Source organism: Myxine glutinosa, chromosome 14, assembly GCF_964187855.1.
Source record: "Myxine glutinosa chromosome 14, kmMyxGlut1.1, whole genome shotgun sequence".
NCBI classification, from domain to species: Eukaryota; Metazoa; Chordata; class Myxini; order Myxiniformes; family Myxinidae; genus Myxine; species Myxine glutinosa.
In genome coordinates, this window is record NC_136274.1 from 78,585,550 (window position 1) to 78,729,728 (window position 144,179).

Genomic DNA, 144,179 nt, shown 5'->3' on the forward strand with positions numbered 1-144,179 from the left:
ATAGGGGAAACTGAAATTCAACATGGGATATTACCCACAGATATGACATATGTCCTAAATAGGGGAAACTGAAATTCAACATGGGATATTACCCATAGATATGACATGTCCTCAGAAGGTGAAACTGAAATTCAACATGGGATATTACCCACAGATATGACGTATGTCCTAAATAGGTCTTTTTATAAGTTATTGGAAAAAAACAAAGTCAAAAATGAGAATTAAACTGATATGTCACCTGCACATTCATTCACTTTTTTTTCTATATACAAGATCGCGACGCTCGTGTAAGAGCTAACATTAATTACAAAAAAAAACCGGACAAATAAAAAATCATATAATAAAGGGAGTGGGAGACAAGATGGGGAGGGAGAGGGAAGCACACACGTACAACAGTGGAGAACAGGGACATCGGGAGATATGTGGGAGGGAGAGGGCTTGGGGGGGGGGAGGAGGCATGGGAAGAGGTGGGGGGGGGGGGAGGGGAGGTGGGAGAGGTATAAAACACGTGGACACTGCTAGGACTTCCAGGAAAGAAGTTGGTATTTCAAAAAAAAGTGGATCTGGGGTGTATTAACGGGGGTAGAAAAGATCAAGGTTTTAGATGGGAGAAGACAAGAGATGGTGGTGAACAGCTGTTTCAAAGACCTGGAGGGAGGAGAGGGATTGAAGAGAGTGAGTAAAATGTAATAAGAGAGTGAGACTTAAAATAAAAAAGACATTGTATAATGCTTAACATGTGATGGCTGTAAATAGGGGGACAATATGTCTTGTAGTTTCAATGTTTTGGACAGTTTTATTACCTTCGCCAGAGGAGAGGGCATTGCATTTGAGTCCGTTTTTTTCTGTCTGTTTGTTTGTCTGTCTGTCTGTTTGTTTGTCTGTTTGTCCGCACAGAATAAATATGATTTTCTCTGCAACCGTTGGTCCGATTGACAGGAAATTTTCACCACAGGCGCAACTCCACGTGTAGAATTTTTTAATGATAATTATGACGTCATAGGTCACGTGGTACGGGCGCCCTGTTGGAAAAACCGAAAACGTTTGCTGCGCTGCATAGAAATAGAAGCATATAAAAAATTGAGACATGGCTCATTGTAAAGAACTCTAAATGGGAAGTAACATATGTTAATGATGATGTCATATGTGCCTCCATTATGACGTCATAATTCGACAAGTACAAAACCTCATCCGATCAAGATGAAAGTTTTTGAGCGTCATCTGGGGATAAATTGGTGGAGAAAAAAAACAATGATGACGTCCCCGGTCACGTGGTTCGGCCGCCATTTTTGTTTTAACGCAAAAGCCTTAAAAAACACGTCATGCCGAGGGTCTGCAATCTCTGATTGCTCTTTCTTGTTCATACTTGCTCTGCAATATTTCAATTATCTTCGGCAAATTTTTGTCCTTTGGTAATAACTGTGTGATTTATAACATGAATGAAGTTGTAGGAGCTATGCTCCAACGTAAATCGAAAGAATGGACGCGACAAAAAGCTGGAATTCGTCCGAGTTTCTTTATTGTGTCAAATCAACTCGGGTACTCTGAAAAGCCCGTTTATCGGGCAGCAATATATATACACATTATCCCGGAGCGTTTGCCCGGGAAAGGCGAGAGGGGGCGTGCCCGGGCATCCTGGACGAGGCCTGGCAAGTCGAGAGCGGGCATGCCCGGGCGTCCCGGACGAGGCCTGGCAAGTCGAGAGCGGGCATGCCCGGGCGTCCTGGGCGAGCCCGGCATGGTGATCGCTCCGCGTCCTCGGTAGGTGCAAGGCGATTGTGTATACCCAGCGGTAGCCGCTACACACGTCCCCCCAGAATCGACTTGCACTGGCAGGGTCAATTTAAGGGGGGTCCTGATGACCCGGCCAAAGCGACCCCTGGCGGGTCGTGGGGGGGGGGGGGGGTCCGGCGTGGTGGTGGGCGGTCGAGTGGGGGGCACCGTGGACGGGGGGCGGCCTCGCTGCGGCGGAAGGGCCAACCGTGGCGGTTGGTCGATGTCCACGTGCGCCGGCTTGAGGCGGTCCACCGCAATCCGGTCCGACCTGCCGCCGATGTCGATGACGAACGACTTGTCGTCCCGTCGCAGGACCCGGAAGGGCCTGTCGTACGGCGGCCGGAGTGGCCCCCGATGTGCGTCATGACGCACAAAAACGTACTCCGCTGTGCGAAGCGCTGGGGGGACGTAGGACTGGGGGTCACCGTGGTGGGACGTTGGCACGGGGGCAAACCGTCGGGCGGTCTCCTGGAGGTCCGAGCGCTGGTGAGCTGCGGACCAGGGACTGGTAGCGTCGGGCACGAATTTGCCCGGGACGCGTAGCGCCTGGCCGTAGACAAGCTCGGCGGTGGATGCCCGGAGGTCCTCCTTGGGGGCCGTGCGGAGGCCCAAAAGGACCCACGGCAGCCGGTCGGCCCAACCGCCGTCCTGAAGGCCGGCCATGAGCGCGGCCTTCATGGAGCGGTGGAATCGCTCACACAACCCGTTGGCTTGGGGGTGGTAGGCAGTAGTATGGTGGAGCTTGACCCCCAGGTTGCGGGCGACCGCGCCCCACAGCTCGGAGGTGAACTGCGGTCCGCGGTCCGACGAGATGTCCGCCGGTGCGCCGAAGCGGGCGACCCAGGTGGCAATGAAAGCCTGCGCCACGTCGGCGGTGGTGGTAGAGACGAGGGGAACGGCCTCCGGCCACCTGGTGGTCCTGTCCACCATGGTGAGCAGGTGTGTGAAACCCCGTGATGGGGGGAGGGGGCCCACCAGGTCCACGTTGACGTGGTCGAAACGTCGTTCGGGCACGGTGAAAGGTGCCAGCGGGGCCTGGGTGTGTCGGTGGACCTTGGCCTGTTGGCAGGCTGTGCAGGTGCTGGTCCAATCGCGGACGTCCCATCGAAGGCCGTGCCAGACGAATCGCGCCGACACCAGCTTCTGGGAAGCTTTCCGGCCCGGGTGGGAAAGGCCGTGGAGGGAGGCGAAGATGCGGCGTTGCCAGGTAACGGGCACGATGGGGCGAGGCTGGCCTTGGGAGACGTCGCAGAGCAGGACAGTGTCCGCGAAGGGGACATCGGCCAGGCGGAGGCCCGTGTCCGCCGCCCGGAGGGCTTGCACCGTGGTGTCGGTGGTCTGGTCAGCCGCCATAAGCGCGAAGTCCACGCCGAGGTGGACCGCGTTCGCGCTGGCCCGAGAAAGACAGTCGGCCACGGCGTTGTCTTTGCCGGCGACGTGCCGGATGTCCGTGGTAAACTCCGACACGGCGGAGAGGTGGTGCTGTTGGCGGGCCGACCACGGCTCCGTGACCTTGGCGATTGCGTAAACCAACGGCTTGTGGTCGGCGAACGCTGTGAAGGGTCGGCCCTCCAGGAGGTGGCGGAAATGGCGAACGGCCAGGTGTAGACCGAGGAGCTCACGGTCAAACGTGCTATATTTGAGCTCGTTTTGGCCGGAGATGCCGGCTGAAAAAAGCGAGTGGCTGCCAAACCCCATTCACCCATTGCTCATGTACGGCGCCCACCGCGTAGTTGGAGGCATCCGTGGTGAGGGCGATGGGAGCATTGAGCACCGGGTGAGCGAGCAGTGTTGCGTCGGCGAGGGCCCGCTTTGAGCTTTTAAAGGCCGCGTCCATTGCTGCGGACCAGACGACATCGTGCTTGGCCGGCTTGCCCCGGAGGGCTTCATAGAGGGGCCGCATGAGTTGAGCAGCGCGCGGCACGAAGCGGTGATAGAAATTCACCATTCCCAGGAATTCCTGCAGGGCCTTTATGGAGCGGGGACGCGGAAACGTGGTGATGGCCTCGACCTTGGTTGGCAGCGGCACGGCCCCGTTCTTGGTGATGAGGTGGCCCAAAACATCAACGGCCGTCGTGCCGAAGTGGCATTTGGCCGGGTTGACGATGAGGCCGTGCTCGCTGAGGCGCCCGAACAGTGTTCGGAGGTGGAGGAGGTGCTCGGCCCGGGACGTGCTGGCGACGAGGATGTCGTCCAGGTAAACGAAGAGGAATGGCAGGTCGCGCAGCACGCCGTCCATCAAGCGCTGGAACGCCTGAGCCGCGTTCTTGAGGCCAAACGGCATTCGCAGGAATTCGAATAAGCCGAACGGTGAGATGACGGCCGTTTTTGGGACGTCGGCCACCCTGACAGGTACCTGGTGATATCCCCGTATTAAATCGATCTTTGAAAAAATGACCCGTCCTGCCAAACGGGCGGAGAAGTCTTGGATGTGCGGGATCGGATACCTGTCGGGGGTGGTAGCATCGTTAAGGCGGCGGTAGTCGCCACATGGGCGCCAGCCGCCCCCTGGTTTTGGGACGATGTGTAGTGGCGAAGCCCACGCGCTATCGGAGCACCGCACGATGCCGAGGTGTTCCAAAGTGTCGAACTCGGCTTTGGCCACGGCGAGCTTGGCTGGGTCGAGGCGGCGGGCTCTGGCGTAGACCGGCGGGCCCGTGGTTGGTATGTGGTGCTCGATCCCATGTCGTACTGCGACGGCCGAAAACGTCGGCCACGTGAGGGCCGGGAACTCCATGAGCAGGCGAGCAAACTCGTTTGCCGCCGGGAGGGCGCATGCCAGCTCGGTCGGAGCGGAGCTGCTCAATGTGCATGCCAGGGAGCTGAAGGTCTCGGCGTTGATGGGGCGACGCCGTTGGACGTCCACCAGCAGTCCGTGTGCGCAGAGAACGTCGGCGCCTAGCACAGCCATGGGCACGCTTGCGGTTACAAAAGTCCAATTAAAGCGTTGGCCGCCGAAGCAGAGGGTGACGTTGCGCGGGCCGAAGGTGCGGATGGCCGATCCGTTGGCCGCAACCAAGGAAGGGCCGCAAACCGCGGACTGCCTGTCCTGATCGGAGGTGGGTATGACGCTCAGTTGGGCGCCGGTGTCACACAGGAAGCGCCGTCCGGACGCTTTGTCCGTGATGAAAAGTAAGTTGCCCGTGTGGCCGGCGCTCATGGCTGGTAATGAACGCCGGCCCGGCCGTTTCCCGGCTTGCCGAAGGTGCACGGGGGTCGGCATGTCCGGGCCTTCTGTCCGAACCTGGCATGATAATAACACCATGCCTGGTCAGGTGGAGGCTCCGGTCGTCGTGCTGGAGGTGGTCGGCGCGGCGTAGCGGCCGCCAATTGCGTCGGCAGTTCTGTCGTCGACCGTGCCGGGTGCTCGGGCGCCATGGGCGTTGCTTCGGACGGCGGTGGGCTCCAGGTCGCTGCTCCAATGCGTTGGCCTGCCGCGGAGATCTTGTCGGCTTCCCTGGCGAGGGCGCGGGGATCCGTGATCGTCGTGCTTGCCAGGGCGAGGCGTACCGGGCTAGGCAGCTGACGGAGGAACAGCTCCCGGAACAGGAATGCCGGAGAGTGCTCGCCGAGCAGCGAAAGCATGTAGTCCATTCGCTCGGACGGGCGCGTGTCGCCGAGCTCGGGCAGGTCGAGCAGGCGCCGTGCGCGTTCCGCTGATGAGAGGGCGAAAGCGTCGAGGAGGAGCTTTTTAATCGCGTCGTATTTGTCAGCGGCTGGCGGGTGCTCGAGGAGGCTCAGGGCGCGGGCCGCTGGCTGAGCCGAGTGCTGCTACCACATGGTGGAAGCGGGTGTCGTCGGCCGTGATGCCTCGCAGGGCGAACAGGGAGTCCGCCTGGGCGAACCAAACCGCCGCGTGAGCCTCCCAGAAGGTAGGCAGTTTGAGGGCAACTGCCGTGTCCATGTCGGGTCACCAATGTAGGAGCTATGCTCCAATGTAAATCGAAAGAATGGACGCGACAAAAAGCTGGAATTCGTCCGAGTTTCATTATTGTGTCAAATCAACTCGGGTACTCTGAAAAGCCCGTTTATCGGGCAGCAATATATATACACATTATCCCGGAGCGTTTGCCCGGGAAAGGCGAGAGGGGGCGTGCCCGGGCATCCCGGACGAGGCCTGGCAAGTCGAGAGCGGGCATGCCCGGGTGTCCCGGACGAGGCCTGGCAAGTCGAGAGCGGGCATGCCTGGGCGTCCTGGGCGAGCCCGGCATGGTGATCGCTCCGCGTCCTCGGTAGGTGCAAGGCGATTGTGTATACCCAGCGGTAGCTGCTACAAAGTAATCATATATAAACAATAAATCATATATGATTAAGAGCAGTATCATTTTGTGGAAATTAAAAATAGGGACACTACTCCTGGGTGCTCACCTGGTAGAATAAAGCAGTATGCTCGACCGACTAAAGGTATTTTAAACAGTACCACGTTCTTTTAAACCATCCTTGGGGGGCATTCCATAACTACATACATGGTGTTGACCTAATGGTTAGGGTGGTGGTCTTGGGATTCTAAAGTCCTGAGTTTGAATCCTGTTCAGCTGTTGAATTAATACCAGGTGTTATGGTGTATGGTGTATGGTATGTGGTATGACAGTCGGCGAAATGAGTACCAGGGTACTGGGTCCTCCCCCCAAGGAGGTTGGTGGCAGGATTTGCACTATGGCTGCCGTAAAAACACCTCTTTCCGTTGCACAGTGGTGTGTGTCAGGATGGTGCTGATGGGTCGTCAAAGGACGGAGCGACGTGCTGATCCAGCATACACTGTTGTTACCTTTTTATCTCTAAGTTGTTTCAGTAGTTTACCGAAACGTCATTGTTGTGCATGATGATTTATTGCCAGTACATAATTGTTTCCTTTCAATTTGCATATTAATTTTTATTATTTTTTTAAAATTATTGTTATATGATAATTTAATTTGATATTTTCCTGTAAAGTCCCTTGGGATATATCTCGGTGAAAGGCGTTAGATATAAATATTGCAACATTATTACCTTCGCTACCAAAGATGGATGGAGGTTGTGTTTTCACCCCTGTCTGTTTGTTTGTCTGTTTGTTTGTGAACAAAACATCTCAAAAAGTTGTGGATGGATTCGGACGAAATTTGGTAGAGATGTAGCGTTTGTCACAAGGACGAAATGATTCGATTTAGGTGAAGATCCGGATTCGGATCCGGCTAGTAGAATTTTTAAAGTGATTCTTCACCACTGGGAGATTGGGCCAAAAACGATACATAGCAGGATATCTCAAAAAGTTATGGATGGATTTGGACAAAACTTGATGGACCGGTTGTGTGTCTGACAAGTAAAAATAGATTCGATTTTGGTGAAGATCTGGATATGGATTCGGATATGAGGATTATTTAATTTTTGAAGTGATTCTTCACCATTGGGAGAGAGGGCCAAAAACGATACGTAGCAGGATATCTCAAAAGGTTATGGATGGATTTGGACGAAACTTGGTGGACTGGTTGTGTGTCTGACAAGGAAGAATATATTCGATTTTGGTGAAGATCTGAATATGGATTCAGATATGAGGATTATTAAATTTTTTAAGTGAGTCTTCACCATTGGGAGACAGAGCCAAAAACGATCCATAGCAGGATATCTCAAAAAGTTATGAATGGATTTGGACGAAACTTGGTGGACCAGTTGGGTGTCTCACAAGGAAGAATCTATTCGATGTTGGTGAAGATCTGGATATGGATTCGGATATGTGGATTATTTAATTTTTTAAGTGAGTCTTCACCATTGGGAGATGGGGCCAAAAACGATACATAGCAGGATATCTCAAAAAGTTATGGATGGATTTGGACGAAACTTGGTGGACAGGTTGTGTGTCTCACAAGGAAGAATCTATTCGATGTTGGTGAAGATCTGGATATGGATTCGGATATGTGGATTATTTAATTTTTTAAGTGAGTCTTCACCATTGGGAGATGGGGCCAAAAACGATACATAGCAGGATATCTCAAAAAGTTATGAATGGATTTGGACGAAACTTGGTGGACAGGTTGTGTGTCTCACAAGGAAGAATCTATTCGATGTTGGTGAAGATCTGGATATGGATTCGGATATGTGGATTATTTAATTTTTTAAGTGAGTCTTCACCATTGGGAGAGAGGGCCAAAAACGATACATAGCAGGATATCTCAAAAAGTTATGAATGGATTTGGACGAAACTTGGTGGACAGGTTGTGTGTCTCACAAGGAAGAATCTATTCGATGTTGGTGAAGATCTGGATATGAATTCGGATATGTGGATTATTTAATTTTTTAAGTGAGTCTTCACCATTGGGAGAGAGGGCCAAAAACGATACATAGCAGGATATCTCAAAAAGTTATGGATGGATTTGGACGAAACTTGGTGGACAGGTTGTGTGTCTCACAAGGAAGAATCTATTCGATGTTGGTGAAGATCTGGATATGGATTCGGATATGAGGATTATTTAATTTTTTAAGTGAGTCTTCACCATTGGGAGATGGGGCCAAAAACGATACATAGCAGGATATCTCAAAAAGTTATGGATGGATTTGGACGAAACTTGGTGGACAGGTTGTGTGTCTCACAAGGAAGAATCTATTCGATGTTGGTGAAGATCTGGATATGGATTCGGATATGAGGATTATTTAATTTTTTCAAGTGATGCTTCACCAATTAGATTAAGTGATATGACCAGGCGGAGGTATGCTCTCTACTGAGTGCCGTTCTCGTTATTATTATTATTATTATTATCATCATTTCTCATGAGGCAGACACGTGACTCACTTTTGTGACGTGCCGGGACATCCTTCCATTGGCATTGTACATCCTCAACGAAATCACCATTTACTAGATCACTTTATATATTTTTTCCGCGCCATTCCTACATAGGGAGTACTAGGGTACTCTCTGATAAATCCCACAGAGATGTAACTTACACATTGTGAAACGTATTTTTTCACTTTTATTGTAAATGATGTTTTGGTAAATTTTTGGACGGGGCCTGTTTCGTTCACGGGGGGAGTGTCCGGGACGAGTTCGGGGGTTTAGTCCCTCTGCCTTTAATACAGTGCGGGTGTGTTCACTTCCCAAGTAAATTGCGGAGTGCTCGCTGAACTCCATTGGAAACCGCTGGTACGGAACGGCTAGCTTGGCGAGCGCTGGCTAGCTGCTTGAAAACTGAACACCTTGGGTACCTCACTGGAAAATGTGGAATTTATATCAGTTTTAAACTTAAAGGAATTCCTGACGTATTATCGAGCACACACGACACGTCCCATGAAGGTGGGACACTGCCAGTTTCGTTTGACGAGGGTAATGTAAATGTTTTCGAGATATTAAAATGAAAGTTGGAAATTCGACAGAAAGAAAAAACATTTTTTACTTTGCGCCTTTAATATGTCTATGTACAAAATAAGTGATTTGGACCCGGGGTCGTTGGAAGTCCACGAAGTAAATTTACGGTAGACAACGAACCGTCGGTGTACCTTCGGGCTATACACCGCCCCTTTTAATGCCGTGTCACGACGCGGGCGCAGGCTGACGTCATGACGTCATGAAGCAGACGCGTCACGCACTTTTGTGTGGACGTCAGTTCGATTGCCAACAAGCGTTCGGCTTCGTTGGGTTGTCCTGGTACATCCTTCCAGTTTCGTCCCTTCTTTATCGATCCTTGGCGCTCGTATGCCCATCCGGCCCGGGTCCGTCCGCTCGTCAGGTAAACGTCCATCTACCTGCATCGTGAAAGATGTCCTTGTTACCCGTGGCCGTGTCCCTTGGACGAGTGGCTGTAATTATTTTATTAAACTTGTTAACGATTCGTGCTCCTTCCCCGTACGAATGGAGCGATCCCTCTAATGTCGAACCTCGGTCGCTTCCATTCCCTCGGTTTACATTCCTTTGCATTCCCGATCTGTATAATGGCTCAACGTTTATTTCCTGTTACTGTTAACCCGGAGCTGAATAGTTAATATGTGTCTGGTATGATAAAACCGGCCATTGATAATTCCTGAGGTTCTCCACTCCCACCACAACCCGAACGACATAATTGCCTGCCTGCCTGCCTGCCTACCTACCTACCTACCTACCTACCTGCCTGCCTGCCTGCTAATCTATCTACCTGCCTGACAATCTACCTACCTACCTCCCACCTGTTTGCCTATCTACCTACCTGCCAATCTACCTACCTGCTTGCCAATCTACCTGTCTGCCAATCTACCTATCTGCTTGCCAATCTACCTGTCTGCCAATCTACCTACCTACCTCCCCCCTGTCTACCTGCCTGCCAATCTACCTACCTGTCTGCCAATCTACCTACCTACCTGCCAATCTACCTACCTGCCTATCTACCTACCTGCCTGCTAATCAATCTACCTACCTACCTCCCACCTGTCTACCTGCCTGCCTGCCAATCTACCTGTCTGCCAATCTACCTACCTGCCTGCCAATCTACCTGTCTGCCAATCTACCTACCTACCTCCCAATATACCTGCCTGCCTACCTGCACGCAATGTCGTGGGATCGTAGTTTGAATAGGGAGTAGATTGTTTCCATTCTATGTTGAATTAAAAGGTGATCGCTCAAAGGTCACTCTGTTGTATCCTCAGGTGTGCGCAAGGTCTGGCTGGCTGATTCCACTCGTTACCCAAGCTCCGTGATTCTCACCTCGTCACCTCTCTTCGGACGGCCGTAACCACCGAGGTGGTTGTGGTTGCGATGACAAGGTAGGCTTGTGGAGTTGTCCTGCAATGTGAACCATGCGACCCGCATCCAAGCAGAGGCTGGCGATCTGGTGCGGTCTTGCCACCCTGGTCATGGTGCTCATGATTTATTTGGGCCAACGAGCTCTGGACTGCGAGGGACAGCTGCTCCCTGACTGGGGACTGCACAACCAGAGCTTTGGGTGAGATTGAGTGTTTGGCGTCTATCTTTCGGTGGGTGAAGCTAGGTCTTGAAAAGTTGGCAAAACATTCGAAAACTAGAACAACACGCAGGAGAGAGCACACCTCCACCTGGTTGGCCATATTACTCGATGGTGAAGAATCACTTTAAAATTATACAATCTGGATCCAGATCTTCACCAAATTTGAATCGATTCTTCCTTGTCACACACCCAACCTGTCCACCAAGTTTTGTCCAAATCCGTCCACAACCTTTTGAGATATCCCGCAATGTATAGTTTTTGGCCCTATCTCCCAATGGTGAAGAATCACTTAGAAAATTAAATAATTCTCATATCCGAATCCATATTCAGATCTTCACCAAATTTGAATCGAGTTTTCCTTGCCACACACTCAACATGTCCACCAAGTTTCGTCCAAATCCGTCCACAACTTTTTGAGATATCCTGCTATGTATCGTTTTTGGCCCGATCTCCCAATGGTGAAGAATCACTTAAAAATTCTACTAGCCGGATCCGAATCCGGATCTTCACCAAAATCTAATCATTTCGTCCTTGTCGGACACCCGACCTCTCCACCAAATTTCGTCCGAATTTGTTCCTAACTTTTTTAAGATCTCCTGCTCACAGACAGACAGGGGTGAAAACAACCTTCGTCCACCTTCGGTGGTGGAGGTCATTATGATAGTTCAAGTTACACGGAGTTATTTTCCAATTTCAGTCGATGGGTACCGGTGGTCCTTTCAAAATGTTATTGACCAATTTCTTTTTCTAGAAGATCGGGTTGTGGAGGTTCAATCCCTGAATTTTGTTTACCCTCTCCCATAGTATAAACCTTACTTGGATTGTGGTTTAACCACATGTTTTTGATAAATCTATTTTGTGAAGTTATGCAAATTGCATTTACCTTATCCTCACTTGCCTTGCCTTTCACACCTGCGATAGTGGTGGTTAGTATGTAGTCTGTTGCTACTTGGCTGCATCATTTTCTGGAGGCGCAGCTGTGACACTGATCGGTGCCCCCTTACCAGTAAGGTCATAGGATGGGACCTCCCACTCCTCCTCCCAAACATCTATATTATAATAGCCGTAGATGATTCTGTCTGTCTGTCTGTCTGTCTGTTGGGCGTCTGTCCGGGGTGTGGCTTACTCGGTTTGCAGAGTAGCTCCACCCATAGCTCCACCCATTCTGGGAGTGGCTTCATATAATTATAAACAAATATCCACCATTTTATTAACTCGCATAGCTTTGGGGCCTGTTTTGTAGGCCCGTGGTGTCTTGCTCTCTCTCCCAGTGTTATTTCAAATCAAATTCGATATACCATTTCATTTTTCACAGTCGCTAACATAGTTTTAGACTCGGTTGAAAAAAAACGGGAAGAAAATCCAATGAAAGTTGCCGTTTATAGAACGAAATGAATTCTCAAACGCCTGTAACTTCAAGGCCATTGCGTCTCTCTCACGCCTTTATCTCCAATGTAACTCGCCATATGATTTCATTTTTATCGATGGTTTTAGACTCGGTGTCATCAATAATTGAGAACATTCCACACACGCGGGAAAATGCATAGATACATTTTTTAAAATCGCGTCATGGTGTATCATACACCGCCCAACATGACACCGACGGCAACGTGTCGATACATATTAAAAATTCGATATATCATTTCATTTTTCACAGTCGCTAACATAGCTTTAGACTCGGTTGAAAAAAAACGGGAATAAAATCCGATGAAAGTTGCCGTTTATAGAACGAAATGAATTCTCAAAGGCCTGTAACTTCAAGGCCATTGAGTCTCTCTCACGCCTTTATCTCCAATCTAACTCGCCATATGATTTCATTTTTATCGATGGTTTTGGACTCGGTGTCAGCAATGCGGGAAAATGCAGAGATATATTTTAAAAAATACACCATATCACCACCCAACCGCCAACAACCGCCCAATATGTATCATACACCGCCCAACATGACAGACGGCAACATGTCGACATTATCGCTTTTTCTTTAAACCGAGTGAACCGAGCCAAACCGAATAAACCGAATGAATTCACCGTTTACTTTTGATGACAGTCGTCACAAAACGACATAATATATTTCTTCGTTTTTATTTCATTCAACATTATTAGCCGGAAGTAAAATATGGTTCAGGAAATTACCGAGAGATATTTCTTCGTTTCTTTATTTATTAGTTATTTGCGCATACACTTTAAATAGGTTTATATGAAATCTTTAATTTTCACAATGTAATATATTTGTCATTTGATGATGACGAGACACTTCCTCTTGACTCGTGACAATTCATGCGTTGTGTGGAAACTTCCATTTCCAAAATGAATGACACAGTCGATGAAGAACGACTCGGTCAGCAACGCGGGGAAATGCAGAGATATCTTTTTTAAAATACACCAATCACCACCCAACACCGCCCAACAGCCAACAAGTATCATACACCGCCCAACATGACACAGACAGCAACATATCGACATTATCGCTTTTTCTTTAAACCGAGTGAACCGAGCCGAACCGAATACACCGCGTGAATTCACCGAGCGAATGTCATCCAATTCCACCGAGTTTCATGAAATTACCGAGAGGTATTTCTTCGTTTTTATTTTATTAGTTACCAGCAGAAGTACCCAGCGTTGCCGGGCGAGTGAAGGGGAAAGGGCACGTACACTTTAAACATGTATATACATGTGGGATGTGGGATGTGGGATATATACATGTGGGACATGTGTACGTGTGTGTGTGTGTGTGTGTGTGTGTGTGTGTGTGTGTGTGTGTGTGTGTGTGCGCGTGTGTGTCGATGTACGTGTGTGTGTATGTGTATATGTGTGTGGGTGTATATGTGTGTGTATATGTAAACATGGGCCGGTGTGTGTGTAAAGTGTGAGGAGGTATTGGAGAGGAAAATGTAGAGATATATTTTTTAAAATCGCGCCATGATGATAAACGAAAATACACCGCCTAAAATAACAGTCGACATATATTTAAAATTCGTCACACACATCCATGCCCGTGGGATTCCCACGGGTGGGAATCCCACGGGTGACCCCGCTAGTAATTAATAGTGTAAGTCGGGCACTCGTTTTGCCAACCTCGGGAGGATGACAGGCTGAGTCGTCCCACCTGGTGTTATTTAACGGCACGACGGGCTCAAACTCACGACCATAAAATCTCAAGCCAGCCACCTTAACCGTTAAGCCAACACCAGGCTTACACCTGTGATATTTTTCTTTGTTTAATTAATGTAGGAACATCGAGAAAAATTTGTTCACCGTCTGTCGGAAGGACGTTAAGCCGAAGGACCTGTCTACCATTACTGATCATTGGTGGGCATTAAACATCCCACGGTCTTTCATGAAGAGTAGGCGAGTTATCACAGGCACCCTGAACAAATTATATTTCCTAGTTCGTACCGAAATCACCATCAGTTGAACTTCAGACTGGGCCTGCCGGTCCATGGAAGACTTGGACGGAAACCTTTCTCTGGCCGACCGCACAAGTAGGTGGGAAGAAATGGGGCCGTTATAGCAGTAGGTGATTCGTGCTGGTTCCAATAAAATGCCTCCACATGTACAGGGGACAATGCAACGGCGGCACAGCGCCATTCCCCTGAAATGATGCAACCAGCAGCCACGTGCAGCATACATTTGAAATGACACATGAATGCTATGTGTGCGTGTGTGCGTGCGTTTTTACATCGACTCGGTTCAGCTCATCCGGACACTTTTAACCTGCCTGGCGGTGCTAGCACCAAAAATGTATTATTCAAATCCACCTTTTAAACATCATTTTCAGCATTTAGACGAAAGAGTGGCAATTTCAGGATGGTGGTCTGCTCCTGAATGCGAATCGGACTCATGCAAATACAGGAATATGAGAAATATCCGTGGATGAGAGGAGTCTGGTTCGTACCATTTCCTGCTAATACAATTAGCTAGCTGCACCGGTGGTAATACACACACACACACACACACACACACACACACACACACACACACACACACACACACACACACACACACACACACACACACACCACACACAGATGCTTCTCCTTTCACCAATAAATGCAAAAATCTACTATAATTTATCTTGTGGCCCCAGAACCAACCAAATATATATATATATATATATATATATTAATCGCATCACTCACAGCCCACAATCCCCACTCCCACCTCCCACCTCCCACTCCTCCTCCCAAACATAATTAATAGTAAATATCCTCATTTTAAATTTACTCAGTGCTTCGACAAATCCCAGATATGACCTTCCCCCATCAGTGTTAAGAAGCACAAAGGTTTGGTTAGAACGCTCCCCTGTACAAACCTTCGAGCCTTTCACAGGCCTACGTTTTCAGTTTCTTTAAAAGTTTGGTGAGTCGTTTCATGCTACAATCCTTATCTGGAACACATGATAAACATCAAGGCCATCCCCGATGGACTTCGTTACCAGGGGTTTCTGTGCATGCGTGCCAAGCATTATGGGGTGGATTACGTCATTTCAAAAGTCGCGTATTGATTGATTGATTGATTGAATGTGTAAATGTAAAAAAAACCCATGCAATGTGTACTTGATTCCAACTTGATAAGTGTTTAATGATCATTTGTGCTGGAACCTTCACAAATATTTATTTAAGACGTGTGTTTGCCATGTCGTGCTTTTTCCCCCAACGTATTAATCTAGGCTCGTGGAAGAGGCTTGTTGAAGGTCATGACGAGTTTGTTTCTCTCAACTAACCTTCTTATATAACTGTTGAGGTCGTGGAGGATCAAATCCACAAGCGTTGTAGGCGGGTTTATTCGCTGACGGTAGTGTTGTGGAATAGACGACCGTGGATTGGAAAAATGAACAGCCAAGGCATTGTTTGACTTCGAGATTTGCTTCGGGGTGGAGGTTGATAACACTCATGAAATAATAAACCATGTTATTACTACTGAAGGCTAGCTTCGGTTTAAGGAAATGATAATAATATCGGTTCTCCTGTATGGAGCTGAGGTTTTGGCCTTGGATAAGAAAGAGACGTTGCTGCAGAGGATGGTGATGCAGATGCTGAGATGGCTGCTGGGGATCTTTTTCAGGGACAGGAAGAGGAATGAAGATATCAGGAGGTGGGCAGGAGTAAAGGACATTAGGAAAAAGACACGTCTGCATTTGTTGGTGAATATGCTCAGTAGGGAGGAAGGCATTGAGGTCAGGCAGGCCTTGATGTGAAGGCAGTTGAGAGAAGGGATAGACCAAAACTGAGCTGGAAGGGGGCGGTGAAGAGGCACACAAGGAAAGTTGTGGATTCACACTTGGGATAGAAGGATGTGGAGAAGAAAAACCTATTTAACCCATGACCCCACAATAATGTGGGATTAGTTGAGGCCATGAAAGTAGAAGTAGTAGTATTTGGAGATTGATTTGATCTTGACATTATCCTAGTTTTGTGTGATTTGTATGGCAGTGTTGGCAGACCCAACAAATGTGCGGATTAATGAAACGTAAAAAAAAATCATTATATATAGATATATATATAATATACAACATACAACGAGGCTACAACATAGAACGGATCAGGACATAACAGAACAGGAGGAACAGTAGAAAGTGAGGGAGGAGTCAGGGTTGAGGGACAAAATAGAGGGAGACTTAAATAAGGGAAGTGGGGAAGAATGAGGGCAAGGGCAGAGCATGGGTGTGAAGAAGATGGATGCAGCCACAAAGTCTAAATCGCAGAAATGGAAGGAAAGACTGGAAACGCGGAAAGAGGTGTGCTTAGCGAGAGTTAAGGGGGGTAGGGAAGGTCATGTTTGTGGATGGGGGATCACCTGAGATGGTGGTGAACAACTGTCTTGTAGCCCTTGAGGGAAGAATGATTTTGAAGAGACTGACCCTTTCTGGGATTTTCTTGAAAGATGGTTGTATGAAATAAAAACAACCCCAAATCCTCGACTCATAAATGTGTTCACCGTCATCCTTGTTGCTTCCGCCTGTTGTCTCATTGCAGACAGGGAGACCTGATGGTGTACGATCCAGTCCGGAGATCGTTCCAGTACAATGATAAGCTGCCACTCATTTTTGTTGGAGGTGTTCCCCGGAGCGGTACCACCCTCATGAGAGCCATGTTGGATGCACATCCTCATGTAAGGTGCCTGTGGTTATATTGTGGCTATCTGCGTGTACCACTTGTGGTTCTAAACTATGAATGATCGTTTTTAAGGCCATTTTTCCACGCTAGAGCGGGGGTTAGCCTTGCGGTCCCCATGACGATGTTCTCCATTTTGCCCTATAATGATTTCAAAAATTTAAATTAAATTTTGTTAAACAAAATGATTCTATGATTTCTTTTTTTTATCTCCAATTGTTTATTTGTTCTATGCTTAATTTCAGAGTACATCGAGACATTAAACTGCGTAAATTTCAACAAAAACTGGAAAATTTGAGGTGTTCTAAAACTTTTGACCAGTAGTGTATATTAACGACTGCATCGATATGGTGTTGCACTTGTAATGAAAGAGGTCTACGGGCCTCATATAGGCCCATATACCTGTTTTGTGTGTTTGGAAAGTTCACAGAGAAATCGTTTGGACTCTGCAGGCCAGTTAGGCCGTTGTGCAGCACTATTGTAATAAAAGGAATGAATGTGTAATGTGAATGAATCGATGGATCGCGTGCTGTGCTCGAAGATTTGAAATAGACGGGCATCTATCTATCTATCCATGCTTGGACGTCGTCTGTCTATCTATGACTGGCTATATCTATTCAATGCACTTGATCAGTAGTGATCCAGTGTTTTTATTTTATATTGAATCGTGCTCAATAATTTTGCAACATTTTCAATGGTGGAGTGCTTAGGTAAAGTGGACGACATTGAATACTGGTTTAAGTCTATTGCCTTGAGCTCGGGGGCCTTTACCACTCTTGGAATGTGAGGTCTAATGGACCAAGACTCATTGTAAACTAGCTGCAAGGCCATAGTGGATGGTTATCATACTGGGTGATGGTTATCAGACTTCTCTGTAAAACCTGGAGGTTTTTGTGCACTACTCAGCAGGCCATCCCTGGCTGTTTTGGCAGGAGTTTCATATAATAGAATATCATACAAGCTGAAAAATGTGTGTTTTATTAAAGGATAAAGCACCGTCACGTATATAAACCAGTAACGAGGTAATGTGCAGGGTGTCCGCAAATTACTGTTCCAAATCCCAACTGTAATGAAATGGGATACACGTGAAAGGGCATTTCGCAAGGTTTTATTGAATATTTATTTTCTTTTGTTTCCAGGTGTCTCACGTGACACATGATGTAACGTTTACTGCAAATGGCGTCACTATAAGAAGCGCAGTGTGTTTCCTGGTTTATGGAGCTAACAAATAAACTACTGAGGTACAACGTAGCTTCAGGGCGACCTATGGGAGGCAGCCACCTTTGAGGAAAACGATTTGTGAGTGGCATAAAAAGTTTATGGAGAGTGGTAGCATCCTGCAGAGGAAGGGGGCAGGCCGGCCATACACAAATGGTGAAGATGTTGAACGTTCATGAGTCATTTGAGCGCAATCCCCACAAGTCCATTCAGATCCAGATGATTATCTTGACAATAAGAGTTTGAGAAATGTTCTTTCACATGCAGCAAATCGTGTTCTTGTATCCCGCTTCATTATTTCGTTTCAATATGGTTTTGGATTTGGAATGGGAATTTGGGGTCAGCCTGTATTTTTTTTATGCCTCCGCTGACGAATTCGCCCGGAGGCATTATGTTTTCAGGTTGTCCGTCTGTCCGTGCATTTGTCCATTCTGAAGCTGTGCAGTACGCTATGGTTGGGGTGTTTTGATGAATTGTTTCAGACAAGTGAGGTACCTGTGCTACGCACGGATGGGAGGCCAGAAGTAAACAGACAATGCAGAAAAAGCAAATGCTAAAGTATGAAAGAAATAAATTCCACATTCCTGTAGCACCTTCAGTTGCTCGTCAGACATGGACAGCAAGTTCGTGAAGGACTTCCATGAAAAACGTACCCGTATGCAAACAAACGGGTACGTTCACATATAGAAACGTCGATCGTGGGTCCATGGCGAATGCATATGGCGATCCGCGAAGTTCACGTTTAGAAAGTAGAAACCATCACGGCATGTCGTCATTCACTTGAACTCGATATCTCTTTTTCATTCCAAACAACATAACTCCAATCACAAATTAATCACAAAATAAACTTTTAACAACATTGTTAATGTTTCCTTCATTGTAAAAACCACCAAGTCAACAGTTAAAAGGATTTTGAGCCGATAGGTGTGACGGTCTTGGTAAGATCGATGGAGACAGCGATCTGTTAGCTTATACACCGCCCAAATAGCTATGTGGAATTCTCTCATGTAGAGATTAAACTCACGTCGTTTGAACTTTGGCCGAGGTCATTATTTACTTTTAATGATGTTTATATACGAATCAAAAATAATATAATTGGTTTTGGGTCGTCCTTTCCGCATATCTCGTGGGATTGTGAGTTGGAGAAACGACCGTGATGGTGGGGAGGGGGTTGGCATTCTCTCAAGCAGGGATTCAACCCATGTCCTTATAAAAGGTCTTTGTCCGAGGTCATTATTTTTAACTGTGTGTTTTCATTCGTCAGGTTGCGATCGGTGCAGCCATTTGTGCAGTACCCGCAAAAATAACGTTATGCGGGAGTCCAAACCTGAAAATGCTGGAGACCAAAGCTGAAATTGGAAAAACAATATAGCCTATTTTACTCCAGGGGGTCCCAGGATTACCCACCCAAAATATCGTTGCGATCCGTTCAGCCGTTTTTGCGGTACCTGCGAACGGGCGGCCAGACAGACGGACGGACTTTTGGTGAATTATAGTAAGATGTACAATTGATTATTTGTCTTTTATTTCAATTATGAGACTCAGACTTGTGCTTGTAGGCCGTGTGTGTGTTTTGAATTCCTTTTCACAGATGTGGTGCGGCATTGTATGGGGGGACGTTAAGCTGGCTATCTTGTCTGCTTTGCACATTTTAATTTTATTCATGTAGAAGGCTCCAGGCACAGACTATGTAGTCCTCATCGAGGCCAGGCCTAAGTAAAAGAGCCGAATTGATAGAAAAGTGAAGAAGGAGAGAATAGTCTAAGAGTTTTTGAGAAAGCAGAAAATCTGCTTTTTCAAAAGGGGAAGATCATAAGTGTTTGGAAAGGCATGTGAAGGTAAAGAGTTCCAGAGTTTGGCAGTGGAGGGGAAGAAACAAACATAATGGCCCACCCTTGAGTTGTCAATGGCCACACAGTAATCATGGGATATAGTGGCTTGTCGAGTATTCTGTGGTCTCGCTAATGGTGGAGGTGTACAAGCAGCAAGTTCTTGGGAGCAGAAACCGAAGTAATATCTGTAGAAAAGAGAAAGAGAGAAAACTTTGCGATGTAATTTGAGCAGGTCGAGTTTTGAGGTCAGATTGGGAGAGTTGATAAGTCGGATTACTTTGGATTCAATTCTGTCCAGTAAGTATGTGGAACTAGAACCTCCCCAGATGTGAGAGCAGTACTCTATGCAAGGACGAATCAGTCCTTTATATAGTTGAAGCAACTGTTAAGATGAGAAGAATCTTCAACATCTGAACAGGACTCCCAGTTTCTTCGAGGCAGACTTAGCTACTTGTGTGTTACATTTGTGCACTTTCTGTTACATTTGTCACTGTTATATGTGCACTTTCTAAGATTGCGTGTTACATTTATTAAAACTCCTGAGCCTGGTGTTGGCTTAGCGGTTAGGGTGCCGGCTTGGGATCTTAGGATCCTAGGTTCAAATCCCGGTCGATTGCTGAATTAACGCCAGGGGGGTTGACTCAGCCTGTCATCCTTCTGAGGTCGGCAAATTGAGTACCAGTTCACTGGTAATTCCCTGTGTGTCGCAAGAGGCGACTAACAGGGTTGGCGGCAGGAAGGGCATCCAGCCGCTAAACATTGCTTCAAAAAGGGGACCAAGGTGCCTGAAAAAGGCCAACCCCTGCTCTGCGGGGAAAAATGGCCTCTAAAGGTGGTTTTATACATTGAAAGTCTAAGGCCTTTTTGGTTGTTGGCCAAATTTCACGATCATGCCTCTCACTTGACAGCATCATCCGTTTCCTATCATTGCTGTAATCGTGCTGTGCTGATTGTGGTGAAGGCTTCTTGTGCACACCAACGTTGTCATCCACCTCTGCCTGACACATCTTGTCCTGCATTTCCATTGACTTTGATCTCTGATTGGACCTGTTCAACATGTTCTTAGATTGATCGGCATTTGTGCAATTCGTCGAATCTGTTTATTATTCAAATTTTCTGTGTGTGTTTAATCATTCATTCATTTTTGAATTTTTATCCCCCAAATGAATTTCAATAGGGGTCTGTCCTCAGATTTGGCAAAAAGATTATTTGCCTCCGATTACCCCCAGAAGAGTAGGCGCGCAATCACTGGCACCGTGGCCAAAAAAGTTACAAAATTCCTCTCCTAACCTCGTGTTCCTCCCGTCTCAAGGAAACAAAGTGCAAAAGGGTCAACCCTGCCCCTCCACCTTCCCTCTGCAAGGGGTGTCGCTGCACATCTTAGCTAGTCATGTGGATTAGTAGTAGTAGTAGTCGTAGATTACCCCCAGAAGTCCCTACAAATGTCTTTCAGCCATCTTATGGACATTTTATTTTGTGGTTTATTTGTAAAACCAACAAACCCAACATGCCTTTTTACTCGTAATTGCTTTAAACATGAAAGCAACATATCTAATTTGTACATGGCTGTAGAATTTCTGTAGCTCCTTTGAAAAAAGCAAACCTCACCAGGCACACTGGAACTCTGTGTGATGAAACTTTACCAACGTACCAAGATGCACTTGTTTGCAAAACCCACCTTTGCCTCTCACTGAATACGAAGCAAAACCTCTACACGATATGGACCCCAGTGGCATCTGCTAGGTAACGGCTAATCCTCGGCTCTTTCTTGGAACTTTGGGTTGACCACTCCGATGGTAACTGGATACTGATGATTTGGCACAAATGCCAGTGACCTTGCTTGCATATTTTCCATGATAGCTCCACTTTTGTTTATTTATCAAAACACGGGCCGTGTTGCATGAATGAGTATTGTCATACAGAGGTTTAAAAAAACAACAAAAAAAAAACACACATAGGTTGTTTGGAAATCTCATCCAAATACCTGTAGTTCTCTCACATTAACAAGTGGATGTTTCCCACCTCATTATTGTGCATGATTTCATGTACTTCCAGTGTAACAAGCGTTACGCCTAGGTCCCCCGTCGGTGAAGTGATGTGAGTTGACAAAGTGGAAGACGCAAGGTGGCGATCTTGGATTTTGACGTGGCAACCCAATTTTCAATAGCGTTCTCCCTTATGCGTAGACACACCCACACACCAGATTAGAAGTTAGTAGTTCGTTTATTTTTCAAGATATTCCGCTCAAGGTTCAGACATACATGGCGGTGGCCATCTTGGATTTTGACGTGGCGACCCACTTTTCAATAGCGTTCTTCCTTATGCGTAGATACACCCACACACCAGATTAGAAGTAGTTCGTTTATTTTTCAAGATATTTCGCTCACAAGGTTGACATATATATGGTGGCGGCCATCTTGGATTTTGACGTGGCGACCCAATTTTCAATAGCGTTCTTCCTTGTGCCTAGATACACCCACACACCAGATTAGAAGTTGGTACTTCGCTTATTTTTCAAGATATTCCGCTCACAAGGTTCAGACATACATGGCGGTGGCCATCTTGGATTTTGACGAAGGTTGCACCCACACACCAAATTAGAATTCGGTCCTTCGCTTACGCACGGACGGACGCACACACAGACGGAGGGGAAAACCATCGTCCCCCTTTCGCTCCGAGGTGCGACGGGGGACAACTATGCAGTCTTCTTCTGCAATGTGGTCAAACTAACCTTGCATCGTTTTATTGACAACAATAGGAATGTCGATCTCGTATAACACGTGTGCCGAGAATGTAACTCGTCGGACCATGGACATGTGAACCATGCATGGGAAACAGAAACGCTTTTCCAACACATTATTTTGGTTGGTGAACACGTTCCGCTCATTTACACATACAGAGCAGCCGCTTCGCAAAAAGCAGTCCTACTACTGTATACTAAATATGGCAATTCTTTGTATGTACATATGTGTGTATGTACATCCAAAAATCATAGAAAAAACAGGGCTGGCCAATCACCGAATTTTGCATACGTGTTGGTGGCACCCAGGGTCACTTCATCACTGGTACAATTTCAGTGCTCTTCAGCTTCCTGGGTCTTTTCACTTCATTCTTGAGGTCTTCATATTTGGTCATTTTCTTGATTTCGGCATTATTTAGGTCAAAATCGCTGGGTACCAATATCTCAATCAGCAATACTGTCTTTTCCTTTTTGTACCTCAGTACTATGTCCGGTCGCAATGCTTTGTTTTCTATGTTCACGCTGGATGGGTTCTTCAGGTCATACGTGATCATTATGTTCTTGTTTTCAATGATTGCTTTTGGTTCATGTTTCCACAAGTTGTGTAGAACTGGGATATTGAAATTTCTGCAGATGTGCCAGTGGATTACTCCACATACCTTGTTGTGCCTTTGGGTGTACAGCTGCTCTGACATGAGTTTTTTTTAAACTTCCTGATAGGTAACTCGTGCTTTCCGTTTCGACCTTACAGAATCTACACTTGTCTGATTGACTCAGTCCCACCATTTAAAAAATATATATTTGTGTAGTGTGCTTGGTCTTGGGCATTAATAATGGTGTGTGTGTGTGTGTGTGTGTGTGTGTGTGTGTGTGTGTGTGTGTGTGTGTGTGTGTGTGTGTGTGTGTGTGTGTGTGTGTGTGTGTGTGAGAGAGAGAGAGAGACTGTGACCGGACGCGGTGGTATAATTGTTAGAGCGTCCGCTCCGAGTCTAGGAGGTCGGTGGTTTGAACCCCGGCCGAGTCATACCAACGACCTTTTTAATGGTACATGCTGATTCCTTGCTTTGACGTTCAGTGAACCACCTTTAGAGGCCATTTTTCCCCACAGAGCAGGGGTTGGCCTTTTTCGGGCACCATGGTCCCCTTTTTGAAGCAATGTTTTATGGCCGGATGCCGTTCCTGCCACCAGCCCTGTTAGTCGCCTCTTGCGGCACACAGAGAATTACCAGTGAACTGGTACTCAATTTGCGGACCTCCGAAGGATGACAGGCTGACTCAACCCCCCTGGTGTTAATTCAGCGATCGACCGGGATTCAAACCCAGGATCCGAGGACCCCAAGCCGGCACCCTAACCGCTAAGCCAACACCAGGATTTCTTGCTTTGACGTTCAGTATTTGAAAGAATAGAGCACGGACAAACAACGCTAGGAAGGCAATGGCAAACCACCCAATATAATCATTGCCAAGAAACTTCTTTGGCAGCATCAATGCTGTGTAAAGAGTACAGTATATAAAAAGGTACATGCGTGTGGAGGTGCTCACAAAGTCCTTGTGCAACTTTGAACTTTTATAACTTTTGATGTACACTTGATCAAAACAAACTATAAATGGTGCATGCAAACATAATTCATCAGGTTCTTGATGCAGTTCAAATGTTTAGGCTTTAACATAACCGCCATCTTTCTTAATCCATCATTCAATCCGATTTTCCAACTTGTTGAACACATTGTCCATTTGCTGCTGAGTTATTTCACGAATTGCACTTGTAATCATAGCCCTAAGTTCATCCAAAGAATGTGGTTTTGATGAGTAAACAACAGTTTTACACAGCTCCACAAAATGTCGTCCAACCAATGGGGGCAAGTAAGGTGAACGAGGTGATCAAGCAATTAATCCACATCTACCGAGCCACTTGTCTGGGAAGACATCATCCAGGAACGGTCACGTATTTGAAGCTTTGCGGTAGGGAGCCTCGTCTTTGCTGGTACACTTGGGTGATACAGTATGTGAAAGGTTGAATTGTTGTAGTTCGGGAACAAAATGAGGTAATTGTGGTGGATGACGTTTACTTATGTAGAAATTGCCTCATCGGAAAATGTCAACTCGTCAAGAAACCGAAGGGAATTGTGGATTTTAACAGCAATATCAACAACATTAATAATAACATTGACATTTGAACATTAACAAAACTTGATGAATTGTGCATTCGTCTGCCATTTGCAGTTTGTTTTTAATCGCTTGCACATCAAAAGTTATGAGTTCAGTCTCTCACCGCAGGCAGGTTGGTGGTCTTTCCGTCTTCTACCGACTCCTCTCCGGCCTTGCCCCCCCAGCTCTCTCTGGGCTCTGTCCTGCAAATATTCCTACAGGTCGCACAAGATCTGCCTGCAACCCTCTTATGGTTAAACTGCCGAAATCTCGGCTCTCTGCTCACCTTCACTCTTTCATACCTCTTTTCTCCCGCCTCTGGAACAAACTCCCTCACTCCCTTCAATCCCACTCCACCCTCCAGGTCTTTAAAACAGCTGTTCACCACCATCTCTTATCTTCCCCCATCCAAAACCTTGATCTTTTCTACCCCCGCTAATTTCACCCCAAATCCACTTTTTTGAAATACCAACTTCTGTCCTGGAACTCCTTGGTGTCCTTGTGTTTTATAGTTCTCCCCCCCCCCCCCCCCCCCCCACTTCCCACGCCTCCTCCCCCCAAGCCCTCTCCCGCCCACACATCTCCCTGCTCTCAAATGTTATGTTTGTGTGCTTCCCCTTCTCTCCCCATCTGGTCTTCCGCTCCCTCTTTTTATATATTTTGTTTGTCTGGTTGATTTGTTTGTGAAATAAATGTTAGCTCTTTCACGAGCCTCGATTCGGTATACAAAAAAAAAGAAAAGAAAAAAAAAAAAGTTCAAAGTCGCACAAGGACTTTATGAACACCCTGTATATATCTAACACACAGACAGGCACATATATGCCCACAGATACACGGACACACAGGCAGGGACATATGGTCACATAGACACGGATACACACAGGTAGGGACATATGCCCACATAGACACAGACACACACAGGCAGGGACATACGCCCATATAGACACGGACACACAGGCAGTGACATGTGCCCACATAGACACGGACACACACAGGCAGGAACATATTCCCACATAGATATGGACACACATAGGCAGGAACATACTCCCACATAGACATGGACACACACAGGCAGGAACATACTCCCACATAGACATGGACACACACAGGCAGGGACATACGCCCACATAGACACAGACACACACAGGCAGGAACATACTCCCACATAGACACAGACACACACACAGGCAGGGACATACACCCACATAGACACGGACACACACAGGCAGGAACATACTCCCACATAGACATGGACACACACAGGCAGGGACATACGCCCACATAGACACGGACACACACAGGCAGGAACATACGCCCACATAGACATGGACACACACAGGCAGGAACATACTCCCACATAGACATGGACACACACAGGCAGGGACATACGCCCACATAGACACGGACACACACAGGCAGGAACATACTCCCACATAGACACGGACACACACAGGCAGGAACATACTCCCACATAGACATGGACACACACAGGCAGGAACATACTCCCACATAGACATGGACACACACAGGCAGGGACATACTCCCACATAGACATGGACACACACAGGCAGGGACATACGCCCACATAGACACGGACACACACAGGCAGGAACATACGCCCACATAGACATGGACACACACAGGCAGGAACATACTCCCACATAGACATGGACACACACAGGCAGGAACATACTCCCACATAGACATGGACACACACAGGCAGGAACATACTCCCACATAGACATGGACACACACAGGCAGGGACATACTCCCACATAGACATGGACACACACAGGCAGGAACATACTCCCACATAGACATGGACACACACAGGCAGGAACATACTCCCACATAGACACAGACACACACAGGCAGGAACATACTCCCACATAGACACAGACACACACACAGGCAGGGACATACACCCACATAGACACGGACACACACAGGCAGGAACATACTCCCACATAGACATGGACACACACAGGCAGGGACATACGCCCACATAGACACGGACACACACAGGCAGGAACATACTCCCACATAGACACGGACACACACAGGCAGGAACATACTCCCACATAGACATGGACACACACAGGCAGGAACATACTCCCACATAGACATGGACACACACAGGCAGGGACATACTCCCACATAGACATGGACACACACAGGCAGGGACATACGCCCACATAGACACGGACACACACAGGCAGGAACATACGCCCACATAGACACGGACACACACAGGCAGGAACATACGCCCACATAGACATGGACACACACAGGCAGGGACATACGCCCACATAGACATGGACACACACAGGCAGGAACATACGCCCACATAGACACGGACACACACAGGCAGGAACATACGCCCACATAGACACGGACACACACAGGCAGGAACATACTCCCACATAGACATGGACACACACAGGCAGGGACATACGCCCACATAGACACGGACACACACAGGCAGGAACATACGCCCACATAGACATGGACACACACAGGCAGGAACATACTCCCACATAGAAACGGATACACACAAATGCACCTTGTTTATCCATTAGATGTTAATGTAAAAGACTTGCACTTTATGCTGTTGTGCCTCCAAAGATTATTAAAACTGGTTTTCCAATTTTCCAAGTGCATGCTTTTGTTCGGATATAATAGGCGACCTGAGCTGCTTTACTTTTGACGTCAGCACTTAGAGTAACGATTTCGTGCTCCGCACACAGTTTAACGATGAGCCGTACCATTGATTATATTTGTGTTCGGTCACGCAAATTGGATCGATCAAGCATGGAGTGCATTTTGATCAAGGCCAATTTAAAGTAATATAAACGAGTACGTAAACATTTCGTGCTCCGCACACATTGTGGGTCGTCATTGTTTTGAAAAAACGTTTTGCACAACTAGAGCTACATTTGATGGATTATTCTGAACCTCTTAACGTTTTAGCCTTGCTGGATGTTATAATGTTCCACGTGCCCTGCTCTTTGCTCTCGTGGGGCACATGTACCTGCAGAAAAAGAAGTTCTGCAAAAACCTCAGGATTGTAGGAGGTAGACTAACCAGATGAGGTATTACGTTTTGGCCTTCAAAGGCTACAAACCGCTTTTGTCACCTCGCAAGGATTGCTTCTGAGAACACCATTTTGAGGTGGTGGTCCGTTATTTAACCTCAGATTGGTCTGTTATTTAACCTCAGACCGGTCTGTTATTTAACCTCAGACTGGTCTGTTATTTAACCTCAGATTGGTCTGTTATTTAACATCAGACCGGTCTGTTATTTAACCTCAGACTGGTCTGTTATTTAACCTCAGACTGGTCTGTTATTTAACCTCAGACTGGTCTGTTATTTAACCTCAGACTGGTCTGTTATTTAACATCAGACTGGTCCGTTATTTAACATCAGACTGGTCTGTTATTTAACCTCAGACCGGTCTGTTATTTAACCTCAGATTGGTCTGTTATTTAACATCAGACTGGTCTGTTATTTAACCTCAGATTGGTCTGTTATTTAACATCAGACTGGTCCGTTATTTAACATCAGACTGGTCTGTTATTTAACCTCAGACCGGTCTGTTATTTAACCTCAGATTGGTCTGTTATTTAACCTCAGATTGGTCTGTTATTTAACATCAGACTGGTCTGTTATTTAACATCAGACTGGTCTGTTATTTAACATCAGACTGGTCTGTTATTTAACCTCAGATTGGTCTGTTATTTAACATCAGACTGGTCCGTTATTTAACATCAGATTGGTCTGTTATTTAACATCAGACTGGTCTGTTATTTAACATCAGATTGGTCTGTTATTTAACATCAGACTGGTCCGTTATTTAACATCAGACTGGTCTGTTATTTAACATCAGACCGGTCTGTTATTTAACCTCAGATTGGTCTGTTATTTAACATCAGACTGGTCCGTTATTTAACATCAGACTGGTCTGTTATTTAACCTCAGACTGGTCTGTTATTTAACCTCAGACTGGTCTGTTATTTAACCTCAGATTGGTCCGTTATTTAACCTCAGACCGGTCTGTTATTTAACCTCAGACCAGTCTGTTATTTAACATCAGACCGGTCTGTTATTTAACATCAGACCGGTCTGTTATTTAACCTCAGACTGGTCTGTTATTTAACCTCAGACTGGTCTGTTATTTAACCTCAGACTGGTCCGTTATTTAACCTCAGACTGGTCTGTTATTTAACATCAGACTGGTCTGTTATTTAACCTCAGACTGGTCCGTTATTTAACCTCAGACCGGTCTGTTATTTAACCTCAGACTGGTCCGTTATTTAACCTCAGACTGGTCCGTTATTTAACCTCAGACCAGTCTGTTATTTAACATCAGACCGGTCTGTTATTTAACATCAGACCGGTCTGTTATTTAACCTCAGACTGGTCTGTTATTTAACCTCAGACTGGTCTGTTATTTAACCTCAGACCAGTCTGTTATTTAAGCTCAGACCGGTCTGTTATTTAACCTCAGACCGGTCTGTTATTTAACCTCAGACTGGTCTGTTATTTAACCTCAGACCGGTCTGTTATTTAACCTCAGACTGGTCTGTTATTTAACCTCAGACCGGTCTGTTATTTAACCTCAGACTGGTCTGTTATTTAACCTCAGACCGGTCTGTTATTTAACCTCAGACCGGTCTGTTATTTCACCTCAGACCGGTCTGTTATTTAACCTCAGACCGGTCTGTTATTTAACCTCAGACTGGTCTGTTATTTAACCTCAGACCGGTCTGTTATTTAACCTCAGACTGGTCTGTTATTTAACCTCAGACCGGTCTGTTATTTAACCTCAGACTGGTCTGTTATTTAACCTCAGATCAGTCCGTTATTTAACCTCAGATCAGTCCGTTATTTAACCTCAGATCGGTCCGCAGTCTCTTCCCAGCCTATTGCAAATAAAACCGATTCCTGAGCCACTTGAGCTGCCAATTATTATGTTATTTTTCATTGAAAGTTAAATTGTAGTCTTGACTCAGGGTGCATGCAATGTCGGATTTGAAACCCAAATGTCCTTGGATTTGTCGTTTGCCCAATTGAATACATGGACTCTCGGCGGTGCAATAGCTGGTGTGTCCACTCTAAATCTGCGAGGTCGTGGGTTCGAACTCTGACCGAGTCATACCAAAGACTTCGAGGGTAGAGGATGGATCAGCAACCATCGGTTGCGCAGCTGGATGGGCCTAATGGCTGCCTCCTGTGTTGAAGTTCCTTGGAAGGGAACTCGCATTAATAATATTATTAGGGGACCAAGCATATAAAAGACTTGGTCTCCTATAGTTATTCGACTTCTTATTATTCTTTCCACCATATTTTGTGGGAGCTGTAGTGTCGGCACTGCTGCTCCCATTAAGTTGAAACTTTCCAGGAATGTTGGGGCAAATGGGAGTTGATGCCATCTTTTTCCGAATTTTAATTTCTAATTACCATGGCAACCAGCTTGGATTTAACCGAAAACCTAAAAAATATTTCTCCAAAACCGCAAATGTTATTGATTTGATTCTCATCAAGATATGATCGACTACCCATGGTGCACAAAAAAATTGTATAAGATGACGTCATCGGTGAAGTGGTTTGCCAGCCATATTGAGGAAATTAAAAAAAAAAATTCCACTTGCCACAAAACATTTTTTGTGTCATCTGTTATGGATTTGTAACTTCCGTTATTGGGGTTTTCACCCACTTGACATGTTTCTGATATTAGGTATTATTATTATTCTCAAAAGGTTTATTATTCAGGAACAGCTATCTAAAGTTAAAAAGGTTAACTTAAAATGATACAGGAAATCGTGGACCGGAAAACAACGAGCGAGGAGGAGGAGGAGGAGGAGGAGGAGGCGGTGAGAAAAGTCGGAGAAGAAGCTGGTTGCTTTGCGTTCTGGATCGAACGTTCTCGAGCAAGAGACACGAGTGAACTTTGGGTTTCCTGGAAAGGGATTCCGCGATGGAGTTGTTATCGCTGTGACTGATCAAACCTGCGTGTCAGGTTGGCGTTGGATTCGGAGGAACCATCGTCGTGTGATTACGTCTCAAGTATGAGCCGCCCGCCATTTTGACTCGTGCGCTTTGCGCATCGAGCAAACTTTCCTTGCTTTGTCAACCGTTTCCACCGCGTTCAGACGTATCTGTGGTGTGTGTGTGCACTGAGGCTTCTGCCGATTACTTTGCGGCTCGCCGACCGTGAACAGTGAAAGTTCGTACCTGGAGGGGGGCCTTTGGATTTCCCAGTCGCCGTGAGTGCACCTTTGTGCCGCTTTAACCACGTGACCCCTTTTCTCCGCTTTGGGCCGCGTGCGCCTTGGTGCCGTTTTGGGCGGCGTGTCTGTGCCTGCCCTCGGAACGAGATTCTGGTTTAGAGTCGACATCGTTCCGTTGATCACTGGAGGCGACCAACTCTGAGCTCGAAGACGGGAATATAGAGACATTGGGGAAGGTTCTTTCCACTCAATTGGAACACTGTGAGTTACCTTATGCATGCTAGCTGATGGAATAGAGAGTGCACTCTTAATTGTCATTTGTGGTAATGTTATTCCTGTGTGATTTATAATATATTATTGGTTTGTTCATAACCATTGGTGTGGTTTCCTTACTGATTTCGACACGGAATAATATATTTTTCTGCCGTGGCCCCTCCCGGGGTTCGGAGGTATACCGAGACCAGGAGGTCGGGGAGGAACACGTAATACATCTACACAACAATAGAAACTTGAATATGAAATGAATTGTTGAGCGGTCACATGGTCTGGCAATAAAAAAACTAAACAAAATTGATGACATCATAGGTGGCATCATCTTGGAGTACTTCTTCTCTTGGAGTACTTCTTCTCCCAGAGGGGAGAACAGTATGTCATTGAGCTGCGGATGAAAGCTTTGTATGTGGTGAGGAGCTCAGGTGTGCCAAGGAAGGACTTTGCACGACGGAGGATGCCCAGTCGGCGACTGGCTTTGGAGGCCAGCTTGGAAATGTGTTTTTCCCAGGAAAGATGATGGAAGATTGTGAGACCCAAGAGATTGAGTGACAGAACTTCTTGGAGAGGATTGTTGAGAAAGTAAATGGGAGGGTTCTCCAGACGGTGTTTTTGAAGAGACATAGTAAGAGTGTGAGATTTGTCAGGATTGAAAGACATGTTCCACTTGTTTGCCCAGTCAGTGATTTTTTTTTTCCAGGTCTGCAAAGTCAGGAGGCTGAAGACTGCCGATCTGAGGGATGAGGTATGGAGTGGCAGAGAGTGGAGTCATCAGCAAAGAGATAGAGAGGATTTTCCAGAGAGTCGGAGAGATCATTGATGAACACCAGAAAAAGCACAGGGCCCAGAACACTGCCTTGGGGAACTCCTATCAGGAGATATCCAGCCTGAACAGGAAGGGGAGATGAGAGAAATCCATTCAGGGCCACATGTTGACTATGACCAAAGAGGAGTTCTTAGACTCCTCTAAGTTCCAGGGAGTTCTAAGAGGAGAGAGGAGAGAGGAGAAGAGGACCAGAGAGACCAGAGAGGTTGTCATCTTCTAAAATCCGAAATATTCTGTAATCCGAATACTGTTCGGTCCTGAGGAATTTGGATTTTGAGAGTTTTCACCTGTAATAACATGAACATATTGTAACGATTTTGAGAAGTGTGTAACGAATTTGAGAAGTGTAATGAATGTGAAAACGTTACAATGGAAACGTTACAATGTGAACGTTACAAACGTACGGTACCACCCTGTAATGTAAATAATGGTCGCAGTCAGCGTCCTAGTTAATTGCATGAAATATACACGCAGGTCACGATATATCTTTTAAATAGTGTATTTCCTTATTCCATGTAGGCTAAGTATGTGTTTTCCCACTAGATTGACTTTGCATTGTATCAAACAAAATAAGCGTAGGCCCTTCCAATTTCCCCAAAACCTCCCTTCCATTTGCCTTCCGCATTTTGGTCGGTTTTTCTCTTCAACCACCATTGGCCACGAGGTAAGGTTGGAGAAGAAAGGCGTGTCTCCACCTCGTCAGAAGAGGGAAGGAGTGAACCGGCCCTAACAGCCAATCAACACCGCGGTGATCGACCCGGTAGGCGTGCCCTCGGAGCCGGCGGCTTGATTTCGCTCGAGGTGATAAAAGCGACTGCAGGGGACTGCTTTAGGAGATGTCGAGATGACTGGAGATGAGCTGGAGCTGGAGATGAGCTGGAGCTGGAGATGAGCTGGAGAGGAGCAACGAGGCTGCACCAAAGAGAGGCGGTGAGATGCGAAACGCTCCAAGCCAACGAGGAGAGGTACTCGGCAAGGAGACCAGCTTTGGAGAGACGCGCTGAAAGGAGGGAGACGGCCCCGCCCCAAGAAGGGGAGCAGGTGTGCCGAACCAGCGCGGGACGTCTACCGCGGTGGATACCCGACGGAGGGTTTCCCGCCAAAACCGCGAGGGATTGCGAACTGCGCGCTCCCGACCAAGCGATCCATCTCAAGCCTTACCTGCCTGCAATTATCCCCTGTGTAAGTGTGAACGTCCTGTCCTGCTCGTTTGTCTTGGGGCTAAGTAAAAATGAATAGTGTAAGTTAAGGATTCGCTGTGTTACTGCTTCTTCCATCCATTGCTTGTGTGTGTATAATAAAATCTGTTCTTCCGCCGTATTCTTCTTCTTCTTCTTTTTCATTCTCTTTCGGTCGCATTAGAGGTTTCCCGATTGAATATCTGTGGGGCGATCTGGTCAACGTCGGGTGAAATCGGGTTTTAATCGGGGAGTAACTGTTCGGACGCGGTTAAATACACCACCGCTCGGTCAATATAACATCTAAAAGCCGCGTCTGTAACAATTGGTGTCAGGAGTGGGATTCGAACCTGGGACTAAATTTATTTAGCCCAAATTTTGGACACCAATTGTGTTAGTACGGTAACAATTGGTGTCGAGGAGTTGGATTCGGACCTGGGACTAAATTTGTTAGGCCCAAATTTTGGAACACCAATTGTACTATTAGAGTAACAATTGGTGTCGAGGAGGGAGATCGGACCCGAAATCGGACCCGAAGCGCGCTTAACGCGCTCAAAATTACAAGCTGCCGAAATTTATTTTGTTTTATAAAGCAAAACCCGAATTTTGAGATCGCGCCATGGACAATCAAGGCGATCGGATGTCGGTGGGAGAGATAGACAGGGTGGAATCGACCCAGGACCTCGGGGAAATGTATGTGGAGGAAAGGGAGGAGGAAAATGGCAATGTGGTTGCGGGAATATCAGGCGCGCTCGCGCACGTGGTTGAAGGGTCCCAAAATAGCGGCGCCGCGGAGGGCGAGCCCGCGGTGGCGGCTGGGGACGCTGGGCAAACCGGGTTTGACCTCAGATTATTCTTGACCCAACTGAATGCAAAAATGGATAGGATGGGGGGCCAAATGGGGGTAATGGGAAACCAAATGGGGGTAATGGGGAACCGGATGGATGCTCAGGGTGAGCAATTGTGGGTAATGAGGGACGAAGTGAGGGGTACCGGTGAGGGATTAGACAAGAAATTTGGGAAGTTAGACAATAATTTTGAGGAGTTAGACAAGAAATTTGGGAAGTTAGACAATAATTTTGAGGAGTTAGACAAGAAATTTGGGAAGTTAGACAATAATTTTGAGGGGTTAGACAACGGGATAAAAGAGGTAAAGAATGGGTTAACGGGGGTGGAAAACAGAATGGCTGCCCAGGAGAATCAGTTAGAGGGGGTAAAAAATGGGTTAATGGGGTTAGGAAATAGGATGGAGGACAAATTGCGGGAAATAGGGGAACAATCCGCCCGGGAAATCGAACAGATGGGGAACCAGATGGAGGAAATACGACGAGGGGTGAGTGAGGAGGTCTCGGGGCTACGCGAGGAGGTAAAGCGAGGCGAAAAGCGTATAGAGAAAGAGGTGAGAAATAATACGGCAAAGTTACAGGGGGGAATAGAAGATCTGACGAAAGGAGTAGAACAGCTGACAGTGGGACAAAAGGAACTAGCGGACCAAGTGGAAAAGAACACTGCAATCATCGGGGGTTTAAAAGCAACACAAAAGGACATTAAAAATGAATTAATAGCGACACAAAAGGAATGTCAAATGGTACATGAGGGATTGACGAAGAGGTTGGAGGAGGTGACAGAGATAATGGAGACAAAGGACCGGCAGGTGAGAACGCACATCGAAACGGTTAAGGTAGCCTTAGAGGACGAACTTGAGGAGACGCACCGAGAAGTAAAAGAGGTTAAACAAAAAGTAGAGGAAGTGGAAGAAGGGGTGAGTGAAATTAAGAAGAGACGGAGGGAAACTAAGAGGGAGATAAAGGAGGAAGTCATGGAATATGTACAAGGTCTGTGTTCAAATCATGATGCGGTGCTCACTAACCAAATAAAAAGTTTGCAGGTGGCAGAGGAGGTGCGACGAGGTACGGAGGTGAGTGGCAATGTACATGATGTGAGGGGAGATTCAGTCGGCTTGGGGATTGGTTTGGATCCGGGTGTTCGTGAAAGGCCGTTGGTGAAGTGTGTGACAGGACAGGTGTGCGAAAAAAGAGGTGTGCGAGAATGTCCGACCATGGGGTGTGTGAGGAAAAAGTGCACGCCGAGGAGTGAGTGTGCCGTCAGGAGTGAGCCGGTCGAAGCGCGTGTGCGAGGGGGTACATGGAAGCGCGGTGTGGTGAGTGTTACGGAGGAAGTAACGAGAGAGTGTACACCTGTGGTGAGTGTTACGGAGGAAGTAACGAGAGAGTGTACACCTGTGGTGAGTGTTAGGGAGGAAGTAACGAGAGAGTGTACACCTGTGGTGAGTGTTACAGAGGATGTAACAAGAAAGCGTACGTCTGTGGTGAGTGTTACAGAGGGTGTAACGGGAGAGTGTGCGCGAGAAAGGTGTGTAACGGACAGGTGCATGAGGAAAGAGTGCGTTGTCAAGAGTGGAGGTGAGAGTAGTGAGAGTGAAACGGAGCGTGAGTTGGTTGTGACAGGTGAGCGAGGATGTACACCTGGGATGGAAGGATGCACACCTGGAATGGTAGAGCGTGAGTGGGAATGCACGCTGGAGTTGGTGGTGAGGCACGTGGTTGGGTGTGCGAATGAGGGCACACCTGTGATTGTCACAGAGGAGGTGACCGAGGAGGGGGCGCGAAGCGGTGTATTGGTGAGGTGTGCGAGCAACGAATGTGTGCCAAAGTGTTCGGTGGTCAGGTGTGTGACCAAGGCTGTGAGTGGAATGGGTGTACCTGGGTGTGTAAGGAAAGGTACGAGGAGCATGGGCACAGCTGGATGTGTGAGCAAGGAACGGGCTGCGGGGTGTAAGCGTCCAGGTGAAGCATCGACGTTAGACGGGGTAGAGTTTAGAACGACTTATAGCCGAATCGGTTCCTCGGTGCGTGCTGGGCCTCGCTTTGAACGGCCGCGGCCGGGCTCCACTAGGCGGAGCGGGCGGCTGGATAGGAAGGGTCGCTATGGCGATCACGTTTTGTTGAGACGTGCCGGCAGGTCGAGATCGGGACATTGGATGGCTCCACGCCGAGGTGATGCGTGGGATCTCGGCCCGGGTAAGCCCCCGCCCCTGCCCCGAATGCGGGACGCATCCAGCCGCCAGCACAAAAGGACCCGCGTTCATGGCTCGGCTGTACGAAGCCGAGCTTTCGAAGGAAATTGGCGCACCGAGAGGATGTAATAAGTAGACGGGTGATGGTGATAGTGATAGTGATTTAAAACGAAATTTAGAAAAGTGAATAGAATTGGCAGTAAATGGAAAATTTTTGAATTGTTGGATTTGGACGAGCGAAATTGGTAGTGAGAGACCCCCGATGTGGTGGGATGGCAAATCCACCATCCCTCACAGGTGGGGGCAAAGGAGCAATAGCTTATGGGGTGTATGGCAGTGAAAACTAGCCCGGGTGGGTTAGGTTATATTGATAGGGACCTAGAAGATGACATTAGGTGACGTTAAGGTTAGCTAGTGACTGATACCTGTAGTGGGGACGCAGGTAGATTAGTGTGGATTGTAATGACGTGGGAGCGCAATAGTTTAAAGGGACGACTGGGAAGCGCAAGTTTCAGAGGGGAGTAGTTAGCTGAGATGATGCAGTGTGTGTGAGGATTGAACAGGTGAGAATGGAACAGGTGTGATTGCACAGGTGTGCAACTGAACAGGTGTGTGGAGCAGTGTATGAGGGAGTAGTGGTGATTGCGTGTTGTGTTGACCAAATGGTCCAGGAAGAAAGGAGGGTGCAGGTGGCACCAGGTATGATTGCACAGGTGTGCAACGACAGGTGAATGAAGAACAGGTGTATGTGGCTGTGTGGAATAAATGGTAGTGTGGAATATCTGGAGGATTGGAATGGATGGTCGTGGAGTGAGAATGGTGGAAATTGTGGAGTGGAGTGGATGGTGCGAAGGTGTGAATGGGGGAAGAGTGGACCCCCATCGCGGATACCCGGGGCGGGTAGTGTAAGTGTTAGGTAGAGGGTACAGGTAAATTGTGGTTGGATATTGGCATCTGTGGTGCGGGTGACAGAATGGTATGTGGATGGGTGCGTTGGTGTTGTGGAAATGGCTGGGCGTGTAGCCTGTTAGTGTGAGTAGTTGGTTTGGGCACTCCACCACTGTAAGGATGTCGGCCAGGTGAGGCCGCAGGTGGGCTCTGGGAGCCGGTAGTAGTTGTTGTGGATGGGGCCCGAGGATCCGGAGGACGGACCCGGGTAGCCCAGTGCCAGAGGGCACCATGGGGTGACAGAGCCAGGAGAGGGGCTGTCCCCAGGTAGTTAGGTTAGGGTGAGGAGCTAGGTAAGCTCGGGTGGCAACTACAGTGGTGGAGGTGTGCAGGTGGGTAGACCTGTTGGGAGAGGTACACGTCGCAGCCCAGAAATTGTGCTAGAGCACCGGGAGATGAATCGGGGGAGTGAGACCCCAAATTGAGGAGCACCACAGTTTGGCCAATGGGAATTGGTTATTAGAACCCATAGTGTAAGTTGGCCAATGGATTGGCAGGGAAAGACCCCGGGTAGTGTAAAGTGTGTTAAAGTCATTTAGAGGATAGTAGGATGAAGGATCTCCTCGCACCATCTGCATCCACTCACCTGAGGTGACAGGTACTCCACACCATGCCATGTTTTGATTATTTTCTATGATGCAAATGTTTGGATTGTGAGACGCATCATGACGTGGGTGTGACATTGTGCGTAATTCCATCTCTCCCTCCTTATGAGGATTGATGATGAATTGGTGATGGCAAATTTTGAAGTAAAGGGATTGTGGAGACGAATTTGGTATAGGGGAAATATGGGGAAGACGTGACAGTAGTGACGAATTTGTAAATGTGTAGATTTTTGTACATATGGGGTGAGAACAAGGGTAAGGTAGGTGACAGGGGGGTGACGTACGGTAGGGACGAGCTTTCTCACTTCGGCCTCCGTACGCATTTCACCTTGCATTGCCTTATTGACGTGTACCCTTGTGACCTTACCCCTCGCTCAATTGTCTTTCTTTTGTCTCCCACATGACCTGTGCGCCATTGGGTGCCGATGGGAGCGTGCGTAAGGTGGCCATTGTGCGCCCGAGATTCCCAGAACCAGCATGCATTGCGTTGATGTACCACTTTATGGACCGCTGTTCTGCGGCCAAGTACCACTTGATGGACCCCAGGTTCTGGGGCAGGGCACCTCTGTTGGAGACCGGCCATAGTGGCCAGGGAATCTTGCTTGCGGACCTCGGTAAGGTGGCACCTATGCCAAACAGGTGGACCACCCTTAGTTGGCCCCTGAGGCCCTAAATAAAAATGGACACAAGTTGTGCTTTTTATTATTTCCAACTAGGCCGCATGAAGCCTGAAGACGTCGGGAAGAACATCGGCCCAGCAGAGAAAGAGAAGACCACCACCAGTTCTTTTGTTGTGTTTATTATGAGCCATGGTGACTGCGCACTGGTTGGTGCTTTTGGGTGCTTTGTGGTGTTTGGTGCTTTTGGGTGCTTTGGTGGTACTGGTACTGGTGCATCGATGCAATGCGTGCTGTCTCCTCCCTCCCAACAGGAATTTCTTTCTCTTGTTCCCTAAAAAGAAAAAAAAAAAAACAACAAAAAAAAAACACAGGTCCTGGGTTGCGTTGTAAATAAGAAATCACGTCATTGTAAATAATGCTCCCCACCGTAAATGTATAGGTTGAGAGTAATTCCGTAATTCGGTTAGCTGTGGGCTTGAGTCTGTTAGACAGGATGCAATGCAATAGGGGGACATACTTATTTGTGTTTTAAAATTGTCACACTCAGGGTCAGGTTAATTGTAGAGGGAATTACACCTACGTGCCACACTAAGTTAAAGTTTAATAGGCCCGAGGACGGACCTGAAGAAAGGGGGGTGCAGTGTAACGATTTTGAGAAGTGTGTAACGAATTTGAGAAGTGTAATGAATGTGAAAACGTTACAATGGAAACGTTACAATGTGAACGTTACAAACGTACGGTACCACCCTGTAATGTAAATAATGGTCGCAGTCAGCGTCCTAGTTAATTGCATGAAATATACACGCAGGTCACGATATATCTTTTAAATAGTGTATTTCCTTATTCCATGTAGGCTAAGTATGTGTTTTCCCACTAGATTGACTTTGCATTGTATCAAACAAAATAAGCGTAGGCCCTTCCAATTTCCCCAAAACCTCCCTTCCATTTGCCTTCCGCATTTTGGTCGGTTTTTCTCTTCAACCACCATTGGCCACGAGGTAAGGTTGGAGAAGAAAGGCGTGTCTCCACCTCGTCAGAAGAGGGAAGGAGTGAACCGGCCCTAACAGCCAATCAACACCGCGGTGATCGACCCGGTAGGCGTGCCCTCGGAGCCGGCGGCTTGATTTCGCTCGAGGTGATAAAAGCGACTGCAGGGGACTGCTTTAGGAGATGTCGAGATGACTGGAGATGAGCTGGAGCTGGAGATGAGCTGGAGCTGGAGATGAGCTGGAGAGGAGCAACGAGGCTGCACCAAAGAGAGGCGGTGAGATGCGAAACGCTCCAAGCCAACGAGGAGAGGTACTCGGCAAGGAGACCAGCTTTGGAGAGACGCGCTGAAAGGAGGGAGACGGCCCCGCCCCAAGAAGGGGAGCAGGTGTGCCGAACCAGCGCGGGACGTCTACCGCGGTGGATACCCGACGGAGGGTTTCCCGCCAAAACCGCGAGGGATTGCGAACTGCGCGCTCCCGACCAAGCGATCCATCTCAAGCCTTACCTGCCTGCAATTATCCCCTGTGTAAGTGTGAACGTCCTGTCCTGCTCGTTTGTCTTGGGGCTAAGTAAAAATGAATAGTGTAAGTTAAGGATTCGCTGTGTTACTGCTTCTTCCATCCATTGCTTGTGTGTGTATAATAAAATCTGTTCTTCCGCCGTATTCTTCTTCTTCTTCTTTTTCATTCTCTTTCGGTCGCATTAGAGGTTTCCCGATTGAATATCTGTGGGGCGATCTGGTCAACGTCGGGTGAAATCGGGTTTTAATCGGGGAGTAACTGTTCGGACGCGGTTAAATACACCACCGCTCGGTCAATATAACATCTAAAAGCCGCGTCTGTAACAATATCTTACTTGCACGATGAGATTCACGTGTGATTTTAATTGATGCCTTATGGTTATTTCATCAACAAGGTTTTAAATTTATTTAATGTAATTATTTATTTTAATAATTTTAGGGCCTGTTGCATTTCCCTGACCCCCGTTGTCACAATTATGGAAGGGGTGGGAGGAGGTGGGGTTAAAAAAAAAAAACCTTTGGTGTGGTTATGGCCTTTCTTGCAATTTACATTATGCACTTGCAGGCCTTTGTGCTGTCAATGTTGTTTCCAGTTTGATGAAACTTTTGTTTGCAAAACATTGAAGAGTGGGAACTGGCAAAAAACATAAACAGTCTGTCTGGTTAAACCGGAAGGGAACTAATAGAAACGGACAAGCAACGGAATAAAGACAGGAACTCCTACCGTCCGTGAGTGTAATGGGAGATTTTGTTTGGACAACTGACCCTCAAGAAAAGTTAAGAGAAAAATCTTGGAGAAAATCTATTTGGATTTATGAAAAACGCCGTTCCTTTTGACTGGTTGTAACACATTTCCCTTTATACCTGGAAGGATGGCCTAGAGGTACATTTGTTGGTGGGTGTTGAAGATCCTGCTTTCTCTTTTTCCGAAGAGGAGCTAAATAATTATTGAAAATTCCTGTCATGTCTGGCCAGCCAGTTTGCGAGAGACTTGGGCCAAAAATGCTTCCCGGCTGATGTACCTCTGTCTCCCACCCTGTGAACGCTGCAGGTGCGTTGCGGAGAGGAAACGCGCGTCATCCCACGGCTGCTGGGGATGCAGCAATCGTGGAATAAATCTGCACGCGAGCGTACAAGATTACAAGAGGCTGGCGTTACTGACGAGGTGCTCGACTCTGCCATCCGCGCCTTCATTCTCGAGGTCATGGCCAAGCACGGGGAGCCTGCACCACGGTTATGCAACAAGGTGAATCACCCCATGAGCCTGCATGGTACGGCTCTTTAAAAAAAAAAGATTTCATCCAAATGATTGGATTATGCAGATGAAAAAGCAAGTGGGTGTATATCCAGCTGAAGTTTATTTGGAAAAGGTGTTGGCTAAATGGAGTGAGAGCATGAAATGTGGTGCGGATGTAAATTGCAATAGAAAAACAACCTATTGGTACCTTGAGCCGAAGGGAAGGCTCACTAACCCATAATCTATATATAATGGAGCAAGTGTTTATATGTATACGTATGTCAGTTCTTCTTACCCATTGGTTGGGCCTGCCGCCAACCACAATGGTAACCTGACAAAAAATCATACGTCCACCGTTTTGGTAAGCCTAAGACATCTACCTCCAAATTTTCCATTTAGTGTAAAATAACCAAAGCAACTGTTAAAAAGGATCATCAAATATAAAATGTATACATGTAGGCCTAGGCTTCAGGCCTCTGGTGTTAGCCTATGGTCGAGTACAATTGGAATTATCCGAGTTGTATAACCACGATGTATTATTTATATATATATAATATATATAATATATATACAGTGGAACCTTGACTTACGAGTTTAATTCGTTCTGTGACCGAGCTCGTAACTCAATTTGCTCGTTTCTCAAATCAAATTTCCCCATTAAAATGCATTGAAATGCTATTAATCCGTTCCAGCCCGCCAAAAACCACACCAATTTTTTTTTAAATATACAGTATATATAAAAATATCTCGCGCTTTATATTTCACCTGTATGCAGCATACAAGTTGGCAGGATGGCCTGGACTGGAGGTACGCACACTTGACTCTAAAGTCTAAACTGTCCAGCCTGGGTTTGAATCCCGACCCAGCTATAACCTGTCATGGGTGAATCACAGGCAGGGTGATTCATCAATGTGTGTACCGCTAAACTGGGCGCCCCGTTTGCGTCCCATTAGTTGTTGGATGTTAAGGATCTCACCGTGTTTTCCACAAAGAGAAGGCGAGCTATCGCCGGCACTCTGAACAAGTTGTGGCCTGGCATGCTCTTCTCCTCTGCCGTTATATACGTCCTACTCGACACCTCGCTCATGTTTTTCGACGATTGCGTGTTTTATATCCAAGCACATCATCCTCTTCTTCTTCTCAGTACCGTGTTTTCCACAAAGAGAAGGCGAGCTATCGCCGGCACTCTGAACAAGTTGACGGCAGAGATACTGTACTTGCACGGCAAGATAACCACGTGACCGGAACCCACCTGGCGGCGTAAACTCAAAATAACCAACATGCGAAAACAAAAATGCAGCGCTATACGACAGAGATACTGTACTTGCACGGCAAGATAACCACGTGACCAGAACCCACCTGGCGGCGTAAACTCAAAATAACCAACATGCGAAAACAAAAATGCAGCGCTATACGTCAGAGATACTGTACTTGCACGGCAAGATAACCACGTGACCAGAACCCACCTGGCGGCGTAAACTCAAAATAACCAACATGCGAAAACAAAAATGCAGCGCTATACGACAGAGATACTGTACTTGCACGGCAAGATAACCACGTGACCAGAACCCACCTGGCGGCGTAAACTCAAAATAACCAACATGCGAAAACAAAAATGCAGCGCTATACGACAGAGATACTGTACTTGCACGGCAAGATAACCACGTGACCGGGTGGCGAAAGCTCGTAACTCAGATCTCGGCTCACATCTCAAAGCAATAAACCGCCCGAGCGACGGCTCGTATCTCGAAAAACTCGTAAGTTGGGGCACTCGTAAGTCAAGGTTCCACTGTATATATATATATATATATACAGTGGAACCACTGTATATATATATATAATATATATATATATATATACAGTGGAACCTTGACTTACGCGAGATATTTTTATATATACTGTATATTTAAAAAAAAATTGGTGTGGTTTTTGGCGGGCTGGAACGGATTAATAGCATTTCAATGCATTTCAATGGGGAAATTTGATTTGAGATACGAGCAATTTGAGTTACGAGCTCGGTCACGGAACGAATTAAACTCATAAGTCAAGGTTCCACTGTATGTATATATATATATATATATATATATATATATATATATATATATATTATATATTATATATATATATATATATATATATATATATATATATAATATATATATATATATATATATATATATATATATATATATATATATATATATATATATATATATATATATATATATATATATGAAACAGGAAGTAAATTCCTGCATGGGGCTAGTGTGAAAAAATTCGGACTCAACCCGGGACTATATATATATATATACTGTATATTGTAGATGAATTAATCTTCAATGCATTTCTACTTATTCACACATACATACGCATGCATATACTTACGCTAACATTCTGGGTCTGCCTAGCAGGCACGTAAGACATCGGCCATGATAAAGCTCGCAGCGTTAAGTGTGGAAAAGTTCTGAGGAGATTGCGGCTGGCTCAATAGCGCAGTGGGCTGTTGACGCATTATCAACGGAGGTCCGTGGTTCGATCCCCTGCATTGTCAGAATTTTTTCACACTTAGCCCCTCGCAGGAATTTGATTCCTGTTTATAAAATTATATATATGTATATATATATATATATATATATATATATATATATATATATATATATATATATACATGTTCAAAACACACCAGATCACAAGTGTGCCTCACTGACCGGGGCCTCAGTCGAGGTCCTCAGCATCATCCCGTTTCGGCCCTTCAACCTTGATACAGTCAGCTAAGGTGGGCCAGCAGGGGCACATATGCCTCCACATGCAGCAGCTACACCCGGATGCGTACATACCCCCACCCCCAGCCAGTGACAACACAGACTACAACAACAAAACCGCCTCCACTCCCAGAATCCACAGCCCCTCATCCACTCGCTCACACACACACACAAAAAAAAAACCGACCACCACCCTGACAACCTGCACGACTCAAACAAAAACACATTCATGCAAAACCACACCTACTCCGGCAAAACACACACACACACACACACACACACACACACACACACACACACACACACACACACACACACATACACACACCATTCACACATCTGCATTTCTCTTCCACGCTCAGTCACTACCCCTTTAAAATGAAATGAACCACCAACCTCAACCTACACCGTTCAACGTGCCTCCATAAACTTCCTCCATATCCAAAGTGAGCCTTTCAAGGCAACCTGGGCAACTTTGTCACACATCCTCCTTCTTTCTGTCCCACACACTCCAAGCCAAGCAAGAAATGCAGAAAAGGAATTGCCAATGTACCCTCTGCACTCCACCTCAAATGGCTGACAAGAAACTCGCCAACCCTTCTCCCGACACTCTGCCTTCAGCTCACTGTACTTTCCTCTCTTCCTCTCATACACCTCCTCCATGTTCTCTTCCCAAGGTACAGACAATTCCCCGAAGATGACTTGTCTTGTTGCACCTGGCCAAATGACAATATCAGGCCGCAACCTTGTCACACAGATCTCCTCTGGGAATACCAATTGTGGCTTTAGGTCTGCCACCACCTGCCAATCACAAGCATCTGACAGCCCTCTTGCTTTCCACCTCCTCCTCTTTCCACCTCTTACCACTTGGCCCTCTGTGACAAGCAACACCTCTCCCCCCTCGGTCTCCTTCTCCACTCTTCTCTCTCTCTCTCTCTCTCTCGATCTCAGCACCTCTTGTTGCACCATCTGCACTACCACTGCCTGCACCTGTTCATGCCACCACTTGTGCCTTCCTGCTGCCAATGCTACTGAGCATGCACTCGGTGCATGCTGCACCGTTCCCAAACCTCCACACAAATAACATCTCTCCTCCTGCAACAACCCCCAGCCCCACAATCTCAAGTTTACTGTTGACGGAAGCACATCATTCGTTGCCGCAACAGGAACAACACAACAACAGGCATTTTAAGGCCATTTTCCCTGCAAGAGCAGGGGTTAGCCTTGCGATCCCCATGACAATGTTCTCCATTTTGCCCTATTTTCTGCATCTCCCCTTGTTAACCCCCTTGCCCGCATTTCTTCTTCGACCATCTTTAGCCAAGTCTTTCTCGGTCTTCCCCGTCCTCTAATTCCTTCTACATTCATTTCCATCACTCTTTTCAACCAGTCACTTTCATCCTTCCTCAACACATGACCAAACCATCTCAACCTGTTTCTCTTCACAGCATCCATCACAGGCTCTATTCCCATCATCTTTCGCAATTCATCATTTGTCTTCCTCTCTCTCAACGACACTCCACACATCCACTGAACCATTCGCATTTCCACCTTTTCCAGCCTCGTTGCTGCTCTATGTTCATTACCCATGTCTCACTCCCATAAATCATAACACTTCTCACACATGCAGCATACACCTTTCCCTTCAGCTTCAAAGACACTCCCCTCATCGTCAGCACGCCACTCAGTTTCCGAAACTTCTTCCATGCACATCTCACTCGAGCAACCGTTGCCGAGTCTGATCCACCTTCTCCATTCAGCATGTCTCCAAGGTAACAAAATGTTTTCACACCTTCCAGCTTCACGCCATCTCCAAGATCCAACTCAACATTTCCTCCATCTGCAGCTCCCTCTGTGCACACCTTACACTTGAGTGTAGCTACCTGGTTAATGATCCTCTCAAACCACTACATTTTTGATGAACCCACTCAGCGCACATTGTACATTGAATGGAATTCACTCTGACACCCTTCCTGCACACAGCACACAGCCACTTCCAAGTTCTTTCCACCTCACCACATGCTTTACCACTTGCCATTACCTTCGTTTTTCCGATATTCACCTTCAGACCTTTTGTCTCCATACGTTCCTTCCACTTGTTCATCTTCTCCTTCAGTCCATCCATACTTTCTGCAATCAACACCAGATCATCTGCATACAACAACTCCCACGGTAAACCCTCCTTTACGTTCTGAGCCAGCACCTCCATCACAGCTACAAATAGTAGTGGACTTAGTACCGACCCCTGATGCACTCCCACCTTCACCTCAAACTCACCACTGTTCCCGTCCTTCGTCCTTACAGCTGTGCGCGCTCTTTTGTACATTGCCATCACTACTCTGATCAACCATTCCTCCACTCCTAACTTCCTCATTGCCCATGTCACTACTTCACGTGGAACCCTATCGAATGCTTTCTCCAGATCAACAAACCCAAGAAACAACTTCTTCCTCTTCTCCATATACTTCTCCTGCAACTGCCTTACGATAAAAAGCGCGTCTGTCATTCCTCTTCCTGGCATAAATCCAAACTGCATTTCTTCAATCTTCACTTTCTTCCTTATCCTCCTCTCCAACACCCTTTCCAATACCTTCATTCCATGCTCCAATATCTTTGTCACTCGATACGAGCCACAGTCCAGAGGGTCACCTTTCCCCTTGTATCGAGGGACGAGGGTACTCAGTTCCCAATCCACTGGAATGCGGCCTTCTTTCACCACCAGATTGCAGATCTCTGTCATTCTCTTCACACCCCAATTTCCCGCTGCCTTCAACATATCTCCCACAACTCCCGTCGGCCCTCCCGCTTTTCTACTCTTCATTGCTTTTATCGCTTCCTCAACTTCCTTCTCGGTTATCTTCTCTGCCGGTCCTAAAACTGGGTTACTCTCTATGTTGCCATCCCATTCATTCTCTGCATTCAACAGTATTTCCATATATCTCTTCCATCTTCCTTTAATTCCATCTGGGTCCACAACGATTTGTCCCACTTCATGCTTCAAGCAACTCACCCCCATCATATCACACCTCTCTTTCGCTATCTGCTTTGCAATCCTGAATACCGCTCTCTGACCCTCTTCCGAATCCAAGCGTTCTCCGAACATTTTCCTACATGCCTCCTGTGCCTTTCCTACCTCTTTCTTTGCAGCCTTCTTGGCTGCCTTATAACTTTCATGCTCTGCCTTTTCTGCCCCCATACCCTTTGCCTTCTGCCACTCCTTGAACTTCTTCCTCTTCTCGTCAATCTTCTTTCCAACTTCATCATCCCACCACCATGTTTCAGAGTGCCTCGGTGGTCCTTTTGTCCATCCACATACCTCACCAACGGCTCCCAACAGACTATCTTTCATTGACATCCAACCACTTTCAAGCTCAACCTCCACCATACTCAGCCTCTCTTTTAATGCCTCCCTCACTGTCACCTCTTTCAACCTCCACACTTTCATTCCCGGTTGGTACTTCACCCGCCGAGCTCTCCTCGCACCTTTCACCCTTATGTCGCAGACAACCAAGTGGTGCTGTGAAACAGCCTCCTCCCCCGGGATCACCTTTGGGTCCCGGAGGTGCCTCCTATCTCGCCTACGCACCATCAGCTAGTCAACGGTTGTCGTCGACCCACCTGACGTGTATGTAACAAGCTTGTTATCCTCTTTCTGGAACTGAGTATTACAAATCAACAAATCAGCTCCATCAGCAAACTCCAAAATCCTTTCACCTTCTCCATTTCTCACACCATATCCGTAACCCCCATGAACTCCCTCAAAACCGTCCATACTCCTTCCCACATGTCCATTTAGGTCTCCTCCTACCACAACAACTTCCTCATCTTTCACGTTTTCCATCAGCTTCTCTATAGCACACCAGAACTTGTCCTTCTCTTCATCGCTCCGACCAACCTGCAGAGCATATCCCGAGATGATGTTCACCAAGAGCTTTCCAATCATCATTTTCACCATCATCAACCTTTCACTCACTCTAGTCACACTCACCACACTGTTGTTGTGAAAATCAACCAGATCCACAACTTGTCCCATAGGTAGGTTTAATCTCAATTAGATCTTTGACATCATCCTGTAAAATACAATCATGCAATAGATATCAGGATCTTGGTATCATACTGAGCGGACCAATAATAATAGACAAAGCAAGCCAGTCTAGCATATATGTGCGAGTCTAGCATATACGTACCATTCAAGACGACAAGTAAAGTAAATGTCACAGGTGTGGCTCCGCGTCGCGGACGTCCCAGGTTTTATAGACGCCCTTCAGTGGCTGAAGCGAGTAACTATCCTGGGTTCAACTTTGGTATAATTTCACTACATTCTCCCCGCCGTCAGAACTATAATGCCGCTAGGCAGATCGTAAGCGTGCATCAGCATTAATTGATTAGGGTACGTCATTCCATGTCAGTCGGTCCACCCGTAGCGGTCGGGGCGGTGAACTACCCTGCCAGCCCGCGTCCGGAAACTACCGGGTGCGGCGTCCCCAAGCCCAGAGTCCCCGTCAGAGTAGCCGCTGGAGGCAGGTGTCGGAGGGGGAACCTCAGAGCCTTCAGGCAGGGGTGTAGGTGACGAGAGAGGTGACGGCAAAGGTTCCATAGAGGAAGCTTCGGTAGAGTCCATAGACTCGTAGATCGGTTCGTCGATATCCCTATAAGGGTCGATGACCCCACAAGGGGCGAGATGGCGTACGGAGACGGTGGACTCGCGTCCATCTGCCGTCAGCACACGAGCATGCTTGGGATTAGCCTGGAGTACCTGCACCTTATCCACAAAGGGGTCGTACTTGCTCGTGCGCACCGCTCGTTTGAGATAAGCCGGCCCCGGCTCAGCGAGCCAGCTGGGTAAAGATCGGATACTACCCGAGCTTCTAGGGTGGTGGAACAGTCGCTCGTGAGGAGTCTGGTTGGTGGCCGTACATAGGAGAGCCCGGATCGAGTTCAGAGCCGCAGGTAGCGACCAAGCCCATTTATCGAGACCCCGGCGGAGGGTCCGGAGGCTTAGAGTGACGGCCCTTCATATAATCCCATTGAAGCGTTCGATCTGCCCATTCGCCTGGGGTCTGTACGGTGTGGTGTAACCCGAAGCAACATTATTTTGGAGCAAATAACCTCTCACCTCCTGCGACAGGAACACCGCACCCCGATCGGTATGCATGTAGGCCGGATACCCAAACATAGAAAACAAATTCTGCAGGCACCGTATGACCGTGGCAGCCATGATATCCCCGCACTTATAAGCAAAGGGGAATCGCGAGTACTCATCAACGATAGTGAGCAGATAACGAGAGTTGCTCGACACCGGCAGCGGTCCTTTGAAATCCATTGCCAATCTCTCCCGCGGTCTAGTAGCCCTAACCAGCGACCCCATGGGAGGGTTGTAAAAACGCGGTTTGAGTTCCGCACATATAGCGCAGTCACGGCAGATCCGGCGGATGTCCTCAATTGAGTACGGCAGATTACTACTACGCACAAAATGAGCGAAACGCGTCACCCCTGGATGACACATAGTGTCGTGCAGAGTGCGCAGCCCCTCCAAAGTTACGATCCCCGCGCACGTAGCCGGCCTCGATAAGGCGTCGGCGACCAGGTTATCCTTCCCCGGGCGGTATTTGATGGTGTAGCAGAAGTCGGCAAGTTCGATACGCCAGCGAGTGATTTTCTCATTCTTAATACGTTGAGCATGCAAGGTGTCGTACATGAACGCAACGCTTTGTTGGTCCGTGATGATTTGGAAGCATCGCCCGAGTAAGTACGGTCGCCACCGCCGAATCGACTCGACGATCGCGTACGCTTCCTTTTCGACAGACGAATGCCTCCGCTCAGCGGAGGTGAGAGTCCGCGAAAAGAAAGCCACCGGGCGCCCCCCTTGGGAGAGAGTCGCCGCTATCGCATGATCCGAGGCATCACTTTCTACGACGAAAGATTCGCTCTCGTCGATTGTCGCCACAGCGGCGCCAGTGATGTCGGCCTTGAGGCCCCCGAAGGCCGCCAAGGCGGCCGGGCTCATGGGGAACGTGTCGCAGGCCACGAGGGGGCGGTGCTTCCCGGAGAAATTTTGCACCCACTTCGAATAGTGGGCGAACAGCCCGAGAGCACGCTTCAGCAAAGCTCGATCGCCGGGCGGGGCCATATCGAGCAAAGGTCGCAGACGCTCCTTATCCGGAGAGACAGAGCCATGGGTCACGGTGTACCCCAGAAGATCTATCGTGCGTTGAGAGTAACGACACTTAGCCTCATTCATGGTTAGGCGATACCTATGTGCGACCTCGAGGAAGCGCCTCAGATTAGCATCGTGATGCTCCTGGTCATACCCACAAACCGTAAGATTGTCCAGATATACGAAGACATCTGTCAAGTTCTCCTTAGTAACGAGGTCGTCCATAGCCCTCTGAAAACAGACGACCCCGTTCGTTACCCCAAAAGGTAATCGGGTGAACTGGTATAACCTTTGACCCGATTCAAAGGCGGTGTAGATGCGATCAGCCCTAGAGATGTGGATCTGATGATACGCACTACGCAGATCGAGAGTGCTGTAGACGGAGTACTGGGCCACCAGTCGTACTAGTGCGTCCATCCCCGGTAAGGGGTAGGCGTCCAGCTGTGTAAAGCGATTAACCGTCTGTGAGTAGTCGATTACCATGCGCCGGCGATGGGCCTCACTTCGCACCACTAAGACCTGGGCCCGCCACGGCGACCGGCTAGGTTCAATAACACCGTTCTTTAAGAGTTGGGCCGTTTCTTCCGCAATGAATTGCGCGTCCGCTCGTGAGTAGCGCCGCGATTTTACTGCTACAGGAGCGCAGTCAGTGGTCAGGTTGGGGAACAGCAAAAGAGGCTCAATTTCCATTTTCGCGAGTGCACACACAGCAAGCGTGTCCCACCGAATTCAATTTCCAAACGTCCATGTCGCTTAAGGAAATCGTGTCCTAACAGGATGTCAGCACATAAGGCAGGCAAGACCATGAGATGTACATCGGAAAACATGCGTCCCTTTATCACAAGTTTTAATCGACATTCCCCCTTCGTGCTGAGCCGAAGTCCCTGGGAGGCCATGAAGATCCGTCGTGTAGTCCCGATGACCGGCCAACCATGTTGACGCACCAGCCGCTGATCGATGAAACTATCCGTAGATCCTGTGTCGATTATGGCCCGTGCAAAAATGCCTTCGACCAAGAGAGGGATAATGGCCTGATCAAGGCCAGAAGATCCAGCAGGTATTGCGCCGTCCGAGCAAGAAGATCGCGCCTCACGCGTGGATCCCACACCGGCTGCAGTTTTCCGGTCGTCGAAGGAGCCTCTGGAGGGCCCCTGTGCCAAACGCATAGTTGGACGTGCTGATCCAAGAGCGTGTAATTCGTACGAGCCGCCGTCAGATGGCGCTCGTGTCACGTGCGAAAGATCGCAGTCAACATGTGCTCGATCAAGAGCGTGTAATTTGTACGAGCTGCCGTCAGAGGGCGCTCGTGTCACGTGCGAAAGATCGCAGTCAATTGTACTTTCACTGTCGTCAGATGGCGCATGCGCAAGCACATCAGGAGGAGCTTTCAAAGCCGGAACTTTTTGTTTGTTTGAGGAAGGCGTTCGAACGCCAGTCAAGGTCGATCGGTCCGCGGCCGGTCGTGTTCGCGACATTTGTTGTGGCGGCCCGATGTATTTCACCAAGGACATGCGTGCAGCCAGGGGCCCGGGAGGAGGAGGACAGCTCATCAAGGCCGGGTGAGGCGCCCCGCTCCGTGCTCGGTCCGCTGGCTCGGCAATTAGCCTGTTCAAGGTCGCGCGTGCTCGAGTGCCCCGCGCGGCCTTCTTGCAGACTTTAGCAAAGTGTCCCTTTGTAGAACACAAATGGCATATGGCTTCCCGAGCCGGACATGCTGACCTGGGATGCTGCCGATTGCCACAAAAGTAACACGTCGCATTCCGGTCAGGCCTGGGCCTGGCTGCTGTAGCTGCTGCTAGGCCGGAATCCGAGTCCACCTCGGGAGCGGCCAGGGGCTCGGCCGTAGTCGAGTCCGCACCCGCATCCTCGGCGGTAGCCCTCTCCAATCGCGCGGGTTGAGTAGTCGCCGCAACGATCCGAGAGTGGTCATAAGCGTTGGATTGTTTCCGGGCCTCAGTGTAAACGTTGGCCACCCGTAGAGCCTCCGTGAACGTTAGGTCAGCTGTCTCCAGGAGCCTGAGTCTCAGATCTGTAGAGCTGATTCCGGAGAGGAAAGCGTCTCGGACAAGATCGTCCTGGACTTGCTCGTGCGTCCGTACCTCTTGAGTACTGTCCGCGAGGAGGTGCCGAAGCTCCTGAGCGAAGCGATCGATCGACTCGGTTGGCTGTTGACGTCGCGTGTTGAGCAGATGCCGGTTGTAGACCACGCTCCGCTTCTTAATGTAAAGGCGCTTTAGTTCCGCCACGGCGGTATCGTACGTCGTACATCGAACGATGCTCCTGTAAACGTTGTGGTCGACTTTGGTCTGTAGCACAGACAGCTTCGTTTCAGCGGTGGGTACGGCATCCTGGGCGCCGAACTGGTTCTCCAGTGTTTTGAGCCAGTGAGCGAACACCGAGCCCGACTCCTCAGCTTGTGGGTCGGAGCCAAGTATCGGTACGTTGATCATCTTGTGTCCCGCCATTTCCGTAGATCTAATTGAGATTAAGTGTTGTGAAAATCAACCAGATCCACAACTTGTCCCATCGGTAGGTTTAATCTCAATTAGATCTTTGACATCATCCTGTAAAATACAATCATGCAATAGATATCAGGATCTTGGTATCATACTGAGCGGACCGATAATAATAGACAAAGCAAGCCAGTCTAGCATATATGTGCGAGTCTAGCATATACGTACCATTCAAGACTACAAGTAAAGTAAATGTCACAGGTGTGGCTCCGCATCGCGGACGTCCCAGGTTTTATAGACGCCCTTCAGTGGCTGAAGCGAGTAACTATCCTGGGTTCAACTTTGGTATAATTTCACTACAACAGCCTCCTCCCCCGGGATCACCTGTGTGTCCCGGAGGTGCCTCATATCTCGCCTACGCACCATCAGATAGTCAACGGTTGTCGTCGACCCACCTGACGTGTATGTAACAAGCTTGTTATCCTCTTTCTGGAACTGAGTATTACAAATCAACAAATCAGCTCCATCAGCAAACTCCAAAATCCTTTCGCCTTCTCCATTTCTCACACCATATCCATAACCCCCATGAACTCCCTCAAAACCATCCATATCCCTTCCCACATGTCCATTTAGGTCTCCTCCTACCACAACAACTTCCTCATCTTTCACGTTTTCCATCAGCTTCTCTATAGCACACCAGAACTTGTCCTTCTCTTCATCGCTCCGACCAACCTGCGGAGCATATCCCGAGATGATGTTCATCAAGAGCTTTCCAATCATCATTTTCACCATCATCAACCTTTCACTCACTCTAGTCACACTCACCACACTGTCTACAAACTCCTCAGAAAACAACACCAACACCATTCACGCCCTCCGGGCACCCTTGCCACACAAACTTGTATTTCTGTCCCTGCCTACCCTTCACCATTCTCACACCACTTCCCTTCCATGTCGTCTCCTGCACACAGCATATGTCCACTCTTCTTCTGACCAATACTTCCACCACTTCTCCTGATCTCCCTGTCATTGTCTCTACATTCCATGTCCCAAACCTTAGAAACCGATCTCCACATCGGGCATCAGACGTTTCGTCGTCATAAATGGAGTGATTTCCACCCTTGCTTCGATCGGGTTCCCCACCTTGAGTTTTGACGAGAGGGAGTGGGGTCCCCCACGGGGTACTTCGGGCTGTACCCTGCCCATATGTAGTCGTAATTGTCATGGTTCTCTTTTTGAGGCAATGTTTTTATGGCCGGATGCCCTTCCTGACGCCAACCCTTTTAGTCGCCTCTTAGGACACGCATGGATACGGTGTACCTATTCTAAACCAGGGTACACACCGGGTTGCCGCAACAGGAAACTCGACAATATTGGCTCCATCCTCCAAATCTCTTGCCACTTCAATGTTCTTACCCGCACATCTTCCCACCTAGTGCAAGCACCTTGCTGTGTCTGACTGCTCTCACATATCTCCCCTCCTCCTCATTTCTTCTCACCTCCCTCTCAATCATCTTCCTCCTCTCTTTCACACATGCCTTTCCCCATCGCTCATGTTTCATCCACCACAAGCCATGCTTCCCGTGCTGTACCAGATGCCACTTCCGACTTCCCTTCTTCTCTGAGAGAGCATTCTTTACCACTGAATCACTCGAATCCCGCAACATCATAAACTCCCGCACCATCATGGACTGCCGCACCCTCGCCACCTTAAACTCCTTGGTTAATTATGTCAAGGGAAACCGGAGTCTTCCACCCTGACCATGAAAGGCAATGTTCGTCAAACAACGTGTCACTCCCAACCACCTCCTCACAAACCCTTTCACCACCACCTCCATCCTCTCTACATGCCCAATCGCAATATCATACATCATCAATGGCCACATTACTCGTGGTGAAGAAATGCGGGCAAGGGGGTTAACAAGGGGAGATGCAGAAAAAGGGCAAAATGGAGAATATTGTTATGGGGACCGCAAGGCTAACCCCCGCTCTAGCAGGGGAAATGGCCTTGAAATGCCTGTTGTTGTTGTTGTTGTTGTTGTTGTTGTTGTTGTATCAATGGCCACAATACTCGTGGCATCAATTTGTAGAATCAAATGTATACGTGTAGGCCAAGGCTTCAGGCCTCTGGTGTTAGCCTATGCCTATGGTCGAGTGCAATTGGTATTATCCGAGTTGTATAACCACGATGTATTATATATATATATATGTGTGTATGTATCTCAATATAATTTGTTCTCCAGGCTCTTAGCGCACGTAATGACGTCACCGTCATGTACGTACGCTAGCCTGTCAAGCTCTCGGAAGAACCATCCGACAGAGCGTAATTTTGATCTTTGTTCAGCTACTGTCATAAGTGTATGAAAAAAACTCAGTTACCGACCTGGTTTCGCCCTTGTTGGGGCTTCATCAGGGATAAATATATATACGTATATTTGTTTTGTTTTTTTGACCTTTTGGCAGCGCTGAGGTAGCACACGTATCGAAGCCATTTGCCAAAGCTTGTCCGAAGGGTACTTGGCTCATGTGGATGCGCCATTTGAAGTACGCACACTCATCTCTGAGCTGTCTAGCCTGGGTTCGAATCTCGATCCACCTATAAACTGTCATCCTGGTGTTTTGCCTGCATGGTGAGGCATCCATGTGTGTGCCGTCCATTGGACGGTTGTTAAGCTGGGTGTCCTGCCTACCAGCTTCAGTTTGTATATGTTGATGATCTCGGTGTCCTTCTGGAAGAGTAGCAGAGTTGTTGCCGGTACCCTGGCCAAATTACAAATTATTGTTACCCTGGACAACCAGTTAATGAAAGACTTTGTCTTTGTCAGCTAACTTTCTTGCCAGTGATCTTGTGATATTCTAAGAAAGATCACGTCACAATTTTGGATTGAGGTGCTGTGATCCTGGTGGTTTGATTAGTTTCCTGGTAATTTTAATCTTCTACAACCCCTCCAACTTTCTCTCAGGATCCCTTCTCCTTGAAGTCCACGGCCTACCTCTCTCACCTCTTCCCCAATGCCAAGTTTCTGCTAATGCTGCGAGACGGGCGTGCCTCGGTGCACTCCATGATCTCGCGCAAAGTCACCATTGCCGGCTTTGACCTCAGCAGTTACCGTGACTGCCTTACCAAGTGGAACCGGGCCGTCGAGAGCATGTTCGAGCAGTGTCGCTCGGTGGGACGCTCACGCTGTCTGCCCGTACGCTATGAGCAGCTGGTTTTGCAGCCGCGCAGCACACTTCAGCGTGTGCTCGCCTTCCTGGAGCTGCCATGGCACCAGGCAGTGCTACACCATGAAGCACTCATCGGCAAGGCTGGAGGAATTTCGCTCTCCAAGTAAGATTTAAAGTTAGGCTAGTTGCATACATGTCTGTCGCACCTTTGTGTTGTATTGGCTCAGTCCCAAAATTGAAACCTGTTGCTGTGCCTTGTTCTCACCAAACGCTGACTTGCATAGCCAAAGCACTTTTTCACCGTTAAACATGGATGGGTATGATAGCCCATAGATGTGCACACTCACCTCCTACCAGGTGCCGGTCCCTACCAGGTGACAAGAGGGGGAGAGAGAGAGAAGCACAATAACATCAGAGAACAGGGACATCGGGAGATCTGTGGAAGGGAGAGGGCTGGGGCGGAGTACATGGGATAAACAAGATGGACACGACAAAGACTTTCAGGAAAGAAATTGTAATTTGAAAAAGGTCGATTTGGCATGGATAAACAGGGGTAGAAAAGATCAAGGTTTTGGATGGGAGAAGATAAGAGATGGTGGAGAACAGCTGTTTTAAAGACCTGGAGGGAGGAGTGGGATTGAAGAGAGTGAGGGAGTTTGTTCCAGATGCGGGAGAAAAGAGGAATGAAGGAGTGAAGGTGAGCAGAGTCTTGATTATGGCAGTTTAACCATAAGATGGTTACTGGCAGATCTTGTGTGTCCTGAAGGAATATTTGGGGGACAGAGCACAGAGAGAGCTAGGGGGGCAAGGCCGGAGAGGAGTCTGTAGAAGACAGAAATACTACCAACCTGCCTGCGTTGAGAGAGTGAAAGTCCCTCAGAATCAGCTTCATCACCGGAGATACCAATGATTCTGAATGCTTTGGTTTCAACTGCGTGAAGCCGAGCTAGGTGTGAGGCAGGTGGGCCTGCTCAAAGGGGGGAGAGCAGTATTCCATTGAGCTGCGGATGAAAGCTTTGTATGTGGTGGGAAGCTCAGGTGTGCCAGGGAAGGACTTCACATTATGGAGGATGCCCAGTCGGCGACTGGCTTTGGAGGCCAGCTTGGAAATGTGGTATTCCCAGGAAAGATCATGGCAGATAGTGAGACCCAAAAACTTGAGTGACAGAACCTTGACAGTGACAGTGAAGTGACAGTGACAGAATCCTTCAAGAGGATTGTTCAGAAAGTGGATGGGAGGGTTGTCCAGTCGGTCTTTTCAGAGAGACAAAGTGTGAGAGTGAGATTTGTCAGGATTGAAAGACATGTTCCACTAGTTTGACCAGTTTGTGATTTTGTCCAGGTCTGCAGACTGCCGATCTGAGGGTGATATATGGAGCAGCAGAGAGTGGAGTCATCAGCAAAGAGATAGAGAGGATTTTCCAGAGAGTCCGAAAGATCATTAATGAAGACCAGAAAAAGCACAGGGCCCAGAACACTACCTTGGGGAACTCCAGCCTGAACAGGAAGGGGAGATGAGAGAATTCCATTCAGGGCCACATGTTGATTACGACAGGAGAGGAAGTCTACGAGCCATGCACGGATATTTGCATGGATACCATAAGAGGAGAGGCTTTGGTCCCTTTTCTCAGCTCATGGGCACTTTCCACAGGATAAAGAAAGAAAAAGCAAAATATGTGTAATTCTGAAAATGGTGAACATTGTGTTTTCAATTGGAATTTTTTTCCATGTTTTTTTTTTTTTCTTCCATGGTGGGCAACAACAAAACAACATGCATTTTAAAGGCCATTTTCCCTACTAGAGCGGGGGTTTAGCACTTGGTGGGCAATGTCCATGGTGGCCATTTGTCCAATAACAGCACTCTGTTTTGGAGATATTCAGGCCATTCAGCTCAGCTTTGCTTCCATGCTCACCAGTACCCGAGAATTGGCAGGATGCATTTTGATGCTCTGAGCATGATGTTTTTATCCATTCGTAAAACAGGGAGACTGTACAAGTGTACAACAATGCTTTTCTGCAGGGTGGAGCGATCCACGGACCAGGTGGTCCTGCCAGTTAACATGGAGGCACTTTCTCGCTGGGTCGGTCATATTCCGGTTGATGTTGTGCGAGACATGCCTGAGGTAGCCCCGATGTTGGCTCGCCTTGGATACGACCCACGTGCCAACCCACCCAACTACGGTCAACCTGACCCACTCGTTGTGGAGAACACGCGCAAGGTGAGGCATTTGGCAGTTTCTGTGAGCTATTAGGGTAAAAATGTGGTGACTTGTGTGGGCAAATGGACCTTAACATTTGTGCAGTCGTAGCAAAACCATGTGATATCATGATAGATGAGCAGTACCATACTGTTGGATTAACGTGACCGATAATATTGTTATGTTGGAGGGGAGAGGGGGCGATACAAATGATGTCGCATGTTAAGTTAGCATGATCCGTATGTTCATGTGAGTTGGAGCATTTTCTGTAACCATGGACCCAATGGAGTGAGGTTGTACTCTTCTTATGTATGCCACGAGAGGTGGTGTCGTTGATGTAGGCATTAGATACAGAAGTGTAATTCGTAGGTGTCTTCTTTGTGAACAAGGTAAGGAGAGGGGTGGATTTGGATGCCAGTAGTTCGTGTTTTGGCCGATAAAACCCCACCCTTGCGGCCTGTGGTCTGAGTATAAGGCGTCTGAGCATTAGGAGTATAGGGCGCCCCGGCCGACAGATTGGATGGCACCACCAGACATGATATCATCCTGCTTGTTCTTGGCTGTCTGGTCTCCTGCTGACCCCCGTGATCATGCCATGGATCACACCGATTGGCTGTTAGCTTTCAAGGAAACATGATAAAAGGACAGATATCATCGTGGCAAGATTCAAGGATGTGGGAGGTTAAGGGGGGTTGGGGGCAGAGAGTGCTTAGAAAGAGATGTGGGTGGGAAAGACAAGAGCATCTGAACATTTGCTGCGATACATTTTATCTATCACATGAAATTATAATACACTTATGCTGAGATGCACGAGGACACAAGGAAATAGCTATTCTAATCTAACCCATTTTACCCAGAGACAAGATCCGTAACAATATTATACCATTCATCAATATAATGTCACACACAGTGGGGTGCAAAAGTACGAGTCCTGTTGGAAATCTATTAATCAAGACGTAATAACAAAATAAATCATTGTAATATGAAACCAACCCTAACAACCCAACACTTTCAAGGGATTTCCATGAACTCTTTAAGGGAACCCAAACGCAAAAAAAAGTTCTGAAAATCATTAATGACGGTCTAATTTGAAGGTTAAAATTTTGCCATTTTTTTCCTGCCAATCACAAAATGCCGAAAACAGCCCCAAAGTGTAGATTTTCGATTTTTGCCAGTGAGGTCACACTATGAACCCACCTTGTGATCCAAATGGCAGATTGCATAGAGAAAAGTTTATTTTGAGCTCAGCATGGCACGACATGACAGACACCGCCAGAGCGCACTCGGACACCGCCAACAAAATGGGTGATGAATGCTTTGTCCCACCGTTGCAGGCTGACCCGGTGTCCTGTATGTTACAGGATCGTCCCGTTTAATACTTTCCCAGGACGCCATTTGTGTGTCTGGTCGTGTCGTGCTTTGTCCATGCCGTGTCGATATCTCACCCCAGTGGAGGGGGGAGGAGAGGTGTCAAGATGAGATCGGTCACCAGCAGGCCAACATAGGTGTATGAATCACCGCTCAAATCGCCAGTGCGCATGTGCTGGTACGGTCGGTTCTTCCACCTAATCGTGCGTGACATCCTCTCTCAATTGTGGTGGATAACTACAAGATTTAGCCATCCCTGTTTTTTCATAACGGTGCTCTGTAAAATGTTCCCAACACAAAACTAAATATTTTGTAGGCCCGATCCACACTCGGGTATTTCGGGCAAACCTCGTCCAATTTATGGCAAACTTAGTGTCTTTCGGCCATTGTTGTAGCATGTAACCATCTCGGTTTGTATTACTACAACCACCAAGTACGCATCGACAAGGCATTGTTCGAAAATTATTCTTTCTGTTTAAAAAAAACAAAATATATATTCTAACAAAATTATTTTCGTGGAAAATCGCAAATTATTCGCTGTTTGAGTTCAATCATACTCAATGTAGCATGTCTCCAAAAGACTCATGATATCTATTTAGTAGGATATCAAGGGATAGATTAGCGTTGAGGTGGTCTGAGCGTTTGGGTTCCCCTAGATATACAACACTTATTGAATGATCGTTTTGAGGCCATTTTCCCCGCTAGAGCAGGGGTTAGCCTTGCGGGCCCCATGACAATCATAGTTCCCTGTTTGAGGCAATGTTTTTATGCCCGGATGCCCTTCCTGACACCAACCCTTGGTCGCCTCTTACGATGCACAGGGATACGGTGTACCTATTCTAAACCGGGGTACACACGGGGATCATTCGTCCCAGCAAGCTGGTACTCAATTTGCCGACCTCGGAAGGATGACAGGCTGAGTCAACCTCCCTGGCATTAATTCAGCGATCGATCGGGATTCGAACCCAGGATCCTAGGATCCCAAGCAGGCACCCTGACCGCTAAGCCAATACCAGGCTGGATTATAATAGTTATTATATAACTATTATAAGATTATTAACTAAGATTATAACCAATACCAATATACAACACTTATTATAATAGGAAAATCGGGCTGGCAGGATGGCCTAGACTAGAGGTACACAAACTCGTCTCTAAGCTGTCTCGCATGGGTTCTGGTCCTGCCCCAGCTATAAACTGTCAGCCCGGTGTTTCCAAGGCAGGGTGATTCATCAAAGCATGTGCCGTCCCTCGGATGGACGTTAAATGGGCATCCCGTCTGCCAGTATTAGTTGGTGGACGTTAAAGATCCCATGGCGTTCTTCGCAAAGCGTAGGCGAGCCATCGCTGGCACAATGACCAAATTCAAATTCCTACCCTAACTCGTCAAATATCAGCCGGTTCAAGAAGACTCGGGTCAATCTTTTTCTGGCCGACCCCACAAGAAAAAGGTGGGCTAAAATCAAATCTGTGTTTACATATAATCAGTGTGACCCCCTTTTTCTTTGAGAACTTCCTCTCCTCCATTTGGGATTGATTTAATTAGTTTATGCATTATGTTTGAGTCAACCTTTTCCAAACAGTGTTGTAATGAACTCCAGAGTATACTCAGGCTGCTCACATAAATTTGATCTCTCTCAAATGTATTCACCCTTCATTTATTCTGTTAAGACAAAATGTCAGTCAAAAATAACTACAGTAAATTAAACAATATGGGTACATCTGTTCAATATTATGACAAATTTGTGTTTTAAATCGTGATTTGAGAAAGCTTGGCATTGATTTAGGTGGCCTCTTACTTTTGCACACCACTGTACAGTAGTGGTCAAAAATATATTGGCACCCTTGCACTTTTTTTTCAAACAATGCACCGCCTCTTCCAGAAAATTGTTGAAATAAAAAAATATTTTGGTATCCACATTTGTGTTTCTTTGGTTTGCAGTGGATCAAAACCAAAAAAAAGCTCAAAAAAATTACTAAATCTTAGCTTATTCCACATAGAAATCCTAAAATGGCGCGGGCAATAGTATTGGCACCTTTTAAAAGTTGTTAGAAATAATTAGATTTCAAGCAGGCGATTCTCCTTTACTTTGGAATTGGACTCACCTGTGGTGAGTTTCAGTTGCCTGCAATATAAAAATCACTCATTCAACCAGTTTGAACAGAGAAAAGGAGTCATTCTGCTGTTTTGTGTCACTGTGTGTTCCGCAATGAGCATGGAGAAAAGAAAAACCCAGAGAATTGTCTGGAGGAGGTCAGACACAGGATTGTAGCCAAGCATGGACAATCTCAAGGCTACAAGTCCATCTCCAGAGACCTTGATGTTACTGTGTCCACCGTACGTAATGATATCAGGAAGTTTAAGGCCCATAGCATAGGAGCCAACCTCCCTGGACATGGCCGCAAGAGAAAACTTGATCGAAGATTGCGGTGAAGAATTGTTCAAATGATGGAGAAAGCACCTCGATCAACTGCCAAACAGATTCAAGCTGACCTTCAGACACAAGGTACGACAGTTTCAACTCACACCATGCGTCACCAACTCAATGAAAGGGGGTTCAATGGAGGACCCCACTGCTAAGAGAGAGACATAAGAAAGCCCGACAGGAGTTTGCCAAAACACACCTGTACAAGCCAAAATCGTTCTGGGAGGATGTGCTGTGGACAGATGAGACCAAATTAGAGCTTTTTGGTAAAGCACATCATCTCTATGTTTACAGAAAACAAAATGAAGCCTTCATAGAAAAGAACACCTTCCCTACAGTCAAACATGGAGGAGGTTCAGTGATGTTTTGGGGTTGCTGTGCTACCTCTGGCACTGGGTACCTTGAATGTGTGCATGGCATCATGAAATCAGGAGATTACCAAGGCATTTTGGAGCGCAATGTTAAACCCAGTATCAGAAAGCTGGGTCTCTGTCGAAGGTCATGGGTCTTGCAGCAGGACAATGACCCCAAAACACACTTCAAAAAGCACCCAGGAATGGTTCAAGACAAAACGCTGGACGGTTCTGAAGAGGCCAGCAATGAGTCCAGATCGAAATCCCATTGAACACCTGTGGGGAGATCTGAAAACAGCAGTTGGGAGAAGGCACCCTTCAAACCTGGGAAAACTGGAGCAGTTTGCACAAGAAGAGTGGGACAAACTGCCAGTAGAGAGGTGTAGGAAGCTTATTCCTGGTTATCGGAAGCGCTTGACTGCAGTTATTTTGTCCAAAGGCCGTGATACCAAATATTAAGTCTGAGGTGTCAATAATTTTGTCGATGCCATTTCTTTTTATTTTGTGATTTTAAAGTATATATTAAGTTCTAAATCAAAAACAAAGGTTCTGTAATATTAACAGTGAAATAAATAATTGTGGAGACCAAATACCTTTGTCAATTTCAACTTATTTTTAGAGAAAGTTTTCAGTTATTTGAAAAAAGTGCAAGGGTGCCAATATTTTTGGCCATGACTGTCGGTAGCTATTTCAAAACAATTGTTGATCATGTGTGAAGTTTCACATTGATCTTGTAAGACATTCTGGAAAAGATAAAATTGTAGGGTTTCTTCTTCAAATATTTTAAAAGATTCTGGTTGCCTGCCAGACCATGCAATTTTTTGCAATTTTAAAGATGTATTTTCCCCTGGACCAAAAGATCATACTTGTAAAGTTTGACTTTAGTAGTTTAGCGGTTTGAAAGAAATAATATTTTGTGGAGACCAAATACCTTTGTGAATTTCAACTTATTTTTAGAGAAAATTGTGAGTTATTTGAAAAAAGTGCAAGGGTGCCAATATTTTTGGCCACGACTGTATATGTAATACTTTATTTTCAAAATATTATGGGGAAATCAAAATTAAACTGCATTTTATTACTGTGTCTGAGTACACCACCTTCTTGCTTAAACACTACGTTGTGTTTACCTCATCTTTAAACCCGAAGTTTACGAGCTAAGCCAGACATATCTAACGGTTTTTGTTTTGTCCTACAGACCAATGCACTGTTTGATCAAAGATTCCTTCCAGTATTCTCGAATTTGCACAACTCCCCCGGTTTCACAAGGCCATGTTTTTCGACCCTGAAAGCATTGTCTGTGCAGCTGCGTTCCGTTTCCGTTTCATGTACTTTTGATAGGAGGGGAGGCAGTGGGGGAACGTTGGGGAAGAAGGGCACGATACGTCCCCTCCCAGCCCCCCCTTCACCAAAGGACCTTCGCCAAACCTTGGCCAAAAGAAACTACAGTACTGTGGGATTATTTTGTGCCTCGGACTCGCTCTTCTGTGCTGCACCGTGGATCTAGTGCGCATTGATCTTCCAATATTTGGGACAATTGTAATTTATTTTTGAATGGTGTTTTTTTTTGTGTACAACATCGAGACTCGTGTAAGAGCTAACATCAATCACAAAAAAGACAAACTGACACATAAAACATAAGATAAAGGGAGGAGGAGACAAGATGAGGAGAGAGAGGGACTATTAAATAGGTTGCATGATGTATGATGGATGAGGTTCATTGCACTATTAAATGCCTGCCAACCCCAAAGTTGTGTTCGTCATCTGACCGACTTGGCTTTGAGTAGAGGCTTCTTCCCTGTACTGCCATTTAGCATTTCCTCCATTTTCCCACCAACGTAAAACCTGTTTGCTGTTTCACCGAAGGCAGTTTGATGCTCTGCAGCTGGCAAAGGCTATTACAGCATCAGGTGGATACCTTGTGTGCTCAACAAGTCCGACATCAGCAATACCATTTTGGGGGATACGAGATACCGTCTTGGGGTAGAAGATGTTCTTCTTACCATCTTGGGGGATAGCGTATCGAAATTGTGATGTCACGGTGTTGCTATGTGTTGGAGAATGGATTATCATCATCATCTCTAATCCCAAACGCAACCTGTGCTACGATAAGGTGAAATGCAATATGTTCATGTGGTAGGGAACACTTGTTGGTTACAAATCGTGCAGTAATGGGACACAATTTGCTTTGTGTTTATTACATACAGTGAGGGGGTTTTCTTTTTCTCTCTCTCTCTCTCTCACTCTCTCACACTCACTCACTCACTCACTCACTCGAGTAAAGTCGGATTGTTCCAAGTGTCTGTGATTTTATTTGGTGCTCTGTATAAGTATTCAAAAGCACAACGGATCCTAATTATTAAATGTTCGTCTTTTCTACTTCCCTTTCTTCTCTCCCCAACTGTAGCTCAGAGAGGGCAACATGACGATGGCATTTCCAGAACACTGACACGAGGGGGCCCATTGACATTTGAGCACATTGACCTGCGGCCCGAGATTGCTGCAGTGACGTCAATACCTACATATCTTCCAAGAGACCTCAACGAAAGATGAATTTTGAAGTCTGCCTCCGGTGGTAAAGTTTCTTAACGTGGTCGAACGAGAAGTCCTCTGCACGAGCCATTTATTTTGCATTCCAAAGGGCAGCGACTCCAGCACCACCCACGACTGGTCGCTCATGGTGCTCTTACACATCGTTTTTCGTACACGTCGCGACTTCGTCGTTTGCATCGATTACAGAAAGCGGTGCAATTTGGGTCGAACGAACGAACGAAGAAAGCGGTCGAACGAGAAGTCCTCTGCACGAGCCATTTATTTTGCATTCCAAAGGGCAGCGACTCCAGCACCACCCACGACTGGTCGCTCATGGTGCTCTTACACATCGTTTTTCGTACACGTCGCGACTTCGTCGTTTGCATCGATTACAGAAAGCGGTGCAATTTGGCCTTCATGGTATCGAATTCCTATTCGGTATTTGCATTATTAAAAGCAGGTTTTACCATGCTATTTGTGGACCCTCTCATCCTCAAAGGGAGGGGGTGGTACAAATATGGCGAAACTTTTTATAATTGCATCAGTTCTATTGCTCGTCAAATCAAAATTGTGGTTTTTTGAAGTTTCCCACCAGTGTTTACTCTGTGCTCAATGCTATGAAATTAACCGTACCCCCTCGCCCCCACTCCGCCCCCCCATGCAATATAGTAGCGGCTGGAGGGAGTGGGGGATCATCCAGCTCCGGTTTCTCAAACGTCGGTTCCAAAGCAGGTGCGGTGACCGGTTTGCCTCACATGACACAGCATTGAATCTCTGGACTTTTACTTTGCGTTATTTTATGGTCGAGCAATAGGGCCTGTGGTCATGTGATGCATCCGTTTTACATTGTGCGTGCATGGAAATGCCCCCATGTTACCTTATGATTAAGTTTTACCTATCTGTGAAAGCAAACCTCGAGGAATGTGAGCACATTGTGAACTCAGCACCTGAAAAGGTGTGTGAAGGTGGAGGCATCCCACGTGATCCACGTAAGCAACCTACCTACGAGTTATTGACCTTTTTTGTCATTTGCGGTTCGATTATGAAGAAAAGAACGAAACTATTCTGTGAATGTGGAATAACACTTGAGCTCCTTTTATTTAGACTATCCAAGTTAAATAATACTTTAATAATTATGAGCTATTTCAAAGGGGCTCCATTTATTTGTGGAATTCCAAAAAGACGATTCCCAGTCCGATTCCGATTCCGAGTCCGATTCCGAGTCCGATTCGTCGGTCCACTTCACCAAGAGTACCGACCGTATAGTTCATACTGGAGCTTTTGTGATACAGAAGTTTCAAAATTAACTGCTTATTCTCGTAAAAATAAACTTATAATGTGACTGTAACAATGACCCCGTTGTGTTTTCAAGTTGACATCTTTCTTGTGCGAGACCGTACGAGTAACCATCCACGTTTCTGAACACCACGTCCGTTTCGCTACAGTATTATTAACGAGTGGCCACGTTGCCTTTGTTTAGCTTTTTTTCTTGCTTTGTTTACAAATGTATTGAAATAAAATTATATTCATTTGAGAACGATGTTGAAATGCGTGTTTTTTTTGTTTTGGTCAAAATGTACTGTACTTAGAAAGTTTCTCAATGGTAGTTTAACAAAGATGGCTTAAGATTTGCAAAGCATTCCACGTTTAAATGAAAGGAGATCCAATCTTCTTCTTCAATGTATGCAGCAGAGTAGCATCATTGGCCGAGGGTGTGGCTGTGCTGCTGATGCAGTGCCCTCTGGTTTGGGCAGCGATTTGAAATTTGGTCAGGGTGCCGGCGATAGCTCACCTACTCTTCGAGAGAGACACCATAGGATCTTTAATGGCCACCGACGAATGCCAGCAAATGGGACGTCCATTTAATGGCCAGACGAGGGATGGCACACACATTGTTGAATCACCCTTCCCGTGAAACATCGGGATGACAATTGATAACTGGATCGGAATTCAAACCCAGGCTCGACAGCTCAGAAGCGAGTGGGCGTACCTCTAGGCCAGGGGTTCTCAAACCCAGGGTTGCAACCTGAACTTGAAAGCCCCTACCCCACACCTCCCCTTGAAAATCCTGGTTTTTTGAGGTTTCACATCGAAACCGTTTTCTCCAACAAGTTTCATCGTAGGTACCGGTACCATTTGGGGCGCGAGGCGATTGCAATTTCAAATTTTGGGTTGTGGTCCAAACGTTTGGAAACCCCACTGCTCTAGGCCATCCAATAAGGTGCCAACACAGATGGTAGATTCTCTACCAATCAATTAAACCAATATACTGCAGATATCTTCCATTTAAAAACATTCACAAGTCTTTCCAGAACATCGTTCACAGTGAACTCTTCGCATGGAATACATTAGGTTGTTTGGCATTGCCTTCCCCATTTGTGGTTGGAGCACACAATGGCCTACTCTTACGAAAGGCGCCACAGGATCCTTAACTGCTATACCTGGGACCTCACTTCACCTGTTCCAAAGGATGGCACCCTGATGCAAAGCCTGCGAAGCACCTGGATGCCAGTTTACGGTTAGGTCCATCGTCCAACCCAGAGGTAGACTGCTCAAAGAAGAGTACGCTTACCCTGGGCTATTCCATCAGCGCAATAGGTCTTGAAACATTCAATTTAAATACTTGTCACATATTCTGACAAATGACAAAATTGCACTTCGTGTGAGGAAGTCGTTAATCGAATGTTTTGTGGAAAAAAAAAATATATATATATATATATATATATATATATATATATATATATATATATGTTGTAGTGCAACTAACTAAAAGGGGGGTTGCCTTTATTCCAAAAACCACAACAATATATATATATATATATATATATATATATATATATATATATATATATATATAATCGGGCAGCAAATTGTAAACCAATGTTGTCGGCCTCAACCCTCGACGACAACCCATGAGCGTGGTAGTTTGGATACAAGGCTCCAAGTATCTCGCTGTGCAATTGCCAGATGGCTTGTGCATGCATATACTACACAGGTACATGGTACATGTATTTATTTTGCAAACACTTTGTACAAAAGGTCACATCATAAAATATTCAAATCAAATGTGCAAGAGATCAAAAGGCAGGTGAAGTATTCACGTGTTGGGAACTCGCTCTGCATTCACCTAACTTACAGACCACATGAATACGTCTTATTTGATCCACAATGAGCCGATGTGATCATCACCTGCCCTCCCAACCCACAGGTAGCCCAGAATGGAATATAGTTGGGTGGAGCATGCGCCCGAGATCCAAAGAAACAATATACGACTGTCTTGAAGTGGAATTCAAGTTAGAATGTGCCGGCAGGATAGCCTAGGCCCTTAGAGGCATGAACACACCTCTGAGCTACCTCGGCCCAGCTATAAACTTTCACCCCGGTGTTTTACAGGTCGGGCGATTCATCGTTGCGTGTGCGCCGTCCTTCGGATGGACGTTAAACGTGGCGACCCATCTGCCGGCATTCGTTCATGGACGTTAAAGATCCTACGGTGTCCTTCACGAAGAGTAGGCGAGCTAGTCCAAATTCCCGCACCCTCGGTCGTGTGTCCTCCATCGGAGTGGCGACCAATCCATGATTGAAACCTCTAGCCAATGAAACTACCTGGCACCCTTTGGCACCTATGAGTAATGGCGCAAGGAGGATAAACAAACAAAAACATAACTTAATAGCACGTGGATTTCAAGGACATTTTAAAATGTTAAATGAGGTGACAATTTTAAATAGAGCAGCTTCAAAAAAACAAACATTTAAACACGGAGAAGAAGAAGAAGAAGAGGCATCCAGTTTGCTCGTGTATCGATTTAAACCCTGAATTCCAATATTTATATTGTGGTTCAATCTGAATCATTTTCCTCAGACTTCCCACTTAAGTCAGAGTTCTGCAGCGCAGCCAACAACTCTATGGTTTAGATCAAGTATCGTTCTCAAAGGTTGCTGTTATTCATGTTCATGTTTGCCAATCACCGATTAGAGTAAAATTAAAAACTGACGCGCGTTGCCGAATAGTGCGACACGTATCCACGTTGGCGCACACGAACCAATCCCCCAAGTTAGAAAGTCTCAATTTTAACATTCCAATTCCCATATACAGTATTTGCCATTTTTTTGAAATACATCATAGTAAAAGCAAAGACCCTATTGTGCGCGGAGTGTGTGCGGTACCGTCTCGAACTGCGCACCCGATGATCTTTACACCGCTCCTGCCATCTTGGTTGCATCGTCGATGTAAGCTTTGGGCTTCTGCCAAATCTTAATGTAAAGGAGACCAAAGTACGAGGATCTGCAGGAAGTTTTTCACCAAAGCAGGTAAACGATGCAGCAGCGCGAACACCTGAGGGGGGGTCATGTGGTCGTCGTCAGCTGAGAAGTTCACTGACGTGTACGCTCGTCCGCCTCGCTCCGACTGGGACGATCACGTCCTCATCAGATGCCATTCCTGAACATACAACACATGCTCGTTTGTGAGGCGTCGACATTTTGATATTTGACATATTTGACACATTTTCACAATTGATATTAAACTTGAGGAAGGAGGGTGATTATCTACCTCATGAAAATGGTACCCGACCCATGGAATTTGTGATACCTGAATTTAAATGTTTAAGACTCAAATTATTTTTATGCCTCCGCCGCCGAAGTCACCCGACGCCATTTTGTTTTCTGGCTGTCTGTCCGTCCGGCCGTCTGTCCGTCCGTGATAGATTCTCGTTACCGCGATAACTTAAGAATGGCTGAAGGGATCCAAGTCAACCTTGGTACAAATATGTATCATGATGTAAAGAGAAACTGATTGGATTATGAGCTCAAGAGGTCAAAGGTCAGAGGTCGTGTCAGGTAAAAATGTGATACTTGAACAGCTGAATGGATTTAAATCGAACTTGGTACAAGTGATGTATAATGATGTAATAATGTGGGCGGAGGCTTATCGGTCGACGTAGTGACGTCTCAGAACGTCGTTCTAGTTCAATATGAAAGACAATAGCTGTTTAAAGTCCAAATCTAGCCGACTCGAGCGGGAATTTGAGCAAGGCGACTCGAGATCAAACCCAAGTGTTGGAGTCTGAATCCACAGACAATGGCTGACCCACAACTTCATGGCCCACGTACCTTGCACGATCCTTTCTGCCTTGGTTCTGTCTTGCTCGATGTATAAAGTATTTATAAGGAAGCAGCTGCCACCAAAGACGCTCACGAAGACGCACATCAGTAGAGCGTACTCCAGGCTGGTGAAGCGAAGGAGATAAGAGTCGGGCTTCCCTCTCTTTATGGAATCGGATATCTGAAACGTGACCAACAGTTGAGTATCATTAATATTAAACTTCAATGAGCAGTTACATTTTGCTTCTACTGAAGATGTTCTGTATATGAAGAGGAAGAAAGAAGAAGAAGAAGACTTATCCCGCCATAGGAGCCACGGATCAACTCGCCATGAATTACCTTCGTTTTGAGTTTGGTTAATAACATCAAAGCTACACTGTTAGGGGACAGGTCGACTCGAAAGCCCTTTTGATCAGGAAGTGGCAATCATGTCACACACTGCCTCACTTCCGGATGCCACCATCTTGGTTCACCCAAACATGCTCATAAACCTTTCATTGCAGACCACAATTCACCTCAACAAAACGTACATAATAATCATGCAATAGGTATCCCCCTTACCCCCTCCCCCCACCAAAACATGTAATGGGAAAAAAACTAGCGGAAAAAGCCAGGAATCATACTATGCCTATGAGGTATGGGCTGAAGGCGTCTCCCAACAGGTGTGACATGACGATCTGCAAAGCCTCAGCTGTGGCTCGTCGTGTTGGGATCACCACATACTGCAAACGGAACAGTAAATAGTCTTTGCATATGAACATACGTTCATCGCATCAACACACAGAAATGTGAAATGGGGAAATAGTAGGTTCGGTGGAGTGTAGCAGAGAAAGGTAGCAGCATGCTGATGAGGATGACACTTAGGGCAGGTGTTTACATGTAAGAGCCAGCAGACATACCAACAGGATGTCAGCCACAACTGCCCAATTCAGGGAGAGCAAGGTCTCACCCAAAAAAATAAAAATCTGCAAGAGACGAGCAACGCAGTAGGCAAATCGGATACTTGGAATGAAAACTTCCATTTGGAGAAAACATTTATTTAAATAAAGAGCAGTGCAAGGACTGTTGTAGAAATCAATCAAGTCCACAACTTTGTCCCATAGGGAGGTTTAATAACAATCAGATCTCTGGCATCATCCTGTAGAATACAATCATGCAATATATATCAGGATCCTGGCATCTTATAGAAAGGTTCGATAATATTAGCCAATGCAAGCAAGCCTAGAATATCTGCATATACGTACCATCCGAGTCTACATGTCATAGAGTAAATGTCGCAGGAGTGGCTCGGAGTCGCGGACGTCCGAGGTCTTATAGACGCCTCTCAGTGGTTTAAGTGAGCATCACACCTGGGTTCAACTTTGATACATTTTCACGACAAGGACATCTCTGGGATTCTGTGCTCAATTACAACTGCCAACCTCTCCTTTCCCCTCCCACCCCACCAGTTCAGAATTATTTTCCGCAAGGTGATGCAGCCTTTTTACACCTGCGTGACGAAGTCACCGACACAAGGTGATGCGGCTTTTTTTTTACACCTGTGCTGACGAAGTCACCGGCACAAGGTGATACAGCTTTTTAGCTCACCTGGAACGAAGTTCAGGGGAGCTAATGCGATGGCGCGTTGTCCGTCCGTCCATAAACACTTGAAACTTCTTCTCCGAAACCGCTGATGGGATTGTGATCAAACTTGACACAAATTATATTTGTTGGGTTGTGACTAAAGTTTGTTCATGGCATTAAAAAAGTCGGGGTCTAAGGGGGTTTACCGGGGTCAAAGTGGATCCAGGTTTGACCCCATAAAATAGGTATTTGCTTTTTCCTCTGAAACTACAAACACAATTTCGATGAAACTTCACCACAACCTTAATCACCCGTGATGTACCAATGTTTGTTCAAGGCATTCGAAAAATTGGGGTCTTAGGAGGTATACGGGGTTGGGAGAAGGGGGGTTTGCCCCCCAAAATAGGTATTTTTTTCCTTTGTTTAAAGTCTTATAATAATCTTATAATGTTACTTATTTTCGTAATGTAATCTTAATGTAACTTATTTACTTGATTACTTGATGTAATCTTATAACATAATGTTAGTATGATTCTACATGCTGCCCTGTCTTCTAGCAAACATTGAAATTGGTTTAAAATACATTTAGTCGGTGCAGTATATACTGTTTATTCTACCAGGTGAGAGCCAGGGGTATTGCCCTTATGAAGTTACCGGCACAAGGTGATGCAGCTTTTTTACACCTGCGTGACAAAATCACTGGCACAAGGTGATGCAGCCTTTTTACACCTGCGCTGATGGTCACCGGAGGCATTTATGTTTTCGGGTTGTCAGTCCGTACGTCCGTGATAGGTTTTCATTACCACGATAACTTAAGAACAGCTGAAGGGATCCAAGTCAAACTTAGTACAAGTGTGTATAAGGCCAAGTAAAATAAATGATTAGTTTCTCGTACCTGCTCGCTTCCTTTTTGACAGACTCCTCCTTTTTTTTGATATTTACTATTTTCTCTCCATAGTGTAGCAGCATAGCAAACCTGTTGTGCATTTTGTGATACAAGCACCAAATTTGGCACAAATGTACATTAATATGTTGCGAACATTTTCAGATATTGGGCCACTTGAAATTCCGTAATTTTTTTTTTCAAATTTTTTCAAATTTCGTAATTTCAAATTTTTCGGGTGACACCGTCACAATTTCGGTCTTCGAGGCCGGCCGATATAGTGGGGCGGCCTAGCCCAAATATTCAAAAGAATTGTGCATTTTGTGATACAAGCACCAAATTTGGCACAAATGTACATTAATATGTTGCGAACATTGTGTGGTCAGCAATGAAGACGAGAGTCTGAATTACATGTATGCAAAAGACCTTGTGAACCAGTGAAGCAAATACACGGGTAAGCATGAATTAAATCTAGGGCATGATATAATTTCCATGATGTTTACCTCTACACTCAATGGTGGAAGGAGGTAATGTTTTGATCCCAGCTTGTCTGTATGTCTGTTTGTCTGTTAGTCCACAAAATTCCAGACAAAGCTTGTAGTAGTGGTAGTTGTAGTGGTAGTGGTGATAACAGAAATTGTTATATAGAACTGAACTTATATTATTATTATATGCAGAAAATAACTTCATTTCTATATGCCCTGCAGTGGACAGGTTAATTGGTTTATGCACTGAAGGGGTCACCCTGGTGTGCACTGCTGTGTTCTGCCTCACCGAGTTGTTCAGGTATGATGTACTCAGCACAAGCTTCCGGTCGGCCCGGAGGTGGGGGTGCGGGGCCTGTCACGGAACGTCAAAACAAACGGCCTGCCGGGGCCGCCCAAAAGTCGGGCGTGAGGGGCGCGTCCACTAATGGAACGCCTCTCGCTTCCCAGATCGAGGGCCACGTGGTCAGGAGAACCTCGTCCCTTCCGGTCACACTTTGCCTATCGGCCGGCCTCGAAGACCGAAATTGTGACGGTGTCACCCGAAAAATTTGAAATTACGAAATTTGAAAAAATTTGAAAAAAAAAATTACGGAATTTCAAGTGGCCCAATATCTGAAAATGTTCGCAACATATTAATGTACATTTGTGCCAAATTTGGTGCTCGTTTCACAAAATGCACAATTCTTTTGAATATTTGGGCTAAGCCGCCCCACTACCAGATCTTTAACAAAAACAAAAACTTTATTTTGCCGTCCCCATAGGCCTAGCGCTCACGCAAATGAAATGGATCTCGTCTGTATGTACACATGCTCACGCCGCACTGCACGCTCGGCGAATGTGATTTTTGAGACATGTATGTATGTATGTATGTATGTATGTATGTATGTATGTATGTTCACAACGGGTACAGTGAAGTTGTCTAGCTGTAGCAACAGCACGTGCGTTATCGATCTTAAGAAATAACTTTCTCAGTAGCTTTAATTGAGCTACTGACGTAGTACACTAGACCCAAGTGTTAAAATGGTCTTCATTTGTGTGTGCAACCGGAAGGCTGGCAGAGTTTTTGGAGTCATGGCACGCTCGTGCGGTGTTTGACGGAACCCAGACTCTGGAGGATATTTTCAACGAACCTGCAAATGGGGAGTTTGACCAGGAATCGCCCATCGACAACAACTACCAGAAAGCTCAGGTGGTCAGTAGTACCAGTTCAGTACGTACAAGAGCACCACAGTACAGCTGGCAGTGCCATTGCTGCAGCAGATGTTGACATATCGGGTATACGACCAACGTCACTTTTAATGGGATGTGTGTTGGTGGTCGTGCTAGTCTTTGATCTGGTTGACTTCACCATTTTGCCGCCATATTGAAAAAATATTTAAAATCTGGAAAATATCAAATATTAAGTCGCCCCCTCCTTTTTTTTGAAAAGCCTGGACGAGAAACTAATAATTTATTTTACTTTATCTAATGATTTAAAGACAAAATGATTAGATTATATGACTTCAAGATGTCAAGAGGTCAAAGATCAGAGGTCCCATTAGATAAAAATTAATGTTACCGGTACCACATTAACCTGTAAACCAATTATGGGATTTTGACCAAATTTGGTGTAAGTATATACAGTATTGCGATAAGAACAAGTATTACAATAACAACAATGCTGAACATGTTAAGTTACATGTTCCTTCCGAAATCTCCTTTGTTTGAATGTCAGGCCTGACCAACCAGCTCGTGAATGAATTGGCCAAAAGACGTTCCCTAGCTGCCCCCATTATGGGAATAATTGGTGCTAGTAAAGATGATGAGACCCTTTATTTAATATATTCTTTCCTGCTGATTGTCGCATGCATGCACGCATGCGCACATGCACGCACACACACACACACACACACACACACACACACACACACACACACACACACACACACACACACACACACACACACACACACACACACCTCCCCAGGTTTCTGCAGGGTGCACTCGGTCTGCCTTCGTTGGGTTCTGTAGGGGATACGAGTCCCGGTCTAATGAAGTTTCAATAAAACTAGTTTACGGAAACGGTACAAGATTCTGCAAAAACTCTGATGGGCCATATCCTCTTCTCTTTTATAACCTGGTAAACACAGATGGTAATATATCATCAAATTAGAACAGCACTCGGTAGAGCGCATACCTCCGCCAAGCTGAACAGGTCACGTTTTGCATCCCACCGATAGGCCAGATCTGGATTGGGACCTGAACCAAAATTGAATCGGCTCGTTCTTGTCGCCTAACCAACTCAACCACCACGTTTTGTCCGAATCCATCTACAACTTTTTGACATATTGTGCTATGTATCGTTTTTGGCGCAATCTCTCAATGGTGAAGAATCACTTAAACATTATCGTAAATGGATCCTGATTCGGATTTTCGCCAAAATGTAATCAATTCTTAGTTGTCACAGACCCAACCTGTCCACCAAGCTCTCGTACAAATCCGTGCACAACTTTTTGAGATATCCTGCTCACAAACAGACAGAGCGAGGTGAAAACATAACCTCCGTCCACCTTCGGTGAATACGGCAGGAAGACTCACATATGTTGCAGTCGTGTTGTAGACAGCGGTGGTGAGTGCAAAAAAGAGGAATGGAGCGGAGCTGAGAAGGCCAACAGCGCAGATCAGCGGGTCGGCATGTGGACTGCGCTGTTTGAAGCGCCGTGCAATTTCCGCACCCATTCCCACGCCGATGAAGCCAGACACGCAGGTGAGCAGACCAAAGATCAAACTGACCCTGGGGTTTAACATGGCACAAGGTAACAAAGATCATGGCAGAAACATTCATAAACCTCACCCAGGACCTTGTGAAAACTCTCGTTGAGTTTCTCAATCGAGAGATAAAAGTCAGAAAACACTTTCCTAAAGGGAAAATGTGCATCAGTTGGACACGTTCCTCAATCCCAAAACACCTTTTCCATACAAAAAGTTAAAATCAAAGCAGCATGACAAAGCAGGAAGTGCAATTTAGTGTTAAGAACAAAGTGCATGCTCATGCAAAACCACCTAAAGCTTGTTAGAGCAATACATGTATCTTAACAACGAGGGCCGTCGGGAAGGAAGACAAAACCGGCTTTAACTAAAAAAAAAAGAAGCTCAAGGGTAATCCATAATGTATCCTGTTTGATACATCACATGTGGAGCATGACGGGGCACGGAGAACAGTTGATCGATCAAAGGAAAGACTAATCAGACGTAAAAACAAAACCTCAATCAAATCAACCGAGACCAAAATATTTGATCAATATCAGGATCATAAAGGAACAAATTACAAATGTTCAGAAAGACAAAAATAACTTCAATGTTACAGCCTCATTTAAAAAAAGAAACAGTTGGTAACATTGATCACATGTACCAAGACCCCTATTTTATTTATTATGACCGTCACAAATCGGGCATACATCCAGAGACATTAGACAACACTGGATGACTTCAGACAAACACAATAGGTGGTCGTGGATGGAGTGATATAACTTTCTATAGCACTCACTGCCGGTACCTGTGCCGGTATCTAGTGATGTCACGATTCTAGGCAAAGTCAGCAAGGTAAACAAAGGGAAATCACACAGCAACCCACTTCCCTTTCCCACATGTAGTTCAGAGCACGGCCTAATAGTTTACTATTTTTGGACAGGTGATCAATGATTGAATGTGCGGATAATTGGATATGCCACGCTCCATCAACATCGACATGGAAGCTTCTAGACGGTCTTGTGACATAGAATTCCTGAGGCGATGTCTGATGAAACGAAGTTTGGAGAAACTCCGCTCACATGCTACCTGTGCAAACGGTAGTGTCAGCACAATGTAGTAAAATTAGGTTCCCCAGGCAACCGTTAATGTGGAGCCCTGATGCATACAATACGTGCCAGATGCTAGAGTACATGTCGTACCTTATGTAAAACAGGAAACAGCACACTGCACAATCTTTACAAGGATCGAAGTGTTGTGAAGATTCTCTATTCGATGACAATCCGCGCGAGTATCCCCTGATTTTCATCACAAGGAGGGGATGTGCACTTTATACCTGGCCGGACTTTATACCTTTCAGCGAGTCCCACTTCCCCGCAAAGTCGATTAGTTCAGCCTTCATCTGGCTTGGTGTGACGGAACAATCGAACCGTATCACCTTCTCACTGATGGGTTTCTTCATAGTCATCGAGGTCTCAAAATCCGTCTAGCCAAATGGGTCTATCGGCCCATATCATAGCCTCTTCTTCCATCGGTCATGAGACTGGTCATTCCTAAGCCCAAAAAGTGACCGCCCATCGGCCAACCAGCAGACCAGCCCCTGCCTGGTTGTGACCGGAGAAACCAGGCGTCCCAGTCCGCCCATGCTATCCTCTAGATGCTGAACCCCAAGCGAGGAAGCAGCACCGACCATTTTTAAAGATGTCGGTAAGACTCGGCAGGAGTCAGAACCGAAGACGCTCAAACCACAATGCCACGGAGTCTGGATGATACCTCTACGCACTACGATATCTTGGGTAAAAAAACAACTTTGCCCTATGACGAAAAGAAAAATTTAAAGGAACTACTGGACAGCTCAAAGGAAGAGAGCGCTCGCTTTCGTGCTGTCTCACCTGTGTTCAATTCCCAGCCTGATAATAAACTTATCCTGGTGTTCCGCAGGCAGTGCATTCCATCACGAGTACGCTTGCCAGCGGGTGGACGCCAGTTCAAGTCTGCTGGCATTGGATGTTTGACATTAACAATGCCATGGTGCCCAAAAAGTAGGACACTGTGTGGCATTCCTGGCCAAATTCCTCATTCCTACCCCAATTACATCGGCAGTGTAGCCGCACCTCGGTAGAGGAGCAACCGACAGGTCAAATTTGTAACCGAATCCCATTCCAATGTCCATTTGCTACATGCAGCAGTAACATATCCTTGAAAACTGTCAAAATGTGATGGAAGCAGACACTTCTGCTTCCTGGTACAAAGCACTTTTTACTTCCATGTAAAGGTGAGCGAGCACGGAGCAATTTGGAACAGGTCATGCACCTCCTTCCCACTTCCCTACAAACTCTGAAGGGTCTGCACGTTCATTTTTGCTGACGCACGGAACGCACGCACGCGCACACGCTACTTACTGTACATGATGGATAGGTATGAAATTACTGCAGTGTCTCCATGCCATATGCACCTCCCCGCACTCGTGCCTATTATCGGAAGTGTTGGTAATACAGCTCATCCCAAACAAGGAAATAGACCAGGATACCGGCTAATGATGGCCTCCCGTTTTCAAAACATGCCGTGGGGAGTTGTTATCATTCACAACCTAAATTCAGTCACAATGCAAATTCCCATTCCACGGTTGGCAATACCTGTTATAACCGTCACAGTCGGAACTTTGGCAGGGCTCCAGTGTGCCTTGTACCACCTGCGCCAGGACCAGAAACTTGGGGGACCAGAGCATGAGTGCACCTGTCACAAAGGATACGCTTGTGAAGCCCAATGAAGACCACATGAAGCTTGGGCTGCATGGACGGGAAGAAGGAAAAGGTGGAAGGGAAGCATTACAAGTCGGTTGTGCTTTATGAGTCAAGGTTTAAAGTTCTGCTCCAACTTTTGCTACACCATATGCTTCCGGGTCTGAGCAGGTGAGACACTGGGTCGTGCAGTTCCTCCTTCCAGGTCACCAAGGCTAGGTTCCCCCAAACCAGATCAGTCGTGTCTATCACCTTATCGTCCGTGTTACTATTTGTGCTTTTACCCAACTTTTCGGATTTAACCAAACCTTGTTACAATGTATTGTCAAATTTGTGTCCTTGAGTGTCTTGCATACTCGCCCAGGCCTCAGCTAGTCGACATGCAAATTCCACCTCTGCTCTGATGCCGTGTGCCTCATTCCGCCTTCCTTCTCCAAAGTGTTGTCCTTTCAACTTTATCTTTTCTTTTTTCTTTTTTTTTTCACTCTACAAAACAAATCATGAACTCATTGTGCCTGGATTTACTTCCTCCATTCTTTCTTTAACCCTTCTTTTTGTCAATACCTGCAAATTGATTATATCAATTGAATGACTTTAAAAGCTTTTAATAACATTTTTAAAATGCTTCAATTTCCTTATTTCTCTGTCAGACCATTTGTGTTTGTCTTCTTCATCATCAGGACCTATTCTTATTCTTCAAAAGGTTTCCTTCCCAAACCTAATCTAGCCATCACCCCATACCCTTCCAGTCTCGCTTTCCCCCAAAATCGCTCCATCACAGCTCCCATGTCCCACCCCTCTCCTAGCTCCACCACCCCCTTTCCACTTTCCTAGACCCTGCCAATGGCACCCCCTTTCCACTTTCCTAGACCCTGCCAATGGCACCCCCTTTCCACTTTCCTAGACCCTGCCAATGGCACCCCCTTTCCACATTCCTAGACCCTGCCAATGGCACCCCCTTTCTACATTCCTAGACCCTACCAATGGCATCCCCTTTCCACATTCCTAGACCCTGCCAATGGCACCCCCTTTCCACATTCCTAGACCCTGCCAATGGCACCCCCTTTCCACATTCCTAGACCCTGCCAATGGCACCCCCTTTCCACATTCCGAGACCCTGCCAATGGCATCCCCTTTCCACATTCCTAGACCCTGCCAATGGCATCCCCTTTCCACATTCCTAGACCCTGCCAATGGCACCCCCTTTCTACATTCCTAGACCCTGCCAATGGCACCCCCTTTCCACATTCCGAGACCCTGCCAATGGCATCCCCTTTCCACATTCCTAGACCCTGCCAATGGCACCCCCTTTCTACATTCCTAGACCCTACCAATGGCATCCCCTTTCCACATTCCTAGACCCTGCCAATGGCACCCCCTTTCCACATTCCGAGACCCTGCCAATGGCACCCCCTTTCCACTTTCCTAGACCCTGCCAATGGCACCCCCTTTCCACTTTCCTAGACCCTACCAATGGCATCCCCTTTCCACATTCCTAGACCCTGCCAATGGCACCCCCTTTCCACTTTCCTAGACCCTGCCAATGGCACCCCCTTTCCACATTCCTAGACCCTGCCAATGGCACCCCCTTTCCACATTCCTCGACCCTGCCAATGGCACCCCCTTTCCACATTCCTAGACCCTGCCAATGGCACCCCCTTTCCACATTTCTAGACCCTGCCAATGGCACCCCCTTTCCACATTCCTAGACCCTGCCAATGGCACCCCCTTTCCACATTCCTAGACCCTGCCAATGGCACCCCCTTTCCACATTCCTCGACCCTGCCAATGGCACCCCCTTTCCACATTCCTAGACCCTGCCAATGGCACCCCCTTTCCACATTCCGAGACCCTGCCAATGGCACCCCCTTTCCACATTCCTAGACCCTGCCAATGGCACCCCCTTTCCACATTCCTAGACCCTGCCAATGGCACCCCCTTTCCACATTCCTAGACCCTGCCAATGGCACCCCCTTTCAACATTCCTAGACCCTGCCAATGGCACCCCCTTTCCACATTCCTAGACCCTGCCAATGGCACCTCCTTTCCTGTCCCTAACAATGTGGACCTCAAACATCCTAGGCCGCCGCTCCAAACTGATAAATCTCTCAATCCAGGTCACTGTTAAACCGTGCATCCTTCATCCCACAGGATGTCCTTCAATCCTTCGTGTCTATCCCTGTCTATAGTTTCCACTGGTTTGATAGACCTAAACCACGTCCTGGCGGCAGAGTTGCACTTTACATCATTAACTCAATTTCTCACCGTCCTAACACCGTTCTTACACCTCCAAACCCCCAGGAGTACCTTTGCCCTGACCCCTCCTCCCCCACTTCTTATTTGTCTGTGCTGAACTGTCCTCTGATCAGCGACGACTCAATTTACATCTCCCTCTCAGCCAACATTTACCGACTTTGAACCACTCATTCCAACTGTCTCTTCCTCATATGTGGCGATTTCAAATGTCACCGCACCAATTGGCTGGGTGTTGGTACCTCCCTCTCCAGCCACGGCACTCCAGTAAAGGATTCCCGTGACTCCATAGGCCTGACTCAATCTGAGACCTTTCTGTTCCGGATTTCTCCCAATGGGAAATTGTCCCTTCTGGACTTGGTGATGACCAACTTCCCTGCTAATGTAGCCCGCTCTTCCTCTGCTCCAATTGGTTCAGCTGTTCATGTGCTGGTGACAGACAAATTCTCTCTGGTATTCTCAAAGAACTTTCTCAATACCGGTTTGTCTGGCATTTCACTCAAGCAGATTGACAGGGCCTGCAAGATCTCTCTTCATGATTGGTCTCCTATATCTACTACCCCTGATATTAACTCAGCTTGGGAATTCTTCCACAGAAACACTCTCTCTTGTGCACAGATTCATCCCTTCTCCTCTTCAGCTATCCCACCCTTCCTCTTGCCCATGGTACACTGAATCCTGTGGTGAGGCAACTGCCTTTAAACAACTTGCATTCACTTCCTGGAAGGCAAATCTGACCAAAGACAAGCTCAGATCATTCCACAAAGCCCGCAACAAGTATTCGTCCACACTCAGGAGAGCCAGAAAACACGCATCATATGCTCCCCTCCATCGCTTCCCTCACTTAAAATGGCACAACAGCTAACACTACTCGTGAGAAGGCCGAACGCCTCAATTCTGTGTTTGCTTCCAGATATTGTGTCCCCAACCCCTCATTCTCTGTATCTACCCTACCCAATCGCACCAAAATGCTCCTGGACTCTGTCTTTCGCACCTGAGAAGGTGGACAAGTCTCGAGCAACCCTCGACTCTGATTCTGCAACAGGTCTAAACAGCGTCAGCGCAAGTGTCCTAAAAACCTGCTCTTCTACAACCTCTTTCTGCTAGCCAACATCACTGCATTACAGAAATGAGGTGCAAAAACAGATCCTAACGATCAGCTGACTTCCAATCATCAAGGTCATGGAATGCATCATCACAGTCACCATGAAATCCTTCCTTTTCCCCAAATCAAAAATCCTGATGTCAGATCATCAATTCTGATTTAGATCAGGTCACTGCACCTTGGACTTGCTGCCCCTACTCTCCCAACAATAGACGGAGGCTCACAATGTCAGACAAGAGATCAGGGTCGTCTCTCTGGACAAATCTCGAGAAGTCGATACAGTCTGGCATCCGGCCTTGCTCTCCAAACTCTCTGCCTATGGAATCCAAGGACAGCTCCACTCAGCTTACTCACTTCGTCTACTCTCATAGCTAATGTGTGGCTCTCAATGGGATCCTTTCTTCTCTTCCTGCCACAGATGGAGTACTCCCAGACAATGTTCTAGGCCCCATCCTATTCCTAATCTTCATCAATGACTCTTTCTGACTCTCTGGAAAATCCTCTTTCTCTTTGCTGATGACTCCAACCTCTGCCTTGACATCCATCATCCTTCAGAAAGATAGCATCAGCCTCTTGGTCAAAATGGTCAAACACTCGGAATACGTCTTTCAATGCTGACAAATCTCTCACAAAGGATCGCCTGGCAAACCCACCATTCTACTTTCTTAACAATCCTCTTGAAAAGGTTCAATCACGCAAGCTCATGCACCTCACTATTAGCCATGATGTTTCTTGAGAAAACCATATTTCTCAGTTGGCCTCCAAAGACAGTCACTGACGTGGCATCCTCCATCATGCAAATACTTTCCTTGGCACACCTGCACACCAAGGCCTTCATTTGCAGCTTGATGGAGTACTGCTGTCCTCTCTGGGTGGCTCCACTGCCTTACATCCTGCTCACCTTGACGTTGTGGAAACCAAGGCCTTCAAGATCATTGGAATCTCCTGTGATGAAGCCGAATCTATTGGCCTATCACTTCCACATTGCAGACATGTCGATGGTCACTCTGTCTTGCTCTGCCTCATTACTGATCTTGCATCCTCTGCCCTTTCCGTGCTAGGTCCCCCTCCCCACTACCCCTAGTCTAGGTTTCTGCAGGGTGCACCTGGTCTTCCAGCCACCCCCATCTGCTGAAGTCTGACAGCCACCCTCTTCTTTTTCCCCACCTGGAGAAACAATTTCCTTACTCTCTTCAATCTAATTCTTCCCTCCAAATCTTCAAGACAGCTGTTTACCACTATCTCAGATCACCCCCTATCCCTCATCCTCACCGAGGAGCACATAATCTTTCCTATCCCCATTGACCCTTCCGAAGCCCACCTTTTTCCGAGTTTCCAGTTTTTCCTTCCGAGAGTTTACAGCTATATTCCTCTTGTTCACCGCACGTCCTCCCCGAGTCCCCATTCTTCCCCACATCCCTTATTTCTCCAAGTGTCCCTCTATTTTGTCCCTCAACCCCGTTGTTGGTGTGTTGTCCCACCCCCTCCCTCCTACCCACTCCCTACCACTCTTTCTGCTATTCCTTGTATTCTGTCAAGTCCTGATCCGTTCTATGTTCTAGCTGCTCCACGAGCCTCGACATCGTATACAAAAAAACACATTATCTGTGGGTAAAGGAGGCAATCTGTTTAAACTCTGGTTCATGAAGTAGAGGTAAATAGTAAGCAATATCCTCCGCAAGATTCAGAATGTACTTGTATAGTAGACACTTTATGTCCGTGATCCAACGTGTTCGTACGAGGTTTGAGTACTGGTCCCTTTCGGCAGAGCCGCGCCGTGGCTCTGGAACGATGGCACCAATGAGAATCACAGCGAGGAACCCAAGCGCTGGCGTAATCTGGGGACAATGAAAAACAATCATAGTGAGCATCCATTGTCCATCGACGGTGTGGCCCAAGTGGTGTCTTCCATCCTTTCAATGGCTGAGGATTCTGTATGTTTTGCCACAACTGTGCTGATAGCCAGGACAGTAATTTGGCCGGGATACCAGCACACAATGTACTCTTTTCCAAAGGGACTGTGGTATGAAACGCCGACCGGCCAAATGCTAACAAATGAAACAGGCAGCTTAACGTCCCATCTTCCCCCCAACCTCCCACACCCCCCCCCACCCCCCCCTTGAGGGACAGACTACATGATGCAGCACCTTATCTACAGGGCACCAGACCAACAGGTTATAGTCAGGTACAACCAATCCCAAATGAGACAGCTCAAAGGCGAGCACGCCACCTCCGAGATATCCCGTCAATAATGAATAGTCATAACGTCGTTTAAAACCCGTTACTTATTATTAGTGTCGTAATACTGTACTGGTATACTAAGTTACTAAATAAATAAAAATTCCCTTTTTAAGGCAATTTTCCCTGCTAGAGCGGGGGTTAGCTTTGCGGTCCCCATGACAATCATCATGGTTCCCTTTTTGAAGCAATGTTTTATGGCCGGATGCCCTTCCTGACGCCAGCCCTTTAGTCGCCTCTTACAACACGCAGGGATACGGTGTACTTATTCTAAACCGGGGCGCACACCGGCACATTCATCCCAGCAAGCTGGTACTCAATTTGCCGACCTCGGAAAGATGACAGGCTGAGTCAACCCCCCTGGCGTTCATTCAGCGATCGACCGGGATTCGAACCCAGGATCCTAGGATCCCAAGCCAGCACCTTAACCGCTAAGCCAACACCAGGCTTCGTATACTACGTTACTGCACATATATATTTACTGTATACTTGTTTAAATGAAGTGTTTGAGGCTAATTTTAAACCCTTATTCATTAATACAATTTTATGAACATGCATCTCAAAGACTTTCATGCATCGCAAAGCGACGGTTGTTAGAGTGAGATGTGCATGGAAGAAGTTTCTGGAACTGAGTGGCGTGCTGATGAGGAGCGGAGTGTCATTGAAGCTGAAGGGAAAGGTGTATGCTGCATGTGTGAGAAGTGTTATGATTTATGGGAGCGAGACATGGGTAATGAACATAGAGCAGCAACGAAGGCTGGAAAGGGTGGAAATGCGAATGGTTCGGTGGATGTGTGGAGTATCGTTGAGAGAGAGGAAGACAAATGATGAATTGCGAAAGATGATGGGAATAGAGCCTGTGATTGATGCTATGAAGAGGAACAGGTTGAGATTGTTTGGTCATATGTTGAGGAAGGATGAAAGTGACTGGTTGAGAAGAGTGATGGAAATTAATGTAGACGGAAGTAGAGGACGGGGAAGACCGAGAAAGAATTGGCTAAAGATGGTGGAAGAAGAAATGCGGGCAAGGGGGTTTACAAGGAGAGATGCAGAAAATAGGGCAAAATGGAGAAGATTGTCATGGGTAACCACAAGGCTAACCCCCGCTCTGGCAGGGAAAATGGCCTTAAAATGCCTGTTGTTTGTTGTATCTCAAAGACTTCCTTTACACGAGTCCACACAATAAAGGAAAGGAGACTTCACTCTCTATTCATTCCCGCTATAACAAAAGTAACTGCTCTTCCCCAAGGTCATTTTGAAAGGAGTAGGCCACTGCATTCCTGAATTCAAGGAGAACACTGCATCGGTATCATAGCCATATCCGCAGACGTTATACAAACCACAAAGTGCAGTAGCCTCGTGCTGTGTACACGCAAAGAAAACGTCGATTCCTTTACCTTTCAACATCAAAAAGTTGTGATTAACAAACGTATCCCTCCATCATTTTGATATTTGCATGGGAGTTGAAAAGGCTTTTGTGGAGGCTCCTGTCATTACAAAGTAAGAAAAATAAAGTGATGGAAATGGTCGCTTACTTATCGATAGTAGAAGAGAGATGTCTGTCTGTCTATCGCCATTTTCCTAGGAGATCGTCAAACTCAGGTTCATCATCGAGTGCCGGGAAATGTTTTAGGTAAAATAAAAAATTGAAACTTGGAAGAAAAAAAAAGTTGGATTAAAAACAAAACTCTATGGTGTCCATTTGTTTTATACCTTGCACTAGAGTCCCTGTATAAAGAGAGTTGCGCCATGCGCTGACCCGAGATTTCTGGTCACGTGATTTCGTGGCGCCATTTTGTGTCTAACTTCACCGTGCGTGAACGTCAGCTTGGTACGGGAATGTTGTTTATTGCCAAACAAAATGACTGGTTGTTCTGCTTTTGGTTGTTCAAACCAATCTGGGAAATATAAGATGTATAGATTTCCAAGTGATAAAGTCAGAAGACAAATTTGGGAAGCGAAAGTCAGACGAAAGAGCTGGAAAGCGATCGACTCCTCGAGACTCTGCCAGGTAGGTCCACGCCGCTTGATGATCGATGTTCAAAAGCAATTCTATCTGCTCGGTTTTTTTTTGGTTGTCTGTCCGTTGAAAACCCTTTTAAAGGGAAGTGATTTGTGTTTGTTTATAATCTTCAAGGAGCTGACCAAAAATGCATTTCCGTGGGAAGAACCCTGCTCAATTTTTTTCGGGTAGTCCTAGCGGACCGCATATTGTCATCGATTGATGAAATGTCCCGGTACAGTGACATTGCCTGGTCTGCGGTTGGGTAGTCTGCGGGCAATGTCACTGTATTTTTTCAGAGGGAATTAATTTTGATTTTATAGGGGTGGGAAACCCATGGTCCGTTTTGTTTTCAGTTGTCTGTCCGTCCATTCAAAACTTATTCCGAGGCAAGTTATTTTTTTGGTTTAAAATCTTTAGCCTAATCGGCAATCATAAAAGCAATTTTAGGGGGGGACCTGCTCAATTTTTTTGCGGGTTGTGCAGCCATCCATACGTCCAAAATTTGACGAGTTATTGTTTGCTTTGTACAGTGCTCATGCGTCTTGTGGCATATTTGCTCAAATATTTCCCACCCCGGGATTTATGGCCAAATTGTAGTGATGGAAGATTTTGCACATTGGACAATCCCTATATATTTAACCTGGTGACAGCTATCGTTCCCAAAACATACAATATTTCTAGGTGATTAATGCAGTAAAACAGGTGTATTTGTGAACCCACATTTAAAACTGGCTCAACTTTCAAAAGCTGTTATCCCTGTTTGATATCAATATACATGTGGTCGATAGAGCTAGCGATTTGTCTGGCCATCTTCCGGAAGATTGTCCATGTGATTTTCTGTTGTGGAAGTACTAGTACATGACAGCTCATTAAAATTAAACTGTGTTGGTTATGCCCACACTCCTTTCTTATGGAGAGGATTAGATTGGATTTTGGGATTTTGCCCACACTCCACACTCTTATGTTATGCCCACACTTTTAGAAAGGAGTGTGGGCAAAATGCCCACACTCCTTTCTAAAAGTTATTAAAATTCAGAGAACGACAGCATTGGTTTGTCTTACTTATAATGTTAGCTCTTATATGCAGTGTTGGCTTGTAATATGCATTGCCATACCACTTTTAATATCACCACACAGCTCTTTTTCACGGCAATAGCTGAGTTTTTGACAAAACAAATATCACCTGTATGTAATAATAAGACTAAATATGTGTAGTAAATTTTTTTTTAGCAGGTTTAGAATATATCACCCCATATCGCGAATGTACATGTATATCTAATCCGACACACTTAGACACAAAATGGCGTCCAAATTTGAGTTGACACAACTCTCTTTATACAGGGACTCTACCTTGCACCTGTTCTCTACTGTTGTGCTTGTGTGCTTACCTCTCTCTCCCACTCCCTTTATTACGTTTTATGTGTGTTTCTGTTTATGATTTCATGTGTTTTATGTGTCAGCTCTTACACGAGCCTCGACTTTGTATACAAAAAACAAACAAACAAAAAATGCCGAAGCCATTGTCACTATGTGAAAGATGATATGGAATGATCCACGACCTCATTCCTTAGTGGGTATAGGGAAGTGTTTTAGGCCTCCACAAAAACACTGAAAAACAAAATTTGATTTCTTCAAAATGCCAACAAGATTAGAACAGCACCGGGCAACGCCAGGTAGCCATGCTAGTTTTATACAAAGTCAAACACCCGGAAAGAGCAGCTGCGGCGACTTTTGTTTACAGCCAACATTTTGTGCTGTAAAAAGGGAATATTCAAAGACAGTATAAAAATATCTTTACTGCCCCACCCCCCACCCACCCTCTCCCCAATCCCCCAATAAACTTTTCCACACCTGCCTAATGATGTGTTCACGTTTCAAATAAATGATTAAATTCAATGAGTCAGTTCCATGTGGTGGTTTGGCTGCTAGGGGGAGCAGGGATGTACTGGGGGGATGGAAGATGTACCGGGGGAGTGGGGATGTACCATGGGGTGGGGATGGGGGGGGGAGGGGGAGATGTACCAAGGTAGGGGAGTGGTATGGAGTGTATTGGGGAGCAGGGGAGAAAGATGTACCAAGGTAGGGGAGAGGTATGGAGTATATCGGGGGGCAGGTAGGAGAGATGTACCAAGGTAGGGGAGAGGTATGTAGTGTATCGGGGGGCAGGGGGGAGAGATGTACCAAGGTAGGGGAGAGGTATGCAGTGTATTGGGGGGAAGGGGGAGGGAAGGGAGTATCAGGAGAGGGTTTGGTAATTTATGCGATTCATTTACTTGACTGGTAAAAGGTTGTGGGCGAGGGTTAACGATGTGGGCTAACAAAGCATTGCACGATGCTCCCCATTACATAATCTGGGGCTTGGTCCTCGAGCGTCCGCGGAAGTGTATAATAGAGGAAGGTGATGCGCTGATCCATTGCCTAGAAGAGCATCATCTGCTACGGTTTGGGTTCCAGGGTATATTATCTCAAGGATGCTTGTTCAACATAAGTCTGTCTTTCGTGTTCGAATGCATCGCTTTGAAATAAACTTTAATTGAAACGGTTTTGTCTTTTGTAATTCTTGAGCATAAAACGAGTTGAAACTTTGTTCTTCATTCAAATCATATAATTTGCAAGTCTAGGGAACCGTGTCATCTTTTAGTTTAACCTTTTTCAAAATGCGATTTCCATCTGTAAATTCAAATCACATGAACTTTTCATTTTAGTTTTCTCATGTTAATATCATGTTCATATTCTGATTTTGTAAATGTTTCTCATGGATTTGCTATTGTTGAGGAACAGACTGTATTGTTGGAATCATCTACAATATCTTGTATAAAATAAACCGATATCCGATGATCGAGTTCAGTAATTTTTCGGAGTCTCTTTCAAATTGCGATTACAACTCTCAATTATAACCGTGTCACCTTCCTTGTAGGTGTTGTACAATGCAATAGTGTTATTTTTTTTTTAAAGAGGATTCATAAATGTTCTGTTATAAAACTATAATCATGGAATGTTTTTGCATTTGCTCTTCAGTCTTCACATTTGCATCAATGACATCAGAGATTAAACTTTTGATGGGTTTATCTTTTTTTTTTAACAAGAAAGTTATGCACCTTTTCTCTTACAGTTGGATTTTTGCATCAAAAACACATTATGTCCCAGGGAGTGCAAGGTAAGTGGTAAAGAACATATTTATACCGCAAAGTTGGAGATGAAAAGCCATTGGATGGTGAACCATCCTGGTATTGGCTTAGCGGTTAGGGTGCCGGCTTGGGATCCTCGGATCCTGGGTTCGAATCCCGGTCGATCGCGGAATTAGCACCAGGGGGGTTGACTCAGCCCGTCATCCTTCCGAGGTGGGCAAATCGAGTACCAGTTCACTGGTAATTCCCTGTGTGTCGCAAGAGGCGACTAACAGGGTTGGCGGCAGGAAGGGCATCCGGCCATAAAACATTGCTTCAAAAAGGGGATCACGGTGCTCGAAAAAGGCCATCCCCTGCTCTGCGGGGAAAAGTGGCCTCTAAAGGTGGTTCTATTGGATGGTGAACCAAATGAAGACTCGGTGTGCAGCACCCACTTCATCTCTGGTAGGTTTTTAGATTTTCCTGGATCTTTAAAGTCAATAACATGCATCGCTTGCTTTCACTTGAACATCGCGATACGGAATGCTCCAAAAGTTCAACGTGTTCTCGTACATCACATGCTGAATCCAACCTCTCGATTTCCTCGAATCCTCCTTGGATCCTCCTCGAATCCTCCAACACCAACTCGTATACAAGTCAGAAGTCTTGAATGTATAATAATGTTCATTTAGGTTCCTCGTGATAGTTTACTCCAATTGCGAAGTTGTAATGATAATGTTACGAAACTCGATTCCGAGCTAAAATATTCTTTATGCAGATCACATCACATGTGAAATGGCACAATATACATCCTTCAGGTGACGCTGTTGAAACCTTTCACAATATTGTTGCTTTGATGAGGTGTTTATCATATATTTTTTTGTGGAGTCCAAGTCAAATTGGCTAATTTCCCCATTTAATTAATAGATAAGTCTATTTGGAGTACAAGAGGAAGCAAAATAAACTGAGGTAGTTAGCAAACCTGTCATTCAGAACAACAGTAGTGTTCATTCCTCCCGGACACTCGCAACGCATCGTCAGCTACGGTACTTCCAGGATCATGAATATGAATAATCTGTTTTGTGCATATTATTTGAATTACTTTGTGTGACAATCTTTTGGATAAATTAGGAATGTGAATAGTTTTTAACATGTTTGTCATGCAAGCGTACAAGCCAACCCCCGCTCTGCTGGGAAAAACGGCCTCTAAAGGTGGTTATTTTTTTTTCTTTTCTTTTCGTCATAATAAGGGTACACTATTTAAAACAAGCTACACAATCATTAGACACCGACTCGTATACATTTTATCGCAGTGCATTGCTCCTTACTAAAAATGGACACCTGACACTTGCAATACAAGCACTCAATGTTTGTCCACCTGGCTTTTTTTTTTTTTTTTTTTTTTTTTTTGTATACTGAATCGAGGCTCGTGAAAAAGCTAACATTTACTTCACAAACAAATCAACTAGACAAACAAAATATATAAAAAGAGGGAGCGGAAGACAAGATGGGGAGAGAAGGGGAAGCACACAAACACAACATTTGAGAGCAGGGAGATGTGTGGGAGGGAGAGGGCTTGGGGGGAGGAGGCGTGGGAAGGGGTGCGGGGGGGGGGGGGGGCGGGAGAAGTATAAAACACAAGGACACCAAGGACTTCCAGGACAGAAGTTCGTATTTCAAAAAAGTGGAATTGGGGTGAAATTAGCGGGGGTAGAAAAGATCAAGGTTTTGGATGGGGGAAGATAAGAGATGGTGGTGAACAGCTGTTTTAAAGACCTGGAGGGTGGAGTGGGATTGAAGAGAGTGAGGGAGTTTGTTCCAGAGGCAGGAGAAAAGAGGAATGAAGGAGTGAAGGTGAGCAGAGAGTCTTGATTTTGGCAGTTTAACCATAAGAGAGTTGCAGGCAGATCTTGTGCGACCTGTAGGAATATTTGCGGGACAGAGCCCAGAGAGAGCTGGGGGGGGGGGGGGGGGCAAGGCCAGAGAGGAGTCAGTAGAAGACGGAAAGACCACCAACCTACTTGCAGCCACGATTAACCTTCTTGCTTTTCTCAACACACGAATCCTCTTCATACAAATACAGTGTTCGTATTTCCCTGGTGCACTGATCGCACAGCCTGGTGTTGGCTTAGCGGCTAGGGTGCCAGCTTAGGATCCTAGGATCCAGGGTTCGAATCCCGATCGATCGCTGAATTTACGCCAGGGGGGTTGACTCAGCCTGTCATCCTTCCGAGGTCGGCTAATTGAGTACCAGTTCACTGGTAATTCCCTGTGTGTCGTAAAAGGCGACAAACAGGGTTGGCGGCAGGAAGGGCATCCGGCCGTAAAACATTGCTTCAAAAAGGGGACCAACAAAAACAACAACAACCACGGTGCCCGAAAAAGGACAACCCTCGCTTTGCGGGGAAAAATGGCCTCTAAAGGTGTTTTTATTTTTGTTTTTTTACTGATCGCACAATCCTTCGGCACCTCGGTGACGACTTCTCCACTCCGGATTCGCCACACAGCCGTTCGACAGCTCAATCGGAGATTTCTCGATTCCAGATTCACTGACTGAAAATGTGCCCTGGGAACTTACACCCTCTCCACAGTCACCCCAATCCACCCCTCCCCTCACCCTATTAGAACACTACGTCCAAGGAAATATCTCGTCTTCTTACCTTAGTTTTGCTTAATGTCGTAATTTCTAGTGTAAACTTGCTGCAGCTTGTTAAATTGGCCAATTTATTTCAGAAAATATCGCACTTTGCAAATATTTTTCAGTTATACAATTCAACGTATTAAACCATAGATAAGTCGATTCTGAGTACAAGTCGAGGCCCGGACTTTCAGGGAAAAAAACGTTTCGACTTGTATGCCAGAAAATACGGTGATCACTCAAAATAGAAGGAGACTCCACACAAATCAAATAAGCTTACATTGTTGGCATTTTTGTTTCTTGCTTGGGTCAACGATAATATAATGTGCACAACCTCGATTTTATTAGTAGATAAGACCTTTTGAAATAGTTTTTCAATTTTCCTTGGAATTTATTTTTGATCTATGACCTTTAAAAAAAGATGAGGAGGGGAGTGTAGTTGAAGCTGAAGGGAAAGGTGTATGCTGCATGTGTGAGAAGTGTTATGATTTATGGGAGCGAGACTTGGGTCATGAATGTAGAGCAGCAACGAAGGCTGGAAAGGGTGGAAATGCGAATGGTTCGGTGGATGTGCGGAGTATCGTTGAGAGAGAGGAAGACAAATGATGAATTGCGAAAAATGATGGGAATAGAGCCTGTGATGGATGCTGTGAAGAGGAACAGGTTGAGATGGTTTGGTCATGTGTTGAGGAAGGATGAAAGTGACTGGTTGAGAAGAGTGATGGAAATGAATGTAGAAGGAAGTAGAGGACGGGGAAGACCGAGAAAGACTTGGCTAAAGATGGTGGAAGAAGAAATGCGGGCAAGGGGGTTAACAAGGAGAGATGCAGAAAATAGGGCAAAATGGAGAAGATTGTCATGGGGACCGCAAGGCTAACCCCCGCTCTAGCAGGGAAAATGGCCTTAAAATGCATGTTGTTGTGTTGTTGACCTTTAAAAAAAAAGATATATTTCTAGCTCTATTTTTAGCTATTATTTTTCTATTTTTAGCTTTTTATTTTTAGCTCTATTTATATTTTTAGCTCTTTTATTTTTAGCTCTTTTTATTTTATATTTTTTCTTTTATCTCTATCTAGCTATTTTTGTAGCTCTGATGTCTGTCGCCCTACAAACCTTCATTTACACCGAGGTCATAATTGACTGTTTGTTTTTCCAAAGCAACTATGAAGCTTATGCTCGTGTTCCCACTCCTTCCTTCACTGCAATAACTTGAGCTCTATCATGATCCTTTATAAATACACATAATAAAACAATATTGGCTCAAATTATTATTAGCTCAGCTGGAATTTAAATTGAAATAAAATTATTGTCATCGTGCACCGTCCGTCCATTGCCTTTTTCAACTTTACTGGCCAAACCGCTGGGCCAGTCTGGCTGAAATTTGGCAGCAGGGTTCCGCTCCTCATTAGTAAAGGGAATTGCTAAGCTCATTCCAGTCATGTTACCGGAAGTGTGTCAAAATGGACGACTTAATGTTTTTTTTAAATCGCATAAATTTATTCAAAAATCTTGTTCTCCAGACCCACAAATCAGAATGCTACCACATTTGGGTTAAATATTAGGCCAGGGCCCAACTAAGCCGCAAGTCCAGTGGTCCTATTTTTATTACTTCGTATGCAGCCTTTGGCTGCTAGTTGTTGCGTCATTGCTGGAAGCGCAGCTGTGCCGCTGATGCAGTGCCCCGTTTCCAGTAAGCTGGTACTCATTTTGCTGACCTCGGAAGGATAACAGGCTGAGTCAACCCACCTGGTGTTATGTAACGGCACAACAGGGGCTCAAACTCAAGACCCTAAGATCTTAAGCCAGACACTTTAACCGCTAAGCCAACACCAGGCTATCACGTCTTGTAAAATTACTTCACCCTCCTCTCAATTCCTCATCTCATTGATCTTTGAAAAAACATTTGTACTTGTGCTTACCCGGAGTGCCCACTGCCAGTTTTTCATCAACTGTGTGACGTTTCCTCCAACAATGTATCCTAAGCCACTGTAAGGACACAAGGAGTTTCCTTTTTGAATGCAAAAATCTAGGCTCATGGAAGAACGAGTTAAGATAAACAGCCAAAACCATTTTAAAAAGGAAAGAATTAACTTGTGCAGACTATGGGCCTACCTTCCAACCGGTATGGCAAAGTAGAAGAAGGAAAGCATGCGGGTACGCTCGCCACGTGTAAACAAGTCTGCGATGACCGTAGGTGCTATGGTGGAGTAGCTTGCCTCGCCCACACCGACCAAGCCCCGCAACACCAGAAACGCTGAAAAGTGCTGGTAGAGAGCCACCACAATGTCCATCCGCAGGAGTCAAATACTGTAAACAAACTATGATGACCACATTTACATCGCAGTCAGGTGTTCACTTTTCCATCTGCACTAGTACGAAGAACGATTGGACAAAAATAATCACGTGATAGATGGATACTCGAGACTATACAAAACAAGTACAAAAAGTTTTAACTAAAACAAAAGCCGCGTCGATGTTACACAATGCCTAGATGCAGCTGTGCCTATAACGTCGATGTTATAAGCACAGGACATTCCTATTGATTCGATTACTTGATGTTATTTTTGTGCAAAGTGAAAATATATCTCGGCAATTTCCCGTGTGTGGCGACGAATTTTTAATATATCTCGGCATTTTCCCGTCTGTTATTTCAGGCGGTGTATGACTGACCATGCCGCAATTGAAAAAAATATATATCTCGGCAATTTCCCGTGTGTGGCGACACGTGAACGAAGCTATGCTCCTCTCTCCACATTATTGTGACGACGTATAAATTAAATATTTCATCGTGACGATTGTCATCAAATGGACGAATTTTTAATATATCTCGGCATTTTCCCGTCTGTTATTTCAGGCGGTGTATGACTGACAATGCCGCGATGTAAAAAAATATATATTTCGGCAATTTACCGTATGTGGCGACACGTGAACGAAGCTATGCTCCTCTCTCTCCACATTATTGTGACGACGTATAAATTAAATATTTCATCGTGACGATTGTCATCAAATGGACGAATTTTTAATATATCTCGGCATTTTCCCGTCTGTTATTTCGGGCGGTGTATGACTGAGCTTGCCGCGATTTAAACAAAATATATATATCTCGGCATTTTCCCGTCTCTTATTTCGGGCTGTGTATGACTGAGCATGCCGCGATTTAAAAAAAAAAAATCTCAATGGACTTGAAGTTACAGGCCTTTGAGAATTCATTTCGTTCTATAAAGGGCAACTTTCATCGGATTTTCTTCCCGTTTTTTTTCAACAACCGAGTCTAAAACTATGTTAGCGACTGAAAAATGAAATGATATATCGAATTTGATTTGAAAGAAAACTGTGCGAGAGGAAGACACCACGGGCCTACAAAACAGGCCTCAAAGCTATGCGAGTTAATAAAATGGTGGATATTTGTTTATATGAAGGCTCTCCCAGAATGGGTGGAGCTATGGTTCCCAGAATGGGTGGAGCTTTGAGGTTTTGGCTTCTCCGCAAGAACAAGAAGAAGAAGAAGAAGAGGTGGTAACAACAACAACAGCAGCGTGCACTCTATGAAGGCTAAAAACCTTCCAAATAGTCTTTAATTGATCAAGGTTAAATGACCTTTGTGCCAAAGGCTATGATCACCTGGCTTTGTGTTACTAGTACACCCCCTACTGGCCAAAGGCAAGTAAAACACATTCCATTTGTATGGTATAATAAATATAGTGCTGCTTTTTGCAGGCCACAAACCTGTTTTGGTATGAAGGAGCTGGTAAGGGTCATGGCAGACCACAAGCATATACCAACCATCATTATGTACTTCCGCACATAACGGTCACCGAGGTAGCCAAATAATGGGGCAAGCACCATGTAACTGCCGATGAAAACTGCAAAACCACATTGAAAATCATTGAGGAGGTAAGTTACACAAACAAACATCATCTCGTCGATGAAGTATGTCAAAATAAGAAGAAACAAAAATACAATTATTCAAGTAATTAAACCTTTTGCACCAGAGTGCAGACACAACCTTCCTGTGCAGACACAACCAGAGTAGTGGAATCTTAGACACTCAATTCCTCAATGGTTGTTCACATTCCGCTCGAATCAACCTTCAATCAAACCTGCGATCTGTTCTATTCTTGTGGAACTCGTCTACGCGTTTCTTCAAATTGTCCGTTCAGTACCCTTCCATCATCTGTGGATTCCAGTTTTCCAAAGTTTCATTCTAGCTAGGCCATCATGCCAGCCCAAAGGCTTTGACAGCTGTATCGGGAAAACTAAACAAACCTCGCACCTTTTGTGCCAGCATGGCAGTTTTGTACCTTTTGCTCATTATCGTGGCTTTTCTTTTCCTGTTCCTCTTAACTCTCCTTAACTTATGCCTTCAACTTCCTCCACCTTGTTCTCTATTTTATTTTTAAAAATCCCCTTTCACATATGCGTGAAATGACCGTTCAAATATCTTGCAAGCCTCTAAAGCTAGCTACCGACTGGGCATCCTCAATAGTGCCAAGTCGTTCCTTGGCAAATCCGAACTTCTAACAACGTACACGGCCTTCATCCACAACTCGATGGAGTGCTGCCCTCCCATTCGGGCTGGCATACCTACATCACACTTCATTGGTGCCAGAGAAACAAGGTTCTCAAAATCATTGAATTCTCATGCGACGAAGAGGAATCTCTCGGCCCGTCACGCCTGCCTTGCCGAAAGCCTTCTTTCTGGTCTTGCACCTTCTATCCCTTCCATATTTTGTGCCATCCTCAGCACTCCCACTCCCCTTTCCCTAAGTTTCTCACATACATTCTGGCAAAACTCTCAAAATCCAGACTCATTGCTCACCTACACACTTCATTCCTCTTTTCTTTCATGTGTGGACCCAACTTCTTCAGTCTGTTCAATCCAATTCTTCCCTATCTCTGTTCACCTCTTCCACAAGTAATCCACAATCCATACTCTTCATCTTTTTGACTCTCAGTAACACTCCCAAAGCCCTCCCCTTCCTTTCCAGGTTATTGTGTTTTCTCCCATCTCCCTCCACACACCTGTTTTTATCTCCAGTACTCTTTCATTATCTGTTTTCACTCCCTCATCTTTCAGCCCCTCTTGTTGCTGTATTTGACTTTGTATCCAGCTTGTCCACCCCTCGTGAACACCTTCCTCCCTTCTCCCTCTCCCATTGGTTGTTACCTCCATTAGTGGGTTTTAGAAGGTGTGATGTAGATCTCAAAATCTCCACCTCCTTTTTCTTTACCCATAGTCCCCCATGATTCATGCGCAGAATACGCTTCGCAGTGGAGGATGATTTACTTTTCCGCTAAAGCTTCATCTCTGTTCATTTAATCTTCTCCGATCCGCCTGGACCAATAGTTGTTGGTTGTGGAACAGGTGACACCTTTTTAGCTTTTAGCTTTGGTGTAGAGCTCTGTCCTATTGCGAGGCAGGTATCCCATTCCTCAATGGAGAAGGTGCAGTCATTATCCTTTTCAGCACAGATTCCGGCTGCTCAGTGTGGCCGCACAGTCTTAGGCCTCAGCCTACGAGGGTTCTGTGTTCCTTTCTTCATTTTCTAGGACTGAATTCCGTTGTTCGGCATATTTTTGTTACAGCCGGCCATTTTGCTTTCCCCAAGAGGCCTCTGACAGGGTCATCGATGGCACTCAGGAGAGTCGTGCCAAGATTGTGTGTCTACCTGCTCGCTTTCTCCTCACCGATTTGCTTAATAGCTTGCCTTCACCCAGGATCGCTCACAGGGGAGGTATCCACATTCTGCACCGATACCCGCCCCATTCTCTATTTCTTTGTTCTGATGAAAAGGTAAAGCCCAAAACGTTAATTCTTATTATTATTCAAATTGGATTGCAGGTATTTGAAACGGTTAGTGGTATTGCCATGCAAGCATGGAAACGGCCGTAAAATGATGATGATGATGATAATAATAATAATACATTTATTTTATATAGCGGTTTTCAAGAAGCCCAAAGACGCTTTGACAGAGTACAAAAAAACAAGTGCAAAAAAACAAAAATCAACAGGTAAATAATCAAAGCAAAAGGAAGGAGAAGGAGAAGAGATAGTCAGGGGTTAAATGCTGTGGGTTAAATGTTGAATGCAGTGTTGAACAGGTGGGTCTTGAGTGATGTTTTGAATGTGGTGAGTGAGGAGGAGTCTCTGATGGTGTGAGGTAGTGAGTTCCAGAGGGTGGGAGCAGCGATGGAGAAGGCCCTGTCCCCCCAGGATCTGAATTTGGTCCGCATGGGGGGGGTCAGTAGGTTGGTACCAGTAGAGCGGAGGTTACGGGTGGGAGTGTGTCTGGAGAGGAGGTAAGTCAGGTAGGATGGGGCCAGGTGATGGAGGGCTTTGTAGGTCAAGAGGAGGATTTTGTACTGGATTCTCTGGGGGATGGGGAGCCAGTGAAGCTTGTAAAGGACGGGGGTGATGTGGTCACGGGTCCGGGAATGGGTGAGTAGACGGGCAGCGGAGTTCTGAATGTATTGGAGTTTATTGATGATTATTGAGGGTGAACCAAAGAGGAGGCTGTTGCAGTAGTCCAGACGGGAGGTGATGAAGGCGTGGATGAGGGTTTCTGCAGCCATGGAGGAGAGGGATGGACGGAGACAGGCGATGTTTTTCAGGTGAAAGAAGGCTGTCTTTGTGATCTGTTTAGTGTATTTGTCGAAGGAGAGGGTTTGGTCAAAGATGATGCCAAGATTCCAGATGTGAGGGGAGGTGGATACTGGGATACCGTCGATGTTGAGGGCAAAGTTATGGGTGCATTTGGTGAGCGTTTTTGGGCCAATGATGATTATTTCAGATTTATCACAGTTAAGCTTGAGGAAGTTGATTTGAAGCCAGGATTTTATTTCAGTGATGCAGTTTGTCAGGATAGAGTGGGTGGTGGTGGAGATGGACTTGGTGGAGATGAAAAGCTGGATGTCATCGGCGAAGCAGTGGAATTGGAGACCATGACGGCGGATTAAGTGACCAAGGGGGGACAGGTACAGGGTGAAGAGGAGGGGGCCAAGAACTGAACCTTGGGGGACACCTTGGGGGAGGGGAGCAGTGGAGGATTTGCAGTTATTGATGGAGATGAACTGGCGTCTGTCGGAGAGGTATGATTTGATCCAAGAGAGGGCAGTGCCGGTAATGTTAAAGGTGGTTTCAAGTCGGGTGAGGAGGATGGTGTGATCGATGGTGTCAAAGGCGGCGCTGAGGTCGAGGAGGATGAGAATGTTGAGGTTGCCGGCGTCAGAGGAGAGGAGAAGGTCGTTGGTGATTTTGAGGAGAGCAGTTTCAGTACTGTGGTTGGAGCGGAATCCGGATTGGAATGTTTCATACAGGTTATTGGCAGAGAGATGATGTTTGAGTTGAGTGGCTACAGCGCGTTCCAAAACTTTTGACAGAAAGGGTAGGTTGGAGATGGGTCTGAAGTTGTTTAGGGTGTCAGGGTTGAGTCCAGGTTTATCCAGGTATTATCCTGTCCCCCCTTGATGATGATGATGGCGACGACGCCAAAGATGATCATGACGGCGACGACGCCAAATATGATGATGATGATGATGATGATGATGGCGACGACGTCAAAGATGATGATGATGATGGTGACGATGCCGACGATGATTATGATGATGATGGTGGTGACAATGCCGACGATGATTATGATGATGATGGTGGTGACGATGCCGACGATGATTATGATGATGATGGTGGTGACGATGCCGACGATGATGACGATGATGATGATGATGGCGATGACGCCGATGATGATTACGATTATGATGATAGAGTTTTATGTGTTTTATCCACAACCAAACCCTCTCCCATTGTGCCCCTCTACCTTTCAGGTGTTTCCCTGCTCTCCACTGTATTCTTACTGTTGTTCTGTTCAGTGTTTTACCTGTGCTACGAACTTTGACTTTGCATATAAAATAATGTTTACTTTTTCTATTTTTGGAGACCAAGGTTTTCATACACAACATGCGTCTGGGAGCTATACGACCGAGAATGGCAAGGTAACGGCGATACGATTAGTAGGCCGTCCAGTGATGTTGTAGGGCTAGCAGGGTAGCTTTGATGTCCGCGTTGTACATGGTCTTTTACATTCCGGGGCGAGACATCAACACGTGGGATGTGCATGCGGAAGACGTTGAGCTGGAGGACCCAGCACCCGCCATCGATGCACGTAAAGGATCCTGCGGTGTCTTTCGAAAAGAGTAGGCGAGTTATCGACGGCACCTTGAGCAAATTACAAATTCCTCCCAAAATCATCTCCGGTCGAACATCAGGCCTGTCTCACTGATTTGCGAATGACTACGCCCCAGGGACGTTCTCTGCCTGCTGTGTTTGGAATACACAAGGTGGAATACACAAGGTGGAATACACAAGGTGGAATACACAAGGTGGAATACACAAGGTGGAATACACAAGGTGGAATACACAAGGTGGAATACACAAGATGGAATACACAAGGAGGAATACACAAGGTGGAATACACAAGGTGGAATACACAAGGTGGAATACACAAGGTGGAATACACAAGATGGAATACACAAGGTGGAATACACAAGGTGGAATACACAAGGTGGAATACACAAGGTGGAATACACAAGGTGGAATACACAAGGTGGAATACACAAGGTGGAATACACAAGGTGGAATACACAAGGTGGAATACACAAGGTGGAATACACAAGGTGGAATACACAAGGTGGAATACACAAGGTGGAATACACAAGGTGGAATACACAAGGTGGAATACACAAGGTGGAATACACAAGGTGGAATACACAAGATGGAATACACAAGGTGGAATACACAAGGAGGAATACACAAGGTGGAATACACAAGGTGGAATACACAAGATGGAATACACAAGGTGGAATACACAAGGTGGAATACACAAGATGGAATACACAAGGTGGAATACACAAGGTGGAATACACAAGATGGAATACACAAGGTGGAATACACAAGGTGGAATACACAAGGTGGAATACACAAGATGGAATACACAAGGTGGAATACACAAGGTGGAATACACAAGATGGAATACACAAGATGGAATACACAAGATGGAATACACAAGGTGGAATACACAAGGTGGAATACACAAGGTGGAATACACAAGATGGAATACACAAGATGGAATACACAAGGTGGAATACACAAGGTGGAATACACAAGATGGAATACACAAGGTGGAATACACAAGGTGGAATACACAAGGTGGAATACACAAGATGGAATACACAAGGTGGAATACACAAGGTGGAATACACAAGGTGGAAATAATTTGGACCGGTCAAAGAAGTAGAGAGAGTCCATCGATCGATGTCAACAAAAACAGCGGATTCTAGAAATGCTGGACTTTGGAATGGGACACGAGACCAATTACCAAAGAGAAACCTCCAATGCTGATGCCACAGTATACACACCATTGTGTTATCTAGCTGACTGGTGACTGTTATTGCACAGGTTCTCATTTAGCCATGACACAAAGGTGAGCACAGGTGAACACAATGTGTGTATATGAAGAGGAAAAACTCAAGGAGGAAAAGGAGTGGTTGGGGGGCGGGGGGGGGGGGAGGATATGAGGATATGAGGGATTGAGTGACTGGAACAAGAAGGATTGGAGGGAGGGACATTGTGAACAACACGGTTTACACTCCTGCATAATGTTCTCACAATTCAACTGTACAGGTGAAAAAGCACACACCTGTCGTGAGGAGGCCGGAGGCTGTATCCGTAATGGCAAAAAAGCTCTGGATTTGAATAAGCACAGCTTGAAAGAAAGGAAAACAACAAGAAACATGCATCAGTTAGTTCTTTGCTTTCGTTGGTGCACAAGATAAGCCGAAGGGAAATAAAACAGGTCAATGTTTGCCGGAATATTTAACATGCAGCCTTTTGTCCAAAACTTGCAAACGGAGTGGACAAAGGGTCCAACAAGTCCTTACACACACACATACACACACATACAGTCACGTGAAAAAGTAAGTACACCCCATGTAAAGTTTTGACTTTTTCAACATATTTCAACATACAGCTATTTGATCTTCATTTCAACAATATTGACAGATAAAGGTGATATAATATAACAAACATCATGAAACATTTACATTTTGTAGTCCATTGTATAATTTAAATAAACATAAATGCAAATTTCGCATGTGGAAAAAGTAAGTACACCCCTACATTTATCACTACTTCAAATACCTAAAATTAGAATCAGGTGCACCAGCTCAGGTGCAAATGATTAGAACATCGTTAGAGAGGATCTTGGAGGAACCTGTCTTATGTAAACCTCAGACATTTAGTTTGGTTTGATCTTTGTTGTTGAAGTGTGCGGCATCACCATGCCGAGATCAAAAGAGCTCTCTGAGGCCTTCAGAAAGAAGGTTATAGATGCCTGCGCGTCTGGGAAGGGATTTCAAAAGATCTCCAAACAATTTGAAATCAATCATTCGACTGTCCAGAAGATCATCTACAAGTGGAGAAGATTCCAAACAACTGCCAACTTGTTCAGGCCAGGCCGCCCCAGCAAGTTCAGCCCGAGAGCAGACCGCAAGATGCTGAAAGACGTCTCTAAGAACTCCCAGAATGTCATCACGGGACCGACAGGTAGCTCTTGCCACTGTTGATGTCAAAGTGCACGAGTCTACCATCAGAAAGAGGCTGCACAAATTTGATCTGCATGGGAGGTGTGCCAGGAGGAAACCTTTGCTGTCCAGATAGAACATCAGGGCAAGACTAAAGTTTGCCAATGAACACCCAGGCAAAGACCAGCACTTCTGGAGCAATGTGCTCTGGACAGATGAGTCAAAGGTAGAGCTATTTGGCCACAGTACCACAAGACATGTTTGGCGAAAACCAAAGACAGCATTTGACCACAAGAACCTGATACCAACTGTAAAGCATGGTGGTGGAAATATTATGGTTTGGGGCAGCTTTGCTGCATCAGGGCCTGGGCAGCTCACCATCATAGAATCCACTATGAATTCTTCGTTGTACCAGAGGGTGCTTGAGGATAATGTGAGGCCATCTGTCGGAAAGTTGAAGCTCAACTGAAGGTGGACCTTGCAACATGACAATGACCCTAAACATACCAGTAAATCCACCAAGGAATGGCTGAAAAGAAAGAAATGGAGGGTTCTGGAATGGCCAAGTCAAAGCCCGGATCTAAATCCCATCGAGATGTTGTGGGGGGATTTGAAACGAGCTGTGCATGGTGTTGCACAGCTCGTTGGTGTTGGCTTAGCGGTTAGGGTGTCGGCTTGGGATCCGAGGATCCTGGGTTCGAATCCCGGTCGATCGCTGAATTAACGCCAGGGGGGTTGACTCAGCCTGTCATCCTTCCGAGGTCGGCAAATTTGAGTACCAGCTTGCTGGGATGAATGATCACGGTGTGTACCCCGATTTAGAATAGGTACACCGTATCCCTGCGCATCGTAAGAGCGTGACCAAGGGTTGGCGTCAGGAAGGGCATCCGGCCATAAAAACATTGCCTCAAACAGGGAACCATGATTGTCATGGGGCCCGCAAGGCTAACCCCCGCTCTAGCGGAGAAAATGGCCTTAAAACGATCATTCATTGTGCATGCAAGAAACCCCTCAAACATCGCACAGCTGAAAGAATTCTGCATGGAGTGGGCAAAAATTTCTCCCAGTCGATGTCAGAGACTGGTAGACAGTTATAAGAAACGCCTACTTGAGGTTGTTTCTGCCAAAGGGGGCAATACCACCTATTAGAGCCAAGGGTGTACTTACTTTTTCCACAGAAAGAAATGGCATCTGTTAATTTTTTGTTGAATAAATTATTGCAAATTCGATTTTTCATTGTTTTTTGTTCAATTAGATCACCTTTATCTATAGATACTGTTTAAATGAAGATCAAATATTGATATGTCCACATATGTTAAAAAGATAAAAAACATTTCATGGGGTGTACTTACTTTATCCACATGCAAAATTTGCATTTATGTTTATTTAAATTATACAATGGACTACAAAATGTAAATGTTTCATGATATTTGTTATATTATATCACCTTTATCTATCAATATTGTTGAAATGAAGATCAAATAGCTGCATGTTGAAATATGTTGAAAAAGTCAAAACTTTACATGGGGTGTACTTACTTTTTCACGTGACTGCACGCACGCACGCACGCACGCACACACACACACACACACACACACACACACACACACACACACACACACACACACACACACACACACACACACACACACACACACACACACACACACACACAAAATCGCAAAGTGTCCGGTAACAACACACCAGGACAACACCTCAATGAACGACCAGAGCCGCGCTCGAGAGTAAATATGGTTGTTGTTCACGAAGCTGTTAAACACCATGTGGCTGGTAATTAATTAATTAATGAATGAACAGCACATCGAGTAATTCCTGTTGATATCACGTGGTCACGATTGGTCGACACAGCAAGCTCAAGGTGTGCGGCGCCCGTTCTGACCGGCCACGGTGGAACGGTCCATGTAGTTGAGGAGGTTGATGTAGAACAGAATGGCCACCACCAACTGTGAGCGGCGCTTGGACACTCCGCTGGCGGGAAGGTCCCCGTCGCGCTGCCTTTCCCTGTCCGCCTCGTCCCCGTCCATATTCTCGTCGTGTCTCCGAATGTCGCCGCTTGCGATCCGCGAATCATGTTCTTGGTTCAATGAAAGACAGTCGGCGGCCGAGAGAAGCGGCGCGACAGATACTTCATCCGCCATGGCGGAGACCGAGAAAGGTTGGAGAAGGAGGAGGAAAAGATTTTAGAATAAATAATTAAAATAGCAAATGCGGAACAGGGTTGGGAAGGTGCCGAGGGAGGAGCTTGTGTGTCCGAAGGAGGAGATTGTGTGTCCGAGGGAGGAGCTTGTGTGTCCGAGGGAGGGGCTTGTTTGGCCGAGGGGGTGGCTTGTGGGTCCGAGGGAGTGGCTTGTGTAGCCGAGGGAGGGGCTTGTGTGGCGGAGGGAGGGGTTTGTTTGGCCGAGGGAGGGACTTGTTTGGCCGAGGGAGGGGCTTGTTTGGCCGAGGGAGGGGATTGTGTGTCCGAGGGAGTGGCTTGTGTGTCCGAGGGAGTGGCTTGTGTGTCCGAGGAAGGAGATTGTGTGTCCGAGGGAGGAGATTGTGTGTCCGTGGGAGGGGATTGTGTGGCGAAGGGAGGGGCTTGTTTGGTCGAGGGAGGGGCTTGTTTAGCCGAGGGAGGGGCTTGTGTGTCCGAGGGAGTGGCTTGTGTGTCCGAGGGAGGGGATTGTGTGTCCGTGGGAGGGGATTGTGTGTCCGTGGGAGGGGATTGTGTGGCGAAGGGAGGGGCTTGTTTGGCCGAGGGAGGAGCTTGTAGAAAAGGAATTACAGTCACGCAGGGAAATAAATATCCGCATCGTGAACATACACCACCCCAATCTGTACAAGTTTGGGTGAGACGGGACTTGATGACATTGGACGTGACGTAATGTTCGAGTTTGGAGCAATGAGAGCCGCCCCATTCATATGTTTGGGACAAAGACAATTCGCGGTCAGGACAGCTGTTTGAGTACCTCGTCAACATCATTTACAATTTACATGGGGACCGCCATGTTGTTAAGCGGTGCCGAGCGATCCGTTCCGTTAGGGCGCTTCCTTGAGCGCTCTGCATCAAGCAAACCGCTTGATATGCATTAGCAAGCTGCTTGCTAACGGAACACCCCTCTGGTATGTAAAAACTTGCTTTTAAAATCTGTCCGATCTTTTAAAATTACTTTTGTGGGGAAACAAACATAACTACAACACCCGGTAGAGAGCATACCTCTGCCATGCTGAACAGTTTACGTTTTGTATCCCAGTGATGGGCCGTTTTGGCATCTGGACCTGAACAAAAATGTAATCGGCTTGTTCTTGTCACCAACCCAACTCATCCACCAAGTTTTATCATAATCCGTCCACAAGTTTTCGAAATATCGTGGTAACTCTATATTGATTTTGATCTAAGCCTAAGGGATCAAAGGTACAGGAAGGTAAAGGTTTAAAGGTTACAAAAAGGTTGGAAGGATGAAGGGATCTAAAGGTGTCCAAAGTATTGAAAGGGTCTTAAAGGTCTTAAGGGTCTTGGGGTATATTGGTTTTAAAGGGTCTTATGGGTCTTCAGGGTCTTTTAGGACTTTTGGGTCTTTTGGATCTTTGGGGTGTGTTGAGTCTTTGGGGTCTATTGGAATTTTAAGGGTCTTTGGGGTCTTAATTTGGGTCTTCAGGGTGTGTTGAGTCTTTTGAGGAGAGCACTGCAGATGAAAGCCTTATGGTATGTGATGAGGAGCTCAGGTGTGCCAAGGAAGGACTTCGCACGACGGAGGATGCCCAGTCGGCGACTGGCTTTGGAGGCCAGCTTGGAAATCATGATCATGGCAGATAGTGAGACCCAAAAGCTTGAGTGACAGAACTTTTTGGAGAGGATTGTTGAGAAAGTAGATGGGAGGGTTGTCCAGTCGGTCTTTACGTACAGACAAAGTGAGAGTGTGAGATTTGTCAGGATTGAAAGACATGTTCCACTTGTTTGACCAGTTTGAGATATTGTCCAGGTCTGCAGAGAGCGAAGAGGCTGCTGCCTGCTGATCTGATTGTTGGGATATGGAGCGGCAGAGAGTGGAGTCATCAGCAAAGAGATATAGAGGATTTTACAGAGAGTCGGAGAGATCATTGATGAAGATTAGAAAAAGCACAGGGTCCAGAACACTCCAGCACAGGGCCTTGAGGAACTCTGGACAGGGCCTGGACAGGACGAGGAGATGAGAGAATTCCATTTCGAGCCACACATTGACTACGACAGGAGAGAAAGTCCGCCAGCCATGCATGGAGATTTCCATGGATACCATAAGAGGAGAGTTTGGTCTTCAGTGTATTTTGGTCCTTTTTTGTGTTTTGGGTCTTTGGGGTCTTTTGGATCCTCTGGGTCTTTGAGGTCTTTTGGGTCTTTAGGATATTTTGGGTCTTCAGGGTCTCTAATGGTCGCCAGGGTTTTTGGGTATTTTGGGTCTTTTGGGTTTCTCAGGGTCTTCTGGTCATAAGGGTCTTGGGGGACTTAAAGGGTCTTCAAAGGTCTAAGGGGTCTCAGCAGTCGAAAGGGTCGAAAGGTATTATATATTCCAACAGTACTTAATTAATAGATGTAAATAATAAATAGACAGGATGCAACCGGCATTCAAACAGTACGTAATTAATAGACATATAATCACATGGCTTCCCAGACTTACGGCTTCCCGGATGGATGGACGGACGACGGCTTCCCGGACAGCTTCACGGACTTACGGCTTCCCGGACAGCTTCACGGACTTACGGCTTCCCAGACGGCTTCACGGACTTACGGCTTCACAGACTTACGGCTTCACAGACTTACGGCTTCCCTGATGGATGGATGGACGACGGTTTCATGGACTTACGGCGTCCCGGACGGGCTCACGGACTTACGGCTTCCCGGACGGCTTCACGGACTTACGGCTTCCCGGACAGCTTCACAGACTTACGGCTTCCCGGACTTACGGCTTCCCGGACGACTTCAAGGACTTACGGCTTCCCGGATGGCTTCACGGACTTACGGCTTCCCGGACGGCTTCACAGACTTACGGCTTCCCGGACAGCTTCACAGACTTACGGCTTCACAGACTTACGGCTTCCCTGATGGATGGATGGACGACGGTTTCATGGACTTACGGCGTCCCGGACGGGCTCACGGACTTACGGCTTCCCGGACGGCTTCACGGACTTACGGCTTCACGGACTTACGGCTTCCCGGACGACTTCAAGGACTTACGGCTTCCCGGACGGCTTCACGGACTTACGGCTTCCCGGACGGCTTCACAGACTTACGGCTTCCCGGACAGCTTCACAGACTTACGGCTTCACAGACTTACGGCTTCCCAGACGGATGGATAGACGGCTTCGCGGAGCATGTTTTTCGGTTTTGTATATGTGTATAATAAATAAAACGGACAAGCAGACCTTTTCGGTTTTATTGTATGAATTCACCTTAATATCATACCGCATGTATTTTATGTCCCTCCATACGTATTTTATTTTACTTACTTTACTTACTTAGATACACTTATTTTTAGATACACAGATACACTTAGATACACATTTTATAGATACACTTATTTTACTGACATTGACATATTTTTTTAGTACGTATTTTATAGATGCACTCACATCTTAAAGGGACACAATCATGAATTTTTTTTCAGATATATGTTTGAAAGGATTATCTCCCTGACACTTTTGGAAGAATAATAAGCAAGATAATCGTGTTTTAAAATCGGACAATTTTCACTTTTCATGAGCTACTTCCGTCGATTCGCGTGACGTCACGGGGGAGGGCAGGGCACAACTCATTGATGGATGTGTCTGTGTGTGTTTAATCAGTCATTTTAGTGTTCAGGATGCCGATGTGTCAAGCTTTTAACTGTTCGAATCGTCGAGGAATTTGCCCACAGAACTGAGAAATCGTTTTTTTCACCCTTTACCCACAAAATGTCGTCAACGACATTAATAGTGACATGTTGATTTCATCCTTTACCCAGATAGTGACATGTTGATTTGAAGCCATGCCCAAGCCAGGCCCAGATAGTGACGTGGTGATTTCAAGCCAGGCCAAAGCCAGGCCCAGATAGTGACGTGTTGATTTGAAGCCATGCCCAAGCCAGGCCCAGATAGTGACGTGGTGATTTCAAGCCAGGCCAAAGCCAGGCCCAGATAGTGACGTGTTGATTTGAAGCCATGCCCAAGCCAGGCCCAGATAGTGACGTGGTGATTTCAAGCCAGGCCAAAGCCAGGCCCAGATAGTGACGTGTTGATTTGAAACCACGCCCAAGCCAGGCCCAGATAGTGACGTGGTGATTTCAAGCCAGGCCAAAGCCAGGCTCAGATAGTGACGTGTTGATTTGAAACCACGCCCAAGCCAGGCCCAGATAGTGACGTGGTGATTTCAAGCCAGGCCAAAGTCAGGCCCAGATAGTGACGTGTTGATTTGAAACCACGCCCAAGCCAGGCCCAGATAGTGACGTGGTGATTTCAAGCCAGGCCTAAGCCAGGCCCAGATAGTGACGTGTTGATTTGAAGCCAAGCCCAAGCCAGGCCCAGATAGTGACGTGGTGATTTGAAGCCAGGCCCAAGTCAGGCCCAGATAGTGACGTGTTGATTTGAAACCACGCCCAAGCCAGGCCCAGGTAGTGACGTGGTGATTTCAAGCCAGGCCCAAGCCAGGCCCAGATAGTGACGTGTTGATTTGAAACCACGCCCAAGCCAGGCCCAGATAGTGACGTGGTGATTTGAAGCCAGGCCCAAGCCAGGCCCAGATAGTGACATGTTGATTTGAAACCCCGTCCAAGCCAGGCCCAGATAGTGACGTGTTGATTTGAAACCACGCCCAAGCCAGGCCCAGATAGTGACGTGGTGATTTCAAGCCAGGCCCAAGCCAGGCCCAGATAGTGACGTGTTGATTTGAAACCACGCCCAAGCCAGGCCCAGATAGTGACGTGTTGATTTGAAACCACGCCCAAGCCAGGCCCAGATAGTGAAATGGTGATTTGAAGCCAGGCCCAAGCCAGGCCCAGATAGTGACGTGGTGATTTGAAGCCATGCCCAAGCCAGGCCCAGATAGTGACGTGGTGATTTGAGACCACGCCCAAGCCAGGCCCAGATAGTGACGTGGTGGTTTGAAATCATGCCCAAGCCAGGCCCAGATAGTGACGTGGTGATTTGAAGCCACGCCCAAGCCAGGCCCAGATAGTGACATGTTGATTTGAAGCCAAGCCCAAGCCAGGCCCAGATAGTGACGTGGTGATTTGAAGCCAGGCCCAGATAGTGACGTGGTGATTTGAAGCCAGGCCCAGATAGTGACGTGGTGATTTGAAGCCATACCCAAGCCAGGCCCAGATAGTGACGTGGTGATTTGAAGCCACACCCCTGTGATCCAAGCTCAGAGCTAGTCCTCAGGTAGTTATCTATGTAACTAGAATGCTAGCAGAGCCTACGTGTCGTTTCGCTGATGGATCAATAAATAGTCCTGGTTGCCAAAAATTGCTGTATTGGTTCACCTGGTCTGTATTGAGTCCGTACATCACGATAAACTCGACCAGCATAAATTATGCGAATATTTTCCAAATTTATTTAAGTGCCTTCAGGTCTATAATATTGTTCAGTGACTGATTGTGTCTTGTTTGTCATTTGCCCCTAAGGCAGAGATGCCTTCTCGTAAGATAGCCAATCAAGGCTCAAGCTCCCATCTTGACGATCAAGCCGCGATCACGCCGCCGCGGATCTGGCTGATCATCTCATTGACACCGTCACACCGACCGTGGCTAATGTGAGACCTACACCACAGCAAGTCGCACAACTACAACCTAAAATGGCGGACCTTAGGAAATTCGTCGTGGGGTCCACACTGCGCAACATCCGTCGTGCCGATCGTTGCATACCTCTTCTAGGGACAGAGACCCGGTTGCATAAATAAAGATTTCCTTCAAGGTACGCTGTAATTCCTTAGCTAAGGATTTCATTAAGTGCTGTTGCAGAAACGACCCTTAAGGATAAGGATTAACTTGAAGTTAAGGAAATCCTCAGAAGCTGTTGCTATGCCAGGCAACCAATCAGATTGGAGATCGCAAGAGATGTCCGGAAGTATGAACACGTGATGGACACGTAATTTTAAATGACAATTGTTGTATGTTGCATGCTTGTGGATGAAGGAGGAAGAAACCGATTATTGTGTAAAATTCATTCGATTCTCATTCACCATTTTATCACTTCCACCACCGAAAGTGGATGGAGATTATGGACTGGATTACATAAATCATACTTAAGGAAATATTTGAGGATTTCCTTAACTTTTCCCTTAAGGACATCCTTAAATTGAGGATGGTTCATATACGAATAATCCTGACCTTTTTCTTGGTCCTAACTTTGTCAGGTCAGTTTTTTGGGACTGTCGCTTGTAACATGTTACCCAGTGCTACATACCGCATGGTCGAGTTGTCAGCGACTAGACCGACACCCCTCACTGGCTTTGCTGGAGGGTAGGGTGACTGTGACACCTGCCAGGAGCAAAAACAACACCTGTCAAAGGGTGGATGAGCTCCCATAGGGAGTCAACGGCCATCCAGTAAGAAGATGGTGTCTCCTAAAAACACCCATCTGGTTTAAACCGGTTCAAGTCAAACCAAAGACTTTACAAATGGTACGTGCTGCTTCCTTGCTTGGCCTCTAAAGGCCTCTAAAGCCTCTAAAGGTGATGGTGCTGCTTCCTTGCTTGAACAGGATAGAGCACGGACAATCATCATCGGTTGGCATCCATGGGGAGGGGGAAATTCCTCTTGAGGAAATGCCCCGCTGAGTACGGTTGAGAAAAGCGGCACCATTGTTATGACGTCGCTGGTACGCAAAACATCCTGGGAAGTGAAGGTAGTGATGACACTTCCTCCAAGCTCAGTGGCAGTATCTCCTCTCGTTGGTTTTTCTCTCCATATGCGGGTTTCATAAGGTGGAACGGAACCTTTCCAGGTTTCAAAGTACCCACCTCCATGTGTGTCTGTGTGTGTGTGTGTGTTTTTGTGTGTGTTTGTGTGTGTGTGTGTGTGTGTGTGTGTGTGTGTGTGTGTGTGTGTGTGTGTGCGTGCGTGCGTGCGTGCCATTGGTTGTTAACTCCATATGCGTTTCTTCTTACTTTTTCTTCTTTCTTTCTTAATGCTTAAATGCAATCAAAGCAGCAATTATTACGGTAGGATTATCAATTCATAGTTTAACTCCTCCCCCCCCCCACCCCCCCCCCCCCCCCTCCTCCTCCCCACCACCACACTTTCATTCCATTTTATTGGGGGCACTGAGACTCAGTTATTGAATCAATCTGTCAAGGGAACCTGATAAAGTGCATGTGTTCATATGTGTTCACGCTTATCACACTCTCAGCTACATCTGTACCTCTCACGTTTCGCGAGGGAAGGGTATTCCAACATGGCGGCTGCTTGCCCTGCAAGCATCAGTTTTGTCAGTCACCTTCATCGCTCTATTACAAGGTTCGGAAGGAAAACAAATGTGAATCAATCTGTCAAGGGAACCCGATAAAGTGCATATGTGTTCATATGTGTTCATGCTTATCACACTCTCAGCTACATCTGTACCTCTCACGTTTCGCGAGGGAAGGGTATTCCAACATGGCGGCTGCTTGCCCTGCAAGCATCAGTTTTGTCAGTCACCTTCGTCGCTCCATTACAAGGTTCCGAAGGAAAACAAATGTGAATCAATCTGTCAAGGGAACCCGATAAAGTGCAAATGTGTTCATATGTGTTCATGCTTATTACACTCACAGCTATGTCTGTACCTCTCACATTATAGCGAGGGAAGGGTATTCCAACATGGCGGCTGCTCGCCCTGCGAGCATCAGTTTTGTCAGTCACCTTCGTCGCTCTATTATGAGGCTCCAAAGGAAAACAAATTTGAATCAATCTGTGAAGGGAACCCGATGAAGTGCATATGTTTTCATCCTTATCAAACTCTCAAAACGATCAAACTATCAAAACTATCAAACTATCAAAAGTGCAGTTTGGATTTATGCCAGGAAGAGGAACGACAGATGCGCTTTTCATTGTGAGGCAGTTGCAGGAGAAGTACATGGATAAGAGGAAGAAGTTGTTTTTTGGGTTTGTTGATCTGGAGAAGGCATTCGATAGGGTTCGACGCAAAGTATTGACATGGGCATTGAGGAGGTTGGGAGTGGAGGAGTGGTTGATCGGAGTAGTGATGGCAATGTACAAAAGAGCACGCACAGCTGTAAGGACGAAGGACGGGAACAGTGGTGAGTTTGAGGTGAAGGTGGGAGTGCATCAGGGGTCGGTACTAAGTCCACTACTATTTGTAGCTGTGATGGAGGTGCTGGCTCAGACCGTAAAGGAGGGTTTACCGTGGGGGTTGTTGTATGCAGATGATCTGGTGTTGATTGCGGAAAGTATGGATGGACTGAAGGAAAAGATGAACAAGTGGAAGGAATGTATGGAGACAAAAGGTCTGAAGGTGAATATCGGAAAGACAAAGGTGATGGCAAGTGGTAAAGCATGTGGTGAGGTGGAAAGAACTGGGAAGTGGCCGTGTGCTGTGTGCAGGAAGGGTGTCGGAGTGAACTCCATTCAATGTACAATGTGTGCTGAGTGGGTTCATCAAAAATGTAGTGGTCTGAGAGGGTCATTAACCAGTGTGGCAGCTACATTCAAATGTAAGGTGTGCACAGAGGGAGCTGCAGATGGAGGAAATGTTGAGTTGGATCTTGGAGACGGCATGAAGCTGGAAGGTGTGAAAACATTTTGCTACCTCGGAGACATGCTGAATGGAGAAGGTGGATCAGACTCGGCAACGGTTGCTCGAGTGAGATGTGCATGGAAGAAGTTTCGGGAACTGAGTGGCGTGCTTATGAGGAGGAGAGTGTCGCTGAGGCTGAAGGGAAAGGTGTATGCTGCATGTGTGAGAAGTGTTATGATTTATGGGAGCGAGACATGGGTAATGAACGTAGGGCAGCAACGAGGGCTGGAAAGGGTGGAAATGCGAATGGTTCGATGGATGTGCGGAGTATCGTTGAGAGAGAGGAAGACAAAGGATGAATTGCGAAAGATGATGGGAATATTGCCTGTGATTGATGCTGTGAAGAGGAACAGGTTGAGATGGTTTGGTCATGTGTTGAGGAAGGATGAAAGTGACTGGTTGAGAAGAGTGATGGAAGTTAATGTAGAAGGAAGTAGAGGACGGGGAAGACCGAGAAAGACTTGGCTAAAGATGGTGGAAGAAGAAATGCGGGCAAGGGGGTTAACAAGGAGAGATGCAGAAAATAGGGCAAAATGGAGAAGATTGTCATGGGGACCGCAAGGCTAACCCCCGCTCTAGCAGGGAAAATGGCCTTAAAATGCATGTTGTTGTTGTTGTATCAAACTCTCAGCTACGTCTGTACCTCTTGCGTTATAGCGAGGGAATGGTATTCCAACATAGCGGCTGCTCGCCCTGCGAGCACGTGCTACAGCTGCGCTCCATTTTTATTTAGAGCTTGGTGAACACACCCCAGCACGTGTGTGAGACAGAGCTTGGCTTGCGTGGCCCTAACACCGCCTCGGGAAATAGAAGCAAGGCCGTGAGCTTGCAATATCCATGCATGCACCGTTAGCCACATGCTAGTCACACCAATTCACACTGTGTTAAATTAACTGTTCTTTACATCAGATTTTGACTCAATATTTTTTGAAACTGAATGTTCATCATATAAAAATACTCGTGTTTTACAGAGACATGTGTTTTAGTACTATTTTCAAGATTCCATGACTACAATAATCTTGTCAATAGCTGAAAGTTGTGCAGAGTTAACAATTGTTTCAGAAAACACAATAAATGTGATAATATGTGAAGCCATTTTTCTTCAGCAAACATTAAAATTGTCCTAGTATTATTTTGCTGCAAGTTAGTAGGTACATGATTGAATAGCTGACGGGTTCTGTGATTACGAGTTGCGAGGTCGCTGGTATAAAAAGTGCTGAAATTTGATATGTAGGTGTCGTGAGAAATATGAATTTAAACGTGGATACTGATTTTTATGAAGTTTGATTCACCAGCAAATACGAGTAACATATGGTCAGGCCACCAAAAATTCCGGCGGGCCACCAGAAAATCTGTTTCGGTGGCCCTGCGGACCACAAAAAGAGAGAATTAAGCGTGACCTCTGTGCAGGCCTTACATTTTCTGATTTCATATTTTTCAAATTTGGATCAAGGGGGCTCCTGGGGGTTGGGGGGTGGGTTACCCCTTTAAACTTCAAACTTCAGATCCATCCATACTCATCTCTTATTTACTGACCGATTGCTCTAAAGCCCGATACAGCTCTTCCACTAGAATCACTACATGGTCTACAGGATCACCTGGTCTTCGAAGTTTAAATTTCATATCAGGGGCCCTCCCAGGGGGGCTCCCATGATGCAGTGGTCATTGGTCTGAACTACAACCTCGAGATGATCGTCAACCTGCTCAGGGCTATTTATTGTTTATGCTGCCACCTTGTATTATTATGACACTGGCATCAGAGGTACAGTACTGGTATGATTGTAACTTTATTCCATGATACTGAGCATGGCACATCGTACCGTATTGATCCGAGCCTCACCAACTGCATCACTTCCTTAGTGTATGTCGTATCCCTACGCTTACTGGGGAAAGCTGTTGTTATTATCACTACACATGAGATTGCCTAGGACAGTGCTTCCCAACCTTTTCCAACGTCATTCACCATAATCAAGTGGTTCCAAAAACTAGAACAGGATGCAAGTCAACCAAGAAGGCCTACACACAGTCGGCATCGTTTTCATGCCTACACTTCCATTGACACACACTTGGACGATGAGAAGCAAGGTAATCCTCTAACCTACCCTACAGAATCCTGCATCCTTTCCGAACAATATGCCTACATCTACATTCAACAACTAATCCTAATGTCTTCTCTGTTCCTGCATTTGGTCCACGATGGCATCATAGCAAGGTACCCCATATCAGAGGATCGAGGTCCGGGAGAGCATTCCGCTTCTTCGTTTTGATCTGGACTAATGTTGAGACTCCCTTCTTTGAAAGTACTAGGGCATGCCCGTACTATATATATGCCCGTACTATATATCTATCTAAAATTATATCCCCCCCCTCTATTTACATGAAATGGTTTGGTCCATTCGCAACGCCAAAGCGAACGGCGAACGGCTTGCGAGTACAGTGACAACCCCCCCCCCCCTCTATTTACATGAAATGGTTTCGTCCATTCGCAACGACCACAGAACCCCCCCCCTCTATTTACATGGAATGGTTTGGTCCATTCGCAACGCCGGCACACGCGATCGTTCGCTGCTCTCTGATTGGTTGAATCGTTTTTTGGACATAGCTCGGTAAGTAATTGTCCAATTAATATGAAACCTTGAAAAGGCACATCCTCGGGTCCCCAGCAATATACCTGGCAAGTTAAAAGTATATCGGACCCGTGGTTGTCGAGAAACAGCGGTCACAGACAGACAAACGTACAAACGTACAAACGTACAGAGATTACTGGAATTATAGATAGACTAGGGCATTGCCCGTACTATATCTATATCTAAAATTATATCCCCCCCCCCTCTATTTACATGAAATGGTTTGGTCCAAAGCGAACGGCTTGCGAGTACGGTGACAATCCCCCCCCCTCTATTTACATGCAATGGTTTGGTCCAAAGCGAACGGCTTCCGGAGTTTGGTAGAGAAATCGCCATCGCGTGCACAAACGCGCAGGAAAGCGAATGAATCGCAAATTCGGTTTTATTAGTTTTAAAACATAGTTTAACGCCAACATAGTTTGCAAACGTGAAATAAATGAATACGCTCTCAAATGTGCCATCCGAGGCAGAGTGTGTCCTCCACGTTCGGCACACGCGATCGTTCGCTGCTCTCTGATTGGTTGAATCGTTTTTTGGACATAGCTCGGTAAGTAATTGTCCGATTAATATGAAACCTTGAAAAGGCACATCCTCGGGTCGCCCGTACTATATATAAGCTAGGACGTGCCCGTACGTGGGTGCCCGTTCCTTGCCAAAAAAAAAAAAAAAAAAAACATGAATGGTTTGGTCCATTCGCAACGACCACAGAACCCCCCCCCTCTATTTACATGCAATGGTTTGGTCCAAAGCGAACGGTTTGGTCCATTCGATGTGATTCGATGATTCGATGTGAATGGTTTGGTCCATTCGCAACGACCACAGAACCCCCCCCCCCTCTATTTACATGAATGGTTTGGTCCATTCGCAAAGCCAAAGCGAACGACCACAGAACCCCCCCCTCTATTTACATGAATGGTTTGGTCCATTCGCAAAGCCAAAGCGAACGACCACAGAACCCCCCCCCCCCCCTCTATTTACATGAATGGTTTGGTCCATTCGCAACGGCAAAGCGAACGGCGAACGGCTAAATCGCCATAGCTCGGTAAGTACTTGTCCGATTAATTTCAAACCTTGAAAAGGCACATCCTCGGGTCCCCAGCAATATACCTGGCAAGTTTCAAGTATATCGGACCGGTAGTTGTCGAGAAACAGCGGTCACAGACAAACAGACAAACGTACAAACGTACAAACGTACAGACAGAGATTACTGGAATTATAGATAGATGTGGTGGCCATGCGAACAAAGATGGACATGGCTTTCTCTTCCAGGGCCCAGTGTTCAGGAAATTGAATCAGAGATACCCAGACATCTCCATAGTAGTGGAATGTAGTGAAGGAAGATTTCTACACGAAATCTGTTTGCAAATGAAGAAGCAACTCCATGAGTTTCCCCAGTTGAGCCCTTTTTTTTTGTGCTCGGACCCAAAGGGATTCAAGTCCAGTCTCATATTTCCCCCCAGCAGCTCGAGATGAAGGAGAACGAGGTCTTTCACTTTCCCTTCCAACGTAGTAGCTCTTTCCTCCCACTCATCCTGCTTCAGGAAGTTGTCCAGGAGGACGATGTTGGCAAAGTTCTTCTCCTCGACTTGACATGCCCACAAATCAATTTTCAGTTTGAAGCCTTCAATCTTCCCCGTAACTTCATAGATGTCTCCACTTTTTCCATGGATCGACAGGTTAAACTTGTTCAAGTGTTCAAATATGGAGGACATAAAAATTAAGTCTGATAAGTCAATAGTCATCCTGAAAGTTTGAAGCCTTCTCCCTGTCTTCTTCAAAGAACACAGACAATTCGTCTTTCAGAGCCAGAACTCAGGAAACCACTTTGCCTTTCGACAGCCATCTAACTTCTGCATGGAAAAGCATCTTCATCCATATTTTTGCACAGCTGTGAGAACAAACAGGATTTCTTGGTATGCACATGGATGGCATTCACCATTTTCAGTGTCCTGTAGGACCTCTTCGAGCAGCCATTTTCACACAAGCAGCAGGCAAAGATAGCAGCAGCCAGCACCTGTCGATGAATGAACCAGCGAGTTGAAAATAGTTTGGAGATGCGTGTGACCATTCCTTGGTAAGCCCCAACAATGGCAGCAGCTCGACTAGAACGGCACTCAGTATAGAGCCTACCTCCTCCTGGTGAACAGTTTACCTTTTGTATCCCACTGATAGGCCGGATCTGGATTCGGACCTCAACCAAAATCTAATCGGCTTGTTCTTGCCACCAAACCAACACATCCACCAAGTTTATTCAGAACTCGTCCATAACTTTTTAAAATATCATGTTGTATATCGCTTTTCACCCGATCTCTCAATGGTGAAGACGAATCACTTCAAAATTAAATAATTCTCGTAGCCGAATCCATATTCAGATCTTCACCAAAATCGAATCTATTTGTCCTTGTCAGACACCCAACCGGTCCACCAGGTTTCGTCCAAATCCGTCCTCAACTTTTTGAGATATCCTGTGTGCTGGGCCGTGTGCTTTTTCTGGTCTTCATTAATGATCTCTCCGACTCTCTGGAAAATCCTCTCTATCTTTTTTCTGATGACTCCACTCTCTGTCACTCCATTCCTCATCCCTCAGATCGGCAGTCTGCAGCCTCTTCCCTCTCCGCAGACCTGGACAATATCACAAACTGGTCAAACAAATGGAACATGTCTTTCAATCCTGACAAATATCACACTCTCACTATGTCTCTCCGAAAAGACCGTCTGGAAAACCCTCCCATCAACTTTCTCAACAATCCTCTTAAAGAAGTTATGTCACTCAAGCTTTTGGGTCTCACTATCAGCCATGATCTTTCCTGGGAAAACCACATTTCCAAGCTGGCCTCCAAAGCCAGTCGCCGAAGTGTGAAGTCCTTCTTTGGCACTTCTTCCTTGGCACTCCGAAGTCCTTCCATGGCACTTCTGAGCTCCTCACCACATACAAAGCTTTCATCCACAGCTTGATGGAATACTGCTCTCCCCTCTGGGCTGATGCTCCTGCCTCACACCTAGCTCGGCTTCACGCTGTAGAAACCAAAGCTTTCAGAATCATTGGAATCTCCCAGATTAAGCTAACTCTGAGGGCCTTTCACTCACTCACCGCAGGCAGGTTGGTGGTCTTTCTGTCTTCTACCGACTCCTCTCTGGCCTAGCTCCCCCAGCTCTGTCTGTGCTCTGTTCCCCAAATATTCCTGCAGGACGCACAAGAACTGCCAACAACCATCTTCTGGTGAAATTGCAAAAATCAAGACACTCTGCTCACCTTCACTCTTTCGTTCCTCTTTTTCCCCACCTCTGGAACAAACTCCCTCACTCTCTTCAATCCCACTCCTCCCTTCAGGTCTTAAAAACAGCTGTTCACCACCATCTCTTGTCTTCCCCCATCCAAAACTTTGACCTTTTCTACCTCCGTTAATACACCGCAAATCCACCTCTTTCAATCTCCTACTTCATTCCTGAAATTCCTAGTCGTGTTAATTTGTTTTATACCATGTACCCCTTTCCCTCACACCCACCCCCCCCCCCCCCAGCCCTCTACCTTCCACAGATCTCCCGATGTCCCTGTTTTCTACTGTTGTGCTTATGTGCTTCCCTCTCTCTCCCCATCTTGTCTCCTCCTCCCTTTATTGTTTTATGTGTCCGTTTATGTTTTTTGTGTTTTATATGCTAATGTGTGTTTAATGTGCTAGCTCTTACACGAGCCTCGATCTTGTATACAAATATATATATTTGTCCTTCGCTAATAGGCGAAGGTGATTCTGTCCGTCTGTCCGAGGGTGTGGCTTAGTCCGTTTGCAGAGTAGCTCCACCCATAGCTCCACCCATTCTTGGAAAGGCTTCATGTAAACAAATATCCACCATTTTATTAACTCGAGTAGCTTTGAGGCCTGTTTAGTTAGGCCCGTGCTGTCTTTCTCTCTCACACAGGTTTATTTCAATTCTAATTCGATATATCATTTCATTTTTAACAGTCGCCAACATAGTTTTAGACTCGGTTGAAAAAAAACGGGAAGAGAATCCCAAGAAAGTTTCCGTTTATAGAACGAAATGATTTCTCAAAGGCCTGTAAACTAAACGCCCATTTTATCGAATTCACCATCTGATTTAATTTTTATCGATGGTTTTAGACTCGGTGTCAGAAATAATTGAGAACATTCACGCACGCACGGGAAATTGCCGAGATATATTTATAAAAATCGCGCCACGATGATACACGAAAATACACCGCCTAAAATAACAGTCGGGGAAAATGTCGACATATATTAAAAATTCGCTTTTTCTTTTCCGTTAAGATATATTACTTTTACGTTTTATGAGAGTCGGCACAAAAACAACATGTATATCTTCGTTCTTTCTTATTTCATTCAACATTATTATCCGGAAGTAAAATATGTTTCAGGAAATTACCGAGAGATATGTCTTCGTTTTTTTTTATTAGTTATGTGCGCATACACTTTAAATAGGTTTGGCAATAGGGGTTGGCGGGGAGTGTGAGGCGTTGTAGAGAAGTGTGAGGCGTTGTAGAGGAGTGTGAGGCGTTGTAGAGGGGTGTGAGGAGGCATTGGAGAGGAGTGCGAGGAGGTATTGGAGAGGAGTGCGAGGAGGTATTGGAGAGGAGTGCGAGAAGGTATTGGAGAGGAGTGCGAGGAGGTATTGGTGAGGAGTACGAGAAGGTATTGGAGAGGAGTGCTAGGAGGTATTGGTGAGGAGGTATTGGAGAGGAGTGTGAGGAGGTATTGGAGAGGAGTGTGAGGAGGTATTGGAGAGGAGTGTGAGGGGTTGGTGAGGAGTGTGAGGAGGTATTGGAGAGGAGTGCGAGGAGGGATTGGAGAGGAGTGCGAGGCGGTATTGGAGAGGAGTGCGAGGAGGTATTGGAGAGGAGTGCAAGGAGGTATTGGAGTGGAGTGTGAGGAGGTATTGGAGAGGAGTGCGAGGAGGTATTGGAGAGGAGTGCGAGGTGGTATTGGAGAGGAGTGCGAGGAGGTATTGGAGAGGTGTGCGAGGAGGTATTGGAGAGGAGTGCGAGGAGGTATTGGAGAGGAGTGTGAGGAGGTATTGGAGAGGAGTGTGAGGAGGTGTTGGAGAGGCGCGAGGGGTTGGAGAGGAGTGCGAGGAGGTATTGGAGAGGAGTGCGAGGAGGTATTGGAGAGGAGTGCGAGGAGGTATTGGAGAGGAGTGCGAGGAGGTATTGGAGAGGAGTGTGAGGGGGTATTGGAGAGGAGTGTGAGGAGGTATTGGAGAGGAGTGTGAGGAGGTATTGGAGAGGAGTGTGAGGAGGTATTGGAGAGGAGTGTGAGGAGGTATTGGAGAGGAGTGTGAGGAGGTATTGGAGAGGAGTGTGAGGAGGTATTGGAGAGGAGTGTGAGCAGGTATTGGAGAGGAGTGTGAGGATGTGTTGGAGAGGAGTGTGAGGAGGTGTTGGAGAGGAGTGTGAGGAGGTGTTGGAGAGGAGTGTGAGGAGGTGTTGGAGAGGAGTTTGAGGAGGTGTTGGAGAGGATTGTGAGGAGGTGTTGGAGAGGAGTGTGAGGAGGTGTTGCAGAGGAGTGTGAGGAGGTGTTGGAGAGGAGCGAGGGGTTGGAGAGTGAGGAGCGATTGGAGAGGCGAGTGAGGAGCGATTGGAGAGGAGAGTGAGGCGCGATTGGAGGGGAGTAGGAGGATTTGAAGACGAGTGTGAGGGATTTGAGAGGAGAGGAGTGTGAGGGATTGGAGAGGAGTGTGAGGGATTGGAGAGGTGTGTGCGGGATTGGAGAGGAGTGTGCGGGATTGGAGAGGAGTGTGCGGGATTTGAGAGGAGTGCGAGGGATTGGAGAGGAGTGCGAGGGATTGGAGAGGAGTGTGAGGGATTGGAGAGGAGTGTGAGGGATTGGAGAGGAGTGTGAGGGATTGGAGAGGAGTGTGAATGATTTGAGAGGAGTGTGAATGGTTCGAGAGGAGTGTGAGGGGTTGGAGAGGTGTGTGAGGGGTTGGAGAGGAGTGTGAGGGTTTGGAGAGGAGTGCGAGGAGTTGGAGAGGAGTTCGAGGAGTGTGAGGGGTTGGAGAGGAGTGTGAGGGGTTGGAGAGGAGTGTGAGGGGTTGGAGAGGAGTGTGAGGGATTGGAGAGGTGTGTGCGGGATTGGAGAGGAGTGTGCGGGATTGGAGAGGAGTGTGCGGGATTTGAGAGGAGTGCGAGGGATTGGAGAGGAGTGCGAGGGATTGGAGAGGAGTGTGAGGGATTGGAGAGGAGTGTGAGGGATTGGAGAGGAGTGTGAGGGATTGGAGAGGAGTGTGAATGATTTGAGAGGAGTGTGAATGGTTCGAGAGGAGTGTGAGGGGTTGGAGAGGTGTGTGAGGGGTTGGAGAGGAGTGTGAGGGTTTGGAGAGGAGTGCGAGGAGTTGGAGAGGAGTTCGAGGAGTGTGAGGGGTTGGAGAGGAGTGTGAGGGGTTGGAGAGGAGTGTGAGGGGTTGGAGAGGAGTGTGAGGGATTGGAGAGGAGTGTGAGGGATTGGAGCAGAGTGTGAGGGATTGGAGAGGAGTGTGAGGTGTTGGAGAGGAGCGAGGGGTTGGAGAGTGAGGAGTGATGGAGAGGCAAGTGAGGAGCGATTGGAGAGGAGAGTGAGGTGCGATTGGAGGGGAGTATGAGGAATTGAAGAGGAGTGTGAGGGATTTGAGAGGAGTGTGAGGGATTTGAGAGGAGTGTGAGGGATTGGAGAGGAGTGTGAGGGATTGGAGAGGAGTGTGAGGGATTGGAGAGGAGTGTGGGGGATTGGAGAGGAGTGTGAGGAGGTATTGGAGAGGAGTGTGAGGGGTTGGTGAGGAGTGTGAGGGGTTGGAGAGGAGTGTGAGGAGGTGTTGGAGAGGATTGTGAGGAGGTGTTGGAGAGGAGTGTGAGGAGGTGTTGCAGTGGAGTGTGAGGAGGTGTTGGAGAGGAGCGAGGGGTTGGAGAGTGAGGAGCGATTGGAGAGGAGAGTGAGGCGCGATTGGAAGGGAGTATGAGGAATTGAAGACGAGTGTGAGGGATTTGAGAGGAGAGGAGTGTGAGGGATTGGAGAGGAGTGTGAGTGATTGGAGAGGAGTGTGAGGGATTGGAGAGGAGTGTGCGGGATTGGAGAGGAGTGTGCAGGATTTGAGAGGAGTGCGAGGAATTGGAGAGGAGTGTGAGGGATTGGAGAGGAGTGTGAGGGATTGGAGAGGCGTGTGAGGGATTGGAGAGGAGTGTGTGGGATTTGAGAGGAGTGTGCGGGATTTGAGAGGAGTGCGAGGGATTGGAGAGGAGTGCGAGGGATTGGAGAGGAGTGCGAGGGATTGGAGAGGAGTGCGAGGGATTGGAGAGGAGTGCGAGGGATTGGAGAGGAGTGTGAGGGATTGGATAGGGGTGTGAGGGATTGGAGAGGAGTGTGAATGATTTGAGAGGAGTGTGAATGGTTGGAGAGGAGTGTGAGGGGTTGGCAAGGAGTGTGAGGGGTTGGAGAGGAGTGTAAGGGATTGGAGAGGAGTGTGAGGGATTGGAGAGGAGTGTGACGGATTGGAGCAGAGTGTGAGGGATTGGAGAGGAGTGTGAGGAGGTGTTGGAAAGGAGCGAGGGGGTTGGAGAGGAGCGAGGGGTTGGAGAGTGAGGAGTGATGGAGAGGCAAGTGAGGAGCGATTGGAGAGGAGAGTGAGGTGCGATTGGAGAGGCAAGTGAGGCGCGATTGGAGGGGAGTATGAGGAATTGAAGAGGAGTGTGAGGGATTTGAGAGGAGTGTGAGGGATTTGAGAGGAGTGTGAGGGATTGGAGAGGAGTGTGAGGGATTGGAGAGGAGTGTGAGGGATTGGAGAGGAGTGTGATGGATTGGAGCAGAGTGTGATGGATTGGAGCAGAGTGTGAGGGATTGGAGAGGAGTGTGAGGGATTGGAGAGGAGTGTGAGGAGGTGTTGGAGAGGAGCGAGGGGGTTGGAGAGGAGCGAGGGGTTGGAGAGTGAGGAGTGATGGAGAGGCAAGTGAGGAGCGATTGGAGAGGAGAGTGAGGTGCGATTGGAGAGGCAAGTGAGGTGCGATTGGAGGGGAGTATGAGGAATTGAAGAGGAGTGTGAGGGATTTGAGAGGAGTGTGAGGGATTTGAGAGGAGTGTGAGGGATTGGAGAGGAGTGTGAGGGATTGGAGAGGAGTGTGAGGGATTGGAGAGGAGTGTGAATGGTTGGATAGGAGTGTGAGGGTTTGGAGAGGAGTGTGAGGGGTTGGAGAGGAGTGTGAGGAGTTGGAGAGGAGTGTGAGGGGTTGGAGAGGAGTGTGAGGGGTTGGTGAGGAGTGTGAGGAGTTGGCGAGGAGTGTGAGGGGTTGGCGAGGAGTGTGAGGGTTTGGCGAGGAGTGTGAGGGGTTGGCGAGGCATGTGAGGGGTTGGAGAGGAGTGTGAGGGGTTGGAGAGGAGTGTGAGGAGGTATTGGAGAGGAGTGTGAGGAGGGTTTGGAGAGGAGTGCGAGGAGGTATTGGATAGGAGAGAGAGGAGGTATTGGAGAGGAGTGCGAGGAGCTATTGGAGAGGAGTGCGAGGAGGTATTGGAGAGGAGTGCGAGGAGGTATTGGAGAGGAGTGCGAGGAGGTATTGGAGAGGAGTGCGAGGAGGTATTGGAGAGGAGGTATTGGAGAGGAGTGCGAGGAGGTATTGGAGAGGAGTGCGAGGAGGTATTGGAGAGGAGTGCGAGGAGGTATTGGTGAGGAGGTATTGGAGAGGAGTGTGAGGAGGTATTGGAGAGGAGTGCGAGGAGGTATTGGAGAGGAGTGTGAGGAGGTATTGGTGAGGAGGTATTGGAGAGGAGTGTGAGGATGTATTGGAGAGGAGTGTGAGGAGGAGTGGTATTGGAGAGGCGTGAGGGTGGAGAGGAGTGAGGGGTCACATATTATGTGAAATAAATAAGTTGTGTTCATTACACCATTTTAACCATTTTGTAAAATTTAATGTGCAGCATCTAAATCAAGATGTCCAAATGTCACACACGTCCATACCCGTGGGATTCCCACGGGTGACCCCACTAGTATATAAACACCCTGCTATGTATTGTTTTTTGGGCCCATCTCCCAATGGTGAACAATCATTTTAAAAATTCTAGTAGCCGGATCCGAATCCGGATCCTCACCAAAATCCAATCATTTCGTACTTGTCACATACACTACATCTCTGCCAAATTTCGTCCGAATCCGTCCACAACTTTTTGAGATGTCTTGTTCACAAACGGTCAGACAATCAAACAGACAGACAGACAGACAGGGGTGAAAACCTAACCTCCATCCACCTTTGGTGGCGGAGGTAATCAGGAGTCACAGCCACACATTTGCTCAAATCCAGGTCTGCCTCCTGAACAAATTAATCCAACTTCGTTAATATTGCATCTCCTGTCGTTTTCACACCATCTGGGAGACAGAACATAAAATGCTCCGTATCTTCTTTGCTTGCACATCAGGTAATCGGCAATATGCAATCAGCTGAGCCTCATTGCCCACATCAGTTGTCTTGTCAAATTACAGCCCGAAGCAAGAAGCTTCCCTCAGCCTTACGAGCAATTGATATTTTAAGTTGTCTGCATTTGACATATATCTCTTCTTCATTGTGTAATTGGATAGAGGAATTCTCTTCACCTTGTCCACTGCCTTCTTTCCTCCATGCAGACACTCCAGATCAACTTCCAGACTTGATTCTGCCATCTTCAACATGTGCTGCTGACATCTCTCCCCCTTTCAAGACTAAGGTCACTTTCTCATCTCAGTTTTCTTTTTCTTCATCACTGTTCTCTTGAAATTATTAAACAGAGATATTGCGAGAAAGGCACCTTAGTAAGCTCGTGATGAGGTGAATTGTTCACTTTATCATTGTTCCTTATTATGCTCGTGATGGGGTGAATTGTTCACTTTGGCATTGTTCCTTAGTATGCTCGTGATGAGGTGAATTGTTCACTTTATCATTGTTCCTTAGTATGCTCGTGATGGGGTGAATTGTTCACATTGGCATTGTTCCTTAGTATGCTCGTGATGAGGTGAATTGTTCACTTTGGCATTGTTCCTTAGTATGCTCGTGATGAGGTGAATTGTTCACTTTATCATTGTTCCTTATTATGCTCGTGATGGGGTGAATTGTTCACTTTGGCATTGTTCCTTAGTATGCTCGTGATGAGGTGAATTGTTCACTTTGGCATTGTTCCTTAGTATGCTCGTGATGGGGTGAATTGTTCACATTGGCATTGTTCCTTAGTATGCTCGTGATGAGGTGAATTGTTCACTTTGGCATTGTTCCTTAGTATGCTCGTGATGAGGTGAATTGTTCACTTTATCATTGTTCCTTATTATGCTCGTGATGGGGTGAATTGTTCACTTTGGCATTGTTCCTTAGTATGCTCGTGATGGGGTGAATTGTTCACTTTGGCATTGTTCCTTAGTATGCTCGTGATGGGGTGAATTGTTCACTTTGGCATTGTTCCTTAGTATGCTCGTGATGGGGTGAATTGTTCACTTTGGCATTGTTCCTTATTATGCTCGTGATGGGGTGAATTGTTCACTTTGGCATTGTTCCTTATTATGCTCGTGATGGGGTGAATTGTTCACTTTGGCATTGTTCCTTAGTATGCTCGTGATGGGGTGAATTGTTCACTTTATCATTGTTCCTTGGTATGCTCGTGATGGGGTGAATTGTTCACTTTGGCATTGTTCCTTAGTATGTTTGTGATGGGGTGAATTGTTCACTTCATCATTGTTCCTTAGTATGCTCGTGATGGGGTGAATTGTTCACTTTATCATTGTTCCTTTGTATGCTCGTGATGGGGTGAATTGTTCACTTTATCATTGTTCCTTAGTATGCTCGTGATGGGGTGAATTGTTCACTTTGGCATTGTTCCTTAGTATGCTCGTGATGGGGTGAATTGTTCACTTTCTCATTGTTCCTTAGTATGCTCGTGATGGGGTGAATTGTTCACTTCATCATTGTTCCTTAGTATGCTCGTGATGGGGTGAATTGTTCACTTTATCATTGCTCCTTTGTATGCTCGTGATGGGGTGAATTGTTCACTTTATCATTGTTCCTTAGTATGCTCGTGATGGGGTGAATTGTTCACTTTGGCATTGTTCCTTAGTATGCTCGTGATGGGGTGAATTGTTCACTTTGGCATTGTTCCTTAGTATGCTCGTGATGGGGTGAATTGTTCACTTTATCATTGTTCCTTAGTATGCTCGTGATGGGGTGAATTGTTCACTTTATCATTGTTCCTTAGTATGCTCGTGATGGGGTGAATTGTTCACTTTATCATTGTTCCTTAGTATGCTCGTGATGGGGTGAATTGTTCACTTTATCATTGTTCTTTAGTATGCTCGTGATGGGGTGAATTGTTCACTTTATCATTGTTCCTTAGTATGCTCGTGATGGGGTGAATTGTTCACTTTGGCATTGTTCCTTAGTATGCTCGTGATGGGGTGAATTGTTCACTTTATCATTGTTCCTTAGTATGCTCGTGATGGGGTGAATTGTTCACTTTATCATTGTTCCTTAGTATGCTCGTGATGGGGTGAATTGTTCACTTTATCATTGTTCCTTAGTATGCTCGTGATGGGGTGAATTGTTCACTTCATCATTGTTCCTTAGTATGCTCGTGATGGGGTGAATTGTTCACTTTATCATTGTTCCTTAGTATGCTCGTGATGGGGTGAATTGTTCACTTTATCATTGTTCCTTAGTATGCTCGTGATGGGGTGAATTGTTCACTTTATCATTGTTCCTTAGTATGCTCGTGATGGGGTGAATTGTTCACTTCATCATTGTTCCTTAGTATGCTCGTGATGGGGTGAATTGTTCACTTTATCATTGTTCCTTAGTATGCTCGTGATGGGGTGAATTGTTCACTTTATCATTGTTCCTTGGTATGCTCGTGATGGGGTGAATTGTTCACTTTGGCATTGTTCCTTAGTATGCTCGTGATGGGGTGAATTGTTCACTTTATCATTGTTCCTTAGTATGCTCGTGATGGGGTGAATTGTTCACTTTATCATTGTTCCTTAGTATGCTCGTGATGGGGTGAATTGTTCACTTTATCATTGTTCCTTAGTATGCTCGTGATGGGGTGAATTGTTCACTTTATCATTGTTCCTTAGTATCCTCATGATGGGGTGAATTGTTCACTTTATCAATGTTCCTTAGTATGCTCGTGATGGGGTGAATTGTTCACTTTATCATTGTTCCTTAGTATGCTCTTGATGGGGTGAATTGTTCACTTTATCATTGTTCCTTGGTATGCTCGTGATGGGGTGAATTGTTCACTTTGGCATTGTTCCTTAGTATGCTCGTGATGGGGTGAATTGTTCACTTTGGCATTGTTCCTTAGTATGCTCATGATGGGGTGAATTGTTTACTTTGGCATTGTTCCTTGGTATGCTTGTGATGGGGTGAATTGTTCACTTTGGCATTGTTCCTTAGTATGCTGGTGATGGGGTGAATTGTTCACTTTATCATTGTTCCTTAGTATGCTCGTGATGGGGTGAATTGTTCACTTTGGCATTGTTCCTTAGTATGCTGGTGATGGGGTGAATTGTTCACTTTGGCATTGTTCCTTAGTATGCTGGTAATGGGGTGAATTGTTCACTTTATCATTGTTCCTTAGTATGCTCGTGATGGGGTGAATTGTTCACTTTGGCATTGTTCCTTGGTATGCTCGTGATGGGGTGAATTGTTCACTTTGGCATTGTTCCTTAGTATGCTCTTGATGGGGTGAATTGTTCACTTTGGCATTGTTCCTTGGTATGCTCGTGATGGGGTGAATTGTTCACTCTATCATTGTTCCTTGGTATGCTCGTGATGGGGTGAATTGTTCACTCTTTCATTGTTCCTTGGTATGCTCCTGATGGGGTGAATTGTTCACTTTATCATTGTTCCTTAGTATGCTCGTGATGGGGTGAATTGTTCACTTTGGCATTGTTCCTTGGTATGCTCGTGATGGGGTGAATTGTTCACTCTATCATTGTTCCTTGGTAAGCTCCTGATGGGGTGAATTGTTCACTTTATCATTGTTCCTTCGTATGCTTGTGATGGGGTGAATTGTTCACTTTGGCATTGTTCCTTAGTATGCTTGTGATGGGGTGAATTGTTCACTTTGGCATTGTTCCTTAGTATGCTCGTGATGAGGTGAATTGTTCACTTTGGCATTGTTCCTTAGTATGCTCGTGATGAGGTGAATTGTTCACTTTGGCATTGTTCCTTAGTATGCTCGTGATGGTGTGAATTGTTCACTTTGGCATTGTTCATTCGTATGCTTGTGATGGGGGTGAATTGCTCACTTTGGCATTGTTCCTTAGTATGCTCGTGATGAGGTGAATTGTTCACTTTATCATTGTTCCTTAGTATGCTCGTGATGGGGTGAATTGTTCACTTTATCATTGTTCCTTAGTATGCTCGTGATGGGGTGAATTGTTCACTTTGGCATTGTTCCTTAGTATGCTCGTGATGGGGTGAATTGTTCACTTTGGCATTGTTCCTTAGTATGCTCGTGATGGGGTGAATTGTTCACTTTGGCATTGTTCCTTAGTATGCTCGTGATGGGGTGAATTGTTCACTTTGGCATTGTTCCTTGGTATGCTCGTGATGGGGTGAATTGTTCACTTTGGCATTGTTCCTTAGTATGCTCGTGATGGGGTGAATTGTTCACTTTGGCATTGTTCCTTAGTATGCTCGTGATGGGGTGAATTGTTCACTTTGGCATTGTTCCTTAGTATGCTCGTAATGGGGTGAATTGTTCACTTTGGCATTGTTCCTTGGTATGCTCGTGATGGGTGAATTGTTCACTTTGGCATTGTTCCTTAGTATGCTGGTGATGGGGTGAATTGTTCACTTTATCATTGTTCCTTAGTATGCTCTTGATGGGGTGAATTGTTCACTTTGGCATTGTTCCTTAGTATGCTGGTGATGGGGTGAATTGTTCACTTCATCATTGTTCCTTAGTATGCTCGTGATGGGGTGAATTGTTCACTTTGGCATTGTTCCTTGGTATGCTCGTGATGGGGTGAATTGTTCACTTTATCATTGTTCCTTAGTATGCTCGTGATGGGGTGAATTGTTCACTTTATCATTGTTCCTTAGTATGCTCGTGATGGGGTGAATTGTTCACTTTGGCATTGTTCCTTAGTATGCTTGTGATGGGGTGAATTGTTCACTTTATCATTGTTCCTTGGTATGCTCCTGATGGGGTGAATTGTTCACTTTGGCATTGTTCCTTCGTATGCTTGTGATGGGGTGAATTGTTTACTTTGGCATTGTTCCTTAGTATGCTCGTGATGGGGTGAATTGTTCACTTTGGCATTGTTCCTTAGTATGCATGTGATGGGGTGAATTGTTCACTTTGGCATTGTTCCTTGGTATGCTCGTGATGGGGTGAATTGTTCACTTTATCATTGTTCCTTGGTATGCTCCTGATGGGGTGAATTGTTCACTTTATCATTGTCATTGTTCACTTTATCATTGTTCCTTGGTATGCTCGTGATGGGGTGAATTGTTCACTTTGGCATTGTTCCTTAGTATGCATGTGATGGGGTGAATTGTTCACTTTGGCATTGTTCCTTAGTATGCTTGTGATGGGGTGAATTGTTCACTTTGGCATTGTTCCTTAGTATGCTCGTGATGGGGTGAATTGTTCACTTTGGCATTGTTCCTTAGTATGCTCGTGATGGGGTGAATTGTTCACTTTATCATTATTCCTTAGTATGCTCGTGATGGGGTGAATTGTTTACTTTGGCATTGTTCCTTAGTATGCATGTGATGGGGTGAATTGTTCACTTTATCATTATTCCTTAGTATGCTCTTGATGGGGTGAATTGTTCACTTTGGCATTGTTCCTTAGTATGCTCTTGATGGGGTGAATTGTTCACTTTATCATTGTTCCTTCGTATGCTCGTGATGGGGTGAATTGTTCACTTTATCATTGTTCCTTAGTATGCTCGTGATGGGGTGAATTGTTCACTTTATCATTGTTCCTTGGTATGCTCCTGATGGGGTGAATTGTTCACTTTATCATTGTACCTTCGTATGCTCGTGATGGGGTGAATTGTTCACTTTATCATTGTTCCTTAGTATGCTCGTGATGGGGTGAATTGTTCACTTTATCATTGTTCCTTAGTATGCTCGTGATGGGGTGAATTGTTCACTTTATCATTATTCCTTAGTATGCTCGTGATGGGGTGAATTGTTCACTTTGGCATTGTTCCTTAGTATGCACGTGATGGGGTGAATTGTTCACTTTATCATTGTTCCTTAGTATGCTCGTGATGGGGTGAATTGTTCACTTTATCATTGTTCCTTAGTATGCTCGTGATGGGGTGAATTGTTCACTTTGGCATTGTTCCTTGGTATGCTCGTGATGGGGTGAATTGTTCACTTTATCATTGTTCCTTGGTATGCTCCTGATGGGGTGAATTGTTCACTTTATCATTGTTCCTTGGTATGCTCGTGATGGGGTGAATTGTTCACTTTGGCATTGTTCCTTAGTATGCATGTGATGGGGTGAATTGTTCACTTTGGCATTGTTCCTTAGTATGCTCATGATGGCGTGAATTGTTCACTTTGGCATTGTTCCTTGGTATGCTCGTGATGGGGTGAATTGTTCACTTTGGCATTGTTCCTTGGTATGCTCGTGATGGGGTGAATTGTTCACTTTGGCATTGTTCCTTGGTATGCTCGTGATGGCGTGAATTGTTCACTTTATCATTGTTCCTTAGTATGCTCGTGATGGGGTGAATTGTTCACTTTGGCATTGTTCCTTAGTATGCTTGTGATGGGGTGAATTGTTCACTTTGGCATTGTTCCTTAGTATGCTCGTGATGGGGTGAATTGTTCACTTTGGCATTGTTCCTTAGTATGCTCGTGATGAGGTGAATTGTTCACTTTGGCATTGTTCCTTAGTATGCTCGTGATGAGGTGAATTGTTCACTTTGGCATTGTTCCTTAGTATGCTCGTGATGAGGTGAATTGTTCACTTTGGCATTGTTCCTTAGTATGCTCGTGATGAGGTGAATTGTTCACTTTATCATTATTCCTTAGTATGCTCGTGATGGGGTGAATTGTTCACTTTGGCATTGTTCCTTAGTATGCATGTGATGGGGTGAATTGTTCACTTTATCATTATTCCTTAGTATGCTCGTGATGGGGTGAATTGTTCACTTTGGCATTGTTCCTTAGTATGCTCTTGATGGGGTGAATTGTTCACTTTATCATTGTTCCTTGGTATGCTCGTGATGGGGTGAATTGTTCACTTTGGCATTGTTCCTTAGTATGCTCTTGATGGGGTGAATTGTTCACTTTATCATTGTTCCTTCGTATGCTCGTGATGGGGTGAATTGTTCACTTTATCATTGTTCCTTAGTATGCTCATGATGGCGTGAATTGTTCACTTTGGCATTGTTCCTTGGTATGCTCGTGATGGGGTGAATTGTTCACTTTATCATTGTTCCTTGGTATGCTCCTGATGGGGTGAATTGTTCACTTTATCATTGTACCTTCGTATGCTCGTGATGGGGTGAATTGTTCACTTTATCATTGTTCCTTAGTATGCTCGTGATGGGGTGAATTGTTTACTTTGGCATTGTTCCTTAGTATGCTCGTGATGGGGTGAATTGTTCACTTTATCATTATTCCTTAGTATGCTCGTGATGGGGTGAATTGTTCACTTTGGCATTGTTCCTTAGTATGCACGTGATGGGGTGAATTGTTCACTTTATCATTGTTCCTTCGTATGCTCGTGATGGGGTGAATTGTTCACTTTATCATTGTTCCTTAGTATGCTCGTGATGGGGTGAATTGTTCACTTTGGCATTGTTCCTTGGTATGCTCGTGATGGGGTGAATTGTTCACTTTATCATTGTTCCTTGGTATGCTCCTGATGGGGTGAATTGTTCACTTTATCATTGTTCCTTGGTATGCTCGTGATGGGGTGAATTGTTCACTTTGGCATTGTTCCTTAGTATGCATGTGATGGGGTGAATTGTTCACTTTGGCATTGTTCCTTAGTATGCTTGTGATGGGGTGAATTGTTCACTTTGGCATTGTTCCTTAGTATGCTCGTGATGGGGTGAATTGTTCACTTTGGCATTGTTCCTTAGTATGCTCGTGATGAGGTGAATTGTTCACTTTGGCATTGTTCCTTAGTATGCTCGTGATGAGGTGAATTGTTCACTTTGGCATTGTTCCTTAGTATGCTCGTGATGAGGTGAATTGTTCACTTTGGCATTGTTCCTTAGTATGCTCGTGATGAGGTGAATTGTTCACTTTATCATTATTCCTTAGTATGCTCGTGATGGGGTGAATTGTTCACTTTGGCATTGTTCCTTAGTATGCTCGTGATGGGGTGAATTGTTCACTTTGGCATTGTTCCTTAGTATGCTCGTGATGGGGTGAATTGTTCACTTTGGCATTGTTCCTTAGTATGCTCTTGATGGGGTGAATTGTTCACTTTATCATTATTCCTTAGTATGCTCGTGATGGGGTGAATTGTTCACTTTGGCATTGTTCCTTAGTAGGCATGTGATGGGGTGAATTGTTCACTTTATCATTATTCCTTAGTATGCTCGTGATGGGGTGAATTGTTCACTTTATCATTGTTCCTTAGTATGCTCGTGATGGGGTGAATTGTTCACTTTGGCATTGTTCCTTGGTATGATCGTGATGGGGTGAATTGTTCACTTTATCATTGTTCCTTGGTATGCTCGTGATGGGGTGAATTGTTCACTTTGGCATTGTTCCTTAGTATGCATGTGATGGGGTGAATTGTTCACTTTGGCATTGTTCCTTAGTATGCTTGTGATGGGGTGAATTGTTCACTTTGGCATTGTTCCTTAGTATGCTCGTGATGGGGTGAATTGTTCACTTTGGCATTGTTCCTTAGTATGCTCGTGATGAGGTGAATTGTTCACTTGGCATTGTTCCTTAGTATGCTCGTGATGAGGTGAATTGTTCACTTTGGCATTGTTCCTTAGTATGCTCGTGATGAGGTGAATTGTTCACTTTGGCATTGTTCCTTAGTATGCTCGTGATGAGGTGAATTGTTCACTTTGGCATTGTTCCTTAGTATGCTCGTGATGAGGTGAATTGTTCACTTTGGCATTGTTCCTTAGTATGCTCGTGATGGGGTGAATTGTTCACTTTGGCATTGTTCCTTAGTATGCTCGTGATGGGGTGAATTGTTCACTTTGGCATTGTTCCTTAGTATGCTCGTGATGGGGTGAATTGTTCACTTTGGCATTGTTCCTTAGTATATGCTCTTGATGGGGTGAATTGTTCACTTTGGCATTGTTCCTTAGTATGCTCGTGATGAGGTGAATTGTTCACTTTGGCATTGTTCCTTAGTATGCTCGTGATGAGGTGAATTGTTCACTTTGGCATTGTTCCTTAGTATGCTCGTGATGATGTGAATTGTTCACTTTGGCATTGTTCCTTAGTATGCTCGTGATGAGGTGAATTGTTCACTTTGGCATTGTTCCTTAGTATGCTCGTGATGAGGTGAATTGTTCACTTTGGCATTGTTCCTTGGTATGCTCGTGATGGGGTGAATTGTTCACTTTATCATTGTTCCTTGGTATGCTCGTGATGGGGTGAATTGTTCACTTTGGCATTGTTCCTTAGTATGCATGTGATGGGGTGAATTGTTCACTTTGGCATTGTTCCTTAGTATGCTTGTGATGGGGTGAATTGTTCACTTTGGCATTGTTCCTTAGTATGCTCGTGATGGGGTGAATTGTTCACTTTGGCATTGTTCCTTAGTATGCTCGTGATGAGGTGAATTGTTCACTTTGGCATTGTTCCTTAGTATGCTCGTGATGAGGTGAATTGTTCACTTTGGCATTGTTCCTTAGTATGCTCGTGATGAGGTGAATTGTTCACTTTGGCATTGTTCTTTAGTATGCTCGTGATGAGGTGAATTGTTCACTTTGGCATTGTTCCTTAGTATGCTCGTGATGAGGTGAATTGTTCACTTTGGCATTGTTCCTTAGTATGCTCGTGATGGGGTGAATTGTTCACTTTGGCATTGTTCCTTAGTATGCTCGTGATGGGGTGAATTGTTCACTTTGGCATTGTTCCTTAGTATGCTCGTGATGGGGTGAATTGTTCACTTTGGCATTGTTCCTTAGTATGCTCTTGATGGGGTGAATTGTTCACTTTGGCATTGTTCCTTAGTATGCTCGTGATGAGGTGAATTGTTCACTTTGGCATTGTTCCTTAGTATGCTCGTGATGAGGTGAATTGTTCACTTTGGCATTGTTCCTTAGTATGCTCGTGATGAGGTGAATTGTTCACTTTGGCATTGTTCCTTAGTATGCTCGTGATGAGGTGAATTGTTCACTTTGGCATTGTTCCTTAGTATGCTCGTGATGAGGTGAATTGTTCACTTTGGCATTGTTCCTTAGTATGCTCGTGATGAGGTGAATTGTTCACTTTGGCATTGTTCCTTAGTATGCTCGTGATGAGGTGAATTGTTCACTTTGGCATTGTTCCTTAGTATGCTCATGATGGGGTGAATTGTTCACTTTGGCATTGTTCCTTAGTATGCTCGTGATGGGGTGAATTGTTCACTTTATCATTATTCCTTAGTATGCTCTTGATGGGGTGAATTGTTCACTTTATCATTGTTCCTTAGTATGCTTGTGATGGGGTGAATTGTTCACTTTGGCATTGTTCCTTAGTATGCTCTTGATGGGGTGAATTGTTCACTTTATCATTATTCCTTAGTATGCTCGTGATGGGGTGAATTGTTCACTTTATCATTGTTCCTTAGTATGCTCGTGATGGGGTGAATTGTTCACTTTGGCATTGTTCCTTGGTATGCTCGTGATGGGGTGAATTGTTCACTTTATCATTGTTCCTTGGTATGCTCCTGATGGGGTGAATTGTTCACTTTGGCATTGTTCCTTAGTATGCTTGTGATGGGGTGAATTGTTCACTTTGGCATTGTTCCTTAGTATGCTCGTGATGGGGTGAATTGTTCACTTTGGCATTGTTCCTTAGTATGCTCGTGATGGGGTGAATTGTTCACTTTGGCATTGTTCCTTAGTATGCTCGTGATGGGGGTGATGTTGTTGCTGATGTTGATGATGAGCTGATGTTGCTTTACCAGGGCACCTGATATTGCTTTACCAGGGCACCTGATGTTGCTTTACCAGGGCACCTGATGTTGCTTTACCAGGGCACCTGATGTTGCTTTACCATGGCACCTGATGTTGCTTTACCAGGGCACCTGATGTTGCTTTACCAGGGCACCTGATGTTGCTTTACCATGGCACCTGATGTTGCTTTACCAGGGCACCTGATATTGCTTTACCATGGCACCTGATCTTGCTTTACCAGGGCACCTGATCTTGCTTTACCAGGGCACCTGATCTTGCTTTACCAGGGCACCTGATCTTGCTTTACCAGGGCACCTGATCTTGCTTTACCAGGGCACCTGATCTTGCTTTACCAGGGCACCTGATCTTGCTTTACCAGGGCACCTGATCTTGCTTTACCAGGGCACCTGATCTTGCTTTGCCAGGGCACCTGATGTTGCTTTACCAGGGCACCTGATGTTGCTTTACCATGGCACCTGATGTTGCTTTACCAGGGCACCTGATATTGCTTTACCAGGGCACCTGATCTTGCTTTACCAGGGCACCTGATCTTGCTTTACCAGGGCACCTGATCTTGCTTTACCAGGGCACCTGATCTTGCTTTGCCAGGGCACCTGATCTTGCTTTGCCAGGGCACCTGATCTTGCTTTGCCAGGGCACCTGATCTTGCTTTACCAGGGCACCTGATGTTGCTTTACCATGGCACCTGATGTTGCTTTACCAGGGCACCTGATGTTGCTTTACCAGGGCACCTGATATTGCTTTGCCATGGCATCTGATATTGCTTTACCAGGGCACCTGATGTTGCTTTACCAGGGCACCTGATATTGCTTTGCCATGGCACCTGATATTGCTTTACCAGGGCACCTGATATTGCTTTACCAGGGCACCTGATATTGCTTTACCAGGGCACCTGATGTTGCTTTACCAGGGCACCTGATGTTGCTTTACCAGGGCACCTGATATTGCTTACCAGGGCACCTGATGTTGCTTTACCAGGGCACCTGATATTGCTTTACCATGGCACCTGATGTTGCTTTACCATGGTACCTGATATTGCTTTACCATGGCACCTTGGCAGTCTTGATGTAAATGACAGTGACTCTCACTTGTCCTTCAACATTTCGTTCTCAGATCTTTATTTACTTTCAACCATAATTTGTCATCACCATTTACACCATGGAATAAAGCATTTCCTTGCTTTGTAGAAATTAGGAGTTTTCACATAAGATGTGTCAAATACGGTGCATAGTACTTCACAAGTTCAACGTCGATCAAAAGCTGTAAGCTATGGACAAGAGCAGACCTCTTGAGAAATGCTTTCTGGTAGCTCAAGATGGGGCATTTGAATTGGGCCAGTGTGCAAGCCCACAATCTAGGCTATGAGCCAAGGGGGTTGGTCGGTACCATACAGATGGAGTAAGGCTCATTGTGATTTTTAGCAAGATATATGTCCCTAGATATGAAAAAAAAGTGATAGCAGTGTATAACTCTCGGCCATCTCTGTGTTATCACCCGAAATATTATTATACGCCCGCTTCGCTTCGCCAAAAAATGTGATATTTGCTAAAATTGGAATAAATATGTTTTTAAGGACCGCAGAGTGCCAATAATTTGCATGCTGGATGCCAACTAATATAGTAATAGAAATATAGAACATTTGTGGGGGTTATTTATTAAAATATTGATATAATGACAAAAAATATGTTAAATTTAGTGAAAAAGTGGTCGAAATCGCTTCGAGTTCAGAATTCACATTGTACATTTTTGTCAATATTTCAAAAATGAAAACTCCCAGAGTAACATTTGACCCCTCAAAATCTTCGCAAGGAACCACTGCATTGGAATATATCATTACTTTGTAATATGGTGGTTGTTTGGGGCACATATTTTGGCTAAGTTCAAAATATGTTCAACCATACCCCCTAATTTTGATATTTTGGAACGAAACATAGCTTTTGAACATTTTAGGTTTATTCGTCCACTACTTTTGGTATCTCAGTGTAATTTTTGGTATTAGCTAGTATCCTAAAGTAGGTTTGTAACATCAGCTACATTATATTTCACAATGCATGCAAACTTGCTCCACACTCTAGGTTTATCATGATCTCTCGAACAAATACGATCTCGATCTCGATCTCGATCTCGGCACTCTGTGGTCCTTAAAAACATATTTATTCCAATTTTAGCAAATATCACATTTTTTAGCGAAGCGAAGCAGGCGTATAATAATATTTCGGGTGATAACACAGAGATGGCCGAGAGTTATACACTGCTATCACTTTTTTTTCATATCTAGGGACATATAGCTTGCTAAAAATCACAATGAGCCTTACTCCATCTGTATGGTACTGACCGGTCAATTTGGGGGGTCTGGCTCATAGCCTAATGGCAGCTCCTTTTCGAAAGGTCCAAGTGAGCCCTTATGACGTCGACTTGTGGAATACGAGCAGACAGAACACCCAGCTTGAGGTCCATCCAAAGGACGGAACACTCATTTATGTATGGCGGAGCACCTACCTGCAAAGGTCGGGTTGGGAATCAAACCCAGACGAGCCAGATCTAGAACGAGTACCCAATATATGAGATCAGGCCCACGTGTCCTGAAAAAAAAAAAAATCAAACCCAACACAGCGATTTCATTCCCATAACGGCAGATGGTGCTATTTAGCGACTTTGTTGAAAGTGGATTATTTCTTCACTCAAACAAAAATCCATGCATCGGACGAGTATTGCGACACGACAACCACAAGCAAATGCTCTGTATTCTCTACAGACTTATTCTCAATGTCGATGGGGAATCCTGATCTTAACCACGGTTTTCCCTCATGTTTATGCTTTTGCAAAGGACTCATCTGGATTTTATATATATATATATACATACATACAGACTTGGCATTTAATATGGAATTTTTTTTTTTTTCTTGACTTGGGTTTACTTTCTTAACTCAGTATATCAATCTGGTGAGTTTCTTTTACACTTTGGTGATTTATTTGTTAAAAGAACCATGTCACTGATTGTCTGTTGCAGCAAGAAGTCAACAACAGGATTATATCACAGGTGGTGTGGCAAAATGTACGGACAGGTGCATTTGACGATTGGCTTCACAGTCGGGTATACAAGGGTTGTTGCGTTCTGTATTAGTGGAAAACAACTGCTGCACGTCTCCAAAAGTTATTGCCGCTTCCTCTGGAGATGGTCCGTCAACTCGACAATGCTGTTTGTCATGGAGTGGTGGCTTTACGAAATTACGGCATGAAACAGCGTGCTATTGCTCGGCAGTATAGCATCACTCAAGGTCAAGTGTCAAAGATCCTGAAACGAAATGCTCAGAGGGGTGTCCCTACTCCAATACCGAGGCCAGGACGTCCCCGCAGAACCACAAGGAGGGATGATCGCCAGCTGCACCGGTTTGTCCGCAATGGCCGTACCAAGTCAGCTAATCGGCATAGGGCTGTGTGGCAGCAACTGACAAATGTGCCTGTATCCAGAAAGCTATTCAACCAACGACTGGTTCAAGCAAGCTATCGTGCCAGGCGTCCCCTGAGAAAACCACGCCTGAGCAGACAACACAGCCAGCGCCGATTGCAATGGGCCAGAGAGCACCGTCAATGGTAGCCAGGACACTGGAATCACATGATCTTCAGTGACGAGTCTAGTTTTCTGGTCTATCGTCAAGATGGCCGCGTCCGAGTGCACAGACAAGTGCATGAAGCCTACAACAAAGATTGTATAGTGCCAAGAGTCCAAGCTGGAGGTGGTGGGGTGACCGTTTGGGCTGCTTTTCATGCAGGGGGCAAAACTGACCTGGTTGTTCTGAATGGAAACCTGAACCAGTTCAAGTACAGGGCCATTCTGGAAGAAACATTGCTTCCATTTGCTCGTGCAGCCTTTCGAGGAAACTTTGTCTTACAAGATGACAATGCACGGCCTCATCGTGCTCGCATGATCCAACACTTTCTTGCTGACTGTGGTGTAGAGCATATAGAGTGGCCTGCCATGTCCCCGGATACGAATCTGATAGAGAACTTGTGGGCAGAATTAACGCGTCAAGTCGACCACTTGGACCAGCAGCCGACCTCTGTGCTTGAATTGCAGCAGGCTATTGTCACTGCAAGGCAAGCGATTCCTGTCCAAACCTTGGCAAATCTCGTGAACAGCATGCCTCGACGTGTACGTGCTCTCCTGAATGCTCGTGGGGGTTACATGAAGGACTGAACTGTAATTTTACTGTCCGTAATCCCAGTCGTAATTTAACATTTGTTTTTGTTAAAAAAATTTTTTGGCTAATGTGCAAAATAAAGAGATACTTCTGGAAAACGTACAGAAGTTTAACACAGTACTGTCCATGAATTGAGTTCGATATCAGTTTACATCACTTTCAAGGATCAATTTATTTGTTTCGAAATGTCAAATGTGGTTTTTGTTTCTTTTAAAGGTCACATTAACAAAATCTAGAATAATTTCAACATAATTCCAATGAACTTTTGGTTCTAAGACATCTTGAAAAGTAAGTTCACCCCCACAAAAAAATATTCCATATTAAATGCCAAGTCTGTGTGTGTGTATATATATATATATATATATATATATATATATATATATAGTAACGATTTTGAGAAGTGTGTAACGAATTTGAGAAGTGTAACGGTTTTTGAGAAGTGTAACAATTTTGGAGGAAGTGTAACGAATGTGGAAACGTTACAATGTGAACGTTACAAAAGTATGGTAACATCCTCGTAATGTAAATAATGGTCGCAGCCGTCCTCCTAGTTAATTCCATGAAACTTACACGCAGGTCACGATATATCTTTTAAATAGTGTATTTCCTTATTCCATGTAGGCTAAATATGTGTTTCCCACTAGATTGACTTTGCATTGTATCAAACAAAATAAGCGTAGGCCCTTCCAATTTCCCCAAACATCTCCGCTCTCCAAAGTTCCTTTCAAAAGGGGAGTTGTTTTCAATCCCGCAGGCCGCCATTGCCCATGTGCTTTGAGTCGGAGAAGAAAGGCGTGTCTCCACCTCGTCATAAGAGGGAAGGAGTGAACCAGCCCTAACAGCCAATCAGCACCGCGGTGAGCGACCCGGTAGGCGTGCCCTCGGAGCCGGCGGCTTGATTTCGCCCGAGGTGATAAAAGCGACTGTAAGGGACTGCTTTACCAGAGGCCTTGGGAGATGACCTGGGAGATGAGCAAAGAGGCTGCACCAAGAGGAGCGGTGAGATGCGAAACGCTCCAAGCCAAAGAGGAGAGGTACTCGGCAAGGAAACCAGCTTTGGAGAGACGCGCTGAAAGGAGGGAGACGGCTCCACCACAAGAAGAGGAGCAGGTGTGCCGAACCAGCGCGTGACGTCTACCGCAGCGGATACGCGACGGAGGGTTTTCCCGCCAAAACCGCGAGGAATTGCGAGCTGCTGCCTCCCGACTTTGCCTCCCTCTCAAGCAATCCACCTCAAGCCCTACCTGCCTGCATTATCCCCTGTGTAAGTGTGAACGTCCTGTCCTGCTCGTTGTCTTGGGGTTAAGTAAAAATGAATAGTGTAAGTTAACGATTCGCTGTGTTACTGCTTCTTCCATCCATTGCTTGTGTGTGTATAATAAATCTGTTCTTCCTCCGTATTCTTCTTCTTCTTCTTTTTCATTCTCTTTCGGTCGCTTTAGAGGTTTCCCGATTGAATATCTGTGGGGCGATCTGGTCAACGTCGGGTGGAATCGGGTTCTAATCGGGGAGTAACTGTTCGGACGCGGTTAAATACACCACCGCTCGGTCAATATAACATCTAAAGCCGCGTCTGTAACATTTGGTGTCGAGGAGTTGGATTCGGACCTGGGACTAAATTTGTTAGGCCCAAATTTTGGAACACCAATTGTACTACTAGAGTAACAATTGGTGTCGAGGAGGGAGATCGGACCCGAGATCGGACCCGAAGCGCGCTTAACGCGCTCAAAATTACAAGCTGCCAAAATTTATTTCGTTTTATAAAGCAAAACCCGAATTTTGAGATCGCGCCATGGACAATCAAGGCGATCGGATGTCGGTGGGAGAGATAGACAGGGTGGAATCGACCCAGGACCTCGGGGAAATGTATATGGAGGAAAGGGAGGAGGAGAACATTGGCAATGTGGTTGAGGGGGTATCAGACGCGCAAAGTGGCGTCCTCGCACACGTGGGTGTAGCGGCACCAAATTTTGCCGCGCCCGCGACCGTAGCAGCGCCGTTGGTGGATTTGAACCTTTTTTTTATACAAATGAAGGCCCTTATGGACAAGAATAGCGAAGAAATGGAAAGCAGAATGATGGGGGTAATTGGGGAACCGGATGGATGCTCAGAGTGAGCGATTGGAGGGCCAAATGGGGGTAATGGGAAACCAAATGGGGGTAATGGGGAACCGGATGGTAGCTCAGAGTGAGCAATTGGGGGTAATGAGGGAAGAAGCGAGGGGTACCGGTGAGGCGTTAGACAACGGGATAAAAGAGGTAAAGAATGGGTTAACGGGGGTGGAAAACAGAATGGCTGCCCAGGAGAATCAGTTAGAGGGGGTGAAAAATGGGTTAATGGGGTTAGAAAATAGGATGGAGGACAAATTGCGGGAAATAGGGGAACAATCTGCCAGGGAAATCAAACAAATGAGAGAGCAGATAGAGGAGGTGAAAATCGGGGTAGAAACCAAACTGGATGCTCAGAGGGATGAATTGGGACAGATGAGGGTGGCATCTACAAAAGAGATGGAGGAAATACGACGAGGGGTAAGTGAGGAGGTTTCGGGGCTACGCGAGGAGGTAAAGCGAGGTGAGAAGCGTATGGAGAAAGAGGTGAGAAATAATACGGCTAAGTTACAAGGGGGAATAGAAGATCTGACGGAGGAGGTGGAACAGCTGACGGAGGGACAAAAAGAACTAGTGGAGCAGGTGCAAAGGAACACTGCAGTACTCGGAGGGTTAAAGGCGACACAAAAAGAAATTAAAAACGAATTAATAGCGACACAGAGGCAATGTCAGATGGTACGGGAGGAACTGACAATGAGGGTGGACGAGGTGACAGAGATAATGGAGACAAAGGACCGGCAGGTGAGGATGCACATAGAGACGGTCACGGTAGCCTTAGAGGACGAACTTGAGGAGACGCACCGAGAAATAGAGGTTAAACAAAAATTAGAGGAAGTGGAAGAAGAGGTGAGTGAAATTAAGAAGGGACGGACAGAAACTAAGAGAGAAATCCAGGAGGAGGTAATGGAATATGTACAAGGTCTGTGTTCAAATCATGATGAGGTGCTCACTAACCAAATAAAAAGTTTGCAGGTGGCAGAGGAGGTGCGACGACGAAGTACGGAGGTGAGTGGCAATGTATATGATGTGAGGAAAGTTTCAGTCGGCTTGGGGGTTGCTTTGGATCCGGGTGTTCGTGAGAGGCCGTTGGTGAAGTGTGCGACAGGTCAGGTGTGCGAAAAAAGAGGTGTGCGAGAATGTCCGACCATGGGGTGTGTGAGGAAAAAGTGCACGCCGAGGAGTGAGTGTGCCGTCAGGAGTGAGTTGGTCGTAGCGCGTGTGCGAGGGAGCACAGGGAAGCGCGGTGTGGTGAGTGTTACGGAGGAAGTAACGAAAAAGTGTGCGCGAGAGAGGTGTGTAACGGACGGGTGCATGAGGAAAGAGTGCGCTGTCGAGAGGAAGGGTGAGTGCGTTGTCAAGAGTGGAGGTGAGAGTAGTGAGAGTGAAACGGAGCGTGAGTTGGTTGTGGCAGGTGAGCGAGGATGTACACCTGGAATGGAAGGATGCACACCTGGAATGGTAGAGCGTGTGTGGGGATGCACACTTGAGTTGGTCGTGAGGCACGCGGTTGGGTGTGCGGGTGAGAGCACACCTGTGATTGTCACAAAGGAGGTGACCGAGAAAGGGGCGCGAAGAGGTGTGTTGGTGAGGTGTGCGAGCGACGAATGTGTGCCAAGGTGTTCGGTGGTCAGGTGTGTGACCAAGTCGGTGAGCGGAATGAGTGTACCGAGGTGTGTTAGAGAAGGTACGACCAAGAGCAGGGAGACGGCTGCATGTATGAGCAAGAAAGGGGTAGCGTATGCATGTAAGCGTCCAGGTGAAGCGTCGACGGTAACCGGTTTAGCGGTTAGGGCGACTTATAGCCGAATCGGGCCCTCGGTGCGCGTCGGGCAGCTTCGCGTGCCGCGAGGACCAGTGGGGATCCGAACCACGGCGGTTTCGAAAGAACCGCCGTACGCGATCCACGCTGTGCCTCGCTTGGAACGGCCGCGTCCGGGCTCCACTAGGCGGAGCGGGCAGCTGGATAGGAAGGGTCGTCATGGCGACCACGTTTTGTTGAGACGGGCCGGCAGGTCGAGATCGGGACATTGGATGGCTCCACGCCGAGGTGGTGCGTGGGATCTCGGCCCGGGTAAGCCCCCGCCCCTGCCCCGAATGCGGGACGCATCCAGCCGCCGGCACAAAAGAAGCCGCGTTCATTGCTCGGCTGTACGAAGCCGGGCTGTAGACGTGAATTGGCGCACCGAGAGGATGTAATAAGTAGACGGGTGATGGTGATAGTGATAGTGATTTAAAACGAAATTTATAATAGTGGGTAGAATTGGCAGTAAATGGAAAATTTTTGAATTGGTTGGAATTTGGTAAGCAAAATTTATAGTGAGAGACCCCCGATGTGGTGGGATGGCAAATCCACCATCCCTCACAGTGGGGGCAAATGCGCAATAGTTTA

General features: G+C 46.2%; 2 protein-coding genes across 3 annotated transcripts; one reads left to right on the forward strand and one right to left on the reverse strand.

Moving 5' to 3' along the window:
- Window positions 1–9,294: 9,294 nt before the first annotated feature.
- LOC137439942 (protein-tyrosine sulfotransferase 2) lies at window positions 9,295–66,139 on the forward strand. Of its 2 annotated transcripts, XR_013621412.1 has the most exons (8): window positions 9,329–9,470; window positions 10,360–10,655; window positions 16,652–16,787; window positions 41,003–41,197; window positions 55,524–55,891; window positions 57,749–57,947; window positions 64,478–64,660; window positions 64,850–66,139. XR_013621412.1 is itself a non-coding variant. In XM_068136213.2 (7 exons), exons 2-7 carry the CDS (start codon window positions 10,510–10,512, stop codon window positions 64,517–64,519), a joined length of 1,086 nt encoding a protein of 361 aa, XP_067992314.1. In that variant the 5' UTR covers window positions 9,295–9,470; window positions 10,360–10,509; the 3' UTR covers window positions 64,520–66,139. The 2 variants fall into 2 exon arrangements, 1 of the variants encoding a protein (XP_067992314.1); XM_068136213.2 differs by having other exon boundaries at window positions 9,295–9,470; window positions 64,478–66,139.
- A 1,461-nt stretch (window positions 66,140–67,600) lies between these two features.
- On the reverse strand, window positions 67,601–104,260 carry SPNS1 (SPNS lysolipid transporter 1, lysophospholipid). Its single transcript, XM_068136214.2, has 12 exons — window positions 103,929–104,260; window positions 101,146–101,211; window positions 95,180–95,316; window positions 93,566–93,717; window positions 93,373–93,439; window positions 83,161–83,303; window positions 78,003–78,155; window positions 75,217–75,412; window positions 70,605–70,670; window positions 70,329–70,427; window positions 69,715–69,886; window positions 67,601–69,043 (listed from the first exon to the last, which is right to left on the reverse strand). The coding sequence occupies exons 1-12, from the start codon at window positions 104,185–104,187 to the stop codon at window positions 68,964–68,966; spliced, it is 1,590 nt and encodes a 529-aa protein (XP_067992315.2). The 5' UTR covers window positions 104,188–104,260; the 3' UTR covers window positions 67,601–68,963.
- Window positions 104,261–144,179: the final 39,919 nt, after the last annotated feature.

What these genes read in the sequence shown, in the direction of transcription:
- LOC137439942 (XM_068136213.2), top strand. Translation starts at nt 10,510, where the DNA reads ATGCGACCCGCATCCAAGCAGAGGCTGGCGATCTGGTGCGGTCTTGCC. An exon ending in CTGCACAACCAGAGCTTTGG is followed by an intron (nt 10,656 to 16,651) that starts GTGAGATTGAGT and finishes GTCTCATTGCAG; the next exon opens with ACAGGGAGACCTGATGGTGT. An exon ending in GGAGGAATTTCGCTCTCCAA is followed by an intron (nt 55,892 to 57,748) that starts GTAAGATTTAAA and finishes GCTTTTCTGCAG; the next exon opens with GGTGGAGCGATCCACGGACC.
- SPNS1 (XM_068136214.2), bottom strand. Translation starts at nt 104,187, where the DNA reads ATGGCGGATGAAGTATCTGTCGCGCCGCTTCTCTCGGCCGCCGACTGT. An exon ending in TTTGCCATACCGGTTGGAAG is followed by an intron (nt 93,440 to 93,565) that starts GTAGGCCCATAG and finishes GTGTCCTTACAG; the next exon opens with TGGCTTAGGATACATTGTTG. An exon ending in GCCCATACCTCATAGGCATA is followed by an intron (nt 69,887 to 70,328) that starts GTATGATTCCTG and finishes GTCACGTTTCAG; the next exon opens with ATATCCGATTCCATAAAGAG.